This window comes from Sturnira hondurensis, unplaced genomic scaffold, assembly GCF_014824575.4.
Source record: "Sturnira hondurensis isolate 20B ecotype Veracruz unplaced genomic scaffold, ASM1482457v3 Scaffold0022766, whole genome shotgun sequence".
NCBI classification, from domain to species: domain Eukaryota; kingdom Metazoa; phylum Chordata; class Mammalia; order Chiroptera; family Phyllostomidae; genus Sturnira; species Sturnira hondurensis.
The window spans coordinates 2,032,113-2,166,632 of NW_028095397.1; the positions used below are offsets into that span (position 1 = coordinate 2,032,113).

The following is a 134,520-nucleotide window of genomic DNA, read 5'->3' on the forward strand; positions in this document are numbered from 1 at the left end:
AATCCAGCTACTTCCGCAACTCCTCTCCATCCGGCGGGGGGAGATCTCAGAAAAGAAAGAGGTCTGACCTTCCCGAAAACAATCAAAAGGATAAACAAAGCCCGGAACGTCCCCATCCCCTTGTGGCCCCAGGTTCCTTTCGGGCCAGGGAAGGCGTGGGCTCTGCGGGGACCCTGGCGAATACTCCCCCAGGGGTGGAGGAGGGGCGGCTCCCCTCCTCCGGGAACAGAACCCCTGGGAGCCTGCGCTCTCATCCCTCAGCTGCTCAGTGGGATAGCTTCTCACAGACTACCCACGCTAATTCCATTTGAAATTCTGTTTATTGTAATGGTTTTTGCAGGAGAAAAAATCGTGCTCCACTAAAAAGTCAGTTTGGCATCATGGCAAGTTCAAACACCTCGTCTCTCTGCCGTGGATCTTAACTCCCCGAGTTTTGCAGCTGGATGATGCCGAGTCACGGAGCCTCGGGCGACCCGTGCTGCAGAGCCGACGAGGGTCCTTGCGTGGGCTCCACGTGCTCAGGGCAGAGCCAGCACACGCCTTGCCCTATGTTGGACCTCGCCAGCTCTGTGGCCCCTTCCCTCACTAGGCTGGGACACTCATTTCCTAAGAAGGGGCTTTTCCAGGCCTCCGATGAGACTCGGTGTGTGGGTCTCATCACCAAGCATATGCACTGACTTCTCAAGGCCCTGCTGGGGCGGAAGGTGCCGGTTTGCGTGGGCAGCCAGGCCAGCATCTGCCCAGGACCCTACCCCACACTTGCTCTCATTGGGCATCTGTGGGAGGAGCGTGCCAGCCAGTGGACGTGCTCCGCATGTGGTGGTGTGTGTTCTTTTTCAGTAGGCACACGTGGGGACCTGCCCCAGAAAAAAAGGGGGTGGGGGGAGCGGCAAAGCGCCTTTTCCTTCCCCAGATGGGCTGCAACACCCTTTCTGCAGGGCATTTGGCTGCGACTGCAGCTTTGCTTCCAGAGGTCAGCAGGGTTCACTTACAGAGCTTGGGCGTTTTGTGCTCCTGCTTGACCCCCTCAGGCCCCACCCCCACCCCCTGGCATGCTAGGATGAACGTGCAAAATGTCGCAGCCAAAACCTGTTCTTTTATGCATCTGGTGTGAAAAAATATCTTGTACAGATCCATTTCCCCACTCACTCCCCCCTTGGACTTCCCCTTCTTGCAATGCACAAACTCATCACTGAGTTTACGAAGCGTGTCTGGAGCCAGCCATCTTGTTCCGACCATGGGGCGTGGAAGGACAGACCACACCTTCTAGAAACCCACCGAACATCGCTGTCCTGGGGCGAGGGAGACCGGCCTCCATGTCACTCACGCGTCGCAGAAGTCAGAGCTGAGTGGCAGTGTCAAGGATGCCTGCAGGGAACCGGCCGCTGATGGAAAGTGAACTCGGCTCTGGTCAGGACTCGGGCCCCGGTGACCGTTGGCAGAAGGAGAGATGGGCTGTGTGCGCAGCCGAGGGAAGCAGCCCCGGGGGTCTGCCGAGGCGTCGTTCCCACAGACAGTTGGATTTTTCACCCAACTAGGTGCCTTGGGAGAGGGCAGGACACGACTCACAGGATTTACCTTTAGATCGTTCCTATTTATTTTGCAGTTTTAGCACTGGAGAGAATTAAAAGGACAAGCTGATATACCCTCGCTACCCGCCAAGGTTAGCTGCGATGGTAGACCCTGTTTGAACGTCTGTGACAGGAAAGGACGAGACCACAGTGAGCATCCCAGACAAAGCTGCTACACCAGCACAGTCACAGTCTGTCTTACTGGGGTTGGCAGATTTGTGGGGATTTGTGTTTTAACACAATGGCTTTTCCTTCTCCTGATTCACCGAGGGAGACCATAAATTACTATCTTATTTTAGTGTGGAAACTGTTCCACCATCTCCCGTAAAATAACAATTCTAATACTGTTAGCTAATATTTATTGATTACTCACCATGGCAAGATGCTGTGCGAAGTACCTCATTTCTATTATCTTATTCAAAGAACTTCAGGTACCATGGGGTCTCGCTTCAATATCTAACCCTAGCCCTAGCCCCAACCCTGCAAAAAGTGATTATTGTACCCAAATCTCCCCTTTAATCTCTGCTTTTGGAGTATTCTATCACGGTCATTATAAAACACATGTTTCATTCTCTCAAAATTGTGCACAGTTTAAACTCATTGCCTTGTCACATGCGTCCTAGTCCGTAACTATAATGGCATTTGTCTCATTCAAACTCAGAATATTTACAGAGTGAGTTTATGAGAGTTGGGATGCTGGGTTCTTAGGGCACCTTTAATATTTTCCCTCACAAGGAATGCTTTCTCCATTTCCCCACATTAGTTGTGGCTTACTTTAAAATGTCACCAGTCTTCTGGCTGGTGTAGCTCAGTGGATTGAGCATGGGCCTGCGAAGCAAAGGATCACGGTTCCATTCCCAGTCAGGGCACATGCCTGGGTTGCAGGCCAGTTCCCAGCAGGGGACCCATGAGAGGCAACCATACATTGATGTTTCTCTCCCTCTCTCCTTCCCCTCTAAAGATAAATAAATAAATTTTTTAAAAAACAAAAAAAATGTCACCAGTCTTAAGAGAATGTGGGGGTGTTGGAAGTAGAAGTATAACTACAACTTCACTATTGTGACCCTCCAGTCTTGAAAGTGGAAGAGCTGAGTGCAAAGATCCATCATCGCACCAGCTCCCACCGTGATTTCACACGGCCTTCTCCTCCCGTCTCCGTGTGTGTTTGTCGTAATTTTCAGGTGCACAGCTCAGTGATATTCAGTGAATTCTCGGTTTTTGTGACTCTTTGTCACTGTCTGTGTTCTGGTTGTTGTCATTGTCCCCAGTATCTACCCAACCCCAGTCAAGCCCTAACCCTGCCTCTCCAGGCCCTGGCGACCACTGGTTGGATTTCTGTCTTTATTAAGTTCCCTGGGATGGGTATTTCATGTCAGTGAAATCACGTAGTGTGTGCCCTTTGTGACTGGCTTCTCTCACTTGGCATAGTGTCAAGGTTGGTTCAGACTGTAGCATGGTCAGTGCTCAGTTCCTCTTCGTGGCTGAGTAGTAGCCCACTGCGTGGATGCGCCACATTGATCTGTTCTTTGGTTGATGGACATGTGCGTTATTCCCTCTTTTTAGCTATTATAAATAATGTTGCCATGAACACTCACGTGTAAGCTTTTGCATATGGATATTCTCAATTCTCTTGGGGGAATACGCCAAGGACGAGAAACCCTGTTACCCAGTAATCATGTATTTGACCTTTTGAGGAACCACCGAACTGTTTTCCAAAGGGTGTTATCACCCCCCAGATTGCTGCATTTCTGAGGCCTCTTGTTTTCACACCAAGGCGCCGACTCAGACACCAGTGCAACCTGTGGTGTCAGTAAATTGAAGAATCAGAGGACCGTTCATTCGACACTCCCATTCACCATACGCGTGGCCACTCCAGCGCAGCCCATGTGAATCCGAGCCTGGCGTTCTTCATTTCCTCTAACTTCCCCGTTTTCAACCCCACACTTTCCCGGTCACGGTTGAGTTTTTAGGGCCACGGCTTCGGTGCAGCGGTGACCTGCTCAGAGCCCTTCCTTCCTAGGGGGCTGTGCTTGTCCCTAACTGTCTAAGTTACACCGAAGGCAGAACAATCCACCGTGAATTGCTATGGGAGTCAAACCCCGAGGCTCTGGCCCAGCCCTGTCCCACATGGCTTGTGTTTGCCAGCCATAAATACAGGCGTTAAAATGAGTTATGGGCCTCGCTTCCTATTGAAAGTGAAAATAGAAAAGGAGCGATGGCATTGGTGGTGGGAGTCATTCATCTCTTTTCCTTAAATTTTGCTTGTACTATTTAAGTAGTTCCTTAGAGTAACAATAAGAAGAGAAAGAATTGCCTAAAACTCAAAGGATACCTCTGCTTTAATATTTTAAAAGACTTACGATTTGTACACCTCTCACAGACTCTTCCAGTTCCACTTTTCTAACCAGAGGTCGGGGCACAATGTAGAATATACAGAAGATTTCCGACCTTGGGCCGGCTTGCTCTCACGCTGCACACTGCCTGGGCTTCTGGTTTTCAGTAACTCACGGAATGAGATTCTACCACTTCCAGTTGGTGGTAATTCTCCAGTTTGGTGATCCGACACGGTGGGGGGGGGTGTTTTGTCTGATATTCGGTCGGACCAGATATTAATATCAACAAAATGATCAATTTCATTTTGTTGAACTTTTTTTTTACTAAAAATTATATCATTGCACAGGCATATTCCCCCCTTTCAGCTAATGTGCATGGTTTGTTTTCTTTCTTTTTCTTTCCTCACATATCTCAAGATTCCCTCGGGTGTTAGGTTTCAGATTTGAGAAGGAAAGAACAAAATAGGAAGAGAGTGCGTCTTGCGGAGCCCCAGCTGCGTGGGAAGGCATTGACTGGGCCCGAAGCAGACCGCGGTGGGGCGGAGGGGGACCCTGTGGTCAGTCCTGCCCCACGGAGCTACTCTGGGGCTTCGGGGGGAGTTTCACCATCAAAGAGATGCTGCTCTAAAGACACTTCGGGGGTTAGATAAGGGGGGATTTCACCCACAACTCTACAAAATACCCACGGTGACCGAGAGCGATAATGATGCGAGCGTACACACTCCACGTATGTTTTTCTTCTTCAGTCTGGCTTTATTTGTCCCCAAGCACAGACTGCAGTGCTGCCCAGGCGTTTATAGATTTGGGGGGAGAAGCTGGTATTTTTAAAAAATTGGAAACCATGCAAATATTAAGCTTTAGGGACCCGTCACCTCCTTGCCGTGTTGAGGATTTGCATGTCAAGCCCCCTGTGGTGAGGCTGTATTAGATCCCACAGATTCTGAGGTCTGATTTCTGTGTTTCTCAGGTTCCGCCGAGTGGTTTCCTCATCAAAGAGAGGTAAGGGGAAACAAAAATAAAAACAAAATGAAACAAAAGTCAAGATCAGCCCGTGTGAGAGTACCGTTTGGAAAGAACAGAGAACCTTGATCCATCAGTCTCTCATGAGCATCAGGCTAGTGAAGAATTTTAGAAAGCTGGTTTCTAGAACAAGTAAATAAAATGTAATAATTGTTCTTTCTTTTTATAGCATAGTTTGAGGTTAAACATTTATGCCTTATTCCTAATAAATTATGACGAGTCTATTTAACGCTTGAAAAAAGCATTAATTTAATGATTTAATTTATAAGTGTAAGTGTATAATACAAGTGCATACACTAAATATGTATATTCTAGGAAAGTGCATGTGATTAATTTAGCAAAAATCAGAATAAAAGATGTTATTTAAACCCCTCTTTTTCCTGAAAAAATGCATGTATTTCCAATGTGAGTGATGCTTTTTATTCACTATAATTAAGTGGCCCCCTTCATAGTCATTTGCATATCAATCCATTTTAAATGTTGGTTATACAATGAAAAAAATATGTGCATAGTGTGAAATTTCATGTGTTTATGTTCAGAGATGTTTTGAGTCTGAGAACATTGCTGTTTGGTAAATCTCCATCTCCTCACTTTAAACTGAGTAATCCCATCCGATATGAACTCACTAGTAAACCTGATGTTCCTCTACCGTTACGTACTATCCATTCTGCCCCCTCTTTATTTTTATGAGAGTGAAAGGAAGTACGACCATGCAGGGCCCCTGGGAGCGAGTCCACCCAAAGGTGTGGAACGGCTTCTGACCCCGCTGGTCAGGAGAAGCACGATGCTCGTACTTATTCAGCACTAATCTGTTCCTGCTCCTAGTTCCCCTAAAATCAAAACGGGAAAAAGAAGAGAGAGACATCTCTACCTGCTAGATCTTTCGGAAGCGTCGCCTCCTCCTGTGTTCGGTCCTGGAACGCAGATTCTGAGCATCTCCGAGACCGTGTCACAGGTCCCCTCGAGCAGACGGGTGGAGCAGGACCCCCCACACCCACCCCGTTCGGCATTCTGGCCACGTGTCCCGAGTGAGTGCTATTCATAACGGACCTGAGTTCCCCGAGCGTATGTGCGCCTTGCAGCGTGGAGCGAACTCAGGCACTCGGCGTGGCTGGCGCAGACAGGCTTCCTGGAGGTGATTGGCGACTGTGGACTTGCGGCCCCATCAGACGATGTCCAGATACATTCGTGCTCCCTGCACCGGAGTTTCATGCTCCTCCATGGTCTGCACAACACGTGGAAAGTATCCCATAGTTCCTTTTATTAATACCAACTGTTTTCACTTTCTCCGATGACAAATTGCCTGAAATTAGGTTTTTTGCACCTATTATGCTGGAACATGATGAGAAATGCATCTGCAGACCACAGCTTCGGGTCGACTGCCGGCCTCAGAACCCTTTTGTGTGTAGGGGGGAGGGTGACGGTCGCATCGCAAGGACCAAGCAGGAAGGCAGAGACACAAATCCCAATTTTCAAATTCTTCAAAAACCTGTGAAGATTATCTGCAGTCAAGATCGCCACAGTAAACGCTATTCAGAACTGTATTGTTTCAGGCATTAGGACAGGGCGTCTGAAACAACACTCCTTTGTCAGTACGTGAATAGGCATGGATACAGAAACAGGCCACGCGTGGCACACAGCAGGAGCTGTGCCCCGTGAGTGCACCATTCACTGGGGCAGACAGTGGCTCCTACACACCCGGCCATCCCCCCACCCATGTGTATCTGACATGTGTGGGTCTAGTCATTGTCACCTGGCATAGTCCCTGTGGCCTGGGGACTCGCCATAGATGGCCACCGCCCTCCTCCGGAGTCTACCCTAGGAACTTAACTGTGTGACTTTTGAAAAGTTGATGACAAGGAACAAAAACATTTCAAAATCAAACTCACCACGAGCATTGAGGAAGTGCAGTGTAGTAACAATTGGGAGATGCTGAGATTCAGAAATAAACTCCATGAAATGGGAAGGGTGGCACGCCTCGATTTTCTCGCGCCATGAACAGTGGTGACCTCAGAGAGCATTCGGTTTGAATGCTCTTCACAGGACTGGTTCCTGCCACTCAGGCTGCTCATGAAACAGAAAGTCGGCATCCATTTCATGGACTGTGGCCACTGCCCTTTCGCACATGAAGGACACCATGAGCTTCCTCAATGTCTGAAATACTACGTAAAAAGTAGGTGAACGCCCATGAAATCAGCACAGTGTGACAGTGTGTTTGCTGAGTAAACGTTTATTATAGAGCCAGACTGGGCGCTTTAATTTTAGGCGCCCAGTGGGAACACATGGGAACACGATGCTGTCTGTTGAGATTGCATTCCTGTAAGAAATGCAAGATTTAGGATGGGATATATTTGCAGACATTCTAATATATTGTCCTTAGTCATAGTGAGTAATAGCTTTAATCAAGAGAGAACATGCCACCTTAAATACACAATTATTTAGCTTTGTCAATATACGTAGATGAAGAATCCTGATTCCCGTAAAAATTTCCGTGGTTGTCCTATTTCATTTGCACATTAGTGCAAACATTAGACAGTGTTTGATATTAAATATGCCACACTCGTTTTCTTTCACTTTATTTAAAACCTTTAAAACTTTTTAATTATTAGATTGGTTTACAGAATTTCTCAACACAATCNCATTCTAATATATTGTCCTTAGTCATAGTGAGTAATAGCTTTAATCAAGAGAGAGCATGCCACCTTAAATACACAATTATTTAGCTTTGTCAATATACGTAGATGAAGAATCCTGATTCCCATAAAAATTTCCGTGGTTGTCCTATTTCATTTGCACATTAGTGCAAACATTAGACAGTGTTTGATATTAAATATGCCACACTCGTTTTCTTTCACTTTATTTAAAACCTTTAAAACTTTTTAATTATTAGATTGGTTTACAGAATTTCTCAACACAATCCCACTTTTTTAAAAATTTACTTTATGACTCAAAATTCTCCTTTTGAAATTAGCATATCGGAAACAGTTAAAATCTAACTCAAAACTATCAGAAACCATGGGAAATAGTATTGAATGGTTGACCCTGTAATGGAGTGAATAATGAATTAGTAAAATATAAAGGTTTTTTTTTTACTAATTATTCATTTGAAAAAGAGCATTCCAACTAAAATTATAATTTAAAAATTAGTTGAACTGTTTCTGTCAAAATAAACAGTAACAGGAAGTTGAAACTTCTAAGTTAAAAAAAGAACAGTTTTGTCAAGATGAATTTTGGGACTACACCATAAAATGCTTTTCAGACTGTCATCGTCTCAGAATAATGGAGAATCAGATGGTAAAAACACATCTTCAAGAATGTCAGAGCTCCTAAAATTGTTTTCTAGAAGGAGACGGATATAAACAAACCCGCAGAACGCCGCATTCCTGTAACGAGGCCCCACAGCCGCCCTTCAGAACATAAACAAGAAGAAAAGAGAAACCACCCCCTGCCGATGGTCCGGACCCTTAAGTGATACCAAATGCAAGCCAGCCCTCCTGCCGAGCAGACCAGTGCGAGTACCAGGTGTTAAAAATAAGAATCCAAGATTAAAAAAAACCTATATTAATTAATCCCCTTAAACTGAATTTCGGGGGCCGGCCCATTTTGCTGTGGCGGCTCCTTACGAAAGGCAGGCGTGATTAGACATGAAGGACAAAAGTAAAACATTCTAAGCTAGAAAATGTTCCATCGGAGCAAAATTTCTCCTCTCTTAAAGAAATGGAAATCAAATTCTTAGAACAGTTCAACATCCTATGAACAGAAAACCCCTCACACAAGTTATGGGAGTGTTATGTCATGATTCAGGTTCTGCCAGTTGAATATTTAACAGTCGTTTCTATATAACATGTATGAAAACACATGGAAACGTGCACACCAGTGAAATCATTGGGGACCGACAGCTCCGTACGGTGCACAGAGGTGATTTATGAACGTGGACTTGGGAAGCTATGATTTTTATCCAGCACCATCTCCCCAAGTCCAAGGCAGCACGGAGACCCTGGGGCAGGGTCGGAGCTGCCCCAGGAGAGTCTGCGGCCCTGAGCCTGCTGCGGGCTGCAAGGGACATGCTGCCTGCCAGCCCTTGCTGGTGGTCTCAGACCTGGACTGACGGGCACGTCTCGTCACTCCGAGGGGTCCGGTCCCGTCCTGGTGAGCCACTCCAAAAGGAGCTCCGAGTGAGGGAGCCTGGCGCTGTGGAGTGGGGTGAGACGCCCACCGTTAACACACGTCACAGGTTATAGGGTCCCCAGCCCTTGGCTTCCGAGACTTTTTTCAAACTTGGCTTTGAGTCTACAAATACAGCTGATGTATATCACAGCATTGACAAGAAGTGTGATCCTCAGTGTTTCCTTCTATAAATGTCTCACCCCATATGTGAAGTATAATAATAATAATAATAATAATAATAATAATAATAGAGTTAACAAGATAACGTTGTTTCTTCCCTTATCTATCTCAGCAGGGAATTATAGCACACTTCTTCAGTGGCGAATTTTCTGCATTGGAGAAAAAGGTGTTTTAACATGAATTTCATTTCTTTTCAAATAATTGAATAATTCAGTCTATTTTGAGTAATTGAAATTTGAACAATCTGAAATGCATTCAAAAAGCCCAATCAATGCATCTTACGGGTATTTCCAAAAATCAAATAGTTAAATAAATAAACAGAACATAGTATTTTGAAGAGCCGTAAAAACCTCACCTATCTACTTTTCCTTTTCACCAACCTCCATCACTTACATTTTTTCTGAACATGCAGAAACTTGTTTTCTGCCACAAGTATGTATTTATCTTAAGATCTGGGATTTAAGTTAATAATTGATTTAAGGGCAAATATGTTTTAAGGTTTTATTTATTTATTTTTAGAGAGAGGGGAAGGAAGGGAGAGGAGAGAAACATCCATGTGTGGTTGCCTCTCATGTGTCCCCCACTGGGGACCTGGCCCGCAACCCAGGCCTGTTTCCTGACTGGGAAGTGAACTGGCAACCCTTTGGTTCACAGCCCAAGCTCAATCCACTGAGCCACACCAGCCAGGGCAGGGTAAACATTTTTAAGCAAAAGGAATTGAAAGTATTCTTAAATCCCAACAAGAGACAAAGGCATGAAAATAAGCCACACCGATCCAGTAACTTTCCCTGGGCCTGACCTGCCTCGCGGGTAATGCAGAAAGTCAGGCAGCACGCTTCTTACAGCCTCTGCGTTGTGTGCCGCGTGGTATAAAGTGAGCTAGAGAAAAAAAATGCATCAAGAAAATCAGGAGGAGGAGAAATTGCATTAACAAAATTTACTGAAAAACACCGGACGTGTGAGTGGACCATGCAGTCCCAACCAGTGCGGCTCAGGGGCCCACCACAGAGTCAACAGGACAAAACACCGAAGTGAATATTCAGGATCTGGGCAGGCCCAGAATCTTCTGGATCCTGCCCCCTCGCCGTGCTCCAAGAATCTGAGAAACGGAAGCCAAACCTGTATTTTCCGCTCAAAGGAAAATGAAAAGTAAAGTGAAGTGGAAAGCAGAACTAGGGAATATCTAGGATTCAGCCCTCGATTTGGCCCACGAGCGAGGGCCTGCAAAGCAAAACGTCCCGGAGCCCCGCGCAGCCAGCTGGACTATGCCGTCCCGCTCGTCGGATCTCGGCCGCGCCCCACAGCTGGGCCCCCCTCACTCTGCACACTGTCCCGCCGCAGTCTCCGTGAGAAATGTGACGCCCGCCACCACTCCCTCCTGCCAGGCTGACGGGACAGCTCTCCGGAACCAGGTGTCCCCTGGCCCAGCAGAGAGAGTTGGCCTGTTCAGGGTTTTCCGTTCACCCCCAGATTGAAGATTTTCCCTGTGAATCTCACCGCTCTTCCACCTCAAACACCCCGCAGTGAAACAGCCGCGGCTGGCACGGGAAATGGAGCGAAATCTTTCATTTCAGGGCTTCTTGCCTTTCGTGGCAAACTTTTAAATATTCTTGCTGAGGGTTGCCAAGCCCACTGACAAAAATTTTACCACCTCGGGTCTGAAGAAAGCGCCGTGCCTGTTTAAGAGAACTGTGTCGATTTTTAGCAGCCTTACGAAGGCGGGCTAGTTCTTAAGAACCATCTAGTGGAGCGCAGAGCTCTGTGTTGTGGGGCCGGAACAGCAGAAAAAACATTATTTAGGCTAACGTCTCAGCCGAGGGTCCCTGGGCCTTCCTGCCATGTGGTAGCCATTGTGTTTTTAATAACGCAGCTGATGGGGTGTTGGGAGTGTAAGAGGAGGAATAGGAGTCACTTGGGGGTTGCCTGGGCCTGGGGTCCCCACATGCCCTCGGGCAAGTCACCGGCCAGCGGGCCCCTCAGCATTAGGGTCTTCTGACTTGTGACCTGAGCATCCCCATGGTGACATGTAGGGTGTGAGTGGTTTGATGCTGTTTGTCTTCTGCGGCCTTTGCATCTCGGGGTCCAGAAGTTTAGCCTCAGACTCAGAAAAACAGCCTCTGGAGACTTGGACGCCCGGCGGGCAGCCTGGCTGTGGGATGTCCCCGGCATCTGGCGGCGGGACTATGGGCTTGGTGGCGACTCTGGGTGACTTGGCATCGTCCCGTGGCACAGGAAACTGCTGCCCACAAAGGCTGAGTCTCTGACAGTGTGACAAGGTCACTAGGTCTCAGGGTCTCTATTATCATCATGGTTATGGACTTTAAGTCACCATTTTTAATGTCGTGGCAAAATATTTGGGGCTTTTTTTCTCTGACCTGTTAGGAATTGTCTGGAAAGAAATGAGCTCCCACTGTTCACCCAGAGTCCTTTCGAAGGGGGCAGCCCTCCTGGCTTCTCGTGCACCCTGCTCAGGCGTGGGCCCCGTGTCCACAGTGGCTTGCTCCCCACTCCCTGCTCTGCAAGCTGATCCCCGAGTGCCCCCCACCACCTGCAGGGCTCTGCCCCCCTCTCACTTGCACTCCTGTCTTGCCGAACGAGTCCCCTCTGCTGGCTCCCCCCGCAGGACACTCCCTGGCTTTCTGCTCCTCTGAGTCCTGGAGTGGGCGGCCTCCCCACCCGGATCTGGAAGCCTTTGCTCTCCTCTCCCCTCTCCCAGGGGTGTCCATTTATTCCCAGGGGTGTTCTGACGACACCCTTAGTTCCCCAGCCGGAGGCGCTGCTCTCGGACCCCGAGATTCCAGAACCGCGCTGCCTCCGTGAACACTCGTGAACAACCCCCGCGTGTCTCAGACTCGCTCGCCTCCATCTGGAGTGCTCTTCTTCTCGTCCTCTCGCCTGGCCCGGCATCACCCTGCTCTGGCTGCCCCAGCTGGCGTCCTTTCCTGCCCCCTCCCCTAGGCCACCTGCCAGAGCAGTCCTGGGGCTGAGCTTGGGGAGCAGGGCTCTCCCATCCCCCCACCCCCCCCGCAGCCCAGAGTTCTCTGGAAAATGGGACGTGAACAAATTGCTCCTGTGCCTGACGTATGTCCTCGCTCACACCGCGCCTAAGAAAACCCACAGAAACAACAACAAACCTGTTCTCTTACCACACTGATCTCTCCACCCCGCTGGTGCCACCACCCTGCCCCTCGTCCTCGCCCCCGGGCACGCTGGCCTCGCCCCTGCTACAGCATCCTGAGTCTCCCTTCCTTAGTCCTCCTGTGTCCCAGATCCGCGACACACCCCCTGGGGCCCCTCGGTCATCTGGGCTGGCTCAAGTACCTTAAAAATCAGCTTCCCAGAGAGCCCCACCGTGGAGCGGATTCTCCCGCATTACATCCATCATGGCACGTCTCTTACGGGGGCCTTTGCACAGCCCAGGGCACCTGCGTGCTGTGTCCGTGGGCTGGTTGCCCACGCCACCTGCCTCCAGCTCCGGGGGAGCCATGCCTGCACCTCTGCCTCCACTTAACAGTGTCCCCCCACCCTGGCTCCAGCCAGCTGAACTGTGGCAGCTAATCAGGAAATAGTGATGGATTTGTTTAAATGGCCGTACGGATGGCAGCCGTGATTCTTGGTTTTTATTTCGATGCCCCTCAGTGGGACTCTTCCATATGCTCTGCATCTGGGCCCTCACAGCACGTGGTGTGACGACCTTCGTACCCAGCCTGGTTTTACATGTGCAGATTGGACACGCGGGGCTGCCCGGGCGCCTCCCACACGTGACGCATTTGTGCCGTTTGCACAGCCGCTGCGCCTTTTCCCGGCAGCAATGCATTTCTCTGTCGCATGTCAGCCCGTGTCTGCTGCGTCTGTGCTTCTAGCACAGGACGCCGTGGGCGGCCTCACGGAGGCCGGGAGGGGCTTTCCTTCGAGTGCTGTTTGCAGAGTGGAGAAACGATGTGTACAGCAACCATTCAATCCCAAATCTGGCGGTTTCCCGTCACTCTGGTTCCTTCCATTGGCTCCCCAGCACATAGAAATGATTACGGGTAAAACATCGAGCTTTTCTCCTCATTTATTTCACACATGTGGTTTTGCTATAATGTTTTCATATCAGTAAGTAAGCAATAGATTATAATTATGTACTAATACCACTAACTTTGAGTTCTTCATACGCACACACATCAGATGAAACTGTGTGTGTGTGCGCACACACTCACACACACCCCTCGCCTTCAAGGATGTGGCGCTCTAGGAACATACAGTCCTAATTGGATGCATCAAATGTCACACTCCAGGGGTAGACAAGTGACCGCAGACAAGCAGAGGTGACGGAGGACTGGCTTGAATTCCCGCTGCGTCCCAGGCTCCTGGGCACCAGGCGAGTGTCCTACTACACCATCTCATTTCACGTTCGCAGCCATCCTGGGCTCACAGCACCCAGCGTGGGAATCTTGGCTGTTGGCCCAGATCACGAAGCCCGAAAATGGGGTAAGTGCTCCAAGCCAAGCCCGTCCGACCTCAGAGCCCATGTCCTCTTCCCCGAGCACGTCGCCTGGTTCTCCCAGGGCGAGGAAGTAGGAACAGATCGATCATATGCACACAGCATTTCGCTCCCATTTCCACAGTGTATGGATGAAGCTCCAAGCCAAGTCCCCTTCCAAGCCTTCCATAACCTGAGCAAAGGCAGCCCTCCCAACGTCCCCTCCCGCCGTCACCCGCTGCATGGTGCTTGGACCTCGGACTGTGGAGCCCTGTCGCGGGGTTCCCAACGCCGAGACAGCCGCTGACGGTCCCGGGGCTTCCAACCCTGCAGGCTCACCACCGAGTGTTTGCGGAAACCGCTGGCATCTCTGTGGCCAGATCTCATGGAAACATCTGTATCGCTGTTCTCCCTCGTGTTTCTGGCTGTAAAAGTGAGACCCGTCCACTTGGAAGTGAGCGCGCAGGTTTCTCATGGGCGAAACAGTGGGTGACGATCTCACATCTCCCCTCGCTTGTTCTGTGCACTCTCCACCGAAAGACGGAACTGACATCTAATTACTTTTTCATCATTTTGCACCTTTAAACATCCATGAGCACACCTGTCACCTTCCCCTCTGGCTAAATGACATCACCCCACCCCGGCACACGTGTGTGAGCTTAGGCGGGGAAGTGGGGCAGTAAGTCTCTGATGTACCTCACGTGCTGACAAAAGTCAGGTGCACTTCCAGAGACCGTGGGTTTCATTCTTCCTCCCATTTGATATTCTCTCACATCTGTGGGAGTAAGAGTGAGTGATCACCCCAGTTGGCAACAGAAGACTGGAAACCTTGTGGAACATTCAACATAAAAGCTGGACAGGCCTGATGAATTCCAGGGACCAGCAAAGAGGTTGGGAGCCGGGGAGGCAGGGTGAGCAGGGTGGGGGACTGCAGACTGAGGGATCCTGGGCTGGGGGGTGCCCAGGGCCTCCCAGAACTGGGGATGCTGTTCTTCTGAGCAAGGTGGGACAGCGCCGTAGGATTTTGACCAGAGTGACGTGACCCAGCTTCCCACATAAGGGACGGTGTCGGCTGCAGTGTTGAAAGCAGACCCCAGTGGGACAGGGCAGACCCGTCAGAAGGCCACGTGACAGATGATGGCACCTTCCAGGAGGGCAGAGCCGTGTAGTGTGGGAAGCTGGTCTTATCTGGCGTGTGTGTGTAAGCAAACCTAGGTTTGAAATGTTTTTCTTGGATAGCCCACACTACCAGCTAGAAAAATAGCGTGCTAGCTTCTTCAGATCGTGTTTACGGTGGGTGACATTACTCTACCTAAAGCATTCATCTGCAGCCCGGAGCTTCGGAGGCCCCGTTGTGGCCGATCCAGAGCGGGACGGGAGTCTCTGGACTCTCATGTCACGGGTGACCTTCGGGGCACAGGGACGTGTCTCCCAACTGCGCGCCGCCCTCAGATTGGCTGAGGGCACGCCCTCATCACTCCTGGTGTCCCTCTGCCTGAGGAGCTGAGGGACGCCAAGACGGGCGTCTTCACCTGGGACACAGGCACATTTCCCTGTGATCCCAAAGCCGAGGTGGCCAAAAGTTTCCTGTCCTTAACAAACTCTGTCCTATTGAGTGGGACCGCAGCTGGTGGATTCTGGCCTGCCCAGCATCTCTAGCATCCCTGGGGGCCTTCTGAGGGTCTGCCGAGATTCCTTAAGATCTGGCCTAGTGTGTCTCCTTCGAGCGAGTTTGGAAAAGGATCCAGGCCTTCTGAACAACTCCCAACAGTCCGATTGCCCAGATGATACCGGATTTCCCGGGCAATCTCTCTGCAGGCCTCATTTCCATGGCATCTCCCCACCATGGCTTCAACACCACGGTTTCTGTGTTTACACAAACCTTCCGGCTCTTCCCCTCGTCCCGATCGATCGATCGTATTGTCTTTCTTTTTCTCCTGGAGATCCCCACGAGGTTAGCCCCATGCGCTCACTCTTTCCTCTGTTCTGAAACCCCTGGCCCGTTGGCTTCAAGTTGAATGCTAAACATGAAATTCCTGGAGACCTAAACACTGCTAGAAATGAAAAAAAAATTCTGTGTGTGCACACTTGCTTTTAGCCAAAGCAGCAATACAGCTTGAATCAGCGGCTCCACAGACTGGCACCCAGAAAAGGGGAGCATTGATTGTGCTGCGTGATGAGCCCCCCATGGCTGGGCTAGCTCACTCTTTGCCTCTCTGGTTCTGCCCATCCTCCCACCCCCAGCTCCAGCCCCTCCCACGGCCTGCTGCCCTCACGCCTCAGCACCCGACAGCCTGCAGCGGGAACCCGCATTTCTCTGCAGCACACGCGTGCATCCAGGACCATTGCTGGTCTAGTCTGACACTGAGTGGTGGCGACTCCATGTGGGGTGACTGGGACCAAAAGGGACAGCAGGCTTTGGCCGATAAGTGAAATCAGGTCGCGGACGGCAGACTGCATATGTTTTGGGAGGAGGCTCTGCCCTGGCTGGTGTGTGCGGTGCAGAGAGGCAGCGACAACACACTGCCACACTCGGAGACCAGAAAGGGCTTTCCAGAACACACTCAGGAGCCTGCAGCCAGGACGCACCGTTTGCTGAGTCAGGATTAATGGTGGGCGGGGATGGGGAGGAAGGGGGGTTGATCTGGAAGACTGGGGGGCAGCCTGCGAAGTTCACTGCCAAATCTAGCCCCTGAAGTCAGCATTCTGCTTTTTGATGAAGTATTCCCAATCACGTGTGGTTCTTAGGGACTGGCCATATTCTAATTAACTTTCCAATCAATTTTTAGAAAGTAACAAACTGAGGAAAGATTGTATATAAGCTGGAAGTTTGCTCACTTGTTTCCTTGGGGAATGGGAAGTCAGCTACCGTACTTCCCGAGCACAGATTATTATCGGCACTCAATCACTATAACCACACAACACGCCGGCCACAGGGCCTCTTTTTATCCACTTCATGGTGAAAACAAGAAAACCATGAGTACCTTGGTAATACATCGTGACTGATTCGTCACCCGGTATTTGAGAAGCCAGTTATGAATACCAGCACCTGCTGATATTTCAGCATCTGCTGGAACAAGCTTTTGCTTCACATTTACTTTTCTCGACACAAAAACAGTATAGTGAGTCACACAGCTTACACGGACAAATGTCACAAAAGAAAGGTGGCTTCTACACATTGTTTTCACGGGAACAACGGTTTGAGCAAACGCTCCACGTTTGAATGTTTCCTGTAGGTTGGAAACTTCACCTGCGATCCTTTGAGTGAGGTTCAAGGCCTCCTTACAGCAACGGCCCTGATTGGTGACCTGGGCACCTCCTGTCCTCTGTCGAGCCACCCCGAAACAGCAGTGAGGACCCCTCTTCCCTCTGTGTTGCCAAGTGCCAGACAATGGACACTGCTATTGGAGGCCAAGTTCAGCTCTCAGTAGGATTTTAAGAGCAACTTGGTATTGGCTGGGTGATATTGAGGGCAGATTTTAATTTTTGGTGTTTTTATCTGCCTCTCTCTAGTCAGCAAAGTAAATACTTTGCAGTTGAGTTATGTAAAGATTTTTTTTTTAACCCTTTCATTGGCGTTGCATGGTTTCTTTACACAAGGGCTGGGTGTGAGTGCAAGCTAAGGTTAGAGGGTGTAGTCCACCTCAGGTCCAGGGCACAGTCCCACAGTCGGCATAGACGAAAGGCCCCTCCTGCTGCTGCGGAGGCTGCCCAGGGGTGCAGGGTCGCCTTGCCCTGATGGCTGTTTCTAAGGCTCCCAGCTTCACTGAACGTCTGCTTTTCACAACTGCATTGCGAGGGCAAACATCTAGGAGACAGAAAAACATACCAAGTCCCCAGGACAGGAAAATTCTCCTCCTTGTCTCTTCCATAAACCAGCACCAGATCCCAAACTGAACCACCCGATCACGCAAGCACGTCTCCAGGGCTGTGGCTTTGCCCATCTCTGATGTGAAGCATAACGGGGGAAGGTGAGTGTGGGTTAGGGGACAGCCTGTGACAATCAGCATTTCCCAAACAGAGCAGGGGAGGCCCAGGAGGCAAAGGAAACCCCACTCCCTCTCGTCGTGGTCACGTAGATCCCATGTCAAGTCTGACATACACATACTGCGTTCCCGGGCTCTTGCTCTATCCGGAGGTAAATGCACTGGAGTCATGCAGCCAGAGGATTCTACCGACAAGACAGGGCCGTGGGTGCAGGGGGAGGCTGCAGCCAGCCTGCCCTCCAAGGATGAAAAGAAACTCAGGCCTAAAGCCAGGGGACTTTCCAACTCTTACAGATGGTGTAACCCTCTCCTAAAAGGGGGGTGCGACATCCAGTGATGAGGTGGGCACCGGTCCGTGGTTCCTGCGGTCACACGACTCTCCTTCACTGACCAAATGAGCCCTGAGAACACAGCGGGCACCAGGCCCACGGTCCCCTGCCCTCGGTCACTGCTTCCGTGGGTGTCACCCGGAAGGACCGCTGTCCTTAGCAACGCAGCATCCTCAGCCCCTCACAGGCCACACGTCTCTGAATTTATTTTCAAAAAGTAAAGGACACAGATGCAAAAGTCCCCTTGGCTTTCCTTTCCAAGGGTCACAGCCAGAATGGGTGATGTCACTGTTGCACAATTAAAACCGTGTCCTATTTTAGCTGAAAATAAGGGGCCTTGTTTTAGCTAATTAAAACTTAAGTGGCAACTAAGTGTGGAACTAAGTCTGAAATAATTGAACTCCGTCAATGTCAAGTTTTGACACCCTTTCTGATGGTCACGGACATGGCAGACTGGCTGGAAGGGGTGGTTCCTAAACTCTCAGCACTGGGGCACCTGGGAGCCTGACGAGGGGCCACCTGCAGTCAAGGCACCTGTGGAGTGGCGGTCACTGCATGTGACTCACAGCAGCTAGAAAGTCCCAACACACCACAGGTGTTTCCTTATTTGCCCTTTGAGTTGCAAAACTAGTTTTCAACAGGAAGAGAAATTTGCTACTTACCCTTGAAAAGTGCCTGTTTTGTGCGTGAAAACACGGAGGTGAAAATGTCGCGTATTTCGCCTTCCCTGAACCTGTGAAATGGACAAGCAGGCCCGATGGGCACGGGGCGGCCCCCCACCCTCTCCTCACCGTGCGAAGGGCGGATGGCGGAGGGTTCACGCTTCCCTTTAAGGGGGGAAATTATTCCCCTTTATGGAGAAAATGACAGAATTACCTTGAAACTCTGAATTGTGGGTTAATAAAAGGCAAATCTTGTATGACAGTTAATTGCTTACAGCCCTTGAAATCCAATTTCTCTGTGTAAGTTCCAGATTAACTTCTGAATAACGAGAACCCCAATACCTGTACGCCTTTTTTTACCAAGAATTTGCTCTCCTATCCAGCTGAAGTCAGCCTACCACTTACTGAACTTCCGGAGCCAGGAACGCGTCCATGCACCCACCTCAGCGCCCTCCTACCACCAGCTCCGTAGTCACCCACGATTCCTCGTGTCACTCTTGGTCCGCCTCGAAGTGGCAACCAGCCCTGCCGCTGTTCGTGCCCGCTTCCCCCTGCCCCCTGGAGCACGTGGCCTGGACCTCAGTTGTGAGGATGCCGGACGAGGGCCTTGTCATCTGGGTGGCAGGGACCCTCACCCACTGGTGAGGTATCCGAAGTCCAGTAAGTTTATATAGGTGAGGATGATTAATCTTAAAAATAAACCCAGCATAAAAAGCCTCAGGGAGTGGAAACCAGCCAGGATCCCATCTAACAAAAATAAATCGAGTTAAATTTTAAATTTTTGGAGGTTTAAAAACTCATTTGCCTAATAGTTTCCTTGAGTTGGAGATTACGTTTTAATAATGTCTGTAAAAGCAAAGATGACCTACTGTGATCGTATCACAAACTCTCCACTTTAAGGAAGGTGGGCGTCTGGACAGTAAGTAAACAGCTCTCAGTTTTCCGAGCCCTGGCGCCCCGTCCACCGACAGGCAGTTCCCAGTGGGGCCTTCTCCACGGGCAGGTGGACGCTCCCCTCCCCCTCCCGCAGTCACCAAGGAGCCGTACCGTGCTCCGTAAGCCTGCCCGTGGCTCTCCAAGCTAACAGCGCTCTCATTCACTCACTACTTAAAAGGAGAGACAGGCCGATTCAGCGGGAAGGGAGGTGCCGAGAACCGACCTGGCTGGGAAGAGATGCTACCGTACTTGGAAGCTCACCGGTGAGCCTACCGGTTATGTGTGTGCTGGCAGGAGACAGGAGAATACTGGGTCAGAGGCAAAAGAAAGTTTGGTTCTTCACAACCATAGTGGTAACTGTGACACCGTCACTTTGACCAGTTTTCTGAGCCTCGGTTCCCACAGGGCAATGCAGCAGGGCATGTGTCAAGAGCACGGGCGGTAGCCACCGCAGAGGACACAACCCTGACGTTTTGTAACGTCACGCACCCCTGGTCAGCCTGGTCTCCAGGAGGGGGCAGTCTCTTTATCCTCCTAGACAAGAAGGATGCCTTCCCCGCGCTCTGGAAGGAAATACCACAACTTCCGAGACTGCATTCCGCCAACGTCTTCGGAGAGATAATGCGGCATTAAGGGCTGTCATTGGCTGTGCTTCTCTGGGGTGCAGAAATACAAGAGACTCACAGAGAAGGCATGAACCATGGAAAAGTGGAAAAGCTCACCTTCTTAAAGCAATTATTACAGTCCAGGTGCAGCCAGTGATGCTCTGCCTGCGGTATGGTAGCGAATATTCAAGCCCCGTGAAGTGTGTGTGGTTTGCTTTGCAGGATCTCGCTACGTTAAGTCCTCAAAGTCCCTGTCTGTTAAAAACAGAATGAGAGTTTGGAACTAGATTGAACTCACACTGAACGCCTTCTACTGGAGTTTAAACTTGACTTCAGAAAGTAGAACCTTGTAGAGAAAAATATGTTATCAAATTTTTTAGTGAAGAAATGATCAAAGGCTAAAGGAAAAAAGATAACTCATAAAGAGATAGTTTTTTTAAGTCTATACATTAAAAATATTAACAGAAACTATTGAGGTGAGGCATCGAGAACCTTCCACCCCAGAACAGCGATGAAGTTGACTATGGCAGTTTCGCTGCTTGACGGACAAGGAACACCTGAGGCTGCTGCTTCTGGAAATTTCCGACGGCTCGGTACCTTGGACGTGCCTCCTCCGCCCCCCATGTGGTGTATCTTTCTGGGGAATGAGAGATTCTGTTCCTTCCTATTCTGGCACCAGGAAGCGGCGTATCACTACCGTCCTGCGGTGGCCTCTTCCATGCCCAAACGACTGCCTTCCAAATGTTTCCTGAGTTATTCTGAAATTTGGGGACGGGGTGGCTGTCCAGAAACACAGTTCACCGTATCAAAGTCAAAGGCGCCCCCTCCTGGCTCACACTTCTTAACCGACATCACTTGTGTTTCTCCACCAGCGATACACGTGTTTAATCTGAGGGCCTGCTGGGCTCTCCCGGTGAAACGCAAGCTCCCTGCAGGCAGACTCTGTCGTCCGTTTTCTTCATCACACCCCCTCCTCCAACGGGCCTGTCCCATGGCCAGCGTCCGAGTGAGCGAACACAGACAGGGGGGTCCAGTGTGCTCACTAGATGTTACATAAAACATTCACCCACAATCACGTCCCAGTGGCCACCACTGATGTGCAAGCCCCGCGGCGGACTTTTGCTGATTTATGAAGTTGTATTTTATATTTACAACATGTTTCTATTTCTGTTTGGTGAATTTCCACTCATGCTAAGTTTACTGAAGCAATAAATACTCTGCTTTTTGGAATTTGATGGTGTTAAAGTGGAAACAGGACAAATGAGGTGTTTGTTCATTCTTTCATAAACAAATACTTTGGCTCTTTTTTGTTCTTGAATCTGTTTCAGATTCAAAAAAACCCCCCAAACTGTGAAAGAGGCCTTATAGCCTGCAACTTGCTATATATGATTACCGTCTAGAAGCAGCCCCCTGACTGTTGTCCCCCTGACAGTCTCCCCCTGCCCCCAGGGACCTCCTTCTCACAGGGCGTGGCTCTGCCACTGAGAAGGGACGCGTCTCAGATCTCCAACAGGTGGCGAGGGGCACTCTCTGGTCAGACGGCGGTCCCTGGAGGGGCTCTGGTAGATAAGGTTCTTCCTGAAGGAGACTTGCTCCTGAAATACCAAGGGCACAGTGTCCAGGGTCCCTGCGAGGGCAGCTGCCCCTGATGGGAGAGGAGAGCACACGGCCAGAATAAGTGCCCATGGCGGGGGGCACCTCACCCTGGGCTGTCTGGGAGAATTCACGCTCCCTCCTGTGGCTTTCAGACAGGGAGTGAGAATGGAGACGACTGAGGGTTTCCTTCTTTGCTCATCCTGGGGTGAGATGCACCACCTGGGTGTTGTTAAGATATGGGAGATTTTTAAAAGATACTTGTGTGGTTTTCCTAGACTGAGTCAGCTACTGCCTTTACGGACAGTAGAAAACGTCATGTAATCGGAAACCTCGGGGACTAACCAAGTGCTCTGCCGAAGGTTCCTCCCCTACGTGTGGCCCCCAGGCCGGCAGCGTCGGCAGCGTGGGGAAGCTCCGTAACAGGGGTGTGCGTCCTGGTGCAACCACCGAATGGAACGTTATCGGCCGGGAACAAAGGCGCTTCCACGGGGCTCCGTGTCTCAGACGTGGGGTGGTCGACAGAAGGGATGCAGGCGGCAGCCCACAGCACGATGCCGCTCGCACGGCGTTCGGAAGGGAGCGGACTGAGTGTGATGGGGCAGGTACGCGGAGACTGACTCTCAGAGCCAAGGCTGGTCACGCTCCACTCCTGCCAGCGAGGAAGGAGCGCCAGGAAGGTGGCAGCTGCGGGGGTGGCGCTCCGCCCCTTCGCCTGTGCAGTCGTTATGTGGGTGCTCACTTCTCAGCCAAAGACCGTGAGGGGCCGCCGGCCAGGGAAACAAGCACCCACAGAACGTCTGTTCATCACCAAGAACCTGAGGATGCTGCCACGCCCAACCTGGAGGGAACGCGAGCCAAGTGCTCCAAGACGTCCTCTGTGTCAGTCGCTGTTTAAATATTAGCTGTGCTTGTCATTAAAACGATCATGTTACAATCACTAGTTGGCTCCTCTGAAGCTTCAGTAGATGAATGGGAACTCAGGTCTTTGCCTCTGCACAGACGCCTTTTTAAATGGTCCCTTCCAGCAAAGTCACCAGAGGCCCGTCCCCTTCTGGGCCCTGGGAGTGAAGACTGTTGGAAGCGCCCGGCCCAGCCCGGCCCCCCAGGAGAGCCTCGCTGAGCTCTGCCTCTCGTTAGCAGCTGAAATGGAGGGGCCCCCTAAACGCTGACACTGAATTGGAAACTGCCAAGCAAGGAAAATTCCAGAACATGAACCTCCCCACCCTGCTGCCCCTCCCCGAGGGCATGTTCCATGCCCTCTGCGGGCACGGTCACCGGAACCTGCATGTGAAGTCATGGAAACGCTGACAGATTTTCCAAGCGGGCTGCCATTCCCGTCAGCGACAACTGGACTCCAGAGGCCGAGAGTGGACAGACTGCCTCAGAGCGAACAAGCAGAGCTGTGTGTGGGTGCGGGGGCTGGACTCTCACGCCCACCCGCCTCCCCGCGCTAGGCTGACCTCCCAGCTGTGAGCAATGAGGCGACCGCCACCCTGCCTGGTCTCTGAACACAGCGGGCCACCACGCCCTGCTGCAGGAGGGGTGGCGTAACCTCTCGGATTCCAAAGTGGTGGGACCCAGGCAGCAGACAGCGACAGCACGCGCCCGCCCCACCCCGCCCCACCCCACCGTGCCTGCCACTCTCCAACAGTCTGCTCTGCCCTCTCGTCTGGAGCAGAAGCTCGGGGTTCTAGGCTGATGCCCGGCCAAACACAGACCCTGGTGCCTCCTTAGGATCAAGGCGAGATCAGAGAAGGGTCCATTTTTAACTGATTATTTTAAAGATCGTATAGTCATTATGGGCTGAATGTTTGTGCCCCAAACCCCCAGATTCACATGTCGAAGCTTTAACTCTCAAAGTGATGGTCTTAGGAGGTGATGAGGTTTAGGGGGTGGGGACCCCGTGATGGGACTATATAAGAAGAGACAGAGACCGGGGCTGAGTCCCCACCGTGTGAGGATCTGGCATGAAGACTGCAAGGCAGGAACAGGCCCCGACAGAGCTCTCTAGACGCGCACCCAGCCCCAGCCCCGCAGCCCCCAGAACTGTGCAAAATGAGCACTTGGTGTCTAATGCCGATGTCTGGGGTCTTCTCACCGCAGCCCGAGCTGACTAAGACGAGGGCATGAACTCATGAAGTGCGCACTGTGTGTATGTGCATATGTATGGTGTGTAGACCTGCATGTAAATTAGTCTGGGATCTAATTTCTAATTTAAAACACATTCTCCATAAACAAAGAGCCAGCTTAGTGTTATTAAATAGTTACTGAAACTCCATCTGCATATTATTTCTTGAGAATACATTTCCTCTTCTTTCCTAGCAAGGAGCAGGGTGTTCAGCCAAGAGGGAGACTGTGTCTAGTGCCCCGACACCTTCCGTGCACGTGCCCGTCACCAGCGTGTGCCCTGTCTCCTGCCTGCGTCTCTGGCCGAGGCCACGTGGCTCGGTGCTTCTAAAGGCCCCTCCCCTCTTATCACGGGGCAGAGGGAACTCGCTTAAAACTTGCAAAAACAATGAGAAAGTGTAAAATGCCCTTATAGCTTAGGGAGGAACAGAAACAATTAAGTGCTCACGTACTTATGAAAATGTGGAGACAGTGCCTGATTTCTGTGCTGACAGCATCTTTTTCTACTTATTTTCGGACTTGGATTTTCTATATTACTCTCTGGCCTGTGCCCAGCGTGGTCTGGAATCCCAGACTCGGTCGGCCGTGAGGGAGGCTGAGCTGCCGAGCGCCGGGCCGCGTGGCCCGTCGTCTCGGGTGGGATTTCACTTTGCCACCATGGGAGGGCTTCGGCGACTAAAAGAAGAGTGTTTGTGTCTCAGTCGTCCACGCTGGTTTGAGGTCCTTGAAAACGAAAGGTGGCATCTGGCAGGTCACAGGCCTTCCTCAGCCCCGGGGATGTGGTCCGCTTGGTCCTAGAAACGCTGTAAATTCTCTAAACTGGTAAATAGTGTTTAAAAATAGAAGAATATGTAGGGAATCTGACTTTTCTTGAGTAATTGGGTGATCCAGCCCCAAATCTGGAGCAGTAACTGAAAGAAACACACGGGGCTTTGACAACCGACTGCGTCCGGGGACGGAAGGGGAAGGCGGCGCCTTTGCTCACCTGCTCCCTCTTCGGAGGTGGGAGCAGGCCCCTGACTCCGCTGCTGTGACGAAAGTCATCCTTGTCCACAGAGGCGGGACCACGGGGGCAGATTGGGAGGCTGCATGTGTGCCGTAGGTCACTCTCAAACATGCCCTTGTGACTCGGGCACCTGGACTCACACGATTGGTAACATTTGCTTTGAATTTTTAAAAGATGTTACCTACCGGTCAGGCTGTTAGAAAGAACCTCAGAATAACAACGTGCTTGGGCTTCCTTCTGTGACTGAGAGCAGTTCCGTCAGGGGCCATCTGTTACATCAGAAATCAGTCCACTCTGCCTCATTCGTCACTGTTATTTCCAGGCCGGGTTCCTTCGCCTGCAATCATTCAGCCTTAGTGTGCTAGGTCACGGGGTCAGGGGTCACAGCTGTCACTGGGGGGCTGTTTCCGAGGGCCTGACACGGGGCCCACCGCACCCTCAGACAGGCCCGCCCTCGCCTGCAGTTGCCTCCTTCCCAGTCCGTCCAGTGCTTACGGGTCAGAAGACCAGGTCTGAACCCTCTCGGCAAAACAAAGTGTTGTGTCTCGCAGCGCAGGTGCCGTAACGTCCCCTTTGTGACCGAGAGGAAGGCATTTCCTTCTCCTGGGAGAACTGGGGATACAATGGTGCACTGACGTGTTTTAATGGGTGAAAACCGCCCGCTACACCACTCACTGCACGCGTACATGGAAACACATTCAGCGGCTCCCTGCGTTGCACAGACACGTGCACACACACACATGCCAGATGACAGCCACATTGTAACGCACTCCGTATGCTCTCACACGATCCTGCGCTGGGCCCCAGCCCCCCACAGAGGCCTTGAGGTGGCCACTCAGAACACACGGACTCTGACTTCATACTTAATTCAAACAACATTGGAGATTTGATTTCTCAAATTACAGCAAATCAGAGGCAGCATGTCGCAAGCCTCTAGCCATCTGAGAGGCACACCGTCGGCAGACAACCGCCCATGGGAGCCAACAGACCTGAGAGGATGACGTGGCGTCACTCGGAGCAAGGTGTTTGTGTGTAATATTTAAGGATCAAAGAAAAACATCAAAACAGTGACGGGCTTGTATCTGACTACTTCAAGAATATATGCACTAATCTGGCAAACTTGCGTAATTCCTCCAAAAATGCTGGACGTCAGAGGCGCTGCTCCACGCACTCCCCTTGGTTTCTCTCTGAAGCGCATTTTCGCGTCCTGGCTGCGAACCAACAGCCGTGCTGCGCAGCACAAACGACGAAGGGCGATCGGCCGCCTGCCTTCCAAGACATCCTGTTGAAGACTCGCAACGGAGGCCGCGGGTCTGAGCTGGCTCGCTGAGCGGGTGGTATCGCCACGTCTCTGTGGGTCTCTGGAAAATGTCCGAAGGTATTTTTCTGGGTATCTCAGTGAATGTTGTCACACCTGAGTATTGTTGTCGCCTGGCTGGCTGTGGCCTGCAGGGTCATCGTGGAGACAGGTCCCTGTGGGCCACACGTGTCCTCAGACATGTTGTATGGGCCTGGCTTTCAAGGACCAGGTTCGAGGACCTTTCGGCTTGTCCTACAAGGCACAGACTCAGTGCGAGGTCTTGGAACATGTACAGCGGCAGAAGGAAAAGAAAGTAGGCGCAGAAAACAGTCCCTGTTCAGACACAGTTGTGACAGGTCTAGGTGACGAATGTGTCAATTATCTGGACAGCAGACATTTTAAATGTGTCTTCAGAGATGACTTATTGAAGGAAGGTCAACATTGTAGCATAGATGAAGTTCATCATGCATTTCTTCAAATTATTTTACTCTGTATTATACCTTCATAATTGGAGAAACTGAACCGTTGTAGTAATTCAGAATAGAATGATGGAGTGCATTTCATGCCACATAACAGATGTAGGATTTGTACTCATGTTAATCAGAACCATCCTGTACGCAAGCAGCCCCAACACATCGGAACTACATTTGTCTTATAAATGCATCTTTATAAAACACACCCAACAAGCTGTATCTAAACATATTTTTCCCACATGGCGATTTAGAATAAAATACAAAGAGCAGTACTTGTGCAAACAAAGTCAAATCCTTAAAGCTGCAGGGCGCTTGGCACCATGCGAGGGACGCACCAGGCACCCAGCCCACGGCCGGAATGGCCGTGTTGGGAGAGGGGGGCCTGTGCCGTGGAAACCCGCCGCAATCATAGCTCTACTGCAGATGCGGGCGGGAGACACAGGCTGGAAGCACGGTTTCTTCCGGGGGCAGGTGGTGGTTAAATGCACTGGAAAGCCCTCTGCCAATCCCACGCACGCAGAGGTGTCCTGCTGGTGGGGTCCGTGGGTCCCCAGGGCCACCACACCACCCGGCCCATCAGCATGGTTGTCTCTGTCTCTCCTGCTTCGGGGGACCGCCACTCTCCTCTGGTCCCCCCTCCCTGCTCTGACACAACAGCATCAGCCCAGCCCCAGGGCGGAAGGCTGTTCTTTTGGGGAGGAAGCGAGTCTGGCGGTTTTTATTCACTATGGTTTTCCCCAAGCTCCTTCGGAGTTGGGCGGTGGGAGTACTTAGCGGGCATGGCCCAGGTCACATGGTCCCATAGCCCACAGAATTGGTGGCCCAAACCCCAGGAAGAGGCAGAACTTGGGATTCGGGCCGCCCCACAGGCTCTCTGCAGCATCAACTGTGTACTTTCTCCGTAAGTCTTCAGACCTAGAGCAGTGAACAATCCCCTGTATTTAATGAATGAGAAACCCGACATTCGTAACGGACAACTTGCTGAGAATCAGGGTCCCACCCCGGACCGTTCAGAACATCTGCGCCCTTCGCTGGCCTCCGGGCCACCATGTTCAGAGGCCGTGAGAACAGAAAACAACACTGCGCCCCACAGTACCCAACCACCGCCACCATGCGTGGCCCGGGGTAGGGCAGTCACTGCAGAGCACGTCACGGAGGCTGCAGTGTGGGCGGAAGTGGAAGCTACGCCGTCCTGGAGACCTGGCTGTGGAGCCCAGGACAAGTCCAGACTGCGGGGCGTCCGGCTCAGACTGGCCCACGTGGCTGCCTTCAAGAAGCACGTCTTAATACTTGATTTAACAGACTGTCCAGAGCCTCGAGTGCACTGGCCCGGGTGTCAGCCTTTTGCACCCACAGTCTATGGGGGCCGCATGTGGTGTGCTGATTCAGCTGCCTGTCCAGATCCCTGCAGGGCTGAAAGAGATTGAGCCCATGCGATAGCCAGATTGTGGGTATTTAATGCTCCATTACTCACCCCTCTGCGGGGGCTGGGGAGGCAGGCTGGCACAGCAGCTACCAGGCAGCCGGTGACAATCACGTGGTCAGTGGCAATGGTCTCCACAGCCACATGTGTTGAGTGAGCCTGGAGCTGAAAACACGTGCTTCCTAGGAGACGTGATGTGGAAAAGGCCATACATTTGGTGCATCCTAATGTTCTGTGTGGCCTTTCAGGGACCAAAGGCCAGATGACTTCACAAGCACCATGCCATGCGTCTGTCCCTCTTCAAAGCAAATGCCAAGGGCAAGTGTTTCCATCGGCGCCGGCAGGCAGTTCTCCACAAGCCTCCCGCGCATCTGCGTATCTCACACAGTCCCTGACGCTCTCCACCCTGACTGTCTTTTCAGGATATTAATTCGGCAAGTGGCCTTGGCAAAGGCAAACGGTGCGCCCTCCCAGGGAAAGGGCGGGTCTGACACTGCCCAGTGCAGTGACAGCCCCATCTCCCCCTGCAGCTCAGGCACAGATGCACCGCCCGCTATAAGAGATGTGGGTTCCCTAGACTGGGGGTGCCCCTCTCCTCACACACCTTAGTGCACGTGCAGCTGTCACCTGGCCTTCTGCCCCTTGTCCCGTNCTGTGTGGCCTTTCAGGAACCAAAGGCCAGATGACTTCACAAGCACCATGCCATGCGTCTGTCCCTCTTCAAAGCAAATGCCAAGGGCAAGTGTTTCCATCGGCGCCGCAGGCAGTTCTCCACAAGCCTCCCGCGCATCTGCGTATCTCACACAGTCCCTGACGCTCTCCACCCTGACTGTCTTTTCAGGATGTTAATTCGGCAAGTGGCCTTGGCAAAGGCAAACGGTGCGCCCTCCCAGGGAAAGGGCGGGTCTGACACTGCCCAGTGCAGTGACAGCCCCATCTCCCCCTGCAGCTCAGGCACAGATGCACCGCCCGCTATAAGAGATGTGGGTTCCCTAGACTGGGGGTGCCCCTCTCCTCACACACCTTAGTGCACGTGCAGCTGTCACCTGGCCTTCTGCCCCTTGTCCCGTGTGAGGTGGGGTCAGGAATCGATGCCGAAATGAAGACGCTCTGGCTGTGAGCAATACACCGTCCGTTATCCCTGACACAGGTGTCTCGAGTCTTCTGCCAGCATCTGTGACACTGGCAGGCTGGTTTGTTTTGTTGTAAGTAGGGTGACGTTTTTGGTCCATAGCATTTTACAAAGGCATAGCTGTCACATGTATGAATGCATGTGTGTGGGTGTGCATATCGTGCACCTATGTACCTACCTCTGTGTGTACATGTGTGATAAGTAGCTATTGTTACAAACGCGCACCCCAAAAGTCTCATTTTACAATTTGTTATATGGTAACTGTATCTTCATCACTTGGAAAGAAAGCGCCTACTTCTGTATGAACACCTTACAAAGGCAGAATGCAGAATCACGTTGCATTATTTCAGACATGTATTTGCCTGTTACAGGTACGCTTGGTACCGATGATCACGGCTATAACCAGATCCCGGCTGCACAGAAAAGGAAACAGTGGGTCCTTTCTTGTCAAAATGACACAGGAAATGTGTCTTTAAACTGTGTGCTAGCAAGTTAATTTTGATTTCAAGTCTTGGGCTAAATTTTTGCTTATCTTAAAAATGATACAGTGTTTAGGTATGAGTGATGATAATAATAAACATAGCAATAATAAATGTAACTCTCTTGGCTTAGAAAACTTTGGAACCTTGAAAAAGGTTTCATGGGGTTAAAATCCCGGTGTGACAGAGTGAGGGCCATGAGAGATGACATCTGCTCCCAGGCCAGCCCAACCTTGAACGCCCATGAACCCCACCCCCAGCCCCCGATGTCTCCATGAGAACCAGGCCGGCTCTCACCCTCTCCGGAAGCCCCCAGCTCCAACAGCCGACAGACCAAATTCTTCCGAACTCTTTCCAACGTTGAAGGAATACCCATCTCTCTGAACTTCACGTCCGATTCTGCTTCTGACCCCAATTTCTCATGTGGGTTCCTCCATCAGAGGCGATGTTTGTCAGCACATGACATCCATTGGCCACTTTAAATTTCCACGTCCCCATGTGCACGAGCATGGGGATGTCTGTGTCCTCGTGCGGTGTCTGGGGGACAGGGACTGTAGCGTGGAGAGCTTGCCAGGAGACGGCGGCACAGCCGTCCCTCACCTGCACTCCGTGTCCTGCGGCAGGGGCCAGCAGTCAGCTCCTGGTGACGGTGTTCCGGGCTGCTTTGGTCCAGTGGGCACCACACTACGGTGCATCTCACTCCGTCCCGGGGACACATCCCTGCAAGGTCACAGTGCAACGGCCCTGATTCTGATATTCAGTGTCGGCTTGGTTTGGGGTTGGACACAGTGAAGGGTTCTGCCCGGAAGGCGGGGACTCTGTCTCCCCTTAGGCAGGTGACAAGGCTCATGTCAGGTCCCTAACCCAGGGACGCCTTCATTCCATCTGACTAGGATGTGCACGGCCCCCGAGATTCCCAAGACTGAAACCAACCAACAAACGAGTGACTGTCATAGCTGGTTTAAAGTGCAGCCAGAAATGATGCAGCCCTGGGGCCGCACAGGCCAAGGGCTCAGCATCGGCCCGTTGCTTCACTGCACTCATTCTGAATTTGGGAAACTGCCTACCTTGGACAGTGCCTGCAGTCTAAGTATTTGAACACGTGTACTCAGTAAATATATATCCACAAAATGCGCACACATCCTACCGTGTTCACATACTGCATGTCACGAAGTATACAGAACAAACTGCATCTTCCAGAGGAGCTGCATTTGAAATTCAACGCTGATGCTTCCATGAACGGCCGTGACCAACAGTGAAGGTAAACGCTAGGGGCAGACGGTCTTCTCGACCGTTCCAAGTTGCAGCCGCCATCATGTCAGGGGCCTGATTAGACGCTGGCGGTTCTTCTCCCTCGACGTGGGCGACAGAGATGGGCGCAGGGAGGGGTGTAGGCGTGACTGCTTCCTCGGTGGCGGTTTTCACTGCATTGTTTGCTGTATTACTGCTAATGCATGCTTTGTTACAGAGAGTTTTTAAGCCATGTGTTTATTTTGGAGGGGCAGTAATGAGAACTACACGGCAACCCACCCTCCCATGTCCCACTGCTTGCCGGGGCCATGCCGCCCGCGCGTGCCTGCGCGTGTGAGGGGTGGAAGGCTCATCTCACCCCCTTCACGTCACCTTCGACCTTCCGAAGCGTGGACTGAGCGAGGAGACTCGTGTCGATCCCTGTGCTGAAAGGAATGGGGCTCATTCCCTTCAACAGGGAAGAGCCCACTGTCGGCAGACAAGGCAGCGTGCCCTGCGGCCCCTGGGGCCCCGGATCCTACGTGCAGGCTCCGGAGACGCATGCGGCGCCTCACTCTGGGGTGGGACGTGGGTGTGCATCATCATCTTTTAGAGGAAGCAAAACACCCATCGGAGGGTTATGTCACCTTCTGAGGGAAGGACATTCCACAGAGGCTGCACCTGAAAGGGTGCGGCTGCGTGTCCCACCCGCAGCACCGGTGAAGGGGATGCACCCACCTCAGCACCCCCACTGGCACCGCGCACAGCGGGTGAGACAGCCCTCTCCTCTGTCCCCCTGGACAGTGCTTGTCACCGTCAGTGACAGGCACTGCAGGTGAGAAGCAGGAAAATGGATGACTGTGAGGCAGCTGCGCGGTGGGGGATTTGTCCCAGCAACTCCGGCACTGCGAAGCACCCACCCGCGCGCGGTTTATGACACGCATCAGTTCAGCAGAAGCAGAGCGCACGTGAGCGCGCTCTCCCAGGGCGCGGCAGCTCCAGACTGCTCCGCATGGGGTCACATCGATCACTGTCCCCTCCTGTCGCCTGTGGACCGAGATTGATGGCAGAGGCCCACATGGCTACGTGCCCTGCGTCACACGCTGCCTGGCTTCCCCATCTGTTCCGCCACAAGTGGGGACCAACAAGGTCTTCATCAGAGCTGGGGGGACGTGTCCCTGGGCTTGGACAGAAACACCAAAGACAGCAGGAATGAGGACACAGAGGCAGGTGGCAAAAACCGCGGTCTGGTGAAGAGGTGAGCTGGGACACTGGCGCGAGGAGGCGGAATGAAGTGTGGCTCTTCCGAAACGGAGAAGAGGCGGGGACCCGCCGGCTGACAGGGCTTCACCGCAACTCCGAGTCAGGGCCAGCTTCACCTCTGACAGACACTGACTGGTGGTCGGCCAGCAGCACGAACACACGCATGGGAACAGAAACGTGGCGTGGGGGCGGGGAGTGTGGGGGGTTCACACTGATGGGAAGCCTCTGCAAATGGAAGCTTCGTACTTTAATCTTGCTGAGGAATGGAAGCCATGTGTCACCCCGTAGACGGTGCGGGAGGCTTGGCCACCACAGGCTTCGTGAGGCTCTCAGCCACGTAATGCTCTTCGCCGCCGAATGTCTCTGCCAATGAAATCCCGAGCCACAGATCCTCGTTAGGGGAGGGAAGGCCCCCAAAAGTACAGATGCCCTGCTTTGTGGCCCTGCCCCAGTGTGCAATGGCGGTCCACGTGCATCTCCAAAGCCCACCACACACACACAACGTCCTGGGCACGGTGACCGCACACGGTGGGGCCTGCGGGCTCTGCCCGGGTCTGTGTGTGTTCAGAGCAGTGGTGCCCCCACCCCCTGCCCCCAGAGATGTAACAAATGAGCTGCTCGATGATCCAGCTTGTTTCTCAGGACTTCCGTGCATTTTGTTTGATTGAATCTGGCAGTTGTACAGAAAGGTCACAAGGAGTGCTCGGGATGACGGTCCCTGGAGACTGGTTGGTGAGTCCACCTGACTTTCCGCAGGAGGCAGCCGACGAACGGTGATGACCGTGGGCTGTAGCAAAACAAGGCTGAGGACACACTCGGGGCAGTTTGTGAGTCAGCTAATTACGCCGAGAGCCCTAAGCAGGTTCTGGTTACTCTGCACCGAGCGTCTGTCAGCGGCAGACACAGGGTCTGCGGCAGACTGTGGCCAGCCTCCCCGCGGGCTGACCAGCAGGGAGGAGAAGTCCAGAGAGCCCTGGACGTTTCGCTGAGTTTCCCAGAGTAAGAGAGACCCCTGAAGAAACCAGCGCGAGGAGGAGCACTTCGCCCTCCCCTCCCACCACCTGTGAGTCTCCAGAGCAGAGAGAAAGGGGTGTGGCAAGAGGGCAAGGTCAGAGGGCAAGGTCAGAGGGCAAGGTCAGAGGGCAGTCCGTGTTAGGCCCACGCAGGAACTCCCTCACACTGGCCACCCTTCTACTCATCGGAGCCCGAGGTCGCCTGATGTATCTACAGAAATCTTTGTGCGTAGTTTCAGTTTATGCTGAGTTTTCCAGGAACCCACCACCCACTTGAGGTAGGATTGCTTCGTTTTGTCTCGCCTTTTTTTCCCAGAGCTTGTCCAAGGGTTGCTCATTGTTTCTCAAAGCCACACTGAAGGTGGTGGGCTGGTCACGGCCTCCCAGCCACAGCACAGCTCACCCAGGTCAGCCCAGGGCTGAGCTGTCCTGCCCTGGACGTGACCCCGCTGTCCAGTCGTCCCAGCCCCACTCGGTGCAAAGACATTCCTCTCTCCATCAGTGTCCTTTGCGCCTTGTCAAAAATATTCGCACCTGTCTTCATGTGGGTCTCTCTGATCCTTGTGCTGTGCTGAGTGGTCTGGCCACTGTGGCTGAGTCAGGCGGTGTGCATCCTCCGTTTCACTCCTGTTTAGGACGGCTCGGCACTTCTCGGTCATTTTCATTTCTACACGAATTTCAGAATCGTCTTTTTGATTTTTCAACAGACCAAAAGCCCATGGAAACTTTTTTCGGGAGAGATCACTTTGGGAAAAGTTATCATGTTGGCACTATTCAGCCTTCCAACCCATGAGCATGTTTCTTTATTTTAATCTTGTAGTATCTTTCAGTAATAGTTTGTGTTTTAGATCTTGCCCATCTTTTATGAGATTTATCTCAAAAGTATTTTGTAGTTTTGATGCTGTTCTGAATGGTTTTGTTTCCTTTCCCGATTATTCATTCCTAGCCCTGGAAGCAGAACTGACTTCCCAGACCCGGTTCAGATTCCGTGCCTGGAATCCCACACCCTTTTCTCACGACTTCCTCGACGACAAACACTCAGCCTGATGCTGCTGGTGCCTCTTTCCGGTCACACTGCTCCGCAACACAGCGATGTGTGGCTTCAAGGGTCATTTCCCCAGCAGCCCCGACAACTGGGAGTCACTGAGGTCTCACAAAATCGGCGCTGGGCTTCCTTTCCAAGTTTCCTGCTGGTCGCATCATCGGGCTCAGGAGCGACCCAACCTAGAGCAGGCAGCACCCGAGGGTGCGCGCAGGGGGCGCACCCCGCCAAGCAGCACAGCTGCCCGCGGAGGCATTGGCACCCTGCCCCCGTGTCCCCTGGAAACACCGAGGCCCTACAAACACCCCGTGGGAACAGGTGAACCGGGAGAAACAAGACCGACATGCGCACTCACGACCCACACGCTGTAACATACAAAACGCCACCCACAGCCACGGCTAGAGACCCCGAAACTACAAGGTGGGAACTCGGGCTTCTTAAACTTCTTTCTGGTGAGTTTCAAAGTCAGTATTTTTACAAAGCTGAAATATCTCTGTTGAATCTTTATTTTTTTCCCCAAAACTGAAACTAAGCATGAATATAATTCTAACTNAAATCGGCGCTGGGCTTCCTTTCCAAGTTTCCTGCTGGTTGCATCATCGGGCTCGGGAGTGACCCAACCTAGAGCAGGCAGCACCCGAGGGTGCGCGCCGGGGGCGCACCCCGCCAAGCAGCACAGCTGCCCACGGAGGCATCGGCACCCTGCCCCCGTGTCCCCTGGAAACACCGAGGCCCTACAAACACCCCGTGGGAACAGGTGAACCGGGAGAAACAAGACCGACATGCGCACTCACGACCCACACGCTGTAACATACAAAACGCCACCCACAGCCACGGCTAGAGACCCCGAAACTACAAGGTGGGAACTCGGGCTTCTTAAACTTCTTTCTGGTGAGTTTCAAAGTCAGTATTTTTACAAAGCTGAAATATCTCTGTTGAATCTTTATTTTTTTCCCCAAAACTGAAACTAAGCATGAATATAATTCTAACTCGAGATTCCTGACTTCAGATAACCTTTCTCCCCGAGTCGTCAGAACCCAATCACCTCTCAGAGCGACGGTTCCTCTCTTTGGGGTGGGCTCCGAATAGAACAGTCCAGCATCTGGGGCTGCTTATTTATTTGTTTAGACTTTGGGTTCCTCCCTCTACATGCTACTTGACATCACAATCCCGTGTTCTCGCATCTTCTCCCGAAACAAGCTGTTCCTTCAACGTTGCTCTCAAGTGTTTGATGGAAATGTGACCTGGAGCCAGAATGGAGGCCCCTTGCCCCTAAACACCAGTGATCATCTCACCCCGAATGACAGCCAGGTGTGTATTTTTCAGTCTGGATCCCTAATAATTCATGATGGCTGAGGGGAGTCACGTGTTCCAGAGTCGCCACTGCCGAGATGCTGGGAAACGGAATGTCACTGCTCTGGGGCCTCCCGGGGACACACGTCTGGTGACACTGCGGAGGGGGGAGGGCGGGGGTCCGTCGTTGCCGACACCGCCACGCCACCCTGGGCCGCACCCTCGGGTCCCCCAACTGACAACCTGCTCTGCTTCCCTTTCCAGCTACGTGTGTTTGCACGTTGGTGATTTCTAAAGAGAAAGGTGTAGACTCAGGTGACCCGGCCTGCTAAACCGTTAAACATGACTCACTTTCGCGTTGATCTCATAAAAGTATTCCAGGCCCAGCGCGTCTGCGTCGGAGTGACACGAGCGGGTCATGCTTCCTTGGGTCTGCTGGAAATGAGCACCACGCCAGTGCACGTTTCCAATCTTAAATACCCCTTTATTGTCAACTGGCCTGCGGGAGGGAGAGGGTAAATGGGGTCGATTTGGGCCAGTGTCGCAGAGTCTGGTGACAGCAAGCTTTATCCCCTTGTCCCACCGGGGCCGCTGAAAACCGCTGCCCCCTCGTCCCCACCTGCGGAGGCCGAGTGTGGGTTTCTCCATCTCCTTGGGGCCGAATGGCGGACGCCCAGCCTGTGCACAGAGCGCGCACACGCAAAAATAACAGGAACATTAGAAGGTCTCGCAGGGAGCATGCTGATAAACTCACCACAGAGACGGCCTAGGAGCGCCCGGGCTCTTTCCATTTTCATCAGAACAGAGCGCGTGGTGCTTCATAAGGCTACAGAGTGACTGTTTTGCATTTGTACCATTCCTTGGTAAAAGCAGGATTTTGTTCTGTTTTGTTTTTGCATATGTGTCTACAGACGCCAAAGGTCAGCCAGAGAGACGTGAGTGGCACTGGCCGCCTCCGCCACACTGGCCACGTGAGAGCCCCCGGGTCCCCCGTGGGCCCGGGCGCGGCCTCCCCGCCCGCCGCCTCAGCCTTCCGCCTCGCCATGAATGTTGTCCATGTGCACCTTGAGGTAGTCGTTCCTGGTGAACTTCTTGTGGCACAGCTGGCACTCGGCCAGCGGGCGGTTGGGGTTGTGGGTCATCTTGTGCCGGATCAGCATCTTCTTCAGGCTGAAGGCCAGGTCGCACACCTGGAAGACACGCAGAGACATGGGTCACACGGCACCGAGAAGCCTGCGGACAGCAGCTCGCCACGGGTGCAGGGCATCAGGCCGGCCGACGGGGGACGCTGCCCTGAAACTGGTGGACTTGAGCACCCACTCAAGGGGAAGGAGATAATTCTAGCTCCCGAGAGCTTCCTGCCCTTCACTTGCGTCCCCTGCACTGCCCACCCTCCCCCGCTGCTGCAGACGTCACGAGGGGACGACTCCTGAAAACAATGCCTTTCTCCCCGTAGTGGGCTGTATTGGCAGCTTCCTATTTAACCTCCTAAACGGCACTAATGGCACAAGGCGGTCTCACCAGGGACCCTGCCCTCCTCCTGCAGGGGCAGGTGAGAGGTCAACCCTGCCTCCGGCCTCCACACCCACTTCCAACCCTTCAGCTCCCCATGCCCCTCCTCTAACCGAGGGGCGTGAACGCTTGCTCCTTCCGGCTCCGCCGCGCCCCCCCCCCAAGGCTCACCACGCATTAATTAGACCCCCCAATCGGAAATACCACGTTTACACAGAAGCTGCAAGGCATATCCATTCAGGCCATAAAAGGAAGTGGAACGGAATTCTTATAACACCACCAAATTTTCCTTCCAACTTTGGTGGTGTTCACAAAAATCCCATTTACGTGAAATTCCTCCAAAGCACACCTACAGTGACGTGAGGCATGTGTGACTCCCATGCAAACACCCTGAACAGCGTCACGCATGCACAGAAAGGAAACCCGCAGGAGAGAAAGCCATGGTGCTGAATGAGGAGAAGGCCGGGAAAACTGGAAAGTGGAGGAAAAAAAGTGCTCTCTGTGTTTATGGGGAGGGAAGACGTGACCTTCCCCCCCCCCCCGCCCCGACAGGAAGTGCAGGGAGGCACAGGCCCAATCTGGTGCGGAGAGGAAGGAGCCNATCCATTCAGGCCATAAAAGGAAGTGGAACGGAATTCTTATACCACCACCAAATTTTCCTTCCAACTTTGGTGGTGGTGTTCACAAAAATCCCATTTACGTGAAATTCCTCCAAAGCACACCTACAGTGACGTGAGGCATGTGTGACTCCCATGCAAACACCCTGAATAGCGTCACGCATGCACAGAAAGGAAACCCGCAGGAGAGAAAGCCATGGTGCTGAATGAGGAGAAGGCCGGGAAAACTGGAAAGTGGAGGAAAAAAGTGCTCTCTGTGTTTATGGGGAGGGAAGACGTGACCTTCCCCCCCGCCCCGACGGGAAGTGCAGGGAGGCACAGGCCCAATCTGGTGCGGAGAGGAAGGAGCCTGATACATAGCAACGCATTGGAAATTACAAGTAAGTATGGTGCGATACACAAGTTAAATTGTGCTTATTCATATGCACTGGGGAACACGGGTTAGTGACATTCAATAAATGTCGGGTGTAGGGTGTCCCGGGGCCCTGGGACACCGTACACATGACAGATACACACACTCAGACGCCCACAGCGCCTGCACCCCTCCCCACCGCCTGGCGGTGCGGGGCTCCACTTACGTCGCACTGGAAGGGCTTCTCCCCGGTGTGCGTCCGCCTGTGCTCGTCCAGGCCTCGCTTCTGGCTGAAGGCCTTGCTGCACTCGGAGCACTTGTAGGGCTTCTCCTGCGGTCAAGGAGAGGCCGTGAGTCCCGGGCCCGTGGCCAGGGGAGGGTGCCACAGCAGGGCCACAGGGGTGCTTCAGTTTGGGGGGAACCTCACGTCTGCAAGCCCCTGGCTTGGGGGGCCCCAGACCCCGTCCAACCACCTGCCTGCCTCGCAGGAAGCCACACCTGTGCGATGCTGGGTTCTGATCGGCCACCCTGCTCCACGGCCTGGACCCCGTTTCCCTTGGGGACTCTGCCAGCTCGGCCCGAGGCCTCCGTGCAGTGACCGACCTGTCACCCCTCCCATGGGCAGTGCTGCTGCTAATCTGCAAACTGCGAGACTCCCACTGGGCGCCCACGAGGGACAGGCTGGGATGAGGGGGGTGCAAGTTCACACTCAGGTGCACCCTGAAGAGGTCTTTGTCTGTAATGATCCCTTTACCCCAAGGTTACCGTGGTCTCAGCACTGCTCTACCAGCTTCTTCAGACGAGCATCTGCCGGGGGGTGGGAGCTGGGCGTCGGGGAGCCAGCACTCAGCGCCGTGGTTACGGACAGCAGCGCAGGGGGAGGGGCACTGAGTGTCCCCCCACCCCAGCAAACCATAATTGCACCAGTGACGTGGTGGGGGTGCAGCTCACACTAGAAGGCGATCCCACCGCGACACACCAGCATGTGAACGGGTGTCCCCGTGAAACTGCATGGTGTTGATCGTCAGTTATATCACCATTAAAATAGAGACAAAGAATAAAATCAGCGTCACAGCCATTTTTTACTTCCGGCCTGTGTCCTCAGGCGTGAGGGGCAAGCAGCACACAACTGGGTTTTACTGGCTTGAATTTATACCACTTCTTTTAAGATAGCAAGTTTTCCTCCTTAATACTTATTATTTTATCATTTATGATTACACCATTATAAAACAGAATTATAGAAAGTAGAATTATATAATCAGTATACTAGTCATTGTCATTGATAATATATGTGAATATATTTCTAACATTTTATCTGTGCACTTTTTCTGGCTTGTGTCTGAGCCCCCCGAACTTTCTGGCACGGTTTGAGTGGATCACTTTCCCTGCATCATTGCAAAGGCTGTGAACTCTGCTCTACCCTTTCAGTGGTGGCCCTGAACGTTGCTACCAGGTGCGTTTAACACAACCTCAGCTCCATGTACATGTATCGAACAACTTGCCCCACAGAGCAGTCGGACCCACTAGGGGCAGCACTCTTTTCTGTGCATTCTCGTTTCCAGTGTCTCACACGGAATCATTCTAGTCCATCGTCAGTGTGGCCTGGCTTCACACATTTCATGCTTCCGTACATACTTGGCCTTCCGAGGGTCCACTGAGAGTAAAAGTGCTTTCGCTGGATTGCAGGTGACCTTGTCACTCCTCTGTCACTGAGCACAGCCCACCGTGCTGATTCAGCGTGCAGGGGGCCCCTCCGTGCCCCGTGTCTGCCTGCCTCTCTCCACCTCCCCTCCGTGAGTCTTACTCTGTGGAGCTTCTTTAGAACCTTGAGATCGATTCTTTTTTGGTCTAACTTGCTACTTAATAGGATCATTTGAGTTGTGAATTTCCATGATCATCTTTTTAATTTCTAGAAGCTTTCTAGTTTTTTTTGCTTAATTTTTATACAATCATATTTGACTCATGTTGCTTATGCCTACTTAATGATAGTCTAGGCACGTATGTGGTTTTCTTTATCTGGTGAGTCATTATCTTCAGGTTTTGGAAGTTGGGCGCTGCTATTCGGGGTCTCCCCTGCTTCCCGCTCATGACTCTTGTTCCCTTGGTGGTTGCTGGAATTTGGGACCAGAGGTCACCGCTGGTGGCCCGACCTGAGTTCTGTGACCCCCCGCTGAGGGAAGCCCCCCCCCGCCCCCCTTCCCAGACAGCCTGTTTGCTTCTGCACCCGGAGCCTCTCAGCCAAGGCCCTTTATTTACTGACTTAGGGTTTTCTGGTCACTGCAAACACACTTGAGGTTGGTTAGACTCTAAGAAGAACTGCTTCCCAGCCAGGAATCACCCCAAAGCAGTGAGAAGTCCCGAGAAGCTCCACTTGCCAAATGCAGACGCCTTCCAGTCCCTGATCCCACTTCAGGTATAGCTGCCCCAGAGCCCCGGCATTGTGGCAGTGGGCCCCGCAGCCAGAGCCTTCCTGTCCCCACGAAAAGCCAGGTCCAGAGGGTGNGCTGAGGAAAGCCCCCCCCCCCCGCCCCTCTTCCCAGACAACCTGTTTGCTTCTGCACCTGGAGCCTCTCAGCCAAGGCCCTTTATTTCCTGACTTAGGGTTTTCTGGTCACTGCAAACACACTTGAGGTTGGTTAGACTCTAAGAAGAACTGCTTCCCAGCCAGGAATCACCCCAAAGCAGTGAGAAGTCCCGAGAAGCTCCACTTGCCAAATGCAGACGCCTTCCAGTCCCTGATCCCACTTCAGGTATAGCTGCCCCAGAGCCCCGGCATTGTGGCAGTGGGCCCCGCAGCCAGAGCCTTCCTGTCCCCACGAAAAGCCAGGTCCAGAGGGTGCCAACACTGGCAAGTACCCTGCCAGGTGCCACTGCTGAGCTCCGGAAGACCCCCGACGCCGTCATCACTGTAAGGTGAACCATGACCTAACTGCTGCCTCTGTCTCTCCCCAGTGACAACCTTTCCTCAGAGCACCAGTCGGATCCACGGGGCACGATGGACTCAGGCCCCAACTCCGCTCTGCGTGCAGCGTGCAGCACAAACTACACGTGTAACTCATTAGCGGGAGTAACCAGACACAAAGTGATTAGCGTCTTGATTAACTCTGCTTCTGAATGATTACACAGTTACACTGACAAATAGCTCGTCCTTTGTCATCAGGACTGGGGGACCGGGACCAAATGGAGGCAATCTATTCGCCCGTTAAACTGTAATCCATCCAAGGCCGTATTAATCAAGTCTGATCCGTCCAGTTTTGATGAAACAGCACACGGCAGATTTCACCCAGAAGGTGGGGTGTAAGGAGCTCTCCGCCCGGCCCCTTGCCGTATAGCTAATAAAAAGTCTTATTTTTGTGCTGCTAAGGCCCATCTATGTAAAAGAACTGGAACTTCTAATGTTATATTTTTGCCAACATAAACTGAATTAGGAAATCTCAACGTCGTCTGAGGGTTCTGTAGAGACCAAGGCACATTTTTTATCCATTGAGGAGGGATCTCGACAGGGAAGTTCTTCGAAACAGTTCATCAGACGGTGGCTTCCTCTTTGTTTAAAAGCTAAGGACGCCTCACTAGAAGGGAGAGACGCTCATGGGCACAGAATCCTGACATCCCCTACAGTCGGTACCACCTTAGGCCGCAATCAAATAGAAACAAAAAATCTAGCTAGTCAGCTTTCCCCTTGCGGTCAAGGTAAAGGGAGTGGGGAAGTCACAGAACGAACGATGTGCAATGTATGTTTGCGCCGGTGGCAGCCTGAGCCCAACAGAATTCAGAAAGGGACTGAGAAGCGATAGAAAGAAGGCGGCCCCTGTAAGGGCGGCGAGGGCAGGCAGAGCCCCCCGTGCTTCGAATGCCAGGGGAAAGGAGGTTCGGTTTGTGAGCAAAGCCCCAGCTCCTGGGTGGCTCCGTCTTTTGTGGACACACACTGTCATGCTCAGAGTGTCACGGGGCCAGTGTGTCTGCACGGTTAAGGGGCCAGTGTCCACGTGAGCCACGCGGGCATCACACACACAGTGAAAGAAGAAGCTGAGGGATCAGGCGTAGAAATGTTTTCGTCTCCCCTACCCACCCCCTCACAGTGTGGTAGGACTCACAAGTCATCTTTTATCCCAAATTCATTTCATCTGCTTGCTTTTTTCTAGCTTAAAATACTATACAGCTAGAAGTAGTTACCCTATTAGCATTCACAGAAATGATGGCTTTTGCAGGATAATCATTTCCTAGTTGTAAATTAAAAAAAAAATTTAAAAACCTCATGAAGCAGAGATTTGGCAAGAATTTCCTAAGCATAAAATTTCTAACTGAACAGGAATTTTACAAGTGTCCAATTTTGCATTTTCTTAGCTGCCGCAGCGGTGGCCAGCCCTTTCCCACCGGACGCAGGACAGACCTCGGCACAGATGAAACAGGCAACATGTGACTGAAAAGCTTCCGTCATGATTTTTAAGGATTCAGAACAAAGTCGTTTACTGAACCCTCCGACTCTCCCACCTGCACCACGTGGAGCTCCCAGGGAAGGGAAGGCTGACATACAGCCCGCCCAGCTCGCCGTGCAGACCCCGCCGGCCAGGCCCACGAGAAACTCCCTGAAACCGGGCCTGGGGCAGCTGAGCCTCATCCAGGCCTCGGGCGGGGGTCTCAGCCTGCCCCACCGACACAGGACCGGCTCCCGCTCTGTTTTGGGGAGTTGCTCCGTGCACTCACTCGGTGTCAGCAGCACACCCCACAGCCCCCCAAGTTGTGATGACTCAAAATACCTCCATTGTCATGCCACATGTCCCCACGGGGCCCAGTCACAGAACCATTCAGAGGAAGACCACGGTTCCCCAACGTGTCGCTGGCTTTGTGGAATACAGTAAACACGAAGTACCCGAAAATGGCTGCGCCCTCAGCGTGCCACAGGCCAAGGCACCACAAAGTCCTCAGCACCTCCTGGTCCCCTCACAGCCTGGAAATGGGGCCCGAGGGCGGGGGGGCCTGCGAGCCCCACTTTGAGGAGCGCTTGTCTAGAATGAAAACGTCTTTGATCACAGGTATTTAAGACCCAACTACAGAGAACAAACTAATACTCCTGACACAAAAGGATGCCCACCGTGAGAACAGTGTCTGCACTCTGAACGAAGCATCACTGCAGTGTTACATACACACAAAGACCCCACGATTTACGGTGGGGGAGCCGGGAGGTTATGATGGAAAAGGGTGAATTCTCGGTGGGTCTGGGTGAGGCCCCCTGGGGGTTCATCATCCCACTCTCTCTGCTTCTGTGGGTTTGAAGTTTTCCTTGTGAATAGTTAAGAGAATTGCTGTTTCTTTAGAGATTATTAATTAATTTTTAGAGAGGGGGAGGGAGGGGAAAGAGAGGGAGGGAAACACTGATCGGCCGCCACCCGCGCAGGCCCCAACTGGGACCGGGCCCACAAGCCAGACTTGTGCCCTGACCAGGAATCGAACTGGCGACCTTTAGCTTCATGGGATAATACTCAACCAGTTGAGCCACACTGGTCAGGGCAAGGTAAAAATTTTTTTTTAAATGCTTTCATGTTATTGTAAAACTTAAAACATCATTCTCCTTGCATCCCACAGATGTTTTGCCCTTTTCCAGAAACTATTTTTGATATCAGGGAGCTGGATCGTATAAACACTCAGCCATCAGAAATCAGACACACCATCTCAGGAATGTGCGCAGAGACGACTCAGCGCTTGGGAGGGCCCGGCTGTCCGCCACAGAACCGCAGCCCCTCCCCTCCCCCCCCCCCGCCCAGCCCGGTTCCCCTGATGCGTGTCCCCTGTAGGCGGGTCACCTGCTTAATCAAGTCAGCATGTCCCCCTCACCTAGGACTTCACATGACAGATCCCCCGAGACCAGGAGAGCCCCGGGTACCATCCTGTGGTGGCCCTGACCACTGACCAGAGCTCAGCCCTGAGGTTGAGAAGCCTATGCTGATATTTCCAGACTTTTCCACTGTCCCTAGAGCCTGCCAGTTCTCTTAGCTGGCTGTGGGACCCGGAGTGGAGTGACTCCCAGTCCCACAAAACCTCCAGTTCGCAGCGAATCACAGGCAGAGGGTAGCGGAGGGTCCGAGCGTGGCCCCCAGTGCTGTGACACAGGGCACAGGGACAGCACGCCACGCACCACCACGGAGCTCACTTCACGGGTAACGGGGACACATTTGCCAGGAAAGTGAACAGTGCAGCTCGCACGCAGAACAGCAAAATAAGCACCGTCGACAGAACACAACTTTACCCTGAAGTGCTACAGACACTCTGAACAAGAGCAAGAAGGCATCCGGCCCTGGTTCCATTGTCCGCTCTGGAGCCCACAAGACAGTGTGTGCGGACAGGGTGGCTGCGGGCTCCCCCACTGCTGGCTGTGCGGTCGGAGGAGGGCCTGGCGGGCAGGCGGCAGGCAAAGTGCCGTGCCCCCCTCCAGCCAGCTCAGTACGTTGTGTTCCAGCTGCCCAGGCAGCAGTGGGGGGGGGGGGGGGGGGGCGCAGCCTTGCCTGGCCCCACCTGGGTGGCCCAGATGATGTCTGGCTCAGACCAGAGCACAAAACTGTGGGAGGGGATAAAAACCCCCTTGGGGGCTGATAACAGAAGAAGGCACCGCACCTTCGAAGGAGCCCCCTCTGAAAGGTGGGGGGTGACATGGGGGGAGCGTTCTTTGGGACAGCAGTGAGTCTCCCCACAGGAGCGGTCTGGGAAGCAAACACACTTGCCCTGAGGGTTCTGAGAACAATGTGAGACTCACCCCGACCAGGAGTGTTCTTTGTGACCCTCAGAAGAAGGAAGTGGGAGACTGTTGTTATGCAAATTATCTACAGGGAAACTTCAGATACTTCTTTCCCTGCACAGTCACTAGTTGTTTAGATTATTTTTTCTCAAAAACCTTTCAAAAGAAGACCAAATGGATAAACAGGGAAATTTTATAAGGAAAAGATGAGACTCACTATCTTAATAAATTATAAACCAAACTCTGAAATAGAAATTGTAATGAGAATGTACGGGTATACGGGAAAGACACAGAAGACAAATGTAATAAAATACAGAGAATATAGGGACAAGATAACTACACCTACGCAGGCACACGCACAGGTATGAACACATCTGCCTGCACGCGTCCACGGCAAAAATGCTGAGCTTTGAACAGCAGTCAGAATGGAGGCCGATGTGAGACCAGACAGGTGGCTGACGCACCTGCCTCTCCGCCCGTCACACGCCGCCCCCGACACATTTGCTGCTTGTGTCCTAGAGACCCGCTGATGGAATCAGAGTCTCACGCGTTTGAGGCAGCCTCGGGCTTTCTTCCTGTGCATGTCCAGGAAGCTTCGCTCACCGGGGGGATGTTCCTGGAACCCGCACCGTCTCAGACACAGTCACCCACCAGCAAAGGCAGACTCACGAGGGGAATGGAACCACGTCTCCTTTTGCTACCCATGACCCAGTACTGGTGGCTCGAAAACCATTTAATTCCAAAGTTTCCGGCTCTGCTGACAGGTGAGCTGACAGCAGTGGAGAGAGTCCCTGCTGTCAGACGATGTAACTGAGGGGACGTTCCCCAGCTCACACGGCCCTGCGCCAGGCGTGCCGCGTTGGGAACTGCGGGAAACACAAGCTGAACACATGGCCCTCGTGCCTGAGAAGCGCCCCAAGGTGTGCAAAGCTCAGACAAAGGTGGGGGAGCAGGTGGAGAGCCCAGGTGCACCAGTCCACCGCCCTGAGCTTTCGGGGCCACAGCAAATACCCCTGCTGCTTTGGGGGGGGAGCGCAATGGCAGGGTGCAGAGTCTGATGCCCCGGGCGAACACGGTCCAGATGCAGACTCCTACACCGCAGAGGCAGATCCAATCAGTCCGAGGAGAACCAATTAATGCAGCTTGCCTGCTTCCAAAAATAACAAGCCTGCTTTCCGACATATGTGCCGGTGGCAAGTGCAATCCATCTTTGAACAAAACCATCAAGCGGACGCTGAGGTCCACCAGAGAGAGGAATTATGTAAATGCAAGGCCTCCAAGAAGACTTGGTCTCTCCTAAAAAAATAACATACTTATCCCATTACACAACTTCAAAAATAATAAGAACACAGTCGAAAGGTACTATCACATATGCAACTGATTCACTCACAGCTGAGAGGACATTCATTTCAGCCAAGTTCACGTCAACAGGTGAGACAGAGCCATCAAGCAGTGGGCAAGAGTGGAGAAGTCAGACCGCGGGTCCCTGGGTCAGCACACCGCCCAGAGGGCAGGCAGCTCGAGGCAGAGCGTTCCCTTCAGCCTCAGGGATGCCAGGAAAACCTGCCCCCCTGCCTGTACAGGGGAGGGTCCCCCACCATCCTGGCAGAGATCATGCCAGGCTGGAATGTGCGCAGGTCATGAAGTGTTTTAACAAAACAGCAGTGAGCCCAGAAGGCCAGAAAAAGAGCAAAAAGAAGAAGCCAACCCAACAGGGTTGCCGGAGGGAGTGGGGCGGATTCCCAGACTTGACAGCTGTCCACGTTTCCTGATCCCAGAGGTTCCCGCAAAACAGCTTTTATGCACGTAGCTGCTGCTCCACGCGCTCCCCTCTCCTCCGACCCAGTGCTGCTCCCCGCCTGAGCTCCGTCCGCACGCGCAAACGGGCCAGTTCTTTGTGGAGACCAGAATTTCTGGCGGTGCTGCCTTCTGCAAAATACCTTTCTGACCCCCAGAAGGAAATGGCTGCCATCACCCACAGGACCGGGGACAAACCAGAACTCACTTTTTAAACAGAAAATAATGGTGACTCTACCAACTAGCTTCTGAATGCGTGGGGCTCACCGTTTCCTCGGAATTTCTGTAAAGATTGGTGCCTACCACAGGGAGCAGACCCCTGGACAACATCTCGACCGCTGTACACACAGTAATGGTGGAAACGGCCTTGGCAGCGAAGAGACCTAGTTTCTGTCTCCGACCCCCCGTGACTGACTAGTCATGGGACTGGGGACCAGCCACCTCTAAGCCCTGCCTCCCTCGTCTGTAACAGGGTGCATTGCGCTATGTCTTGGGGCTCGCTCATCACAATGCTTGGCCCGTGAGAACATTCGACGGGGTATTTCACATATTATACGAACCTCATTTCTTCTGTGCATTATCTAAATATGCATGTGAATAGTATAATTCAAATTGAAAAGGGCACGCTTTACGAAAACATAACTGGGGTGATTTCATGAAGAAAGGGAATTATGTGCGGGTCTCTCAATATAGCCACGTTCCTGAAATCCACTAACATAAACAGATGGTCTTTTATTTCAAGATTCTTCATATAAAGAGATAGTCCTTTATTCCAAGATTCTTAGGATATTTTAGTAATTAGCCCCCTTGAATAGAGTACAAGACAAATATAAAATTCTGTTTTGGAGAGAAAATAGCACGGAAAATGTACCGCTATTCCTAAGAATAACAGTCCCACTTTAAAACATTAATTGTGCACTGTGCGTCTCAGAGACAAAGAGAATCTCTCGGCCCGCGTGTCGGACGGCTGCGCTCCCTCCCACCCTGAAGTGTGTTATTAAGTCTAAAGATAACGGCACCGCAGTAGCGAAGCCGCCACCAGCCCACGTGCTAATACGTGCCAAGTTTTGTTGTAGCTAAATCTGCAAACTGCTCCACGCATGCTCTGTGTGGATACATCAAGTTCGCACCAAGTTCACGACAGAGTTCCATGGGCACCACAGAAACGTCCACGTGATTGCTACAGACAGGCTGCCTACCAGGGCACGAGGCTGCTCTGACCCAAGGTGCCCGGCCTGCACCCCACGTGCCCCATGAGATACAGGACCCACGGCAGCGTGGCAGTTGCCACGGCAGTGCCACAGGAAATGACACTGGGACTGGAATGCCACTGATTTGAAGTCCCCTCGTGACACTTAGGATTAACTGACACTTTCTAGTCAGTCCAACAAATAGCCATAATAGCTCCCAACCTATGGAGAAATTTTAGTGCTGAGAGCTTCAATGTTGCTCACACAGTAGTAACAGCAACCACCACAAACGTGGTGGCAACTGAGGTGGAACTGGGCACAGTTCAGCCCCTCACGTCAGTGGGACTCTGCCCTTGGAAACCTGCGCACAGAGAAACAGCGTAACTCCCCGCAGGACGTCGGTCTGACTCCCCACGGGGCCATCCGCCTGCCCAACAAACCTGTCCAGTGTGGAGTCCCACCCACTTTACCCCTTCACCTCTTGCTCTGGAAGCCAAGGGGAAGCCGGGTGCACGCAGCCCGGCCTGGAAGGGTGAGAAAAAGGCAGAAAGGGGGGCTGTCGCTCCCTGAGAAGGTGCTTTCCACGTGGGCCAAGTTCCCCTTTTCCAGAAGAAAGGAGGATGTTCAGTTTCGTACAGGTATTTTTTTTCTGAGCCAAATAAAACACGGCGGTACCTTCAAGCCATTTATCTTAACTGACTCGTTTACAAGGCCCACAAAACCCCTGAAGAAATCTGTGGGTTCCTGCGACAACAAACCAAACTGAAGCCACTTCCAACAGCGGCGGTGCCCCACACCCTCTGGTCCACACAGGACAAGTGACGCAGTTTAGAAGAACAAAAAATGAAAACAAATTTAAAAGTGCCCCCTGAAATTGCAATAAACTTTTAACGAAGTTATCGTTTGTTTTCATCGCTTCCTCTCCCCTGGGTATGAAAACAGGAGGGCTGGGCATGCTCCCAGGCCCCCATCCTGCACAGAATGCCCCTGGCCCTCCCCGCCCCTTACGTCCATGGGAACAGCCTGTGCCCCACCATGCCCCCTAGGAGCCCTAGGTCCTTTGGGGCGCCTCCTGTTATTTACCTCCTGATACAGACACACGTCCAAACCCCATCAGTGCCCCTTGTACCCCACCCAGGGCCACCTGGCGTGGCTCCCTGTCCGGATGGCCTGGCTGCAGCTGCCTCCTTTGCTCCCCCTCGGACATGACCTCAGGGCAACCTTTCCAAAAGGCTGGTCCTGTCACCGCCCCACTTAAAATAGAACCCGGCACTCCAAGCGAAACACCTACACTGCCAGGATTCACACAGGGCCCCAGGCCGGCTTCCCTTGACTGCATGCGGACCAGAGCGCGCACCCCACCCTCAGCTGCTGTGGCCAGGCCTCCCTGACCGAGCTGAGGATGGCTCATGCGGCCCGGGGGTTACCTGTGCCAGCAAACCCTCCTCCCCATTTCCTCCAAGCTCTGCCCCGCCTGACCCCTGGGCTCTCTCTGTGAGCTTGTAGGACTCCCTATGCGTGCATGAGGATGTCGCACTGACCACCCCCACGAGACCCCTTTCCAGCTCTGGTTCTGCAGCCCCAGCCCCCCGCCCTCCTCTGGCGTGTGCCCCCACGAGGACCTAACTCTTCCTTTTCCTGCAGCGTCATGCTGGCCGGCACCCATGGCATCTGCCAGCTGGACGCTCTGGTCAGGTCACTCTGCTCGGTTTTCATGGGGTCCCATCAGCATGACGCCCAAAAGCCCACGGCCAAACCCAGGCGTGCCTGGACCTGGGGACTCAGACACCCGCCTCAGCCCCGCTGCAGCTGCGGTGGGTGGAGGGCAGGCCGTCAGGACCAAGTGCCATGTGCACACGGCAGCCATGCCCTCCAGCCCTCTGGACCACCTGGGGGTGGGGGACGGGAAGTTTCATGGAAGGAGTGAACCATCAAACAGCATAAAAGACCTGCTGCTCCTTTAACTGCTGGCAACGGGCTGCATGTTAACATCTGTGAGAACTGACCCGGCTCTTCCTGCAAACGGGGCTGGAGGGGCAGCTGCGCACGGAGACCTCTCAAACCTGTGCACCTGTGTGGGCTGACAAGCAACGTTCAAAAGGCAGAGCTTCGAAATAACTTTCTGACCCGCCCAGGTGCTCTTCATGGTGAAAAACGCAATTAAATGAGATGGGGCAGGCTGTGGTGGGTACAAACAACACTGTGGAACGGAGTGTTCACAAAATAGCTACTTCTGAGCATGCACCCTCACGCACCGTGTCTAAGACAACAAAAGCAAAGCCCGTGATTCGCAGCTGACGTGCCGGCCCCGAGTGCCAGGTGCCCAAGTGGATGGCAGACGCCATGCAGCAGACGGGACACGGGGCAGCTAAGCCCCTGACGGCTGTCTGCCCCGTTAGATCTGGGGAGGGGGGCTCACCTTCCAGACCCAGAGGGCAGGGTGCCGGGAGCAGCCCAAGTCCGGATTTAAGACCCAGGACGTTTCATGTTTCCTCTTCACATGGCTTGGAAGTCCTGGTTTCAACTCAAGCCACGGCATCCAGCGTGTGAGACCTGCCCCCCACGGAAGCTCTGCCCCCACTATCCCACCCTGGGACTGGGTCCTGTACCCCCCGGGTGCAGAGGAAGGCCTGGAGGGGGTGCTACCTGGACCCGCAGTGCAAGGCTTTCATCTGCTCCCGAACAGCACAGGGACGAGCAGCCACGATGGGAGAAGAGAGCCAGACGCACGGAGGCAGCTACAGATAAGTCATCCCGCTCAGGCTGGGGCCTCGACGGGGATGCGACGGGGACCCCGGCCCGACCGGCCAGGGAGCGCAGCTGCACAACGTTCTGATCGCACGTCACGAGACCCAGTGCAGGCGGGGGTCACGGACAAGCAGGTGTGCCGCAGGTCACAGAGACAGTCCCAGAACTGTCTCACCTGTGTCGGAGGCGAGGCCGAGGCCGGCGCCGTGGAAGCGGGTAGGAAGAACACAGGTGAAAATACTGTTACTCACTGATAACAAACCCGACAACACAGAATGAATACCAAGAAAACGCCACCCAGTCAACGCGCTAAAAACCAAAACTCAAGAACATCCATGGAAGGAAATGAATCGATCACCAACCCTGGACCCTCGAGGACAAAATGACTGTTGAGCCTTTTAGGGTTTCAGCAGAGTGGTCTCCCCAACTCGGGGCCCTGGCTGCGCCCATAAACAAGCCCCAGAAGGGCAGGATCACTGCTCCTCCCTGGAGGCAGGACCCCCAGGATGCACTTTGGGTGGGACGTGCCGTGCCAGCGCTTCCTAAAGATGGGACTTGCTGAGCAACACAGTTTTTGACATTGAATTACAACAAGCTTTTGAAATGGGACAAAAATGTCTGGAATCAGAGCCAGCAGATACGGAACACAACGAGAACGCAAAATTGAAAGTGACACGTTAACGTCCGCACGTCATGGGGTCTTTTCTGACCGCAGTCTCTTCAAGCCCAGATTATATTGGGGAAATAAGAACTTGTAGAGCTTGAGACTCTAGAACGTTTTTAACAGTCTCCTTTGGTTCTTGATATTAATTTGATTCCATCAGCTCATAATCTTAATACACCTTCAAAAAGTTGCAGTGACGTGCAAGAGATCTCTGGATTTGTCTGCCGCTTAGGACCCAGCATTTCAAAACCAGAGCTGTCTGTGACCACACTGAAATGGCACGTGCCAAAGGAAGTCAGGCAAGAGTTACAGGCAACACTTGGTGGGGTGGCATCATCACCCGTGTCCCTCGGGGCTCTTCCCCCTCCCCCCAACAGCACTGGAGTCTGCCTTCCATCCCTGAACGCCAGGTCCAGGCCCTGCGGCTCCCAGTCTGGGGGTCAGCCCCCACGCCAGCCCCCACGCCATCCCCCACGGTAGGCAGTGAGTGTGCCCCTGCCCCCCGGCCCCTGGAGGCAGCCTGGGGGTCTTGAGTCAAGGCTCCAAGATGTGAATGAACACGAGACTGACACATCATTGCCACCGTCTGTTGCATGTGCACGGGCGAGTAGACCAGAGTCAGCGGCACTGAGGAGGTTTAACAGAACCAGAGGCAGACGTGCAGGTCAGGGACTGGCCTCGGCAGCCTGTCAGCCTGGGCTCCGATCTCGCCCTGCTCCTTGCCTGCCCATGCCTCAGTTTCCCACTTTGACAAAGGGACCAGGGGATGCCTGCTCATGGGGTTAACACATGTGAAGGCCCAGAGTCATCCCTGGCCTGTGAGAAGTGGTCTTTGTATTTATTTTAACTATTTTTATTACTCTCATAAATAAACTCTTATTAAAACTTTTAAAATAAGCTTTTATTAAAAAGCAAAAACAAATGATTTGAATTTGGAATAGCTCACCTTCTTGGGTAAAACCCAAGAGATAATTGTTTTCCTGCAGTGACTTGAGCAGCCCTTCTGGGGCACAGCCACCTGTGCCTGCAGTAACCATGGAAACCGGGACCAGCCCCCACCTGCCCAGGGACGGGCACAGCACCAGGTGTGACGGGGGGACCAGGGCCCCTCTGCCTGCACAGCGGCATCTTTAAGACACGTTACTGGCACATCTGTGGCAGCTGCACACGTGTGAAATAAGGAAACTGCACTGAAACTCCCTTAAACCTCTGCAACAAGGCTCACTGTGAAATGCATATTTTGAATGTGCACATTCGAGTCATTCTACTATTTAAGTACAATACGTAGCCAGTACCCCAGCTCCTAAGAGTCATACCAGATGAACATAACGACCTATGGTGGAAGGACAGACCCTCGGACACCTGGCTGGTGCAGAGGGGCCCATCAGACACGCAGGAGGCCTATCCCGGCGACCCCCCAGGTCCCCCCTTTCGGCGTGTCCGCCCGGCCCAGGGCGCTGTGGGGACGGACTAGAGCGCCCTGACTTGGGAATGGCTGTTACTACCCATCACATGTTTTCTCTCGAGTTTTTATTTTACTGCAAAGGTAAGATGTGAGGTCCAGGACAGGCCCGAATTTGAACGGCTCTTAGGGGATTGGGCGACCTCTTAAAATGTGAAAAGCAGGCCATTCACACACGGACCATAAAGCTCTGTCAGGGCCAAACGTGAAAGGCGCTTCGAGACAGGTTGTGGGGGGTAGGGGGCGCAGGCGGGACCCCCTCCAGCAGAGCTGTGGGAAAGGGCCCCCACCAGGCATGGGGCCACATGAGCCGTCAACAGAGTGGTGGGCGGAGAACGGGGCGGGGTGGTAGACTGACAGCTGTGTCTGGAAAAGCCACCTAGGACAGAGTGACAACAGTCTGGGTGGAGGAACAGAGGGCCCCGGGGCAGGGAGACGGCACCAGGCACAATTGACAAGCCACCATCTGCCCCGCCAGCCACCTCTCTCAACAGTCTACACTGCCTTCAACGTCCCCTCTGCAAACACACTTGTTCATCTACACCAATGGCCACAGGCTGACAGACGCCTCTGTTCCAGAACATTCCTGGCAAATGCTTAGCAAGACAGCTACTTCGTATTTTTTAGTGTTAAAATGTTACCATCTACCTATTTGAAGTTTGTCCCTTATAACTCCTTTGTCTTCTAAAAACTGGGTCACAGTTGAAACACTGGGGACCGTTTGGGGGTGGATTTTGTTTCTTTTCACTGTTTTGTCTTTAAAAAACATGTCCCCCCAATGTCCATCATAGATACAAACATATAGTTTCAGGTACGCCACCTTTTTTCCTCATGTAACTCTAAACATTTGTTCAAGGAGAGTTTCACGCTCCGCAGCAGCGAGGCCGCGCCGCCTTACCCGGGTGTGCGTCCGGATGTGCATCTTAAGCCCGTCATTCTTGCTGAAGCCTTTCTCACAGTACGGACACTGGTAGGGGCGCTCGCCTACGAGACAGGGGGTCCGCGTCAGACACCAGGAAGGACGGGGGGGGGAGGGACACGCGCCTTCGCCACCCTCCTGCACTCAGACCCAGGCCCCACATGCACCAAGGGCTGCGTGGGCAGCGGGCCACCAGCTGCCCTCCTGCGGACAGGGACCACACCCAGGGCACAGCCAGGACCCAGAAACAAGTGACAGTCCCCAGAAGTAGGCCTGATGCATCCTCCTTTCAATACTTGAGCTGAAATGAAATCTCCTAATTTCAATAATTTGTGGAAAAGATTTTGTACGAATCAATGTATTAATGAGCTATTGAATTAGTGAGCACTGTGCTGCTCACTCTGAGGGTCTTCAGTTGTTTCCCTGAGACTTTCCTTCTGTTTTTACTGATTGATTGATTTCATAAAGAAAGAGAAAGGGGGAGAGAAAGGGAGGGGAAGAGAGAGAAAGAGAGACATCAATCTGTCATTCCACTTATCTATGCATCATTGGTTGATTCTTGTATGTGCCCTGATCAGGGATGGAACCCACAAGCTCAGACATTTAAGAAAACCATTATGTGAATATTTTTTCACATCACTAGGAAACACAGAGATGAGTTCTTTGCATCTGCTTCTTTCTTTAAATTACATGCTGGTAGTCAGCAACGTGAAGGTCCACTGGGGTTTTCTCCAAACACACCCGGGGACAAACAAGCACGGTGGACACCGGAAAAGGCTGAGTTTAGGTCGACTGTAAAAGGCGCCACAGAGTGGGTACCCCATGAAGCAAATTTACTCATTCGTCACACAAAATTTTTTGAGCCCCTGCCATCCTCCAGCCAATGTCCTGGGCTTTGGGAGGGAGTTAGGAATACACGCACGAAAGCACTGTCTCTGCGAAGTTACTAATGTAATGGAGAGACAAGGAGTTAAAAGGTGCATGGTCACTTCAGATATGACAAATGGCACGACTGAAACGGAACAAAGAGGCAGGTCCAGGACAGACGACCGCAGGCTGAAGAAGGGCCTGGCCGGGGCCATCAGAAAAGGCCGAAGCGCTGAATGAGAGTAGTTCCTGATGCCAACTGAACAAGATTTGAGCCAGAGTCTAGACCGGTCCCCAAACAAGTCCCCTTGAGTCTTTGACGAAGAAAATGCATTAACAACAGCCACCAAGCACTGGCCAACATGGATAAAAGCAGCAGGGAAAAGATCAGGTTCCAGTTTAATGTCCTTACGATGGTAATTGGTCAAGTCTCCATTAGTGTATGCGATGTGATGTTAATTAAAGACGTGAGCAGAACTCTGGTCCTCGGCAAAGGACTCACGTACTAGCAGTAAAGCGGCTTCGTACGTTTGGGGAGGCAGCAAAGGGGAACATGTGTGTTCACAATACAAGGATCCGAAAGCCACCGATTACTACCCATCTGGCGACGGCCACATAACCACCTCAAGGGGCGACATCTGGACACAAATCCCTCCTAAAGACCCATGTTCACAGAGCGTAAAATTAACAAAGGCAAGTCTTGCAAACCTTGCCATTCTTCAACTAGAGACCTTGATATTCAGAAATCAGATCATGGATTTAATTTAAGAAATACACTTGACCACTTGGTCAGAAGGCACAGAAGATCACATTTTATTTCATGCTGATAAACACACTGAAGGCAGCAGACTGATCAATAACGGCCACGATCGCCTTTCAAGACGAGAAATGTAAAATAAAATGAAAAGTTTTATTTTACATATAGTCTACCAAAGTTTAAAAGGAAAAGTATACATAAAATGATCCCATGCTTTGAAAATATGTTCAATAAGCAGGAAAGTTTAATATGTAATGTATACATTTCAAGAGATTTTGATCAAAATAAAAATGGACCATTTTCAGATATTTTAATAATTTTAACTTTTGCTTTGTCAGTCAGTATATTTTAAAAGCTATGTAGATTTCAGAGAACTGTCATAATTCTCTGAAAAGATGAAAAGATTTACATGCACGGCAAATGTAATTTAAGATGAAATAAAGTTATAACTCTTGCTTTCAATGAATCCAAATTAAATAATGTTTAAGTAATTAAATTTAAATAATGTTTAAAGACTTTGGAGTTATAGTTTTACATTCCACTTTTGGCTTTTCTAACAAAAATCAGTTTTGGAGAGGGCAAATCCCAAATTTTTTTTTTTAAAAAGTGCCTCAATAGTATATGTTCCATAAAGTGTTCTCCACAATGGTTCCAAGTGGTCAAACTTTGAAATACGTGTGTCGTATGGAATTCTTTAGAACTTTACTGTTCTTTTCCACATATATCATTGGATGAGCCTATTTTGCTTTTGGGAACTAAGGAAATTGTTGCAAAACATCGAAGTTGGCTCATTTTAAAGGAAAAATAAAGCCAAACACAGAATTGTGCAAGCATCACCCAGTCGCTTTTCCGGCTCCGCCACGGCACCCGCCACCCCGACAGCTGGGGCATCTGCCCAGGGCAGACTGCAGAGGTCGAGACGCTGCCCTGACCAGCGCAAGCAGCTCGCCACCCGCCCCCCCCACCCCAGGAACTCTTCTGTGGGTGGAAACACTTTTCATTTCCTGCAGCAGAGAGAGCCATGAACCCCCAACCCCACAGCACCCCACACTGTTACCCTTGGAATGATCTTGTTAGTCCAGTCTTACAGAATCCCACTTGATCTAAAGACGTGAAACCTGAGGACACCATCTCAAAAGAAAGACAACAAAAATCTGAATGTGACGTTTACTGCGGAAATACTCACGGATACACTCTACCTGTAAAAGCTTAAAGAGCTCACGGCTGTAAGGAAGTGGGCAATAAACTGTAAAAACTGAGAAGTGACCGAAGGAGGGAGCTTTACTCCTCAGAATGCTTTTACCACTCAAAATCAAAACAAGTCTTTTCTTTACCGCAGGGTTCCAGGGATGGGGCCATTAAAAAGTGAAAGTTATGTCCTTTTCCGTAGAAAGTGAGCAGTCACAGGGCCCCTCTGTCATTTTGAAGGGAGGGTCAGCGGGAAGCAGGGGTCAGGGTCCACATGGCACTAACTCATGTCAAAAACCAAAGAGCCAGACCTGCTGGCGGTTGAAGGCAAACAGAATGTGAGTTTTACTGATGCAAACAAAGCAAAATGAAATTCGGAATAACAAGGGAGCCCAGCTAATGAATAATTTTAAAATATCGTTATCCAGGGAGAGAAAGTGAAAGATTCCCCACTGAGGGCGCCCTGGCTTTGGCCGACCAGGTGTACAAAGGATGCCCATTCCACGTCATTAGCCTGGAGGGGGGATGACACCCTCGAGGCCTCTGTCACCGGTGCTGGTGGAGTGAGGGGCGTGGCACACACAGGGGAGACCCTCGCACCATCCAGACCCTGGCCAACTGTCAGGGTTCAGGCTGGGAGGAAGGCCACCCTGAGCTGTGCTCGATGCTGGGCTGGGGGGCGCTTCTGAGGCAGGTGGATGGGTGGGTGAAGAACAGCCAGGTAAGGGATCGGCTTGCTCTTGTTGGGAAGTCGGCCTTCGGTGGGAAGTCAGTACTACCTCCGGCAGTATGTCCTGCGCCGAGCAGTTTCAGCAGAAGTCTCCCTGAACCGGTGTTCACGAGCACAGGCGGTGCAGGGTGCCTGATGGTCTGACAGGGCAGTGCCACCTCAGATGCCCACGCCACAGGGCTGCCTGCTGACGGAGCCAGCAAGGAGGCAGCGGGACTCAGTCATTCTGGGCAGCAAGTACCCAGAAAACGGCTCCCTTCGCCTACAAACTAGAACCACTGCAAAACCTTTCCAGCCCTGAAGCACAACTCTGAGTGACAGAGAAACTGCACAGGGTGTCGCCCCAGGGAGAACCTCGTCGAAGGCAGAGAGAGCTCCTCCCGCATGGAACCCAGCCTCCTCGCTTTTTCAGCCTAAAGAACGGCAGGGTTCCGGACCAACAGAGGCCGCTATTAGCACCATCTAATAGTTTACCAGAGAAACCAACCACTTGGAAAATCAATACAGCAAAATAAACTCCCTTTCATCAGGCGAGGGCCACCTAATTCCAAACAAAATGTGAAAAGCGTGCTTTAAATGTCCATTCGTGTTTATAACTACTCTGTGTCTATCTTCGTGTATTAATAATTGTCACATTGCTATATAGTTATTAGAATTATTTATAGCTATTTTTCAAAAATGGTAAACAAATGTTCTAAACAAGAATGACTAGACTCCTCTAGTAAACATATTAGAGAAGAAAGAAAACCAGCCGCTAAAGTCCATGCAAAATCAAACGATCACGTACCGATCCTTCACGTACCTGATTGCAAGTATTTACTAAAAAATCAGATTCCCCAGGACAGTGATTTGTTGCCACGTCCCCACAAGGGCAGGCACGCCAGCCTGGGACAGGAGGGCGGCCCAGCCCGTCTCCATTAACCCAGAAAGCTGCTCCGAACTGGAGGCAAGCAATTAACCTTCTGGCCCAGGGCTTCCAAACCCCAAAAGCAGGTCCCAGAATCTCCTTCATAATTTATGAGCAGCTGACGGCATTGCCGTCACAGCCCGTGGGTTTTGTGCGGATTAACCCCAGTTCTCACTGACCCTGAGCAGCAAGAGACCCCCAGGGCCACCGCTGTCACTCTGGCACAGGAAACTGGAGATGGATTACAGGGCTGCTGGCCCGCCCGACCACAGGCACCTGACCGAGGGTGACGGTGGCCCCGCCTGACAGCAGCCCCTCAGACATGTTCACAGCTGATCTGCACATTGCCACCAGCGTTAACAAAAAGAGATGGTGACAGGGACACTAAATAGAGGTCCGGACGGTATACCCGGGAGCCTGCCTGTCTGGGGTGAAATCCAGTAGGAGCAGTAGGAACAGAGCACAGCGAGGTCACAGGTCACGGTGCACGTGGCCATGGCTGGGCACCCAGCACAGCGCTCTGCACTCACCTCCCCAGGTCCCGGAACAAGGCTGTGAGGCGGGGACTGCCTGGCCCAGGTTCCAGATGAGGAAGTGAAGCTTTGGAGAGATCGATGGGCACTAACCAGATTAAACTGTTTACTAAAGCTCTGCAGGGAGGCAGCAAGCGAAGTCGGGTTCCCAAGCTGGTGATCTGACGCCGGGACCCATGCTGGCCAGGTCTGTGGACGGAACGCTTCCCCACGTGTGGAGTCAAGGGCTCAGACCCTGCGTAACAAACCGCACGCCCAGACACCCCCAAGTCCAGACTATTATCCTCAGCTGGCTGGTCGTCAAGGCGACACCATCACCCGCTGAGGGAGGAGTGTCGGTAGTTCCACGGAAGTCCAAGAGCAATGGGAAGGGTGAGGAGGGGCTGTCACAGAGTAAGAAGTAAAACGACTGGCAACGTGACTCAGTGGAAAACGCTGGGGCCTCCGCTCAGTCCTCCAGGAACCGGCACAAGCTGTGCGGCCCCAGCAAGCCCCAGCCTTTTGATGGCCAGGAGTTCAGTGGCAAGGCAGGAACGAGAAACTTTCTGAAATTCCTGTCTATTCCACAAGTCAGGAATGTTGTGTTTTAATAACCAATAAAAGCAAATGTCCCGTGCCCATGTGCAGCACACGCCCTTATTCTCATCACCTAATTATGAAGGAAGAATGGACTTCAGAGGGTAGACACACAGTTAGGACACATCTGGAAAGTAATGTTTTCAAGACTGGTGGAAAAGACCCAAGTTTTGTCGGACTCTGCCCCAGGATGGTGGGAATGGGAATGGGGGCGGGGCAGAGGAGGCAGAAGGCGAGACAATGGTGCACCCGGTTGGCCATCTGAGGCAGCAAAGGATGGAATCAGTCGGAACGGGAAGGACCAGAGGCGTCCAAGACCTGCTCCGAGAAAGCTGACATGAAGCGACCTGCCTCTAATGCAACGCAGACCAACAGCGCCGCTCTACTGGGCGGAGAGGGAAGAACACCACCAGCCGACAAGAGGGAAGGAAGAGACGGCGGCTGCGGCCAGAGTTCCTCCTATAAAACTCACCTGAAGTTCCAACAGAGAGTCTGCCTCCCAAAATCTGATGGACAGTCTGAATACAACAAGAACCAAATGAAATCGACTCCTTCAACATAATGGGAAAACAGTGAAAAGTCCATTTCCTCTGTAAAAACCTCGTCACATTGCAGTGTATTCGAATGTACCTCGCCTCACTCGGAGGTCGAACTATCGGTTAGTAGTCATTTCCTAGAGATAAGGAAAAGCAATCTACCCAGTACAGGACATTCTGGGAGAAAACTGTGGGGACGGAGAAAACTCCGGTGGTGGCCGGGGGTGGACAGGCTGGGCACAGGGCCATGAAACTGCTCCGTGTGACACTATCACGAGGGACAGCTGTCATCACACGTGTGCAAACCCATCACACACGTGTGCAAGCCCACACATGAATGCCGAACACCCAGAGCGGACCCTGGGGCAGACTGTGGACCCCGGTGGCGGTGACGTGAGCAGGTCCACACCCTGTGAAGAGCACACCCCCCCGGGCTGGGGCGGGGCAGGCGGACGGCAAACGTCGCTGCCTTTTCCTACTTTCACTGGGAACCTATGACCTCCAGGAAATGAAGTCCATTTTTTAAAAAACAGAAACCGGGTGAAACTAAATTTAATCACCCTTTCTCTGTCTGTTACGGCCCACTATGAAGGTGACTCAGAGCAAACAAACAGGGGGAATGTTAAATTTTTTTAAAGCACCTTTCATTGGACTCTACAGCATAAAACTTTCAAATTACTGAAATAGTGTCAGGCTTTTAGAGTGTCACCCTCCTGCTTTCATACCGGAGAACCTCCAGCATTCTCTAATTCTTGGGTGGATTACAACAGCCATGCAGCAAAGCAGAAGAGACAGTGAAAAAATAAAACAGGGTTTGAAGTGAAGACTCGGATTTTATGTCCTTGACCAGACGAGTCATCACCTGGCTGCCTTGACCAGGCAGGTCATTTCCTTCTGTGAATCTCACCTTCGTCGTGAGGAGTGAGCGTGGCCTCGGACACCGACCACACGCTCCCGGGGGCACCGTGAGGGAGGCGGCGTCTAAGGGGGGCCTGCCCTCCTCGGCTGATGAAGGCCAGGCACCTGCTCTGCCTCGAGTGGAGTTAGACGGGTGAACAAGTGCCAGGTCCCGGCTGGGGAGGGAGGGTGGTGCAGAATGGACGGAAGTGCGTGTCTGCCAGGGCGTACGAGGCATCAGGATGGAGGAAAGCAGCTCTGTGGGAGGGGGGTGCTGCCGCGGGGGTGCTGAACGGGTGGGCCGCTTCGGGGTGCTCCATCTGTGCTTGAAACAAAGTGACAGACAGGCAAACTATGGCCATGAGGACGTGGGTGTTTGGTGAACTTGAGTATAAAAGGAGTGAGCCTGCCATGGAAGGAAGGAAGGAGGGAGGGGGGGGGGGGGGAGGAGGAAGGAAGGAGGAAGAGGGGAGGGAGGAGGGAAAAAGGAAGGAAGGAGGGAGGGAGGGGGGAGGGAGGAGGAAGGAAGGAGGAAGAGGGGAGGGGGGAGGGAAAAAGGAAGGAGGGAGGGAGGGGGGAGGGAGGAATTTTACGGAACCCAAGAAGTAGAGAAGCCCGGCTCCCTGCAGAAGGGAGGAATCTGTGCACCCGCTGCCCGTACCAGAGGGCGGGCTCGCCGCACAACACAGAGATGACACTGACTAGGACAGGGACCTGGTCCCTCAGTGAGACAGCATTTTCCAAATGACCTGCAGAGTGTCACAGAGTCACATGTGGGGAGAAGACCCAGGTGCAGGTCACACAGCGTTAGACGTCTAACTTCATTTGAGAGAGTGCACTTACTCAAAATGTGTCTGGAGGGAAAAACCGAATTTTGCAAAACTTCAAGGGAGAGAACGCGGGGGTGTTTGTGATGTCACAGTGCGCCCTTTCCCAGAAGACTGCAGCCCCTCTAAGCCAGCTGTGCCACCGGCACCAGCCGCTTACCTGTGTGGCTCCGGACGTGCACCCTCAGCGTGCCGCTGCTGGCGAACTTCTGGCCGCAGTACGGGCAGACCTTCTCCTTCTCGCCGGTGTGCGTCTGGGTGGGACAACAGGGCAGGGGGGGAGTGCAGGGGGGGAGGGACAGATGACGGAGTGCCTCTGACAATGGTAAACCCCCTCTTTCCTGGATTACATTTCATTTCGATGATTTAGTGCCGCAAGGAGACTTGAAATCGTTTATCACGGGGGTCCCCCTGGGTGGAGAAGCCATCAGAACCATGCAGTAGCGCTCCTTTCAGGTACCTCTGTGGTCGACTTTCTAAGACTCTATGGAGCCCCCCCAAAACAAAGATGAAGCAACATAAAGACAGTGCCCACCACGAACCACGGGACCAGGGTGAGGCCACAGCTGCCGCCCTCGGCCACGGAGGGCTCCCTTAATGTATTTCCACATTCTTTGTGCGCCTTGACCTACTGAGGACAGAAGTCATCTCAATAAAGGGGTGTTCCTTGCACCTTGCTTGTCTGACTGGACTAATGTGGTGCAAAACAAAGAATATGAATCCGATTCAACCCTGAAAATCAGCAGGTGTTCACTGAGCGGTCACTTTGACAGGACATCCCTGCCCTCCACACACCTGTAATCTGGCATTGAACAAAGGTAGATGAGCGGCATCAAAGGCGAGTTTCACGCCTCACCCGGTCAGATTGGCTGTCATCCGACGGAAAAGAGCCGACGTGCCGCTGAGGGTGCGGGTACGCGGGAACCCTTGTGCCCTGGGAATGCGGACGGGGGCAGCCACCATGGGAGACTGTGGGGGGTCCTCAAAAAATCGGAAATGAAACTGCCTTATAACCCAGCATTCCCACTTCTGGGCATATTACTCGGCCATAAAAAGAACGAAATCTCGTTATTTGTGACAACGTATAAAAATTGTACGTATCCATTATTATGACAGGGGATCTTTCCCATCAGGCAANAGCAGAAGAGACAGTGAAAAAATAAAACAGGGTTTGAAGTGAAGACTCGGATTTTATGTCCTTGACCAGACGAGTCATCACCTGGCTGCCTTGACCGGGCAGGTCATTTGCTTCTGTGAATCTCACCTTCGTCGTGAGGAGTGAGCGTGGCTTTGGACACCGACCACACGCTCCCGGGGGCACCGTGAGGGAGGCGGCGTCTAAGGGGGCCCGCCCCCCTCGGCTGATGAAGGCCAGGCACCTGCTCTGCCTCGAGTGGAGTTACAGATGGGTGAACAAGTGCCAGGTCCTGGCTGGGGAGGGAGGGTGGTGCAGAATGGACGGAAGTGGGTGTCTGCGAGGGCGTGCGAGGCATCAGGATGGAGGAAAGCAGCTCTGTGGGAGGGGGGTGCCGCCGCGGGGGTGCTGAACGGGTGGGCCGCTTCGGGGGGCTCCATCTGTGCTTGAAACAAAGTGACAGACAGGCAAACTATGGCCATGAGGACGTGGGTGTTTGGTGAACTTGAGTATAAAAGGAGAGAGCCTGCCATGGAAGGAAGGAAGGAAGGAGGGAGGGGGGAGGGAAAAAGGAAGGAGGGAGGGAGGGGGGAGGGAGGAGGAAGGAAGGAGGAAGAGGGGAGGGGGGAGGGAAAAAGGAAGGAGGGAGGGAGGGGGGAGGGAGGAATTTTACGGAACCCAAGAAGTAGAGAAGCCCGGCTCCCTGCAGAAGGGAGGAATCTCTGCACCCGCTGCCCGTACCAGAGGGCGGGCTCGCCGCACGACACAGAGATGACACTGACTAGGACGGGGACCTGGTCCCTCAGTGAGACAGCATTTTCCAAATGACCTGCAGAGTGTCACAGAGTCACATGTGGGGAGAAGATCCAGGTGCAGGTCACACAGCGTTAGACGTCTAACTTCGTTTGAGAGAGCGTACTTACTCAAAACGTGTCTAGAGGGAAAAACCGGATTTTGCAAAACTTCAAGGGAGAGAACGCGGGGGTGTTTGTGATGTCACAGTGCGCCCTTTCCCAGAAGACTGCAGCCCCTCTAAGCCAGCTGTGCCGCCGGCACCAGCCGCTTACCTGTGTGGCTCCGGACGTGCACCCTCAGTGTGCCGCTGCTGGCGAACTTCTGGCCGCAGTACGGGCAGACCTTCTCCTTCTCGCCGGTGTGCGTCTGGGTGGGACAACAGGGCAGGGGGGGAGGGACAGATGACGGAGTGCCTCTGACAATGGTAAACCCCTCTTTCCTGGATTACATTTCATTTCGATGATTTAGTACCGCAAGGAGACTTGAAATCGTTTATCACGGGGGTCCCCCTGGGTGGAGAAACCTGTCAGAACCATGCAGTAGCGCTCCTTTCAGGTACCTCTGTGGTCGACTTTCTAAGACTCTATGGAGCCCCCCCAAAACAAAGATGAAGCAACATGAAGACAGTGCCCACCACGAACCACGGGACCAGGGTGAGGCCACGGCTGCCGCCCGCGGCCACGGAGGGCTCCCTTAATGTATTTCCACATTCTTTGTGCGCCTTGACCTACTGAGGACAGAACTCATCTCAGTAAAGGGGTGTTCCTTGCATCCTGCTTGTCTGACTGGACTAATTTGGTGCAAAACAAAGAATATGAATCCGATTCAACCCTGAAAATCAGCAGGTGTTCACTGAGCGATCACTTTGACAGGACATCCCTGCCCTCCACACACCTGTAATCTGGCATTGAACAAAGGTAGATGAGCGGCATCAAAGGCGAGTTTCACGCCTCACCCGGTCAGACTGGCTGTCATCCGACGGAAAAGAGCCGACGTGCCGCCGAGGGTGCGGGTACGCGGGAACCCCCGTGCCCTGGGAATGCGGACGGGGGCAGCCACCATGGGAGACAGTGTGGGGGGTCCTCAAAAAATCGGAAATGAAACTGCCTTATAACCCAGCATTCCCACTTCTGGGCATATTACTCGGCCATAAAAAGAACGAAATCTCGCTATTTGTGACAACGTATAAAAATTGTACGTATCCATTATTATGACAGGGGATCTTTCCCATCAGGCAGCGGCAATTTATTCACATTAGCTGCATAAAGTCCACAGGATTTCTTTCGCTGCCACATCAGTATTTTGTTGTTCACTTATGCGACGGGAGTCGGACATTTTGGCCAGCCAATACCTTCCAAATTAGCTTTGAAAATACAATGATCAAGGCACTTCACATTTCTTTTTAAAACACCCATGTTCATCTAAAATGCCTACAAAACTCGATCAGCTCCGCACCCGGAGCCCCCGGTCCAGGTTGGCACGGCGCAGGGCCGTGTGGCACACACCGGACACGAGGTTCTCACTGTCACTCAAGAAACGCCTGCTCTGAACCAGCGAGTGAGACAGGCCCTTGCCACAGAGCCCACGCAGCTTGCGCGTTGCGGGCGCGTCCTTCTGAGTGGCTGCCTGCCTGCCTGCCCGCCTGCCTGCGCTGCCCAACGCCCCACACGGCTTACGCCTGCAACCCCGACCCACCGCCCTGGGACTCACCTTCTTGTGGCTCCGCAGCACAGACGGGGTCACGAACGCCTTGTTGCACAGCTCACACCGGTACTTCTTGTGTCTCTCGTGGACCACCTGCACGTGCACGTTCAAGGTGTCCTTCCTCTTGAAGGTGGCGTCACAGTGATGGCACTTGAAAGTCCTCTCACCTGCGAGTGAGAAGTCGCATGGGAGAAAATAAAAGACGCGGGCACAGGACCCCAGGGCTCGTCCTGTCCCCCCGAGTCGGCCGCACAGCCCTGACCACTTATCACAACGTAAAAGGCCATTTTCCACAACAAACTCCGTCCCCTATTTGCCGGACCGCCGTGTGACCAGTAGGAAGCCTTAACCTTCCTCGAGTCTCGGTCTCTTCAGGTGGAAAAGGTGGGGATTGAACTCATTTTCTTCAGGTACGATGAGCTTTCTATAAGTTTCCAGGGCAGGGCCTGGGCTTGGAGGTAGATTCTCGTGGCAACAAAGGGCCTCTGTGAGTGGGGTGAGCCACGCTGGGAGCCCCTCCTTTCTCCCCTCAACCCCACAACTGGCCCTATGGCCTTCAGGGGGGTGGGGTACAGGCCGGCCTGGCCACAGACAGACAGATAGCCAGGAGGGAGGCTCCCGGGACAGACAGGAGTGGTCAGAGTGGCGTGCCCGTCCGGGGTGGGGGAGACCACGGCCCCCTCCAGCCTCTGATTAGTCTCTGGTGTTTTGACTCAGGTCCTTAGTCGGCCCTCAGACAGTTTGGGGGTGAGGGCAGGGAGCCCCAGAGCAGCAATTCCCCTTTCACACCCTAGGGTCCCGGGTGCCATCTCTCACGGTGCAGCCTGGGCCGGCAGGGAAGCCGCGCCAGGATCCGTGTGCAGGGAGCACGTGGTGCTTTCTCAGCTTCCACAGGATGCCGTCTCACGGGACATCAGCCACCTCGTCGTGGGCCCCTTCTGCTACATTTTCTCACCATGAGCAGCACCAGAGAGGAGAGGGATCTCTCTCAGGAGGTTCCAAGTGCACGTGGCCCACGATCACACAAGCGAGACAGACTAGCACGAGCACACACTTCCCCTCTCAGAGGTCAGGCCCATTAGCACCGATTCACACATCCACGGAGACAAAACACACAGGTGACTCTCCACGTCGCAGGAAGGGATGACTCGGCGCCAACCTCTCGCTCCCCTCCACTCTGACCAGCGCACTCGCAGAAACGTGAGGGCAACATTGTATCAAACACTTAGAAACGGTGACATTACACCAAATACACAAGCACAGTCTGTCCCCAGGTGCCTCGATCCTTGGCTTCAAACTGGGGGAACCAAATAGGCTAAAGCCCAAAGTACTGGATTCCTTCTCCAGAAAATTCCTTGCTGGTATTAAAAACAAACTTTCATCTTTCCAAAGAAAAATGTCCTGAGCATCAGGCCACGTTTATCAGTCCTGGCAGCATGCCCACGGTCCCCTTGCGAAAGTCCCTCCTCTGACATCCACTCCTCTCCTCGCAGTTACTTTTCTCAATCCGGCGACAGAGGTGGGGTGGGAGTCCCTGCGGCTGTGTGACAAATGTTGTCTATGAGCGTACCGCTGTCCTGCAGGAGGAGAACCGCACGTCGTGCGGAGAACGGCCCCGGGGCGAGAGGTGACGGCCAAATGGCCCGAGGCCACAGCAGGGGCGTTTCTGTGGGCACAGATGCATTTCGTCACCATCGCTTCCCCCCAAGGTCATACACACTTCAACTGCTTCCCACACTGACTCGGAGATGCTTCGAGGACCAGAGAAACTGTCTCCCGAGACACCACCTCACCTGCTGCCGGGGCCGCGCGATGACTCTGCTTTCCGCAGAGACAGTAAAAGTGTCATCAGCAGTGCAGACGGCCCCTGCAGAGGACCTCCTGCTGGTAAGTGACTTGAAGGAAGAGCAGGACCTGTAGGTATGACCATGTCCCACCATTTTCTCTTCGGTGTCAGATGCCACCATGTAGGGACCTCTGGGGACCTCAGCACTGGCCAGAGAGCCCCCCCCCTACCGCTGAGTGGAGACACTTCACTCTCTGGGACAGAGCCCCAGCCTTCAGCCCCACAGCTGTCCCTTGGCCACCAATCGGGATACAGCTCCATGTGTGATGGCCGGACAGGCTTTCAGGGCGTCAATGCAAGTGACACATGGAAGAGACCCCTGTGCCCAAAGACGAGGGAGAAGTCAGAGCAGAAGCCACATGATGGGCAGGACGAGCAGAGGTTTTCAGACCCAGCGCCATGGAGCCCCGAGGACACCCCACCTTGCTCGGTGACTCTGGCATCTCAATTCCCCAGACTAAGGGGTCAAGTTCAATTTGTACTCTGGTCCTCCCCAACCTTGCACGTCCATGAGCTTGTGAGATCACGCCAGAGTCAGCCTGTCCCTTTCATCGCAGCACCCATTTCTCACTGGGAAGCACCCGCATCGCAACAGGGTTTGCTTGCGTGGAAACCCACGGAACTGCGGCTTGGAGCAAAACCGAAAGTGCTGCGGCACCCTGGGAATGTCGGTCATTGCGTTCGCGACGGGCTGAAGCAGNCATCGCACCATTTTCTCTTCGGTGTCAGATGCCACCATGTAGGGACCTCTGGGGACCTCAGCACTGGCCAGAGAGCCCCCCTACCCCCACCACTGAGTGGAGACACTTCACTCTCTGGGACAGAGCCCCGGCCTTCAGCCCCACAGCTGTCCCTTGGCCACCAATCGGGATACAGCTCCATGTGCGATGGCCAGACAGGCTTTCAGGGCGTCAATGCGAGTGACACATGGAAGAGACCCCTGTGCCCGAAGACGAGGGAAAAGTCAGAGCGGAAGCCGCATGACGGGCAGGACAAGCAGAGGTTTTCAGACCCAGCGCCATGGAGCCCCGAGGACACCCCACCTTGCTCGGTGACTCTGGCATCTCAATTCCCCAGACTAAGGGGTCAAGTTCAATTTGTACTCTGGTCCTCCCCAACCTTGCACGTCCATGAGCTCGTGAGATCACGCCAGAGTCAGCCTGTCCCTTTCATCGCAGCACCCATTTCTCACTGGGAAGCGCCCGCATCGCAACAGGGTTTGCTTGCATGGAAACCCACGGAACCGCGGCTTGGAGCAAAACCGAAAGTGCTGCGGCACCCTGGGAATGTCGGTCATTGCGTTCGCGAGGGGCTGAAGCAGCTGTTTCAGAGCACGTTTCAAAGACACCTTACCGAGCACGGGAAATGTTCCCTACAGACATTGACTAATGAGAAGACGCGATGTAAGAGAAAACGTCTCTAAAGGGGTCTGACCGGAGAAACGGAAGAAGAGGACGAGAATTCAGTGGGCACGTGACCAGCCCCGCACACAGCAGACACGCTCCGGCCTGTCTACAGGTCCCCGCCCGGCCCCGGCCCCGCCCCGCCCCCCACGCCCCTGCCCCGCCCCGCCCCCCACGCCCCTGCCCCGCAGACTCACTGTTGTGGATGAGCAGGTGCCGGTGCAAGGAGAACGGCGTGCGGAACAGCGCCTTGCACTCCTCGCACTGGAACGGCCTCTCTTCGGAGTGGGTCTGCAGACAGAGAAACTGAGTCAGGACCTGGCGTCCTCCCCGGAACCAGAGTGCGGGTTCCAGAGGAGAAAGAGGACAGCAGCCACCGCGGGGGGTATCTTGCAGCTCCTGGTGACCTTCCTGCACCCTGAAGCCACTCACACAAATACACCGTGGTCACAGCGGAAAGCGACGGTACTCCCCGACTCTCACACCCAGGAGAAAGCTGATGGGCGGCCGGGCCGTCCTGCCCGCGGGCGCACACGGCTCCTCTGAACGCTCGCGGCGCCCGCTCGCGGCGCCCCCTCCGGCTCTCCTCGGAGTCTGGGACGTGCGCGATTTCTCTGAGAGCAGAGCCCCTCCTCCGCACACAGGCCGTGACCGCGCGGGGCCGCCTGTCATCGCAGAGGGGACCGCACCCTGCCCCCCGACGTCAGTGAGTGACGTCAGGTCCATTTCATCCCAGGGGACGCTTTCCCCTGCATTAAACCAGAGTGTCAGGTCATGGTTAACATGGGGGGACACGCACTAACAATTTGTTTTCTGCCACATGCTAACGCTTCCCACGAATTATTTCACCAACTTCCAGCCGCGATTCAGTGAATAAGAACACTGTTTTTGTCCCCATTCACAGATGGGAAAACTAAGGCTCAGCCAGTTTCGGTAACTTGCCAAATGCCAAACAGCCCCGATGCAGCAAGTGCCCTCACACACGCAACCAACACATATGCCGATGAGCAGGAAACCACCCGCTGGACCCGAAACTCCAAAACACAAACCACAAAGCTGTCAGGATGGGCGGAGTAGGACAAAATGGCTCCTCACTACAACCCGGAAAAGACGGCTGACGTCCAATCAGAGAGCCGAAAGGGCGGGCTTTACCCGCATAGCAACCTGAGCCACCAACGATACATTGCCGCTTTGTTCAAAGGGGACCAATCCCCAGCTCCCACGGAGAGAACCAATCAGAATAAAAGCCCGCCACATTCCCTACTTGGGTGCGACTTCCCACTCTGCAGACAGGAAACCTCGCAGGGGCGCGCAAACCCCAATAAAGCTCTGTACTGCCTAACTTTGTGGCCGATTGGCATTTCTTCCTTGGCGGAGCCTAAGAAAACCTTTCAAAAGCAAAAACCGTTTTCCATTCTCCACCAGCACGAATCCATTCAGTGCAGATCAGTAAATAAAGCCCTATCCACTGTGGGTAGCAATGTTTGACACTGGTCAGACATTGCAGTGTGCTCTCTTATGACAGTAAAATCGATCACACAATCGATGGGTTTTTATGATGCATGTGATACAAAAATAAAGGGAATGAGTCAGAGGAAAGTCACTTTATTCACAACGTAGTGATTTACACATTTCCTTAGCCCAATGGACATTGTAACATTTGGGATGCAAGCATGACCTACCAACACAGTGCTGGGGGGAAAGCTGTTATCATGCCTGGTTTCAGTTCTGAAAAACACAGAGAAAGGGTGAGAGGAACGAATACTTAGAAATGAGGATAAACTGCAGACATTCAAATGTGCTAAGCCACAGAAATTTGAAATGACAGGTGGAAATAACCAGGTCATTAAAACAGAAAAAAGAATAGTTTTTTTTTATTGTGCATAAAATATATGAACTTTTAGTAGAGGAAAATATGGCATTTCAAATTGATAAGAGAATTGTAAAATGTTTAGTAAATGGCTTTCAGGCAACTTTGCAGACATTCAGGGGAAAAAAAGTCCAGTCTATTTCATACCCCTTAGAATAAGATAAATTCCATTTTAATTAAGGTGTCTTTTTAAAAGTTTGAAATAAAGCCCTAAATTTACTAGAAGAAAATATAAGTAGATTTTAATAAAATTTTTGAGTGAGGAAAGGCATTCTGAGCATGTCGGAAACCCAGGTATGCATATGAGAGAAGGAGCTAAATTTTAAAATGCAAGGGAAAAGGTTAGAAACACAGGGTTGCTTTGGGCTTCCAAAAATATTACACGCCCCCCCCAACTCATGTCTATCTTTCTCCCAGACAAGGGCAAAACAGCCAGTGGGGGTGACTGACAGCAGCAAAGTGCTTTGCGCACCAAAGCCAGCATGCAGAAATGCCGGCCTGAAGCCAGCGGCATGTGGGAAGTGGGAATCTGTGGGCACACAACCAGGGGAATAGCCACCTCGGTCACAAAACCGAGACACCACCAAGGGAACTGCGATGATGTCACGAGTAGAAGTCTCAGTGGGAGGAAGGTGGAGGGAAACGCTGCCATCGCTGGATGGACGTCTTCTGTCTCCGAGACACATTTTACAAGGACCAGATACAATGTAGCTTTTTACAGGGAGACTGAACTGCAAAGCAGACAAGCCCTTCCCGGACATTCACGGCATAACCCTCCCATAACCCTCGAACTACAGAAGAACATCCCTGTGTTGCTGCCAAGCCGCCAAGGACGCCGACATCTGCCGGCAGCAAATGCAGGGGTCCTCGGGCTCAGGTGACAAAACAGGTCCCTTCGTGCAGGGAGTCCGATCGCTGCTGCAGATGCAGCAAACACGTGAGAAAACGTGCCACAGTATCATGGCACCTAATAAAATGCCCTAAAAATGCCTCAGCAGGTTTGCCGCATGGTTCTTATATAATAATTAGCACACTTCCAGCCACACAGACCACATACCAATCTCACAAGAGCAGAATAAAAGGTTCGTAAGGGCCATTCGCCATTGACAATGAAACCCTGGGCCAGTGGTAACATCTTTCACTCCACAGTGACGGAATTTACTGGAAGCAGTGTTCTTCTTCAGGTCACGTACAAAGCAAGAACACTTCCATAAAATTCAGGGGAAATATGCCGTGATAAAAATAAACCCGGAGAGAATATCCCAGAAATACGTGTTAGAGCTCTTTTTTGAAGAGTTTGTTATGAAAGTCTCCAGCCTCCATAGCATAAGCATAGTGCCGTCCCACTGGGCCACATAATGAAGCTAGAGCCGCATAAAGCGTGTGCCGCGTGGCTGCTTCTGGGTCTGGGTTAGATGCTCGCTGTCTGCTTCACAGCTAGCTTCTTCACTGGGCTCCTTCTCACTGAATGAGCGGGAACTGGAGGGATTTGGAAGGAACCCGCTTCTTTACGCTCAGTCCAGGAAGAGGCAATGTGTTCAATAGGGAGAATTACGATGACGAAATTTGGGTGACATTCTTACAGAATCAGAGCCCCATGTGGCCAAGCCCAACCCCAGCGCTGCCTCGAAGAGACGACTCCCTTGGTGCAAAGCCGTCACCCCCGGAGCCAGCTGCTGAGACCCCCCGGGCCTGAGGCGAACCCTTGTGAGGGCAATATGGATTTGCTCACAGAAGGGTAACCTCAGATTTGCAGAAGTCTTCCTCCCAGACAGCACTTTGGACCCCCGTTAGGGACCATCCCCTCTCCTGCCCTGCATGGAGACCTTGAAGTCCCAACCATGGAGGCTGCGGGCACTGCCCGGGGGCTCACAGGCCTGCCTCTGCGCTGGCTGCTGCGGGTTAACCACCAGCCCCACAGGTTTCTCCTCTCCTGCTCCACGAAGCTCTTGGAGTGTATGGAAACGGCAATAATGTGCCTCTTCACCAACGGTCCAGGTAACACACTGCGTTGTCCTGTGTGTCCAGCCTACAGAGGTGACTCTGCACAGCCGGCCCCATGAAGGACCACTCACTACTCCTGCGGCAGCGTTCAAGGAGACGAGGAACCTGATGCCAAGCTGGAGCAGAAAGCGGGCCCCAGCGCCTTCCTGAGAGATGGTCAGGGGCCTTTCTTTGGTTTCTTACTTTGCAAACCTCCTGCCGCATATTGTAGCATTAGAACCTCATCCACTGGATCTATTTAGAGAGAGGCTTGCCTGGTCTGCACTCTGTCCCCACCTGCTTGACCAGGATGAAAGACACACATTCTGTAACGAAAATCCAACACACACACAGACACATCATTTCACTCAATGACTCCCCCTTAGGTTTTCTGTGTGATGTTTAGAGGCTACTCATGGCCCCCTAAACTCATCACAAGACCCCCAAAGTGCTCTCCACCCAGACCACTGCAGGACACGTCACCACCGGAGGCCCCCTGGAAGTACTCCCGTGGGACCAGAGGTCCCAACCGGCCTCTAAAAGTTCACCTCTGGGAGGCTATTAAAGGGTCGAGAAAAAGGGGCTTTGATTGGACTAGACACACCTCTGTCCCCCGGAGCTGGTTCGCCACAGCATCAGGACCGGAGCCCTGTGCGCCCTCCACCACCGAGTGCACCCCGCCAGCCCCCGAGTCCCAGCTGGTTCAGTCCGCCCCGTCGTCCGGCCTGTGGGAGGCGGTTCCCCCTCACCCCGGTTTTGCTCTGCATCCAGTGTGAGAGGGAATAAAGCGGAGAGTGAGGATGAATCGAGACATGTCTGCCTCTGGCTCTGAGACGCCTCTCCAGTCGTCATTTACGGAACCTGAGTACAGTCGGGTCCAGCGCCCCCTCGCTTTGCCTGGCTTCTCCACCGCAACGACGGACCAGGGCAGGCAGCCCCAGGAAGGGTCAGGGGGCAGGAGGACCGACGTTGACCGTGTGACCGGCAAGAGGGTGGAGCCCGGAACCCGGTTTCAGAAACAGAAGTACCTCCTCCGAATCTCACTATGAATTGTCAGCATCGCAGTGAAAGGTGATGCTCCCTTCCCCAGCAAATCTAAATATTATGTTAACATTTGGCCCCCTGATTTGGGGGTGTAACATTTCAACCCCCCAAATAAATCAACTAAGCACAATAAAAATGCAGAGGGCGCATAATCAAAAGCCAAAAAGAGCTCACGGGTTCACACTAGCAGCCTCGGGCCGTGCTAGGCGATGAGGCTCCGTCTGACTCACACTGTTTTTTTCCTGCTTTCCTTACACATCCCTAACTTTTCCATTTCCTCACTGGCCGCTACTGAACGACAGGAGAAAAGCTGGCCTGCCCCTCTCACGTGGCCCTGGAACTCTCTCAGACAGTCTCCCTCCCAAAGCCCTGGCACGTGCACTGGGCCCACGGCCCAGGGAGCAGCTCACCGGTCTGCGGCGGGGGCGGCGTGCACCCCCCACTTTGGAAACGAGGGGCACTGCGGTTTCGGCCCCTCCCGACACGTGGATGGAGCTCTCCTGTGACCTACGGCCGGAAGGAGGTGCTGCAAAGAGCCTGGGCCAGGCTCCCACGTGGCACAGAACCCTCGCCTAAACGTGAAAATCTCATCTGTGTGGGTCGACCAGTTTCATCAAAGAGAGGGCCAGCGAGTTCTAGAGACCGAGCAGGAAACCGGCCACAGGAGAGTGACAGTGAAGTGGTTCTGGAGCGGCGGGCTGGGGGGTGGGGTGGGGCTGCTGCCCTGAGCACACGAGGCCGCGCTGGGTGGATGGCAGCAATGGCGAGGAAGTTGGCAGAGATCTGAGACCCCCGCAATCAAGCCTGCTTGATCTTTGGTAAATCTGCATTTTTTTCTTTTTAGACTGAGGCTGACATCAGAACTTTTTAAATGATTTCAGAAAAGGTATCTTTGAAAAATTTCCACAAAAATATCAAAATAACCACAGGTGACCACTGAACAACACAGGTTTGAACTCTGTGTGTCCACTCACATGTGGACTTTCATTCAGTAAATGCCACAAATGCACTTTTATTTCCTTGTGGTCTTCTGAACACTTCCTTTCCTCTTTTCACTTCTTCTTCTCCCTTTATTGGGAAAACACACTACACAACACATACAACCCACAAAACACATGTGAGCTGGCCGTTACGTCACTGGTGAAGCCTCAGGCCAAGGGCAGACTCCTAGCGCCCAAGGTTCTGGGGAGTCGGAAGTAAGTCACCAGTCAGTGAAAGTGACCAGTCACGTGAAAGGAAGTCAGTGTGTACACGTTACTTGGCACCAGCCTCTATCAACCACCGTCAAGAAGCAACTATTCACTGCATCACAAACAGGTTTGAATACACGATTCTGAGGTGCCCAGTCTCGTGGGACACGCTCTGTGAATTTGATTCAAATATTACACATTCTAGACCCAAAATGGGTAAGACAAAACTAACACAAAACACAACAAAGGTCAACAGAGAAGACTGCAGGATGACAACGTGACGAGAGTCCCATCGGAAAAGAGGAAGGGGGACGTTAGAGAGGTCACACCGAAGGAGGACGAGTGTCCGATTGTGTCAGGGGTGGTGACGCAGCGACTGAAGCCCGGGGAGCTGCAGAAGCTCACTGAGGTCAGGGTGCGGGGACCTGGGTGGCGAGGCGCAGACACCACGACTGCCCTCGGCTTCGGGAATCCGCTAAGACCCCAGGAGCCCATGCGGGACATGCCAGGTGTGCTCCAGGTCATTTACCTGGCAGGGGGACGGGAGCGGGGAGTGACGGGCATGAGTGGGATGGTGATGAGCGACCCCCAGGGCAGGACGGCAACGCGTGACCGTGACGGCAGTGAGACTGTGCAGAGGGAGGACCTTTGAGAACTGCCTTCTGACGTCCAATGGGGGCTTAGACTACAGAGACGCAGGGGCCATGCTAGGCTTCGGTCATTAGCAGAAATAGGAAACTTCAGAAGAGGCCGTCTGGAGCGGAAAGGACGAAAGGTCATTCTGGGACGCGGTTCACTCACGGGGTCAGAAAGACGCCCAACGACCTGCCAGATATGCAGTCGTAAACGGGCGCCTGAAGCTTGGGGTTAAGAAAATACATCACTTGAAATCGATCAGTGCAGAGCAGACAGCAAAGTGGCGTTTGCAGTCGGCACAGGGGACAGAGAAGTGGTCCGGTCAGAGTGCCTAGGACCCCCGGGGAGGGGCCCCCACGCCCAGAGAAACCGGGGGGAGACCCAGCAGGGAGACCACGAGGGCCCTGCCGAGACGAGCATTTCAGAGAGGGAAGATGCGCGGGCATGCGCACAGTCACAGAAAGATGGGGGAGAACAAAGACTGCACAGTTAGTACCAGTCTTGGGGCGGATGAGTTTGCCTGTGGGGACAGCGGCTTCCCCAGAGAATGGAACATGGAAACAGAGTCCCACGGACACGGCCCAAGGGGGGGAGAAATCGCCATAAGAGCTTCTCCAGTTGTCCCAGGGACGGCCTGCGCCAGATGTGCAGAACCTCCTTTAAAAGACAAACCACTGGAAATCACGCCAGCAAATCGGCAGGAAACACGAGCAACCGCACAACAAGTGTTTACCTTCTTGTGGTTCTTGTAAACGTTCCTGTGGGCAAAGCCCTTCCCGCAGAGCTTGCACTTGTAAGGCTTGTCCTCGCTGTGGATGGCTTTGTGGGCGCCCACCTGGTCGAGCCTCTTGAAGGACTTGTTACAAACCTCACACTTATAGGGCCGTTTCTCTGTGGGAAATGAGTGGAGACGGTCTCGTGTGATCCACACGGAGGGAAGGATGAAAACAGAAACAGCCTCGCCTCCTGAAACTTCTCACGGACACCTCGGCTAACGCGTGACCCGCACGACTCAACAAAATCTGCTGCCCGATCCGTCTGCGCCGACACAGAGTCTGTTCGTGATCAAACGGCAGGTTTGCTCTTTTAAATGTCTACCGCAGCTCGGACACAGAGATTTAAAGTCTGTGAAGAAACCCTGATTCTGAAAGAAAACCCTGCTGATAGGCGTGTGTATCGGCCCCAGCTCCAAAGTCAGGAGTGGCCCGGTGGTAATGGACAGCGGGGACACGCCTGCCTCCGGCTCCGCCCAGCGGAGCGCACACGGGCGGGGATCCCACATCTGTGCAGAAACTGCCCCCTCAGGTGGGCGTGTGAAACCCACCGGGACATGGTGTCTGTGGAATGCTGACAACGAGGTAAAAAAATACCCTTTGCTCCGACGGAGCACACCTGAAGGGTGCGCGTTCCCGATCTCCTACGTACACCTGCCAAAGTACCTCCATCTCCAAACGGGGGATGTTCAAAACCACCGTGGCTCTAACGGCCTCCCATAGACACCCTAAACTCTAGAAAGAGACTTTCTAAAGCAAAAGTTATTTTCAGAGCTGATTTTTTTTAAATCTGTGTAACAGACCTATTTATGAGGCAAACTTGCTTAAGGTGACTCTATGGCTTTAAAAACGTAAGCGTCTCGAACCGCATCTGCGCCTCCCACTGAGGTTCGTCAGCGCTGCGGTCCGAAGGCCGAAGCCCCGCCGAGGCGCAGGCGCTGTGCAGAACCGCTGCCTTGCTGCTCAGCGTCGGGCCCCCCACTGGAGTGCCAGGTTCTGAGCTGCCACCTGCACAGCCACCCCGACGCAAAGGAGCCCACCCCACACAGGAAGAGCAGCACAGACACCGAGGCTTGAGAAGGACTGAGGGACAGATTAAACGGTGGCTTTGAAGATCTCCGAAGACATGCGGTCCAGCCGCCTTCACTGTGCGAACTGACTGAGGTCTGGGGAAGTTACGTAGCTCGTCCGCACTCACCCGGCAGGGGCAGCAGGCTGGGCCAAAGCTAATGGCCAGGGCTCCTGCTCCGAGCTCCTCACAGCGACAGGGGAGTGTCTGTCCGGATTCCCACATGAATAAAACAAGTGTATTTACCTGAGTGAGTGATCATGTGACGTTTCAGCTGATTCGCTGAGATAAATTTCTTCATGCATTCTTGACACTGAAATATCTCGTGAATCTGCAAAAGGTTAAACTGACAGTTACACCAACTGTCAAAGCCAAATAAGTTACACAGAGCGCAAACACAAGTATAAGCGTGCAGACAGCTGCTGCTGCAATAACCAAACTGTATGTTATCACTCAGCCTCGATGTACTCATTCTATCCCATACCAACTGAAATTGCAGGGGGCATCGTCACCTAGTGAGAACATGCCATCAGAAGCACATAGGAGTGTACACTGCTTAAACCTGTAATACTGCTGACCTATGTAGTTCGTATTAAATCTACCCTCCTGTAAATAAATTACACTAGTATGTTATATTAACTCTTCGTTGTGCCCAGCCACACGGCAGGTGGGAGGCTGCTGACCCGCCCTCTGCTTTGGGCAGAGCCGACCCTGCAAGACTCTGTAAACTCAGTTGTGAAAAGCTGGGGAAAGGCAGAGAAACGAGGCAGAAGCAGGAAGATGCCACTCCACGAGTCTGGCTTCCACCCCTAGACCAGGGGCATCTCATCTGACCGGGGGAGGGGGGTGGAGTCCAGAGACCTCTGAGGCCCCTCAGAAAGCAGGGTGGGGTCCACCAGGCAGCCACAGGGCAAGCACTGCCTGGCACAGAAGGACGACCCTGGCCTGAGACGCCTGAGAGGCAGCCCCTTCCCCAGCAGACAGCCTCACTGAGGCCCAGGCCGGACACGCCCTCTGGACAGTTACCGTACGGACGGTGAGAGCAGACATGTGTTCTCCAGGCCTGTGTTTCTCCCACACATCACACCACCTTTCTGACAACCAGATCCTCTGCAGAGGAGGGGGCACCTCCTCAGCCACATTCACTTCATTTTCATTTTAATGCTGGGCTTTTACTAGCTTGTGAAATGTAAGAACTATTAATGCATATATAAAGTGGAAACTGTTAAAATACTGCAGAATAATAATCACATTTGTTTACTTCTTAATGCTCATGGTTTCTGAGACATGAAACATTTTTAAACGTTTAATCCCCAGATTATAAAATAAAAGTATTTACTGTGCACAAAAGCATTTTGGCATCTTATTTACTGTGGAAAATTTAGGCCAAAGCTATTTTTCAAAGTCTTAAAAAATCTTAAAAGTCTTAACAAAACAATCAGATATAAAGTGAAAATGATAAGCAACGCTATTTATTTATTCCTGATGCCAAGTAACGTGCATTTCATAAAATGTCCACTGCACTAAATTGATAGGGAGGGTAACAAGCCCCAAATTAAATAATTTTCTAGAAGGATAGTTGTGTATCTTATTGCAACACTGGCTGGAAATGTAATTTGGCATCATCTTAGAGCACCACCTACTGGCAATCGAAAATACTGCAACCAACCTCTATTAGACATTAGATGTCCCCAGCTAGACGAGGTCAGTCACAGCTGCCTGTGGCTTCAGAAAGGCTGTGAGGGGAGCTCCGCTGTCGCGGAGGAAACGCCACACTGAGCTCCTCGGTCGGTCATTGATATCCCGCAGGGACCACTTAGCTGCTGTGCTCTGCCACCCCCAGGCAGGACAGAGATCGATCTACCAAGGTCTGAACTACCAGCAACCCATGGGGCTCGTATGTGAGGACTCAGCAGACAGGACGCTGCATCCGAGAACCATTGCTACCAATTCTGAACAGTAATTCAAAACAGTCTTTGGAAGAACCCACTCTTCTGCGATGAGTCTCGCACGTTAGACTGCGTTTGTTTGCATTTAAGCTCATGACAAGCCGTGCCTTTGCAATATAAAGAAATCCACGTAGATGTCCGTGGCAGACTCCGTGAGCGACTCTAAAACACCTTCCACTCTGATGAGCCTGCCCCCGTATCTCACTGACCTTCCTATGCTCCTGCAGGCTGGAGGCTGAAGAACACTTCTTATTGCACACCGAACAGACGAGCTTTTTCTTCGGATCTCCTACGACAGAAACCGAAGGCCATCGCGATTTAGGGGAGAACAGAGCGGGCTCCAGAGGCAGGGTTTCTGCGTCTCCCCTGCTCACACCTTCCACTCCTCACTCGAGACCTGGGGTCCTGGCTCCTCTGAGAAGAAGTGTGGGGACAGTTTACGACGGCCCACCCGTGCATACAGACCGACGCCGTCTCCCGGGAACACGAACCCTCACAGGTAGCATCCAAGAACCTGAACCAAGGACAGAGGTGGGGAGTGGGGAATGAGCCCCCTCTCTCTGTTTCCCGCTGGGTGACGTGGAGGTTCTCGCCTCCCTATCAGCACCTAAGTTCAAGGGACAACAGCCCCTACCAAGCCAAAACTACCCTTTATCCTACTTTACTTTTCCTGTGTTCAGGTCCATCTGGTAGGAACTCAGTACTTACAAAGGCAGGTTCATTAACAGCGGGACAGTGTAGATACCCAGTCACTTAGTTACTGCGAGTTTCAGCCCCAGGTGGGCTATGCATGCTTCTAGAAGCCGGTCTGAAAACCTGTCCACCACATGTACAGTTTCTATGGAAAAACGTGGTGCTTATTTAAAAATTCAGTTTCTCTCTTCTCAGCATCTTCAACCCAAAGAACTCGCAAGGACCATTCGTCATCGTCCGCGGCAGAAGCAGCAAGACCTTCTCTTTCCTGGAATACTTGCCTTTCTAGTAAAGGATTCGACAGCCCTGAGGGGGAACACTGCTCTGCTTCAGAATATGGACTGTTCTTTCCTCCAAGGATCCGTAGAGTCACAGAGGAGGGGGAGCCAGAGAGAGGCGGGGAATGAGACAGCCTGTGAGCCAGCCCCAGCAGGAGGTGGGCATAGCAACCTTTGCCTGCAGACAGAAAGCTCCACGTTTTACACGGCCCACAGCATGGCAAAGTAAAAACTTCATATTGCAAACCATTTCCTACAGAATCACCATGAGTTTCCTGAATGAGTAATATGACAATATCCAAGGCCAATTACAAGAAGCCTCAAAGAAATGATGCTTATGTAAGACAGCCTGAAGACCACATGCCCCGTCGTGCGCACGGGCACCCAAGTTTCCAGAGACAGTTTCCCCGAGCATCTGGCTTTTCACTTAGTTCAGCAGAGTGAACGTTACAAATGACAAGAAAGATTTGTTATAATACGTTACAGACCAAGATGGAGAAAATTAAGAACAGCATTTCAAACACAATAGCTTTTCAAAAGTCTATGGAAACAGGTCTAACGAAAAGCCAGGCATGCCTTCGCCAGCCCAGGGAAGGCCCAAGAACAGTGAGCACGGATGGGGAAGGGTCTTCCAGGAACGTGGACAAAGCCAAAGTGGGGAAGGACTGAGGGTGGGAGGTGGGGATAGTGGGGTGAGGGAAGGTCGGTAGTGGGAGACAACTGTACTAGAATGACAATAAAAAAAAAGAAAAAAATGCCAGCTCCCTTCAGTCAGCCACGTTGCTCCAAGGGGAAGGAGTCTGTGCAATGGGCGCCACCCCAGCTGTTCTGTGAGGCCGTTCCTTCTCCCACCTGTGCTCTCACTGAGCACTCACACCTACTGTGTGGCCCAGGTCGGGTGCCAAGGGGGGGCCAGTACACACGCTCATACCACCGTCTAGGACCTCAGCATCTAAGGACACCATGGGGGACTGAGGCTGACACTGTGACCCCTGTCTCCCGAATGACAGGCTCAGGATGGGAAAAGAGACAACCAGGCCCCTCGTGTCTGGAAAGACCATTCCACCCTCTTCCTGGAAGCCAAGGGTGACAGGAAGCACATGAGGAAAGTGCGGGTACCAAAGAGGGGCCCCGTGGACCTCCGCCTCCTTCCAGGACAGGATCCGGGGAGGGAAGTTGGCCTAGCAAGGCCGCCACCTGCCCCGCTCCGCGGAGGCGCAGTGGATTCCGTCCCTGGACCAACGCCCTGCTGGGCACGGAGCAGCCGACACCTAAGTGACAGGCCCGCTTCACGGTGGATCCCTCGTTCATCCAGCTGGGATCTGCTAACAGGATCTCTCACAGGACGGAAAGGACTCTAACAGGACCTGCTTTACTCACCAACTCCCATCTCAAATGTAGTCGGCAATGTTCCCCAACAGAGAGAAGTCAAGGCCTTAAACACAGAACTCTCCCGTGCACACACGAAGGCAGAGGGCACCACTGAGTAGTCCCAGTCTGCTAAAGGGAGCACGTGGCAGGGTGAAGCCTAGCCAACCACCACTCAGAAATGTTAACTCCTAGTGTGTAGGGCCACCAAGCCCAGCTGGACTCCGGTGCGGGTTTCCGGTCTCAATGAACTCGGACGGGAAAATGACAATTCTGCTGAAATCAACAAGGAGACAGTGGCAGGTGACGGGAAACGGCCACCGCCAGCACCCACGTCCCTGCGCTCCGAGAGGGAGAGACCCGCCCTCCACTCCACAGAGACAATGGCAGACCGCCGCCGCGCCCGGGACTCCTCACCGGCGTGGACGTTCTCCTGGTGTCTTCTCAGGGCGTCCCTGCTCCTCAGCCTCTTCCCGCAGCTGCCAGCCTTGCACACGAACCTGGCTCTGCTCCGGCAGGGTTCCTGGTGCTGTTCGCAACTGCGGGACAGGGGAAGGGCCGGGGGAGGAGCTGTGAGCACACCCCCAGCACACGCTCGGGGCCCCTGCATGTGTCACCTGGGCAGGTGGGGGGAAATTGGCTCAGTTCTGGAGCCCACGATACTAACTCACGAAGACCCTGAACGTGGGCACCCCGAAATGACCCACTGCCCTGTGACAGCCCTCAGCCCACCCAGACACAAATCTGGACACCGACCTGAAAGGGGAGTCACAGACAGAGCACTGGAAACTTCTGGAAGAATCCTTCAGACTGCTTTTCGCAGGACACTGAAGAACACTGAGGGGAAACGGAAAAGACGAGCAACAAAAACCGCAAGTCCAAGATAAAAACTTACGAAAATACCTGTTTCGAATAAAGTTGTGTGGTCGCTTTTCCCATTCTGTCTTGTGCCCTTGGAGATTTTAGCAAAAATGTCTTTAGTGTGGAACAGATAACACTAAATTCAATAAAAGCTGACTGGAAGGCAGCTTTAAAGTGTGTAGCCCTTGTTTTTTTCAAAGCGCTTATAACAGAATTTCCAAATGTGTAATCTCTTGCTATCATAAAAGTTTAACATATTTCAGTTTAAGTTTTGAGCAGAAATTTTTCATCTCGAATTTCATCTAAGCCAAAATGGATGTATACAACATATGGCAATAGTCTTCCCATGAAATGTGGCATATTTCAAATGTGGCAAATTTCAGAATTTTACGTTAATGACTAAGAAAAAAATGAAACATGAAGTCTCTGTTAAAGATGTCTTGCTCGTATGCAAAGTGACATTCTGTTAAAAATACAAGTTTGCAAATACATGTATCCACTTTCTCACTTTTAATAACTGACAGCACTGTAAGCTGCTTCAGTCAAGGAATAAATTTATGTTAATAGACGAATGAAGTGGCAAAGGGCGCTCATATCCTTGCACATTTCTCCGAATGACTCCCCCAAAGGCGCTGGGAAGCAAACACCACTCCCTCCCGTGCTGGCCCCGCACTCTCTGCTCTGGGCCCGCTCCGGCCCTCACACTGTTCCTGGGCTGCTCTCAGAGGGAAGGCGTGCAGACAGCTGGCACCTGCCCTCCGGCCTCAAAGCACTCGCTGCATTTTGCATATCTAATTCCAGCGGGTGATCCAATGATTTACTGTTAGGAAGTGGACAAAGGACGGATGCGCATCAGCACTGTTTGCTTGTTCAATTCCCAACCAGAATGTTTCCAAAGTCACCCACCCTCCTGAACGAAGAAAGGATGAGCTGATGGCAGTGACATTGGAACGCTTGAACTCCCCGCTCTGTCCCCGCCTCTCACACGCGCACACACACGCACTCACACGCATGCAGGTCGGGACCCAAGTGGGAGGGAGGCCGGCTCAGAGCTCCAAAGCCGCCCTCTGGGTACGCACTGTCTCTGCAAGGCCTGCTTCACCGGGAACGTCTTCCCGCAGCCCTGGCACGTGGACTCCTCCTCCTCGCCGGGCGTCTGGTGCAGGCTGAGAAGGTGCTCGGCCAGGACCTCCTCGCTAGTGAAGCTGGACTCGCACTGCGGACAGGCGTGGTCCTCGTCACAGCCACGGCAGTCTGCCCGTGAAGAAGAAGCGGGCTTATCGGACGGAAGCCCCAAGCACTGATCAGTTCCCCCTCATTTTAAAATCCCATTAATTCTGTTTAATGGCACCAGCACTGAAGAGACTTATAATCTCTACCAATATTAATAGTGTTATCCATGAAAAATAGTGGGAAGTGTTACTAGAGAGAAATGCATTGTTTTTTTAATCATTTCACTTGGGTTCTACCAAATCATTACAAAGTCAACAATTTTCAATTCTCCCTGTTCACGTCTAGCTGTTCACGTCAAAGAGCTATTATACCACAATTACAGAATTGGAAAACAGAAGTGTTCCCTGAAATGGGTCGTCTCAAGGTCACGGTTCGCCGCACAGAGAGACAAATCCAGACGAGAAAAACTGTGCCGAACCACCGAGGGGGACGTCCCTTCTCCAGGAAGGTGACCCACACACAGAGCAGGCTCAGGACACAGCAGAGGCGGTCCACCGCCGCCAGTTGGTCGGACCCTCGGGAACAGCTCTGCCCAGCGTCCCCACGTGTGCGTTCACGTGATCGGATGATGATCACACGAGATTAGATTTGGGGAACGCAGAGAATGTGGAGAAGATAAATGTGACCGACAATCCCGTGAGGGCGAAGGCGTGGGCTCTGCACACCCGTGTCTCACACGTGGTCCACAAGCAGCCACGCTCACGGTCACACGCTACACGCAGCGTTGCCTGCTGCTCTTTTGTTCCATATAAAATGGAAAAATGAAAAAAAACCTTAAATGAAGGTACCATAACTGATTTAACAAAACTCTCCATCTTTGGACATCTGGCTGGTTTTCTTTGTTTCTTTTGCTGGTGAATTGGTGGTTTCGTTTTGGGTTTGGTTAACAAAAACTCCAAAGTCTAAAACAAAACTAGCAGCATTCTAAGTACCTAAATCATGTGTTTTAAAAATCCATTTTCTGTTGATTCTTTTCACACACACACACAAAAAAAAAAAACAATGAAAATGGACATTTTTAATGAAAGAAAAATAGGGGTGGTAATATGTCGGTAGGAGATTTTAAGTTTAAATAAGGGACACAATTAACAATGTGCTTGGGGGCAATGGAGGCAGAGAATAAACGCAAAAATAAAAAACAAACCATGAAACAATGCAAAAATAGTTTCCATCACTCGGCCTCTGACACTCCAGGTGGCGTCATGGGTCCCTGCAAAGCAGAGCAGCCAGCCCGTCCACCGCTTCCCCGTAACTCTCCGAGCGAAATAAGGCCACGAGCATCGGACAGCCAAGCCGAGAACACACCCACGTTCTCAGCCAACCACGGGGAGAATTCCTGTAGAATTCCTGCAGAAGACTACAGAGGCCAGGGTCACCCCAGAAGTAGCCTCGCGAACCGCAGTAGAGAGGTGCTCTGTAGTGAGTGCCAGCCGGTCGCAGGGCCAGAGGACCGCCAAGGTCGCTCACGGGTCCCTGCCTCCGCCCCACCGGGAGCAAAGCCCAGCAGAGGGGAATCGGCTGGCGACACCTGCTGTTGACACACAGCAAGAGGTACTCTCTCCTGGGGGTGCAGAGGGATCTGGGCGGGTCCGACCCATGGTCCTTGGGAGTGTTGGTCACCCCGCCAGGGCACCCCAGCGGCCTCCACGGTCAGAGCAAAGGGAGGTGTCTGGAAGCTCCGGCTTCTCAAAGACTCCCCAGCCAGAGCGAGGCCCTGGAGAAGCCCCTCCAGCCCTCTGCACACCTGGGCCCTGCTGTCCCCGTGTGCAGGGGAGTGTTAGAGAGGCAGTGACTTGGCAGGTCACAGTCTTGGGCTGGAGTGTGTGTCCTCACTCCTGGTCACCACAGGGAACGGGGACAGCGGGGAGCTTCCTGGGGCCATGGCCATGATGCAGGGCGCATCCCCACCCCCATGCACCAGCCTGCTCCTCGCCCCCTGGAAGAAAGCTGGGCACGAGGCCCCAGCCAGAGAGCAGAGCAAACCCCAGACAAGGCAGCCCTGCCTCACCCCAGCGCTGTCCCCCCTCCACTCCCGCCCTCTCGGATCCCAAAGGGAGGGAGCACCGGTCCTGCCAGCTGCTGGCCTCCCGAAGCATGTTTACCTTCCCTGTCCGGGGCCCCCATGGCGACGGGCGGCTCGTCCTCATCGGCCTCCATGTCGCTGTCCAGGTAGCCGACCAGCAGCTCCGTGTCCGCATCTATGTCCTCGACTGCCAGGTAGAAAATATTCTCCCCTTCCTGTGGCCACACATGAAAGAACATGGAGCTGCATGACAAACACGTCTCCACGCCAGTGACGAGGCCGGGAGACACTCGCGCGCTACCAGCAGTGATGAAGACCGTGTTTTCAGAGGCCTGAGGACCAGGCCCCTTAAAAGTTACTGCTGCTTTTTTTACATGTCCAGTTAATCTGGACACTGACTGAGGAGACCGACACTATTCAGCCACCTTCAAATAACACACGAATACGTATCAGGGACAGTGACATTCAGACCCATCGGTGACATCAGGATCATCCCCTACACTTCTGAAGGGAACCTGCGTCACCAACTGGTCCCCGCCGTCCAGGCTGCAAGGCCACAGGCGCAGGAGGAGATGCTTGGTGACGCAGCGGCATCGGACCAAGAGCACCGAGGTGTCCGGGATGTCCTTTTGGAGAACACTTACGTTTTGGAGAAAACTGGAAGATAAATGAACTTCCAAGTTACAACACAGACCAAGGGGACTGCAAACGAGACCTGAAAGCACTTCCAAAACGCTGGACCGGAACTAGAGAGGAGAGGAGAAGAGGCCCTGGGACCTCACCATGGCGTCACCAGGACACCAACGGCCGGCTCCAGTGACAGCAGGGGGAGAAGCAAGTCCCACCACCATGAGGACACTTTACAGAAAATTCCAGGAGATCAAGGTCAGATGGGGCTGAAACAGCACAAACTCCTGCGGAAGACGTCTCACCACGAACGGCTGAGCAGAGAAGGGAAGCGTGCACTCAGCATCCGCTGGAGCCCAAAGCCGAGGGGGGCAGGGCCAGTCTCCAGGGACACCGGGAGGGGGCAGAAGCGCCCCGGTGGCTTTTACAAACCTGGGGGCTTGTTCTGAGTGGAGTCCTGGGGTGGCTGCCGGGGACAGAGAAGCAAGTACAGCCTGACTTTGTTGAACCTCGGAGGTGGGTGAAGGGCGGAGGGCACAGTACAATGAGCTGCAGCATGTGTGCCGACCACCACCCCCCCGCCCAGGGGGAGAAACGCCATAAAGCCCAGCACGCGGCGCAGCCTCTCTCCTCTGGCGCTATCATGGTGCTCACGTCCAGGAGAGGAGCCCAGAGGGTGGGGAAGGGCGAGCAGGGAGGAAGAGGACTGTGTGTAGGCACGGGTGTCCCCAGGCATGTCCATTGGCATGCACACACACAGGCTCGACCCCATGAAGAACTGCAGACACATGCATCCGACGGCTACCCGGTTACCACTCGTTTTTCTGTTGGCAGAAGGGGGGGGGGTCTGTAGTCAGGGCTGTTTTAGCTTCTTTTCCCACAAACTGATCACTTTGTAACTTTAAACACGAGACACGTTAAACACACCATGGAAGAGACAAGCGGTGCAGAAAAGTTAGGTCTGACTGAGAACCCTGAACGGACTTCACACTCTCAGTGCAGCAAAGGCAGACAAAACCCGACGTGGACCCTTCGCAAGACAGAGGCCTCCGGTTAGATCAAGTCAGCAGCCGTGCTTTCCAGGGGCTGGCAACCCCTTGCTGAGTTACCCAGAGCAGCAAAGAACTCGCCTAATGAAGATTTCAGAATACAATCATCAATCTCAGCGCTTATCTGACCAACACCCACGGAAGTTAATGGAAATGCCTATCTCGCACAGTAGCCATTAATTTTGTCATGGGCTTCACAGCGCCAGGAAAAGATAGCCATTTTTAATTTTAAAACATGATACATTCACTTCAACGACAATCACGAGACCCAGCATGCCTATTCAGGGCTTCCGCAGTAAAGGACAATTTCAATGCAGCAGTGAAAACTTCAATTCAGTAAGAGTCACGCCAGCATTCCAGGCTCCAAGAACCAACCAGAGGTTGGGGCTGTGCCACAAACTCAGGCAGAGGGGACATGCCCTTACAGCGGTGACGCCAACCTACCTAATGTTTGAAGGAGCTAGCGAGGGAGCTTTCTACGTTTAATTCCTGCCGCTGCCCTGCCCAACAGCCCCTTCCTCATCCTTTGCTTCCACCACAGTTCCAAGATGTATCCACTGCCTGACAGGCTACGCATGGGGGGTGTGGGCAAAGCAGCAGGGCCAACGGGAAGTCCAAGATAAAGTTTCCCCTTGGGCCTCCACAGATGTGACTCTATTTAACACTAATTCTTCTTAGGCATCCAAAATAGAACAGCAACCAGGTTGCCGCTTAGACCCTCTCCCTTCTCTCCACATCGAAATGTGCTTTCACGGGGCCCGTCTCTCAGGTGAGAAGAATATCAGTCAATTCGGCCTTTTTAAAGATAATCACTATTCTTCAACCAATCTGCAAAAGAAGACTCATGCATAACTCCCAGCCAAAAAAAGTATTAGTGTAGATCATAAGGTAATCACAGAACTCCTCATTTGGAGAACCAAAAACTCGCAGACACAGACCGCAGTGTGGGGGTGACCAGAGGGATGGGGGTGGGGGAGCCAAGGGGTCAAGTACACGGTGATGGGAGGAGAGCTGACTCTGGGCGGTGGGCAGACAACACAGTGTGCAGGTCACGTATCGCAGAACTGTGCACTCGAAACCTATGTAATTTTAGTTAATAGTGTCACCCCAATAAATTTAGATTTTACAAAAAGCACAGTAGAATTCTGGTCTGTCCCCTTGAGTGAAGCTGGGAAGAATGGTACAGGCTGGGGTCTCATTGGTCTCTGTCCTGTCATCCTCTGAGGGAATTCGCACGGGCCACCAGACAGCTGTCCCTCGAGGCAGGGATCCCCCACACACACACTTTTCCCCACAAGAGTCATTGCCAAATGCAGAAAGTCTAGAAGCGTCACCATATACAGAGTGTGGCATTCAACTGACATGCGTTTTGATTGGTTGACTTGAGGGAGAAGGTCTTGCGTAAGAGCTCAGCCGTCAGGATGCCCCTCCCACACCGGTGACAGAATCCCAGCCCCAGCGTGGGGGCCAGGAACCCGGGCCTGGAGGGACAGGGAGAGGTGGCAGACAGAGTGGGCTCTAGAACCAGAGGGGGTCGTCCGAGCGTCCTCCTCCTCTCTCGGCCCTCTGTCACCTTGCCTGTAGAGTGGAACACACCATGCCACAGCCTGACCCATGCCTTGGGCCTCGCTGCTAATGTCCACTAAGTGGCCGACACCCCCAGCAGGGGCCACCCAGTCTCGTGCTGACCCAGCACGCTGCAGGTTTCCACAGCTGCCTGTGCACTCTGCTCTGTCTGACTGTCCGGGTGACCTCTCCGACGCAGGCCCTCCGGGTGCGCCGCAGGAACGAGATGACTTTGTCTGTCTGTGCAGCTACAATTCAGTTTTTTCACATCAGACACGCCCCGAAGGAGCCTAAAATAGCCCAATGCGTTTAAAAGCCAAAGGGAATCTGTCCCCATGTGCTTTTTTACTCTTTCTTTCTACTTTTCGGTGACTCACAAAATAACTTTCCGTTTTTGGTCAGACACTGGGTTCTGAACCTATTGTTGACTCTGTGCTCTCCGTCCGACCTGGACATGTTCTCAGAGCAGCTCCTTGCATGCGGTCTGCAGGGGAAGAGGCTTCTTTGGGGGTTGACATCTGTCCCTCCAGCTTTGCCTCCCCCACTCCTGGACTCTGTCACCTTGGGCAAGTCCCTTATCACCTCTGACACCCCTTCATTTCATCTGTTCGGTGATGACTCCAGGCTGGATTAGCCCATCCCTGGCAGAGCCAGAGTCAGCCACAGGGGACAGTCTGGTGACAAATGTGTAGGGAAAGGACATCCAGGCTGTAAAATCACAGCTATGCCTCCCTCTCGGCCTCACCGGACCGACAGCAATGGTGCTGTGGAACCTGAAGGAGCATTTGACTCGGGTGTCGATGCCAACCTGGTATACACGACCTCGTACAGGTGGGTGGGGGGCTCTCCTCTGAAGGAGAATTAGGTAGAACAACATACACCCTACACGGGGGCAAGTTCAGGCCAAGTGACCTCGAAATGCCATCTGTCTAATTCTTCCTCATTCTGTCACTGTCTCGCCGCACTGACCCCCAGGCCTCTGGGGGGCGTACCTGCTTTCCAAACTGCCCCTCTGCCGTCCACTTCCACAGGACTTACAAACTTCAGCCTCCTCCGACCATCCGCCCGCGCCCCTTCCCTCCCACTGTGCTTCATCAGACCAGATTCCACGAACCCGGGCATCTGGGGCTCAGCCCTGCTGTTTTGAAACAGCAGAAGTAACTGCCTCTGGGTTTTCCAGGAAACACTAATCTCCACCGTGAGCAAAAGCACACGACCCAGAGGAGGCCCTGGGCGAGCGGGGGTTCCAGCTGTGTCTGTCTGTGACGTCACCTGCGTTTGTTTACTCGCCGGCAGGCTGGCGTGCACATGTGGACGGTGGAAAGAAACCCGGGGCCGGGAGGCCGGCGAGGGTGCAACGCGCTGTACCGGAAAGGTATCGAGTTGAGAAAATCCAGCCTCCTGGCCTGAAATGCCAAGCGGGAGATAGCACACAGGGAGAGCAGCTTCGGAACAAGTGCTGGGCTTAGGAATTTAAACAACCCGGACCAGAGTGCGCACTGTGGGCTCCTGCTAAACCGTCAACAGGAGGAGGGGACAATGGACAGGGGAGGAGGAAAGAAAAAACACCAAAATAGCTCGTAAGGACTCCACATTTAATAAGCTCTCATTAACTCTCCTCTACAGAGCCCTTCCTCCATCCCGACCGGTGTCTCAGTGTGATGTGTGGAGAGCGCCACAGGCGAAGCTAACGCCGTCAGGAAAGGCGACCATTTCCGCTGCGGGGCAGATGTTCACCTATTAATACGAATCTAAGGATGAGGCCAAAACTCCTCAAAATGACACACACTGTAACGGCCCAGAGTGTTCCCCTGCTCACCCCTGTCCTGCAGGACTGGCCCAGCTCCCAGTGTGGCTCCCAGTGCTGCCGGGGGGAGGGGGGGGCGGTCACACGTGTCAGGTTTCGCAGGTGACTTGCCCTGACCCATGAAATGTGATGACAAAGTGAACCGTGTCCAGGCGAAAGGTTTGGGCGCCACCCCCTGCGTGGGCCGCTGCTCCCTCGCCCTCTGCCTGGGAACCGGATGTGCCTTCCCCGGCGACATAATTCACTGATAAGGAGTCAAGTTCCCTGCTTCCCCCAGGAACACGTGGCCACGGTGGCGGGGCTGGAATTTCAAACTTCATGGGACCACAGGCTAGTATTTTTACGTCCGTGTACACGTCACCTACTGACAGTCACATACTTACCTTACTAGAGGATAACGTGAAAAGACAGATCGGCAAGCTAGTGAACTGGTATTTTTATGGTACTACTGAAGAACATCACTAGGCAACTGCACCTTACTAGTCTATAAAAGCCTAGAAAATATTGCAGCAATCTACCTGTGTAAATCTGAGAAGAAACAAACAGAAAAGAAACAGAATTGGAGGCAACTTTAATTTGGGGCCATGTTGATGTCTCCTTTTGTCGTGTGCTTGGCTGCATGGCCGGATCCACGGCCCCAGAATTCTGTGTCTCGCTAGTGACGAGCCTGTGGACCCCGGAGGCTGGAGGACCGTGGGGAAAGCCCTATCCACGCCCAGCAACATCCAGATCGCTGCTCCGTTTGGAGACTCCCACGTGACCTCCCGGCGCTGCGGCCAGAGAAGGCTCCGGGAAACCCGCACCAGTCTCCGGTCTCACTGGAGGCAGAGCCAGGAGAGCAAACACAGGGGATCGGACAGGCCTCCTGGGGCCGGGTTCCACACTCACTGCAGAACTTCGGTGGTGGCGCTGGGTCCGCACCAGGAGCTCCGCCCGCCCGGGCCTGGTTCCTTTCCACTCACTCAGACCATCGCTCCCTACGCCTGGCATCCCAGGTGGGGTGAGCAGGACCCGGCCGATTTTCCACATGCTGCTTTTTCTGAGAACACCAAGCCACCTTTCCTTTATGTTGGAAATGTTTTGCAAAAAGTCCCAGGCAAGATTAAGGAAAATACATCCTTAAGAACATTCGATGTAACACTCTCTTCGAGTTTCAACCTAAAGTGGCCTAATTCTGTATTTTAACAAACAGTTTTTCTATCACAAAAGATGAGAAAGCTTTGAAAGCCTACCAAACACGGAGGTCAAATACTTTTTCCTATGTTACATATACATTCTTCCTTCAGTGTAACAAAATTAACCTGTAGTAAGAATCACCCACTTCTCATGGGGCTTGAGGATTCTTTCGGTTCGTTTTAAGCCCCATCTTTCATCCTGAGAGTGTTCTGGTTACTTAGAAATTGTGCTCAGGAAGTCTGAACACGCAGTTCACCTGATGGCTCTGAAATGTGGGCAGGTGGGGAGAACTGTTTGCCTACGAGAACCTTCTGCAATAACTCGAATACTCAAATCATCATTTCCAAAGCAAATTTCCTCAAATTAAATAAATTGCAAAACGAGAAATATAACTGTGTCTCCAAAAAGAAGTTCCAACCCTCTGCCAAAACAGACCTCGAGTTCTAATCCCTCATCCAAAAAAAAATTGGACCGGGTACTGACGTTTTCCACCAAGAAAGCCACACAGCCGCAAATGGTTCTCATTTTCTCCACTCTCGGGACATGCAGCTCAAATAAAAAATTTCCTGAATGCCCCAAATTTCAGATGCGATTTGGGATGCGAGGGATCCGTAATGTCACACGGGACACATTGTGCTCCTCTCCCACCAGCGCAGAGCGTCCGGGTGCCCTCCTCAGAGGGGCGGCCCGCCCTTGGGAGGACTGACCACAGTGGCCCCGCTACAACACGCTCTGCCCCCAGGCAGACGTGAGTTTGAACCCTAAACCATCTGCGACTCCAGCTACTGTTCAGATGGGACAAACATGACCTCAGGGAGCTGACAGAGATCCACGGCGGCCTCCCTAGTCACGGCACGCACCACCCCCTTCAGCAAAGGGCGGTGTGAGGAGAGAAGGAAGTAAGGCCCTGTCGTCATCTCTGCACCAGAGATGTCCAGGCGCCTGTGAGCACTCCTCATGGATTCTAATTAGACTCTAGGGGGACACTGCCCGGAGCCTCTGGCTGGCTCAAGTCCCACGAGAGTCCCACTGCGCCTCGGCCCTCAGCAGGGCGAGCAGGGTCTCCTGGAGGACCGAGGTGGCCAGAGCCGTCTTCCCTGGATACCGGGCGTCTCCGAGGACAGAAACACAGTGCGGCCCTGGGTGGGCCTTAAAGACAGTGCCTACTCAGGAGGAGAGGCCTACAGGAGGCTACAGCCTCAGGGGATAGATGAAAAGAGCACAGCGGGCAAAGGTGGGACGTGCGAGGCGGAGAGAGTGCAGACCGACCAGCGTTCAGCAGCAGGCACGACGGAAACAAGGACGAGGCGGGCAGGGGAGACGCTGGGGCAGAGCTCCAAGCCCGACTAAGCCCCTGCCGGGCCAGGGCAGGGGGACAGCTGCGACCCTGCGGAGGGGACTGGGACAGGGAAAGGCTGAAGGGGTTTGAGGAAAGCTTAAAATCACGACATACGCACAGAACCTAGTTTGAAAAAAATACTATTTCTGAAAACCCCACAGTAAAGAACAAAAAACCAGTTTGGCAAAAATGCCATAGTTCAATAGGCAATTTTGAAATAAGTAAGTCCACCGAGAAATACAGACTGAGCCTGTAAGTGAAAATTACAACCTGACTGAGGTCTGCGAGATGGGTTTGCCTCAGGAAACTACGAAAACATGTGAGATGCTTTATAAAGTAACGTCCACACATTAACCAGCAGATCCGTTTACATTTGGGGCTGGATCCGTTGGACCAGCGCACATCAGAAATAACTTTAAAAGTGGTTTGAATGTACTTGGCAGTCAAAAGATGCAATTCTCCATCCAACCCAACCCTTTGGAAAGAATCGCCTCTCATCTTTCATACAAAAAGAGACAGTAATCACATTGGTTATGCAATACTTACTTGTACTGAAAAAATGTGGACAGCTAAGGACATCAGGACCCTCTCAATGACGGGGCCCCTCCTGGTTCTTTTAAATCCCAATTCTGTGCATTTTTCCTCTCACCACTGTTGGTTTTTACACTTGTAATTGAGCGGCATCAGCGTAGCACTCAGTAAATACGAAACGCTGAGTTTGCATCAGTAAACATAGGTGGAGCTTCCAGAACATCGCAGGGGGTAAACGCTCAAAAAACGTCACTTCCCTATTCTTTCCCTTCCTCTCTTCTGCAGCTCAGAACCCAGGAGCTACTGTGATCGTTCAGTTTCTCAGCAGAACATACTATTTCTTTATTCTCCTCATCATCTGTTTAATGAGTCTCACCACAGAGCCCCTCTGTTTCTTGCCTTAACTGTTCTCCTTCCTTCAGCTCCCACAGAGGGTGCCCCCAACCCAGCCCCTAGCTGGTACCAGGGCCAGTAGTGTGTGGGGCACCAGATAAGGCCGCAGGCACCCAGGATTCCAAAGCACGGCTCCCACCCAATGGTTCACTTTATGTGTCCACTTGACTGGACCACCGGATGCCCAGATAGCTGTCCAAACGGTATTTTGGGTGTTTCTGTGTGGACACTTCTGCATGAGATGAACATTTAAATAGACGGACGTGAGCAAAGCAGACGGCCCTGCGCAGCATAAGTGGGCCTCCTTCAGTTCAGGAAAGGCCTGGATGGGACAAAAGGCTGGTCCCCCCCGCCCAAAGAAGAAGCATTGTCCCGCCTGGTGGCCTTCCCACCACAGCATCTGCTCTTCTGGTCTGACGACCTTGGGGTGCAGCTTTGGCTCCCACCAGCAGTAGAGCCACCTGAGGCCTCGGGGCTCCCAGCGTGGCCCTGGCCCTGCAGAGAGGGCTCCCGCCGGCCTCCCTAACTGCCTGAGCCAGTGCTCACAATGCAGCTCTGTGTCTCTCTGTCCCTAGGTGGGCGGGCGGGTGGACAGACAGACAGATAGATACAGTCCCTATTGGCTCTGCTCCTTTGGAGAAAGAACCCTAACACCCTATCCCTAAGAAGTTCAAAGTCTAGTTGTGGGCACGTACCTGAGTACACTTTGCCCAGAACACCTTTTCCAAACATTAACACAGAATATGGTGCCATCAGCCGGATGAGCCATCCAACTTTTTAAAAACTGCCACTACACATTCACGGAGTGAATTAAAAGCGCGCGGCAGGATGATCTGTGAACGTGTCCGCCCCTGATTCGTCCCACCTGGAATTCTCATAAATCGAGGGACCCTGCGCCCACTCACCACCCAGCCCGCCCTTTCCTGCCTGTGCCCACGAGATGCGATTTCTCCGCTTTGAAGCAGGTCATTGGGAAATCCACGGAAAACACGGGGCGTGGCCACCGTGGGTTCACACCCCTCCCAGAGCTCAGGACAGATGAGAATCGACTCGGCTCACTTGAATGGCAGCCAGGTTCTTCTGCTCCTGTGAGGGGGCCTCGTGCACGAAGCGAAGCCAGTTGGAGTGCCGCGGGTTGGTGGCATCCAAAACGTACAGGACCTCCCCCTCGCTCCCGCGAACCTGCAACACAAAAGGCCCGAGTTTACCCGCAAGGTCCGTAGCAGCCATGAGAAGACCGTCAAGGTCANCAGATGAGAATCGACTCGGCTCACTTGAATGGCAGCCAGGTTCTTCTGCTCCTGTGAGGGGGCCTCGTGCACGAATCGAAGCCAGTTGGAGTGCCGCGGGTTGGTGGCATCCAAAACGTACAGGACCTCCCCCTCGCTCCCGCGAACCTGCAACACAAAAGGCCCGAGTTTACCCGCAAGGTCCGTAGCAGCCATGAGAAGACCGTCAAGGTCAGAACATGGTATTTTTCCTATGTAAATACCTGGCTCGCTAACAGGTGTGGGGTACATGCTGGATTAACACCCCTTCTATCTGCCCCGGAGAATACACCCAGACAGAGCCTCCTGGGCGTTCCATTGGGCTGATGTCTAGATGACTCACAATCACAGTCAACTCTCGGAAACACCCTGTGCTGATAGCTCTCCTCTTTATTTATTTGCGACGCATGTGTCACAACTGCAGTTGTTGAGGGGAAACCCCCCCCCCCCAGCTGCAGCCCCTCCTCTATGTCCCACGGAAGGGGACAATACAGTGTGGCTCCCCAGCTGGGGGCCGAGGGGCGGGGCGACCCCTTCACTTTCTCCGCCTGCTTCCTGAATCCCTTCGCCACAAGGAGGACATGTCGACCTAACCAGGGAACCTGACCCCACTGCCCTAATTTAACAGCTTTAACGAGTGGGGGAACAGCCCAAGTTCCATTCTGTCCCTCCTTGGCTTGCTCACGGCTTGCCAAGAAGGACAGTGGACTGTCTGGGTTCGGTTTCACGCCGTGAGCTGCCCGGGTCAGATCCGCTCAGCTCTCCAGTGGAAGGAGGGGAGACCTGCTAAGGCAGCAAGGAGCCCAATGGCACCCCGGAATCCAAGTTGGTCAAATCTGGCTTCTCGCACACACCTGCACTGTCGGCACCCGGCCCAGGCTCTGCCTCGTAGGACACCACCCATCTCTGCGGAGCTTCTTTCCTGTGGGGGTGCAACTGGAGCCCAGGGGAGGAGGGGTGGGAAAGAGTGGGCAGCTAACCACTCGTTTCGTGGAGAGCTTCCAGGTCTCCAACACCGAGTAACACAAAGAGAAGGACTGTAAATTCTCCTCTGCAGACTTGGGATAGAAAAAACAAATTCCAGATTTCTAAAATTATCCTATAAGATAAAGCACAACCAGCCCAATATATATATTTTCATGATACATTTAGACAATCATTCGTTCATCATTTGACAAATATTTGAGTCTCTACCGCGGGCCAGGGACTTGCTTACGACCCGGGACTCTCTCGGGGGACAAGGCAGGTGAAGCCCGAGGCCCCAGCACCTGAGTAGGGAGCACAGGACACGGCCCCAGGTACAGAGAAGCGCTTGCAGACCAACACAGCAGAGCAGGCGGGCATGGCGGGAGGGGACAGGGCACTGCTGGAGGAGGTGGCCAGGCAGGTGGCCCAGGAAGAGTTCTGCGGGAAGGGGACGCTCGGGGGAGGGAGGGGAGCCGCGTGCAGGCAGAGGAGGCAGTGTTCGGAGGCAGGTAGAAAGGCCCCGGGTCGGACGACTCAGCTCCTGGGAGAACAGCAGGAGGCTGTGGGCCTGGACGGAAGGAGCTGCAGAGAAAGTGGCAGGCGCGACAGCAGACCGCCAGCAAAGGTCAGGTCGCGGCCGGTCGCAGAGCACTGGTGGGGGTCCCTTCCAGCCTTAGACTATCTGCGCACTAACACACCTTCCTGCCTGACCGCGATGGCCTCCTCCTGGAAACACCGAGCCGAGGCAGCCAGAGGAAACCAACCCAGCCTTTCTCTTTCCAGAAAAACCAAACGCAAAACTCCAGACAGATGGCTGTCATTAAAGTCTCCATCTATCTATTTCCATGCGATACCAAACCCTGAGGTAATAAATGGAACATTCTGAAAGTCTCATGAAGAAAGAAGACTCGGAATTCCTCTTAGTACCGCGTTCCAGCATCTGACTAACCTCTGCAGCCAGGGTCTATTTTTCGTGCCAGTCAGAATTCATCTTCCAAACACTGTCCTCAGAAACTCAATGTGCTGGTCAGTGTCCTGCTGGGGACCTGAGGACCTGGGGACCGTCCTCGGCCCGCCAGGGCCGACAGCGAGGTCAACACGCTCCTCCTGCCTCAAACCCGCCTACACCCGACTCCATCTCACGGGCCCAGACTCCGAGGCCCGGCCGGCCGAGCAGCCAGCTCAGGTGGGGCAGCAGCAGGAGCCCCAGAGGCGGCGAGGCCTTCGAGAGTCAGCACGGCCATGCACCTGGCTGCACCTTCGCCACTTCAACCGCGGTCATCACTGTCCAGGAGCTCGGCAGGCCCCCGTTTCTGTCGAACACCACCGAGGTCACTTCTCGGGCACCCAGGACAGGTGCTGCCTGGGCCTGTCCTTTTCCAGTCCAAAGATGACTAGAGCTGACCCTGCACCACTGCCGACTCCATCCTCCTGACCGGCAACGGACAGAAAAACTGCAAAAAGATGAAGCTCAGTAAGAGAGCACCCTGACAGGCAAAAAGGGGCGGGGATGAAAATCGGTAATCAACACAGAGTTTTTGAAATGTAAAGCTTAAATTGGCAACAGACAGAGGAGCGCATTTATTCTTTGGATGTAGTTTTCACAGGAGAAGTACAACATGACTTACTTTAATATTTTCCCCCCCATTATTTTGAACGCCTCAGACATTTGCATTGATGACCCACCAGCCATCAGGGACCCCAGGGCAAAGCCACCTGACAGGTCTGTCCCCAGACGTGGTGAAACGTCACCAGGAGAAGGTGACTTCACATACAGCGAAGCTGCCGCAGATTCAGATCCCCAAATAGAGCGACGACACCCTCCAGGAGAAGCCACAAAGCGTCGCCTTGTACGACTTATTCACCAGGGAAACGTCCCCTCTGTGCCCACAGGGTCTTCAAAGGAGGCGGTTCCCAGCACTAGGTTCGATGGGCGGACGGCTCCAGGGCACAAGGTGCCCCGTTTTCCTGTGGAAACTACAGGCATTCTCGCCGCCCTCATTTGGGAGGAGGCCGGGTGCCTGCGCCCGCCGCGGCGCCCGGCACCTCCAGGAGCGCAAGAACCTGCAGGCGCTCAAGTCATGGGTTCTGACCTGCGCTGTGGTCAGATCTAAACTGAAGAGACGCACGTCCAGCCACCAGTCAGGACCATCCCTAGGACGCTGTTGAGACTGATCGTTTCTAAGCAAAGGGTGTGACTTTATTCCTGCTGATTTTTCAGAGGATTCTCTCTAAAACTCTTGCTCGCCTTGGTGCATACAAACAGGTACACACTGAGCGCGTCCACCTTATTCCCCTCCCAGCCCACCCACCCCACACCAACTAATGGTCCTGGCCCAGGGATTCCCTGTCGTCAGATGGGAAAGCAGATGGAGAGGGGACACGGGCTTGCACGGGTCCTGGTGTCTCCTGAGCAGCCACCAGAATGTGATACACACAAAACCAAATACCTTAAAAAGCCTGATGAGGAAAACAAAGTCTTTTTTCAGCACAACAATCAGTGCCCTGCATGTTTCGGGCTAAAAGGAGCCCCTGCCGGCACGCCAGAGCAGTAAAAACACCAGGCTAGAATCCAGAAGCCAGACAGGCCCGAGCTCAGACCGCGCCACTGTGGGCGAGGGGCTTCCTCCCCCGGGCCGAGCCCGCTCGCCCGACCTCTCGGGTGGGGACGGCAGCGTCCCCCCGCGACCTCACGGGACCCGCGCGTGCCCCCGGTGTGCGGAGGTGACGGCAGCACTTTGCAGTCACAAGCGAACAGAGGAAATGGCTCCACAGGCTCACAGACACCGTAGGGACAAACGCTGCCTCCGACGGCATGGCTGGGAGCTCGAGGACTGTTTTTGTGCCCTGTCGGCGTTTTCCAGGAATGAACATGACAATATCCCACATGCCACGGTTCGCATCCCGGTGCAGAGTCAGAAGGCCTCGGCCTGAACACCTGACGTCAGGGCAGGTGCCCTCACGAGGCAGGGGAACTGGGTAACCTCAGCCAGTGGGCGCTCCCTCGGGCTCTGGGACCAGCAACGGCCACCACCTGCGGCTCCGGCCCCCTTCGCGGTTTTCATTTCTCCTCCACACGGAGCCCTTCCAGTTTCTGAAGGCCAGAGTCATGACATGAAATCTTAAGAAATAGCTGATCGTGTGAAAAACGACACCAGTCTCCAAGACACCGGAGTTCCAGGTTCTGAGGGTATTTTTAAAGGAAGACAGTTGGTGCCCACACGTCTCCAGGCAAAGGTGACGGGAGCACGGAGGGCCACTGCGCCATCCTCCAGGAGAAGAAGGGAAACCAAAGTCCACCTGGCTCTGAGCCCGGTGACTCACCAAGTTGGGGGTACCTGTCACAGGCAGCCACAGTCCCACCTGGTACCCAAACCAGTGTCAGCCTGGGCTTGCTGCACGGTTACCGCCAACAGAATGGCTCAAACCACCGCAGTCCTCACGCCGCCACCATCCCGCGGGTCTGAAGTCTGGGTGGCTGGACGAGGCCTCCGCTTCGGGGGGGAGGGGCGCAGGCGAGGCTGTGCGTGCGGGCAGCGGCTGCTGCGCCCCTTGGGATGACGACACGCTCCAGAGACCCGAAGCTGCCCCGTCCACGCGAGCCGCGGTGATGAAGGAGGCTTCATACTCTACCTCATGCAGTTGTGTGAAAAACGCAAACGCCTCTCAGTGTAACAGCAACACACATTTAACGTAAGGAATTTCACCTTATGTTCAATGAAGGGGAGGAAATAAATAGAAAAGGGTCCTAGTACAAACTCATTTAAAATTCTAGCTAATTCTGTATAATTGGTTCCTTGTATAAAGTTAATACATGTTTTATATATATTTCTACATTTCCCATTTCACCAGTTTTCTCCAAATCTTCCATTGTTTTTGCATTTAGCCTGAGTACGTTTACGCTTGTGTAGGTTTGATGTATAAAGACATCAAACCAACACCAAGACGTTAACACATAAGGAAACCATTGACTGTAAATATTTTCCTATTACATTTTCACCTCATAAAGGCACAGAGAGCCATCAGCAACACGCATGCCGAACACAGCAGAGGGAAGGGCGGGGGCGGGGGACTGACACGCAACAGGTATCAGGTGACGTCGGTCTGAGTTTTTAAGAGCAGGCTTTCCCTGAAAGAGTGTTTTTAATTTTGCAACAAACGACCTTTTAAGATAAGCCATCTGAAATTACAAAGTGACAAAAACACCATCTGGTCCAGGGCGCCGCCCCGGGGCGAGGAAAACGTGCTCCGAGCACCTGGTAGAAGCCCTGGTTGCTGGGCTCTGACCACCGGCTGCGGGACCCAGGACGCAGCCTCCAGCGGTTCCACCGGGCACATGGAGCCCACACGGGCATGGTGTCCGCAGCCCACTCCCGCAGGACGAGCCTCCTGCGCACGGGGGTGCTGTCACGGCTGTCCCACGCACACGACGACGCTGAGTTCCACGCACCATGGAGCCCCCACTGCCCTCGGACTGCCGCCCCGTTAGAGCTCCCCTGATGCTTCTCTCCTGCAGGAGTGGCTCTCGGCTCCCAGGCAGACGAGAACCGGGGACGCCCCTGCAGGACACCCTAACCGCTGGTTCCGGAAAACGCGTTTCCTAACCACTGACGCTGGAAAGCCGACGTGGACACGGTGCGGACACCTCGGTCCCGTAGGGAGTGCTTTCCCCAGGGCTGGCGCTCCGTCCCATCACCAAACACGCTCCTGTCCCCCTGACTCAGCGTGTGAACAGCCGTGCCACATAGGGAGAGACCAGAAGGCCTCAGGCTGCCTCACCTAAGTTCAAGTGGGGTTTGCTGCATGGAAAGTCATTGGAAAAGAAGCCTTTTGGGGTCTGGGTTTCCAGGGGAGGGTCGCCAACCCTCGAGCTTGAAACAAGTGAGGAGACAGCCCACCAGGGTTCCGCTCTGCAGAGACAAGACACACGGATGAGGTTGGTTACCGGCACTCTGGCCGGGGCGTCCAGGGGGAACGCGATGGCGTGGAATTCAAGGGAAGCGCACCAAGTGACCTCCACAGAGCCCCTCGCCGCGCTAAGTCTGACAGGGTGTGTGGGCAGCGAGCCCTCTGGACCGTGCCGCTCAGCACACCCTCGCAGGCCCAGGAGTGTCCTCTCCCTCTGACCCAGCAGCGAAGCCCTCAGACTAGAAATGGGGTGCAGACCCCTAAGATCTACAGTCTCTTCAGGAGGAAAGAGCATGTTTCACCTTCAGCCACCTGCAAACTACACAGGAACGTGCAAACTGGAGGCAGCGTGCAAGCCAGACGGGGGCAGTCAGTCAACACAACCCCCTTCAGCGGTGCGGAAATGTCTGCGATTGAAAAATGCAAAATCACCACCTTGAACGAGGACAAAAGAATATGTACGTGTTTCCATTGATCTCGAGGGCCTGACAGAAGGGAAGACTTTGCAAAAACCATGCTTCGTTAATCAAAAGTTAAAAAGTAAGAAATACACACAACAAAACATTAATTATCTGAGCTGTCCTAAAAATTCTTCGAAGAACAAAGTGCTTTCAGAATACTCATTTATCATACAGCACGGAAATTACAGCTCAAATCATTAAAGGAAATTTATTCACGTCCATGAACATTAATCTTCTCTGTACAAAATGAAAACACGGATTCCTTGGGCACCATTTGGCGCAAACGCTAGGCGGCGTTTGGAGCATCTCCGGGGTGTGTGGAGCCGAGACAGGCGTGCCAACGGTGTCTGACTCACAAAAAATTCCGCACCTCACTTTAGAAAAATTCATCGAATCCACTCTTTATACTAAACATAAGTTAGCACTACCATTCGTTACTAAAACAGACCGAAAATGAAGCAACCATGCAGCACACACACACACACACACACACACATGGACACAAAGTAAGCTGCTCGGGGCCTTTCGGCCCGCTGCTCTCATGACTGATCTGCTGGATAATAACAGCGAAAGGTCTTGGCGAACAAAAATGTAAACTGTCTTGAACGCAGCCTGTGTCACTGTAACAGCGGAGAAGCCACAGATGGTGGGCATCAGGAGGCTGGAATCAACACACACAAAAAAAGAAAAAAACTAGAAAGACAAGTAAATAAAGTGGCAAATGTGGAGACTGAGCAAGGCATGCTGGAACCGCACTTGCCATACTGGAGAAAAAAGAACCCGCACGTCCCCACACCCGGGAGACCGTGGGTCTCTGCAGGGCGGGTGCGTCTGAGGTCTCGGGAGCCATTTGGGCTCAGCTCGCCGATGCCCGAGATTCCAACAGAGAAGCCTGCCAACTCCGCAGGAGGGGTTAGAAAAGTGGAAATTGGAAGTAGGAGAGGAAGAGGAGGGAGAAGAGGCAGAGAGGAGGAGGAGGAGGGAAGGGGGTGTCTCTAGAGCCATCTGGAGATGTCAGGACCAAAACTGAAACAAATACACATACTCGACTCATCCAGTTTTCCAAAGCCATACTAAGCAACTACAGGGGGTCGAGTCCAGGGCCACACAGGTCAAGACTCCACCCCTTATCATTTCACCGGATAAACATGTCTGTGGCACCAAGAAATCAAAGGTCAACACCATTCAGTCACTGGGAAGGAGCTCGCAGTCCCCGAGCAGGGACAGACCCCACCCTGTGTGGTGACCGCAGCACCACACCTGCGTCAGGTGTTCAGAGCAGTGAGGAGAGGCCAGGTGGGCTGGGCAGGAAAGGGGGGGTCTGGGTAAGAAAGGGGGGCTGTTTCCCAGGAGGGGGCAGCAGCAGCAGGGGCGCCCATGTGCGGGCAGGTCAACTGAGAAGCAGGGAACATCGAGGACGAGGGTGACAGGCCCTCGGCGGTCAGAGCACAGGCCCTCAGACGGGGGCGTCTCTGCTGGGCAGCGATTACAGACTTCTCAGCCCACGACAACGTCCCAAGGGGCTGCTCTGGGTCTCCCTGATGAGTGGCGGGAACAGATGAAGTGGACTGCTGGCCGGATGTGGCGACCTATGGCCTGTGGTCAACCTCCCCCGGTTAGCCCGCCCAGGGCCCTGGCTCAGGCCACCCTGGATGCCAAGCCTGCAGGTCACAGACACAGAGAACAAGCGAAAACAAAGACCGGGAAGGACTGAGCAGCGTGCCCCTCCGACAACTCGGGGCTGGCTGCCCAGGTGCCGTGCTGACCGTGACTCGGGCTTCCAAGGAGCGCGGCTGCTGTGCTCACCAGGTGGACAATCAGAGGACATGGCAGTGGGTTTCCCCAGCCAGGCTCAGCCGGCCACTCACGTCAAAGCCCCACAGGGCAGCCCCAACACTCTCCGTCCTCCAGTGCCCAGGGAGCAGGGCACCTGGGAGAGCCTGCAGCTGTTACCCGGGGCCAGGTCAGGTCAGCCTGGGCTCACCCCCATCTCAGTGAGAAAGCGGCCGTGCAGGAGGACAGAGTCAGATAAGATCCCACAGGAAAAGATGGGAATATTAGGTTCCAAAATTACTTAGAGAAACAGCTCTCTACAATGTAATTTTACATGAAATATTACACCAAAACATAATTATTTTCATAAAATATTCAAGAGCAATTGCTAATGGGCACAAAGTTTCTATTTTGAGTGATAAAAATATTCCAAAATTAGTGGTGATGACTTCCCACTATGAACATACTGAAACTACTGAGTTGTACATTTGAGAGGGTGAACTCTGGCATTCGAATGATCCCAACACAGCTGCTATAAAAAATCCGTAAGTGCCTCCCCCACTGGCGTGTAAACTGCTAGTGAGGGAGGGAACCCCGCTCCGTGATCACCGATCCGATGAGCAGTGTCAGTACCGGGCACGGGGGGTAGAAGGGAACTCACACCATTCCTGTTGGTCTTAAATACACGTGGGAAGGCACACGGCAAGCTGTCCAGACACAGAAGCTGCTGCGTGAGCCGATAACGACCGTGTGGTTCTCATGGAGAACACGGCCCAGCAGTGGACACCGCCCTCCTCCCTCAAGGAACAGACGTGTTCGGAGGTCCGCACTGCCCAGGAAGCTGGCCGCCCGAGCTCCCAGCACAGGGGATGGTGTGAGTACTCCAATAGTGCCCATAGGGTTGCGTTTCTTGTTTTTTCTCTTTTAAACCAAAGGACTTGGCCTGGATTCCCAAGATTCTTTACTCGGACGTCAGGCTTGGTTGAATGGCCAGGTGCTGGCTGACACCCTCAGGGGGCAGCCTTCCTGTGAAAAGCAGAAGACGAGAGCCACCGAACCGATGTGGATCTCCCGGAAGACACGTAACCTCCCATGGCTCTGCTTCGTCCCCAACATGAGGACAAGTGTCCGGAGGGATGGTCATGGCGTTTGCCCTGGCATTCCCAGCATTGTACTGGGCTTCCTGGGTGGCGCTGACCACTGATGTCTACCATAAGTGGTTCCATTTGGAACCTAAAACAAAGTGTTATCGTCTGCAAAATAAAAACATTTGGCAAAGACAATTCTTCGTTCCAAACACCTAAAGAGACTTCTGTAAACAATTGAGAAAAATAAGAGATTTTAAACAATTGAAAACATTTTTTTCCGAAAACTAAAACACATTGGAAACCTGGTTCTGGACCAAGTTCCCAAACAGCAGAACAGCTGTAATCACAAAATAGCTGCAAAGAGAGAGGGAAACATCTAAACACAATGTCCAGTCCAATAGCCATCCCGCCGCTTCCCCAAAAGCCATTTGCAGTCAAACCGCCGCCCTCACCGCGAAGAAAGCCATCTGCCAGGCAGGGAAACTCACGGTGGTGAAACGCTAAGGGAATATAAGCCATTTCTTTAACCTTTAAATGTCATATCATCTAAGAACGCCGGCAGTAACAATAACACACATTTATTTAATGTGTTTATTAAGTATTAATGAGTTACCACCTATTGACTATGACATCAACTGTACTTTTCTCCAGTAACACTGATGTTCTAGAAACCACAAAGTAGAGATTGGTGTGATGATGCCCTGTCTTTGGAAGGTCACAGTGCAGCCCGTGTGGCTCAAGCCAAACATTTCAAAGTGGTTTTGGACTCTCCTTTGGACACACAACCATCAGCACTCCCCACGGGCAGGGTTACCTCTGACAACGCACAGCCAGGAGCCAGCCGCTCCTCGCCAACCCCACTGCAAAGGCCCGGTCCAGCCACGGTCCAGTCGCTCCTGGACCACAGAGCAGACTCCATCCCACGGGGGGCCCCACAGACGGCCGCCTCCCCCAGCCTGTCCTCCGCACAGCAGACCCGGGTCTTGTCAAGGTGCGAACACAGCACACGGGCACTGGGTGAGAGCCCCGGCCCGCCCACCACTGTGAATTCCCTCTGCTGCTGCTGGGCATTTCCCAGGCGACAATGAAGTTAACCATCTCTCATGTTCTTTACTGGCCATTTGGGCCTCTTCTTGTGGGAAGCGCCTGTTCAAGTGTTTCGCCCATTTTTCTGTTTTGAAATCAACGTTCTTGAGCTATTTCGGACACAAATCCTTCTGCAAAGAAACGCGTCAGAAATATCTTCTCCCCGTGTCACCTGCTTGCTCATTCCCTCACGGTATCTCCTGATGAACAGTGCTTCGTTTTGCTGGTCTCCAGTCTACCATTTCCCCCTTCACAGTGTTTACTATGGAAGAAACCTCCACCTACCCTAACCTCACGGAGGCATCTTCTGCACTTTCTTCCAAAGGCTATTGTTTCTGACCTGACATCTACGACCATGTTAAATCGAGTGTTCGTATATGACGTGAGGAAAGGGTGAGAATGCTTGTTTGCCACGCAGGCAGCGTTTTTACCCAGCGCTACTGTAAATGCCACCCTCCTCACACGGGTAATGACATCCTCGTCCAACAGCAGCGCCACTCGGCCAGCCGGGTGCCAGCACGGCATCGGAGCAACATTCTCTCACAACAACCCCTGACAGCGGGCAGTATGAGCCCTCCAGTTTCAGTCCTCCGCTCAGAGCTGCCTCGGCCACCCACGGGCTTTGCATTTGCACCTGTTTCAGAACTAGAAACAAACACACCGTCCTGCTCCCTCTCCCTGTCTTGCTTTCCTGGTCCTCCGCCAGGCCCGGTTTGGTTTCATGCAGAACTCCAAACAGCTGCCTCGTTTTTCGGTAAGAGAAGCCCTGAGTTCCCACGTCCGTGTCCTCAGTCCTCTTCCTGGGAGAGGGGGACCAGAGTCACTGTGCCCTGGGTTCTCCCCGCCATAACCCTCTCTCCTGCCCACTGACTGCTGAGACCCTGACTGCCTCGTGCTCTCTACCCGCCTCCCCCCACCTCGAGGGTGGGCCTTTTCCGCAGTCCAGGGACTGTCCCTGCTCATGCCCGCTGGTGTCCTCCATGGGAGTTCGGCCCCAGGTGTCCATGCAGTTGATGGGCACGTATATTCAGAAGCTTCCCTGCAGGCCCAACTCATGCCCCGCGTGGTACAAAGGTCAAGGTTAAGGGAGCTGAGTATAAAGTCCACATTCTGGTCCCGGATCCCAATCACAGTCCCCAGTCCAGCTTCCCTGGAGCCCCCAAGTAAGGGTTGCTGCATGCTTGTTAGAAGCAAGAAGAGAGGAGGTATGGATTAGGGGCTGCCCAGGGGTGTAAGTGAAGTGGACAGTGGGGGGTTGGGAAGGAAGTTTCCTCAAACAATCCATATTCACTGTTCTTAAAGCCCAATTAGATGAGAAGTCCCTGTTCACTCATATATACATTTATTGTGAAATAATAATGGACTACAATGATAGGAGACCAACAATTCTTACAAAAATACCTGCAACCCTTGTAACCCATATATTTTTGTAGCTATGTTTTTGAAAACATGTCATTTAGCCCGAGGCACAAAACCTTTTCTGCTGACAAAAGTAGAGAGAACCACGGTGACTGGATATTCTGTCCTTTGTGACGTGCAGCCATCCAGGGGTGGAGGTGGCCGCCTGCCCTGGCAACCCCACCGGCCTCTGCTGTGAAAAACGGAGTTTCCCTCAGGCCTCACGGGGGTGGATTTAGGAAAATAAACAAGAACTTCTACACCGCCACTGAGCTGGGCGCAGGCGGGTCTAAAGCAGACAGCCCTCGGAGCCCCTGTGCACCCAGAACCTGTGCTCCTTCCGTGACCCTCGTGAGACCTCACTTTCTGAAGAGGGGAAAGAGCACACCCTGCTGAAAATCGGAGTCCACACCCCCTCTGTTTCCCCCCAACACCCCTGTACCAAGATCGATTCAGTGTCACGTTTTGAAAGGAAGGTACATTCTAAGGTGGGGTTTTTCATGCCAATGCGGAGCTCAGCATTGATTCTGTGAGGTTACAGCTACAACTGGGAAATAAAGGGAAAGTGTCATTTCATGTACAGAAATCAAATCCTACATCCAGCACAAGAATGTGCTTATTCTGAACTCCAAATACCCTTACGCATGGAAAATTTCTTTTTCAGCAGTGAACTCCATAAAGTTCCAAGTTCTGCAATTGTCCGGTAAGATGTTTCAACAGTATTTTTCCCTGAATGCCAAATTTCCAAACTACTCGGGTTCCCTAAAACAGAAACCCTGCACTGCGGTAAGAGCCAGCTCGAATCGATCTGTATCAGCCCCCCTTTCGAATGCACGAAGGAGTGTAAAGACAGACAGACTTTAGCTGCTGAAAGTCTCCGGCCCGGCCTCACCTCCCACATCAGCCTGTAGTCCATGTTCTCGTCCAGGTCCTCTGGCATCCGTTTCTCTCCGGCAAACGGTCCAAACTTCTCGCCCTGCACGGGGGGGATTACATGGAAGAAGCGTGAGCACAACACTCAAAACGACTAAAATAAACGATCGCTTCTCTTCTGGAAAAAATTTTGCTGCTAAGTCTCCGAGCTCCGTGATTGAGACACATTTAAAATATTAACCAATTTATACAACACAAAACATTTACATATCTAAAATCCAACTTAATCTTGTTTTCAGCCCAAGATCCTGACTTTGAAGCACAGGGGCCGAGATCAAAGGGTTAAACTGCAGAACCTTCAAATCCCGACCAGGCCCTGAAGGGCTGCGTCGGGCACTCGGCCCTCGGCCCTCGGAGGACAGGCCCTGGGTTTTGCCTGACTTGAGAGACAAGCCCACCAGGCTGAAAATCGCCTGGTTTCCATCAAAATCATAAATTCATCCCAATCATGACAAAGAAAGAAGGAGGCTTGCCATTCTCAGAGGGAGACTCCGTAAATAAAGTGTAAATTCTCCTGCCAGTCTCTCAAACAGCCAAGGGGCACACCGGGAACCAGCGCTGCCCAGCACCCTCCTGCAGCCCGCCTGCCTGAGAGCCTGGGCTTCGGGGCCCTGGGAGGGGCTGGGAGCTGCGTCCTGACCAGCTCCCAGGTCAGAGGCCCCCATGCACCAGGAGTGGCTGCAGTGGGGCCCGGGAGGTGGGTCAACAGCTCAGGGCACTCTTCTCACTAAGGGAAAGGAAGCAGGGACTGGAGAGACCCAGGCAGCGGGCTCGGAGTGGCGGCCAGATATTCGGTGAACCGGTTCAGGGACCCTGCCTGGGCCCCAGAAGAAGGGGCCCTTCCTCCCTAAGGAGGCAGGGGACTTGGGATGACCACAGCTGGGGGGAGAATAACCACCAAACAGCATCTGAAAGAAAACAATGGCTTAATGAGCAACAGAAAACCCAGCCGCCAGGGACGGTACAATGTTAAAGCATAAAGGGGTTGCCACCCACTAACCAGCCTCTCATTTCCCAGATGAGGAAAGGGGGCCCGAGAGGCTGTGGGCGACGGTGGATCCAAAGGACCCCGTCCTTGGTGTTAACTTGGGGGCAGGAAATGCTACAGAGACCCTTCCAATCAAGACTCTGACCCTAGTGGCCCAGCACAGGGACACTGCTATTTATAGCAACATAGAGGCGCTGGCACAGAGTTCAGGGCGCAGGTTTCAAAGCCACGTGTCCCGGCCACTCCATGCGGACAGCGGACACTCCGCATCGCTCCTCTGTGGACACAACAGCCCAAAGATGCTCCTATAAAGGGGATTTGTCCTCCCCCCAGCAGGGGACCTTCCCAGAATTGACTGGCTATGCAGGATGGGCAGGAAGAAGGGAAATGGACGCTTCCCGACCTGCCATGAGCCACGTGCCGGATGCTACCATGTAAGGATGTCCCCGTCCAACAGGGAGGGAAACTGGGACTCGGAGAGCTGCCATCACTTGAGGGAGGACAGAAAAAGGACTGGGAACCTGTAGTCTCTGCTCAGCCGAGGGCCCAGGCACTGTCCCCAGGCCACCACTCAACATGCTGGCAGGTGGCCACGCCGGCCGGGGGCCTGTCCACAGCAGGTGAATTGATTGGAGAAACAGAGGGCAAAGCCAGTCTCAAACACAGACCAAAAACTAGGTGTGTTTTGGTAACAAATGTGAGGGTATCGTGGTAGCGCACGTAGTTCAGCTGTTTGCCCCATTTGGTCACATGTTCGGCCTTGACCAACCATGGAGGACAGTGGTCATCGGTGCATACACTTCCCGAAACAACTAATCTACCCAGGACGTCAGTACAAATCTGGAGGGGAAACAGTGAACCGGCCAGGCCCGCAAAAGTCTGAAGAGGAAGGAAACCCAAATAAACCCCGGAAAGGACGTGGAGCTTCGACTTTTCAAAATGAGACTCAGAAACCAATGTTAGAGACTCGCTGCCCAGTCACTCCATCATAAACCCAAACCATGACAAATGCAGCTCTCAATGTTTCTCCCCGACCCGCCACCAGAAACGCGCTGTGCCTCTCAGCCGAGCACAGTCACGTACACAGGCCGAAACACACGCATGTGAAATCTCAGCCAAGCACATGGACACACAGAAACACACGCATGTGAACTGAAACAGAAATTTCGTGAAACGACACTACCCTTACTCTGCACAATGCACTCCCATACTGTCAACTCGATTTTAACCACTTGGGTCAAAATACAAGTTTTGGCCAAATAACCTAATTTCACAACTCACCAACGGGTCATCGTCACAGTTTGAAAGACACACAGAGGCGAGCCCAGGGGAGGGAAACACGTGAGACTATTTAGCTCCCTGGCCTCCACGAGACGCCCCTCAGCACACGTGTGACTGCGTCGGAACAGTCCGATCAAGTGCACGAGTTTCTGTGGCTGCAAGACAACAAGGACGTGAGCGGCCAGCTCGCAGTCGCCCACAGCGCTGGGGGGGAGGAACTCTGCAGATCATTGGGGAATTTATGTGCGTGGGACTTCAAATGCAGGTTTCAAACTCAGCAGACCCACCGTCCCTCTGAAGCTTCCCCTAAGGACCCCAGCACCTGTCCTAACTCTTTGTTCACTGTGGTTTCCACTGTGCAAGCGGCACTTTTTTAAAATTAATTTTTAAAGAGAAAGGAAGGGAGAGAGAGAGAAACATCAATGCGAGACAGAAACATCAATCGGTTGCCTTCTGCACGCGCCCCAGCTGGAGATCAAGCCACAGTCTTTTGGAGCGCAGGACAGCGCTCTGACCCACTGAGCAGCCCTACCAGGGACTGACTGCACTTTCTCAGCGATCTAAGTTTGCTGTGTATACACCGCTTTATTCACTGACCTCTCGCTAAGGAGACTGTGGCCTTGGGGTGAGCTTAGTCTGTCTAGTGAGCTTCAAGGTCTAGAAAGAAAATCCAGCCATTGTTAATACAACAAGAACAGTTTGTGTGACATCGATGTGACCTGGCAGTCAAGGAGAGTGGACTGGAATGCACATGCATGAACAATGACGACTTCACTGTACTAGTCAGTGGGGGCGGTAGACACCACTGAGTGAGCATGTGTACTGTGTGGCTGTCACAGTCAAAATGACTGAGCGAGTAGAGCAATGAATCTGCATCAGACTTTGCATTAAGCCTAAACATTCCTCTGTGGAAACTATTCGGATAATTCAGAAGGCTGCAGCTACGGGCAACTGGTGATGGGCAGGTCACTGCAACAACATTCCCGCTCATGCATCATGTCTCGTGAAGTGTTTCAAGGAAACATCAAATCACCCAGGTGACTCAGCCCCTACAGCCCAGATTTGGCACCTGTGACTTCTGGCTTTTTCCAAAACTAAAATCACCTTTGAAAGGGAAGAAATTTCAGAACTTCAATGAGATTCAGGAAAATACCACCATACAAAGGGGCAGCTGATGGTGACGGGGAGAACTGTGTGAGGTCCCAAGGTGCCTACTTTGATGGGGACTGAGGCGTCATTGTCCTGTGTACAGTGTTTCTTGTATCTTCTTCAATTAATGCCTCTATTTTTCATGTGACATGGCTGGATGCATTCTGGACAGACCTCAAATAATATATAAAATATATATAATATGTAATTATATAAAATAAATATATATTATATATAATTATTTTTCTTTTAGTTAGACCATATGAAATTGTCGATATTTGACCATTTTTAACCTACAAAAATGAAAATTTTTATGATTCACTACAATAGAAATTATCTACACACGCCTGAGCATATTAAACATCTCAGGTGGGGTTCGTAAGTAATGCTAACAGGAAGAAAACCAATGTCTCAAACTAGCTCCTTGAAAATGTCAAGATTCCTAGCCGCCCTCCTGCCATGGCCGGTTTCACCTTCCACGACCAAGTGGCCGAAGACCACTCACCAGCTGCAGGACGTGGCTGACGCAGCACCTCCCCGCTGTCCCCACCTGCCTGCACTACCAGAATGGCCTTCGGTCTGTGAATTCCCCCCAGAGCCCTCCTAAAGCTCTTCGCTGCTAACTCAAGGACCGCCATCTCCGATGCTTCCCGGGTTGGGCAGGAAGCAACATCAGACCCGAGAACAAATGTGCGGGGGGCAGGTCGGGAAGAGGCCAGGGGGTGCGCCGGGAGGGCGTGCCCGCAGTTTTTCCCCGGTTGAATGTTACCAGATAGCTGCAGATACTTCAGAGATGCTGATGACTTGAGTGTGTAAGTGAAATCCCTACCCTTCCATATCGGAAAGGAATCCCAACGTTTCGAAACTGTGCAGGTCCGATAAAATGCAACTGCAGGACAAAATCAACCTGCAGACACCACACTGTCCCAGTCCGATTCGCCGCTCAGACCCGGCCAAGCCCGGCCGACGGGGGTGCTCTTCTGCTGTGTCTGAACAGAGCAGATAATTATCCATTCAATTTGCCACCCACGGGGCTACACAATAACTTTTATAAAATATGTGATTGCAAACATGTGGGCCATTTTCTGTTGTTTTGCTTAATATAATTGGTAAGAAGTTGAAAGCAAGACTTACTGTAGATTCACCCCTTAGGAGAGCAGGGACCGCACAAGCGGAGGCTTCCCGGGGCCCGAATCCTAGTCCTCGCTGCCATTAATTAGCTGGGACCTGGGACATCACAGATATCTGAGCCTCAGTCTCCTCACTTCTAAAACTTAGGGATCTGGGTAGAAAGAGAAGAAGGGAGGGAAGAGGAGGGGGGGGAGAGAGAGAAAAGGAATGGAAACCAGGAGGCTGTTAAGAGAGATTTAATAAACATAACCAAATGTAATACGTGGACCTTGATTGGATCCTGGTTCAAAAACAAACTGCTATAAAAAACATTTTGGAGGCAGTTGGAGTAATCTGAATATGGGCTGGAATTAGGCAACATTAGGAAACTGCTGTTATTTTTGTTGGATGTGAAAATGATATTATGGCTATTTAGGAGAATGCCCTTATGCTGAACTATTGAGGAGTAAATTGTCATAAAGTCTGTAATTTACCTTGAAATGGTTCAGCAAATAAAAAATGTGTATACACATAGCTGAAACCCATTAAAGTGAATTCAATCTGCAGCTGAATCATTTATGTGGGAGATGATGATTTTTCACAGAAGGGGCCTCCAGCTCCCACTTGGAACATAATTGTATTTCGATGTTAAACTACTGTGCACACATGCACTCTTGCAATGCAATTAAGCTTTCAACAAAGTGCAATTCTGAAAAATACCCAGTCTTCTTTCCCTACTGTGACTGCCCAGCAGGGACAAGTTGCCTCCGTGTACCTGTCCTCTGCATTCTCCTTAGTACCAGAACGCCATCCTGGTTGAGGGGACGGATGTAACCAGGTAGAAAAATTACATTTACTGCCTCCCCATTTAGATGGGGAGGAGAGCTAATAAGCAGAAACCAAAAAAGCTCTTCTATGAGAGCTGGGTCAGCTGGGGAGACTTGGTTACTTCTTCTTTCTCCCCACCTGGAAAGAGCATGAGAGCTGGAGCTACAGCAGCCATTCTGAGGCCAGAAGAATTGCAAAGTCTTCCACCCTGATATTTTGCGTCGCTGAACTGATAGCCAAGCCCACCTGCCAACTTCTTGTCATGGGGAGAAGGTAATTCCCCAGGTTTAGGTCACCACGGTTGTCTCTGTTACTCTCAGCTGCTATGGGAGAAACCAGGGAAAAGAAGTCCAGGTGCCCAGGTACCGGAATTACTCTTGAAGAGATGCATCACAGATAGAATAGATAGGAAATGGGATGTGCAGGAGAGTCGTGAGGAAGGAGATTCTGGGCACGTGGTGACCTCCCTGTTGCACCGTTTCCCTGAACTACTTGCTTCTCACAAGCAAAACCACTGCTTTTCTGGTGCACGGGCAACGGGGTGAGGCCCCAGGTTCCGGCCTGGAACTGGCGTGGGGCTTTCTCTCCAGGGGGCAGAGGAATGAACTGGACAGCCCAGCCCTGCCCATATCTGGAGCTAAAATCCTCAGAATGTTCCTGATACTTCCCTGTCCTTCACCACATCTCAGCAGCACATTCTGTCACCATTGTCTACCGCATGGCCACCATCCTGGTCCAAGGCACCACCACCTCTCACGTGGATGCCCGCGGGAGAACCCTCACAAGCGCGCCAGGTCACGCACTTGTCCTGGGCCCACCCGTCCACAACAGCCAGTGAGGGGTCAGTAAACTCGAGCCAGAACTACCCCTCTGCCCCGAGGCCTGCAGCGGCTCCCCTTCACCCACAGAAAGCCAACGTCTTCACAGGGGCCCGAAGGGCCTAAGAGATGGGGCCGCTCCGCTTCTGCCCTTCCCTTCACCCACTCATTGGCCTCCTCCTGGCCTCGGCCCCCTGGCTCAGCCCATTCTGGCCTCGCTGGCCCCCTTGTCTGGACACAACAAGCAAACTCCCACCTGGGAGCCTCTGCTCCAGCTGCTACCTAGAACGCCCTCCCCTAGAAACATGCCCAACTTCTTCCCCCTCCCCCACCCCGCAGGTCACCACCCAGATCTCTGGCTGGTGACTCGAGCATCCCGCATGCACACCCATACTCTGCACCAGGTCTGCCAGGCCCGGCTCCACGTTTTCCTTCCTCCACGGCACCCCTCACGTCTCCACACAGCACAGAACTCAGTCACGCAGTCCCTGTCTGCTTCCGTCTGCCCTCACCAGGACACAAGCTCACAGAACCAGAGTTTGGGGTTGGTTCGATAGCGTTCTCCAAACGGCCAGGACAGATCTCAGTGATGAAGATGCACTGAATAATAGTGTGAAACAAGACCCAAATCAAAGAAAATGATGGCTGGGTCAGCTGGTGAGTCTTGGTTACTTCTTTCTTCCCACCTGGAAGAAGCATGAGAGCTGGAGCTACGGCAGCCATTCTGAGGCCAGGAGAATTGCAAAGTCTTCCACCCTGATATTTTGCGTCGCTGAACTGATAGCCAAGCTCACCTGCCAACTTCTTGTCATGGGGAGAAGGTAATTCCCCAGGAAAATGATGGCACCACCCACAGCACAGAAATATATGCAGTCATTAAAAATAATACATTCAAGCAAAAAAAGATTACTTGCAGGGATTTCCACAAAACACTCGTACATGAGAAATGCCAGGTGATGGAATGAGTGGATTCTTGTCTCACTTTTGTAAACTAATGTTTCTAAAGCGTTTGATTGAGTGTAACAGCTTCTTAACAGTATAGAGAAAAGTCTCAGGGGGGGGTTCTTCAGCAAAAAGGGTCTGAGGGGTGACCTCAGTTCCAACCCGGACTAACTCTCTCACTGTTGACACCACCTCCCTCCACATCAGCCCCCCACCTGTAAAACACAGACAGCCATCGCTCCCCCACAGGCTTGATGTAGGACTTAAATTCAAACTGTGTGACACAGCCAGTGAGTGTCATCCTGTCACTCACCATGTGTCCCTAGCAGCCAGCCCAGTGCTGAACCAGACAGTGGCTCCACAAATATTTGCTCAAGGAATTAACGGTAGCTGCTATTATCACAAACAAACTAGGAAGTTTCACAGGAAGCATTAGTTTAAATAGATTAGTTGTACAGTTTTTGTTTTTTTTAAATCTGTAATAACCCCAGGACATGCAAAGCTGGATGGAGTCCCCGCCTTGGGGCCCAGGAGACAGCCCCCCTTCCCCCACCTATGGCAGGCTTGGCCGGTGACTCGGCTTCCCCTCCGCTGTCGCTTCCAGATTAGTTATCATCAGCCACCAGGAAACTCGAGCAAACACCCTCGGGCGGAAGTTCAACCCCGGCAGAGAGACCCCTTGTGTCTTCCCCAGAATCACCTTCAAATCAGAGCTGGCCAAGCGCCTCACTCCGCAGAGCCTCACCTTCTTGCCTGCACGCACGTCGGTGCATCACCTGTTTCTTCCTCGATGCGCCTACTTCCTTTTGCTTTCATGGCTCCTCTTCCCCACGTTTCTCTAACCCTATCCAACTTGCTTACTGTATTTTCAAAAGCTCAAATTTAAACCTTTATGTCAGGTGTCCCCCCCTGAGACTTTACCTGACCCCATGTGTAACCGCAAGTCCCCTATCAAGATGTCGGCCCCACTGGGCAGACAGGGCATAGGGATTGCGGAAGGGTGGGCCTGAGAGGCGGCAGTTCTCAGCCGGACTGTGCGGGACTGTTCTGGGCTCCAGTGTCTTCACCCTCAGCCTGAGGACACGCACTGGAGATGGCTCCCAAATGTCTTCAAACGATCGACACTGAGACCACCACCAGAACCCGTCGGAGAATAAGGCAAGGCACCTATCCCACGGGGGACCTGCAGTGGGTACAGTGCATGGCCACCAGCACGTGGAGACTCACCCCGGCTGGTGGTTGTGAGATGTTCCACATGAGCTAACAGAGGAGGAACTATGCACCGGAGTCATGGTAGAATGGGTAACAGTCCAGCAAAGCGTTTCCGTCCAAATCCTGAGAACCCGGGAGCAGGTCGCCTCGCATGGCACTAATGAAAGGGCCTCTGCCAACGTGCCTCTGGTAGGGACCCGGGTTTCTGGCTGGGCCTGGTCTAACCACAGGGTCCTCACGGAGGAGGCAGAGGTTGGAGGCTGTGGGACCCTGAGCAGAGAACACGGGCAGTGTCCAGGACATCGATGAGGGTCAGGGAGGGGGCAGCCTGCCACCCATTTCACATGTATATTCTCTGGAACCACAATGTGATACGTGTTGTGTTACTCCACTAAACACTGTAAGTTTTACCCTGAAAAACATTGAGGGTGTCTGGCAATTTTGAATTAGGACCTGTGTCTGTTCCAGAGAAGGGCCAAGTGCAGTGGGAGACAGCCCTGAGGTCATGGGCAGGAGCCCCAAGGGCAGAGCAGCAGAGGGCTGAGAGGGAAGGAAGCCAGGGACAAAGGGGCAGCCCCCCGAACCTGGCGTGCACCCAGTGGAGCGCTCCCAGGGCTCAGCGATGCCCTTCCCTATCTCCAGGGAAACAAGGGGACCAGAAACCTGGGGGAGGCATCATATTGTACTTCCCGGTTACTTAGTTATTTCCTTTTTTACTTTTCTTCAGTTTTCCTCTAAGTCTTTAGTTCTTTTTAAAAATACATTTTAAAAAAGAAAACCCAGCTCAGCTACACTAAGCATATGCAACTTAAAGGGCTTCTAAAAATATCTGAAGATCAGCTAAGGTTTTAGTTCACTAATGAAGAATGGATTGGAAAGCAGAAAAAAATTTAAAGGTCAACACAGGACCATTGCAAACAAGTTGACCAGAAGTAATAACCAAGCAAGTATGTGATCAGTAAATCGGGGGTAGTAATTAGACCTTTAAATAAGAGACCTGCTGTACAATAAAAGGAGGTAACGCACACACAGGCACGGAAAACATAAAACTCAGACTTGGAAACACGTGGCAGTTTCGGGTCGCCCACAGTTCCCGGCAGTCCCACCAACACCCCACTCAGCTCCGTCCACTTGCATTGGGAGCCCCAAATCCGGGCAGACTCGCTGGCCGCAGTCAGCATCGCGGGTCCACTGCTCACCCTGTGTCACCCAGGCAATACACAATGTGTCACATGGCCACCCTCACTGCCTTAGCTGAGCAGGGATGTCATCTAGTGCCTACTTTGCAGTGTTAACAGAAGAGGGAAAAAAATAATGCCTATACTACAGTTAAAATGCTCAATAATAAAGGCAGTATTAATAACAATAGCGTGACTCCATTCGATTTAGCTCCTCCATGAGGCCTCTGCAAACCCCCAGCGTTTTCTGCCGCCTTCCTACAGTCTCAGCTCAGCACAGCCTCACAGCCTCCCACCATCGTCGGTCTGCATGGGCACCGTCTACATTCCCGACCCCAGACCGGACAGAACATCACTGGAACTCCGCAGTGCCGAGGCCCAGTACGGTGCCTGGCACAACTGGCCCTTACATCCGTGTGGATCTTCCCGATTTCACTTGCTCACCGCCATCGCCCCCCATAGGACAAGCTCCTGTGGACAAAGACCTTGTCTGTTTGCTCCCCTGCACCCCCAGAGCCTGGCAAAAGGCCCACTGCGTGTGACAAAGTCAGAGGGCAGGAAAACCAACAGCCAGTGATGAACCCAAACCCGGCAGGATGAAAGTGGAGCCTGGAATTTGGCGATTCTGCGGCAAGGAGCCTGCTCCAGGACACACTGTGCCGAACACAGTGGGTGTGCAACAGGATTCAGGGGTCCCATGGATAAGGGAATCCCAAGTCAACGAGGCGGATGTAGTGCGGGCCGAGTCTGCAGCAAGAGCCCAGCACCTCAGGACAGGGCAGGGTGAGAGTCTCCGAGTTCGTGCATCTAAAGTGATCTACTCACAGAACTGGCCAGAGAACATGAAACCTTTAAATTAAGGTCCTTCACTTAACAGCTGGACTCCTCTTCTCAGACCATCACCAGGGGCAGGCCGAGTGCAGGTGACTGGGAAACACTTAGGAATCAAGAAACCATAGGCAAACAGGTAAAAGGTGTAGGGATGCTCGGCGTCAGCCTTCAGTGCACCTGGAGTCCGAATCCAGCTTCAGCCCCCTCCCCAGCCTGCGGACCCCAGGGGAGCCGAGGCCTGTCCGAGATCACCTCTGGCCTCAGGGAGCCCACCTGTGACTGACGGCCTCGGGATGCCGCATCTCGTGACCGAAATGGGCCTGTGCCACTCGCAGGCTGTCATCTGGACTTCCCGCACACACCTGCAGATTCACCCAAAGGGCAGGTGAGCACTGCGGATGTGGGTGGGTGGAAATCTCGGTGTTTTACACACGAAAGTCCCGGGAGCGAGGAAAAACAGACGTGTGCGTTCAGTGCTGCGAGAGTGAAGTGGAGTCGATGACGTGGGGAGCTGTTTACACGATGCCCCCCAAATAGTGGAAACGTCCACATGAACAACATGGACAAACAAGTTGTAATCAATAAATATATCAAAAGAAAGCACGTTGGCCGGCTATTCCTAAAAAACCTACATAATAATATAAGGCAAAAATAGGCATTTTGTAATAATTCTCTAATGTTTACACAATTTTTAGTATATTACTTGTAATAACATTAAACAAAATCACGTTTAAGGACTGTGTTTAAGTTTTAAGTATTTACATTTAGGCCTGAGATCTTCGAGAAAAATCCACGTGGGAATTTTCCTACCTGGTGAGAAAGAATTAAAAGCAGATTTTCAGCTCCTGCTTTGAAAGAGTGGCGATGTTAACACCCACCCACCCATGGCAATAGCGTTTCCTCAGTGCGCCTCGAACTCAAGAGAGGCTGCCTGCTCCGGGGCACCCCTCCCAGCGTTCTTCCAAACCCCCATTTGAAAGAGTGAACGTGGGGCCTGTTGGTTCCAAGTCTGCCTGGAGGCTGCAGCCAGGGAAGCCTCCGCAGCCTCGTCCACCACTTCCTCTGCTCTGAGGTGAGGGCTGGGGGAGACCCACACTCAGGAGCATGCATCCTGGCGTCTCTGGTGCACCCGAGGCCCTCCTGACAGCATGCCTTACGCACAAGCCTGCTCTTGCCCCAACTGCCATTTGTGAAAATATCCGGTAAGCGGGTGGGGTGAGGGTGCTGGGAAGCTGACAGAGAACCATCTGGAAAGAACGTGAGCTCCGGACTCAGAAGCCGCGGGTTCGAAGCCTAACTCACTAGCTGGGCAGGAAATCGGACCCTGCAGCGCTTCTGCTTCGGCAGCTTCACTCGAGGACTGGCGCGTCTCTCACGCAGGCGGGGCCCCTGCTGCGCCCTGGCACCAAGCGTCTGCTCCGGAAACGCGGTTCTCGGAACCCGCACGCCTGCCCGAGACACGGCTGCAGCCCAGGACTGTGAATCGAAAGGTTTGGAATTTTCCAGTCCTCTCTCCTCCTAGGCCTTTGCTTTCAAGAGTCAGAGTTCCCAGGCCGCCCCGCGTGCACAGTGCCACGTGCTCGCCCGGCTCAACTGCCTCTAAGTTTCTGGGAGGAGAGACCTCGCCAGAGAAAAAAGATCGTGCAGTTGGCACCTCCCGGAATCCGCGGGAGGGAAAGCACCCCTGGTGTCTGAGCGAAACACAGGCCGGTGTGGGCCGCGCGTGGGTGTCCCAAAGGAGGCGAGGAAGGAGGGGGGTGCGCGTGCGCCCTGGAACCCCCGCCCCGCGGGCGGAGAAGCCCTCGCGGAGCCGCGGTCGCGCGGGTGCCCGGGTAGAGAAGGCTGCGCAGGGACACTTCCTGCCGGGGGAGGACAGACATCCTGCCGCAGGGCCGCGGGCAGTGCCGCCCCCCGACCCGGCAACGGGGCGAGGCCGGCACTGACGTGGCGCTGCCGCCGGGACGCTGGCGGGCGAGGCCGCCCTGCGGGCCCCCGGCCCCCGGCCCCCGGCCCCCGGGACCCCGCCGCCCGGGGGCACCACGGGCGAGCAGCCGGAGGCCCGGGCCCGCGGAGGGCGCGCGGGGCGGGCGGGGCGCGCGGGCCGCCGGGTCACCCACCTTTGCGACTCTGCGGGCCGTGTAGAGCCCCATCCCGTCCTGCACGCGGGACGACTTCAGAGAGAACCTGTCGGGCACGTACATGCCCAGCATCCTCCCGCCGTGGGAGGCGGCGCATCGAAATTTGGGGTGCCTGTGGAGGGGCGCGGCGGCGGGAAAGAGGAAATGGAGCTTCCCTCCCAGAATCCCCACCTCCCCGCCGATTCCAGGATCCCCCGCGGCTCGGCCCCTCCTCGCCCCGGCCCTGGCTCGGCCCCAGCGCGGCTGCCGGCGCTGCCCCGGCGGGGGCGCGGGCAGGCCGGGCAGGGGCGCCGGGCGCCGCGCGCTGATTGGCCCCGAGGTGGTGGCTCGGACCCGCGCCCGGGAGCGTTGCCCGCAACGGGGCTGACCCGGGGCCTCCACTCGCGCCGGCCGCCGCGCGCCCCGCCCAGCGCTGGGTCTGCCCCTCGGAAAACACCGCGAGTGCCAGGCGGGGATTTTACTCCTGGGATGTGGGCCTGACACAGACAGGGCCTCCGGCGGCCTCACCTCGCTCCAGACCCCTGGGAACAGCCCCTGGGCTCCAGGAAGTGGGGGTCCCTCCCACATCTGACTTCTGCTACTTTGTTTTTTCCTGTTTGAGAGGTTTGAAGTCGTAGGGAGCCCCTAAGAACATTGTTGAACGTTCAGAGAGAGGGAGTGTGCACTGCGCCCCCAACCAATCCATTTCCAAATTTAATTAAAAATTTGTCGCGAGCTATCTAATATTTAAATGGAGTAGAAAGTAGGTTTTTGTTTTTGTTTTTTGTATGGGGCCAACTCCTGGTTAGACATTTCTCAAAACAACACTATTCCTGAGCCCACTCTTGCTTGAAAATCACCTGACCTCGCGCATTTCCAGACATACCTCGGTGGAGGAGGGGGCCGCGGGAGGGGACACTCAAACCGTAGAATCCATGATGGCAGCAATAAAATGACGCCACAAGTCTTTTTCTAGTGTTTTTAATCAAGTCAGAGCAGGGCGCTTAGAGGAGACTTACAAGGCTGATCGGTTCATCCCTCAGAGCGAGCTAGGAGCTCTCTGCTCTTCTGATGTTCCTGATAATTTTCTACCCAGGTTCTTCTCTTGGAAACCACTGATGCTCCCATAAACATTTGCTGCTCCTTATAAACCAATAAAATAATAACTTTGGAGAAATTAAAAACCATTCTCTTAAAAAACGAAATTCAACTGAATGCATTTGAAAGATCTTACTGGCTTTATTTATCGACCCATGGATCAGGCAGCCGCCAAACGGGACCTGGGAGGAACTGTGCGGAATGAAGACTTTCATTGGCAGCAGAGAGCAAGAGAAGGAAGTTTCAGCAACCAGGTTGCAGCAAAGCCACTGTCCTGAGGGCTCTCTGCATCAGGCGATGACCTCACCAGTGCCAACCAGACAAGGCGTGATTGACAGGCGTGAGATCCATTTCCTAAAGGGCTGAAACTCTCAAGTTGGGTCTCAGCTGGGTTGCAGCCCTTAGCCTAAGTGACTCCATTTTGAGCCTGTCCTCATGTTTTCCACAAAAAACACCATAGAAACAGTTTCTGTGTCCACAGAACTAAGGAAAGCCTTGGAACACAAACAGTTCCTAATTTCCCAAGTAGAATTTATAAATATTCAGAAAAAGTGTTTTTTTTCTTAAAGCATTATGAAGAAAGTCAATAATAGCAACGTTCAGAGATTTTAAAGAAGGGAACAAATGAGCATTTCTAACAGTGAGTTTCAGGAAAGCTTTACCAGGGGTGAGAGAAATGACGCCTTAATTGTTCTGAGTTTGGGTCCTTTTGACCCCCTGTTGAAGATACCACCTCACTTTCTGTCCAGGGAAATGTATCAATACATAAACACAAAGTTTGTTTGGGGGAAATTACACGGCCTTGAAACACAGAATACATGTTCAACAGATATTTATTAATTAAAAGTGAAAACGAGGCTAAGTGGGGATTTTCAGGCTAGTCGATGGTGAGCCCAAAGGTCATGCTCGGGCCTCAAAGAATCCAGGCCGAGTAGCTTTCCCGGGACCCCTTAACCCTGTGCTGAGCCCAGGCCAGGCCAGGCCAGCTCCACCGGGCCCAGCTGCAGCCAAAACCGAGGGTGGCCCATGGCCTTTCCCCAGGAAATGGCCCTTTATCAGAGGACTGTCTTTCCACCCGGCCCTTAAGCCACACTAGCCACCCAGGCAAACGCTCTGCCGCATCTCTGTGGGCACAGGCGTCCCCCCAGCATTTGATCACCGAGAGAGGAAGCTCTGTGACACAGAGGGAAAGGTCCTCAATCACAGATGCCCCTGGCTTTGGCCTGCCTCCCTATTGGCCGCCCGCTTCGTTTCTGGGGAACAAAGTGAACTGCTCAAGAACGCCACCTTTCTCAAGGTACCGTCGTCATCCGTACCAGTAAGGAAACGGTAAAATAGATAAATTAATAAATAAATAAATGTCTTCACAACGATAAATCTGAAAGTAATGAGCCGAGAAACTTCCCAGATCTTTTATAATCTCCACCAGGAATTTTATTACAGCGCATTCCATCAAAGCATGCACTGTTCTCTTTGTCTGTTTGATGGAGTTTTCTGAAGATCCACCACCGGCAACATGGAAACCAGCAATAAACATAATCTCCATTACAGCACATAAAAACAGATGCATGTTTGCCAACTCAGAACGCACCACAGTGACCGGAAATTAGATTTCGAAGCCAGTGAGACAGTGGCGGTGCAATGAGTCATCTCCTAAAACCCTAAAATCCAGAGAGTGACCTTTCAATATTATCTCTGAAAAGGGGAAATTAAAAGTCTGCTTTATATCAAACGTTTAAATCCAGTCTTAAAGAAAAACAAAATCAAAACATTGACAGTGAAGAACTACCATGCTCCTGAGTTGCTTACTCTAGAAACTATTTCACCACATTGACACAAGAGAGATGACCCCCAGCACATCTCTTGGTACTTTTAAATTTGCTTTAGGCAGAAATTTTTTTTTACTGATATTCCTAAAGCGGGCACTACTTATTGAACTCAAACTGATGCAGAACCAGTTGGTCTGTTCCAGGGAAGACTTGCCTTCTAATTCTGCAGTAATTAGTGACTTTGCCACACACACAGGGTCGAATTCTTTTGACGGTGTCTCGGTCGTTAATGACTGTCGTTAATGACTGCAATGGGAGAATGAGAGCCTGGCAGGAGGGAACACTGAGCTATATTTGTCTTCAGTTTCCTGAGAGTCAGAAGGATTTTGGAGTGAATGAATATAGAACCAACTTTCCTGAGCAGAAAAGAACGAAGATTGATTGGGTGTGATTGCAAAAAGGAAGAAACAAACTCCTTGAAAATGAGATTCGGAGTTGGGCGCGGGCTCTGAAACCACCTCCCCTTCGCAGGGATTCCGCAGTAGCCCCGGCGCCTGGACACGCGCCCCCAAAAGCTGGAGACGCCTGCGCATCCCCGCGTCGTCATCTGTTCGCAGTGAGGACGCCAACGACTGACTGGTAGGCAGACCCAGAGAAGAGAACCACAGCACCCTTTCATCGGAAGCAGCCTAGACGCTGTCAGAATGAGAGAGAGTCGTGTTATAAAAGGAAAAGCGGGGGCATAAGTCAGCGGCCCGGGCACCCCCAAGTCAGCGCCAACCCTGGAGCAGGAGGTGCAGGGGAGGCAGGAAGCTGGGGGAAGGCGAAGGCAGGAGACCAAGAAGGATGATCGTCTCCAGGTATTGAGCCTCGTGAATTCCAAAAACTGAGGTTCATTGGATCTGTCATCGCAAAGCCCTACCAGCCCCACCAGAACAGCCCCACGTCCTCAGCCCCAGTTTACGCTGAAGGAAACAGCCTCAGAGAGGTGACTGATCTCAGGCACCTTCATTCGTCCACCACGTGGAGGAGGTGACTCAAACTGAGGACAGGCTGCCGGCAATGTCCTTAGTTCTGGACCCAGCCCAGTCAGACTGTCTCCCTCTCCAGGTTCACTTCCCTCGAGGCTGAGCAGGGTGAGCTCTCCAGTTCTCTCTCTCTCTCTCTCTCCATTTCTTTTATCTCCCCACCCAGCCCCCCTCCCATCCCTCCTCTAAAACAAGAAGGCAGTGTGGTTGGTCAAGGTCATGGTCAGAGGCTTTAGTGTGGTCCGATCATCTGTGTCTAAGAACAGACCAAGTCCTGTGATTCTCCAAGGCTCTCTCCTCTGCAGAGGGTGTGAGATGAGACCGTCTCACAGAGGTTTCTCTGAAGCTGGCAGCCATGTTGTGGCTTGGTCTCCTTATAATTACACCCTAGCTCATCCACGAATTTTAATCTATAGAAATGGCATTGAAAAGAATTAGTAATGAACCAACAAAGCAATACCAATGTTCCTATATTTGTCAAAACCTCGCAATTTGTTTTACTAGTCTCCCTTCTCCCTCATTAAAGTAATATTGTGACTAAAGAGCTCAAACATATTTTTCCTTAAAAACTCACCTTCCTTGTTCAAAATTTTTTAATATATTTTATCGATTGTGACACACTCTCCCAAATGAGTGAGAAGGAGTCACAGTAAGTAGGCATTTTTTATAAATTCTGAAATTAGGTAGAGGATAGAAATAATAACTATTCTAATAATGTCTCACTGATTATTTAGCACAAGAGAAGAACCAACTTTTCCATAGGAAATGTTATTTCAAATAAACACGACACTTGAGTGCTGATGTTTCCATGACCCTCTCATGAAAAGGGTCACGTACACGCTGGTGATGTAAGTCCCCGTGGAATGAGGGCCCCCCAAGGCGCCCTCTCGCAATGGCCTCTTTCTTCTGACGTCTGGCAGCCTGAAGTTTCACCGTCAGGAAGAGAAGCTTCTAGCTCCGTCCTGCGCTGAGTGTGTGACCACACCAACATTGTTGGAGGGTCATTCATTTTAGAATGTTTCTGTTTTCCAGTTGTGAGCAAATACTATTTTAACGTACTTTTACATGTGAATGTAGAATATTTATTTTACTCAGACTCTTAGGCGAGTTCAAGAAAACTGTGTCCGCCAACACCGGCTTACTTTGTTTTAAAGAGGCTCTGTGATTGGCAACAGCGTAGACACACCACTCACTTCGCACACACCAACGAAACCTTCTACCACTGAAATAAGTCTGTAGACCTTAAGCTCTTATATCCAAACCTAACTTGCGGAGAATAGCACTTAAATCATATATGTGAGCATAATAAGAAACAATAAATTATTACAAAAGCTCCCAATGTCATGTGTCCTGAAGGTAACTTAAATCCTTTGTTACAAGAAACTTGTCAACATATGGAAAACCAAATTTTCTGGCTGTGTGACAGGTGTATTCTCTGGAGAAAAGACAACAAAAAATTTAAATAATCAAAGATGGCAAAAATAACAGATTCTCTTATACCACTGGGTCAGATGTTTCCTCCATGAATTATATATAATCCTGCTGCCTTCGCGCCGCTGCTCTCTTTGAGGAGTTCGGTTATCGTAAGTCTGTCTCTCTTTATTGAAGGCCACGGCGCAGCTGCGAAGTAAAAATTGGCATCACGCTGATTCCTCAAGTCATCAGTTCTGAGCGTTTCTGCAAAATATTACCACGAAGGACCTCATACCAGAGGAAGCAAAAGGCTTTAAAACAATCACACAGACCGTGCTGGAGTCTGTGCTGAATTATACAGGCTACCCACAGAAATAGCTTCTGGAATCCTCTTCCTCCGGACACGGCTGCCAGCATGGTCGCCCCCACTGTTCCCGCCGTGGGAGCCCCATCCGCGGAGGCCCCCAGTCTCCAGTGGAGACTTGAGGAGCCCTGGGGACGGCGAGGGCTCTGCAATCTGGAAGAGTGTGGTATCGGAATCGCAAAGCTGAGTATTCGAGTGAGACCATAGAGAAGGCGAGCACCTCCCTGACACCCCATTTCTGTGTCTCTACTTTGGGGACCATAGGGCCTCCTTTGCAGAGCCCCAGGCCCAGCACAGTTTCCAAATAAATGAAAGTTACTGTTACAACTGCCATGGCTGAGGACTTGGGTTCATAGCCATCTTCTATGCCCCCCACCTTCGCCGCAATGACACAGAAGGGGTCTGTTAACTTGCACCGTGGCACATGGCAGCCCCCGGCCATCCCTGCAGACCAAGAGTGGCATGTTCGGGGTCTGGAGAGAGCTGACTCTAAGACGGCGTGATGCTCCCACGGAGGTGAGCAGGACCCCGACAGTTCCCAGGAACAGCTCGAAGGACCCTTTGTTCTCTGGGCCCCCTGATTGCTCGCGTGTCCCAGCAAAGGGGAAACCAAACCTGCCCGTTAAATGGTGCTTGACACACCCAGTCAGTATGTCGTCTACGAGGGCACTCCCAGTTCATTTAACAAAACTTGGAAAGAAGTTGTTCAATTTTTAATTGAAAGTGTCTATTTAAAAAAATAAATCTTGCCCTGACCAGGTGGCTGGGTTGGTTGGAGTGTCATCCCGTACACCGAAAGATGGTGGGTGTGATCCCCCCGTAAGGGTGCGTTCAGGAGACCACCTATCAGTGTTTCTCTCTCAACATCCATGTCTCCCTCCCTTCCTCTCTCAAACATATCCTTGGGTGAGGATTAGAAAACATTTTAAAGTCACCCATCTTTGTCATCACATATTTCTGCAACAAGTATGTAGAGAACAAGTAATTATGTGCCAAGCACCAGGAATTCTCAGGGAGGCAGTGAGTTTGCGGAGACAGAAAGTCTCCCCCACAAGGAGCAGGCTCCCCAGCACTCTGAACCCTGAGCGTGACCTTCACTAGGTGGAAGGGGACGCAGACACGGAGCAGTCACACCACAGATGAGCACTATGGTCTCGTGCACCCCGTAATTGGCCTGCAGAGCGCCCGGAAGGACCCACAGCCCTTCCCACGCATCAGCGGTAACCACCCAGCACTCGCGGAGCATCTGGACAACGTGCGTACTCAGAGACCAGACTGGGCAGCCAGGGCCCTGAAGGGCGGCAGTGCAGAGCACCTGAAACCTACAGATACAGGGGAGGACCCACAGGGGCTCTTCACGTACAACGAGAGCGGGGACATGGGACAAACGCAGGAACCCAACGCATAGGGGACACCCAGTAAATCACACACACTGACTATAAATTGGTATGAGGAATAAACCGAAGATTTTCTCATTGAGAGGAAGAGCACATAGTGTCTTGGGCAAATCTTTCACCAAGTACTAAAAAAAAAATTGCTCCAAAATTCATTAAATGTCAACAGCAGAACCGAATGACCTCTACCTGCGCTTTGCCGCCAAAAGTCTGGCGCCCACAGGGGACACCTCGCAACAAGTGTATCCCTTGCAGAAGTCTGTCCCGCTGGCATGGAATTTTGTCTGGGTACACACATACCATTACGCTAATATTTAAAAAAGATAATTAAAGTCAACACCAAAAAAGAGAACCGCTTGAAATCTTTGCAATAGTTTTCACACAATGAGAACAGAGAGGAGAAAAATATATGAGTTAATCTTAAAACTATTTGGTTCATTTATTTTGGATTCCTGGGTCCTCTATTTCACACACATGAGCCTCTATTTTCTTTCCCTTTTCCTGCCAGCCTCCTGCAGCTTGGCGTTATTATATACTATAAAAAATAGTTCACTCATGCAATTGCAATGCTTTTAACTTTCAGGCTCAGTAGGGGAAAATGTGGAGGTGTTTAATTCTCCAGTTTTACTTTTTTTTTCCAGGGGAAATGAAAGTCAAAATGTGAAAAGTAGCAACTTGCAGTAATGTTTCTTCTTTTCCCGAATGTCTAAATGGCATCATAGTCAAATACTTTATTACAGATAATCCTAGCCAACTTAAATGTCCAATTTCTCAATAAAACACAAATCAGGAGAAGTCAATATCTTTGCAAATGTGATTCCAATTTTTGCCCCCAGATAGTCTAACTGTATTTCCACTCACTTCAGAGGAAGGTACACAAAGCACATCTGAGGAGACAACTTCTCCCATGAAGTTTAAAATGATTGCACGGGAAGTAAAATATTTCTAACGCTTATAATGATACAGCAGCTGCAGAGCTTTCAAAGGAAGGCATTAAAACTCAGCAAAATTCAATGAAAAGACGTTGTTCATTTAACTAGCTTTGAAGTGTTGTAACTTATGTGAAAGAACGCTTCGGTTAGCCCTGGCTGGTAGCTCAGCTGGTTGGAGCACCGTCCACGCAGCAGACTGTCACGGGTCCGATCCCCAGGCGGGGCACACACCCAGGTTGCTAGGTCGATGCCCGCTCAAAGCCCATCAATGCTTCTCTCTCTCCCTTCCTCTCTCTCTGAAATCAATAAAACATCTCCTCGGGCGAGGATTAAAAATAAATAAATAAAGAGAACACATCTAATAAAGAATGCTTTATGTATTCCACAGTATTTATTCATACCAGCATCAATTTTTCAAAGGAGGAATAGTTCCTAGCCCAGTAACACTCCATATGACAATCAGCCGCAATGTGGAATCTGAGAAAGCCCTATTGCCTGTGTTAAGAAGGACCATTTAGATCCACGTAACATATTTAGTTGCAATCAGGTGGTTTCCCCATTGGTGCTAAGAAGAACAGACAGGGGGAAATAGTAAATAACGAAACTAAACGACTAAAAGAAAAACTGGCTTTACTTATTTTTTCGCTGAATTCATGAGCCCCGAGGTTGTTCTGGGCCTTCCATGACACGACCCCAATAGGCTTAATCTCTCTGCTTTTCTGTCTCTAGAAACTGTCCTGCCAACACCTCTTGAAATGCGCCCCTCCTCCTCCCTCCCAGAGGGCCTGCATTGACACCGCTTCCATTCTGGTCTTGCCCTTCCCGTGTCACTGGTGCCATCCAGAGTTCAGAGCCTCAGAGCTGCCCGCCGACTACTACACTGTCCTGTATGACGCCGTTACACTCGCACCTCTTTACCTGAGTGCAGTGCAGAAGCCCAGGTAGATCTCTGTTCCTTAAATGACGTCTGACGCATCCTGTCTCCAAAACCTTGAGCAAGTCCACGTACCTACGGGGTACCCCAGCATCCTCACCCTGAGTCAAGGGGCAGTCCACAGTTTGGCTCCGTCCCACCCTGCCAACCCCACCTTCCGCTCTCCTTTAAGAATCCCCCAGCCACTCAAATTCACTGACCCCCTCCCCCCAATGTATCATACCTGGCTCAAGGTTGCGTGCACGGCTTTTCCCAGTGTTTTAAATGCCCTCTCCACTGTTTCGTCCTGAACTTCGACCACCCTTCACAGTCCAATCCACATGCCGTCTTTTGCACGGAGCCATTTCTGATCCCCACAACGGGAAGCAATCTCTCCTGCTATCACAGGGCCTTCAATAACTGCTTCCGGGTCGTTTGGCATTTAACAATCGCTAGCTTATATCGTTAGGGGTGTGCGTGTCTGTGTGTTTGTTCTTGAAACTATCTAATTAGATGGTAAGGTCTTTGATGGCAGGTACTGTCTTAATTCTCAATCCTTGTTTACCCGGAAATCCCCTGTAAAGACAGTGGCGCAGTTCAGAAGGGGTGGGCTCCTGCGTAGTGTCACGGCCATCGTACTGGACCGGCCCCTTCTGGGGCTGTGCTCGCCCGGCTCGCGTGTGGCTGCACGTGGCAGCCCTCTGGCAGACTGCGTCAGCTCAGGACCCAGGCCTGACTTCTGCCTGCCCATGTCCTTTTCCCAGTGTTCTGTAATGACTGTGTCTCCGTAGGTCACAGCTGCCTTGGATCCTTTCCTACTGAAGGGCAGCGGAATGTGCCACCCAAATACACGGTTTGGGCACAGAGATTTATTCTGAGCTGGTCGTTCTGAGAAACAACAGACACAGGAGAAGCTGTGGAGGTGCTGTTAGTGGAAGTCCCCGTTCCGCAGGGGAAATGCACGTTTTTAAAGGAAATCTCCATCTGCAAGATACCTCCCTCTTGGCACCAGGAAGAGAAGGGTGACTCTAAATCACAAGACACTTCGTAGGGACAAGCAGTGACTCGAATCTGCGTAATGAGCCTTCTTCTTCACCCTGCTTTTCCGGAACACCTCCCGTAACTGGCTTCTCCCTTCCTTCCTCAGTATCTTTCTTCTGTCTTCAGCGGAAGATAGTATTTAAGGGGAAAACCTGGGTCATCCGGAGAGTCATCCAGCCTTCCTGGGTACCACCCACATGTACCCAAGGGGGATATATCAACAAACTTCGTCTGTTTTTCTCCAATCTGTCTCAGCCACAAACTCACAAAGGTAGAGGAAGCAGTATCTTTTCTTCCTTCCAACTTGGGTGACAAAGAAGGAATCCTTGCTCTGAAGCCTGTTGATGGTGCTAAAAGGTAAACTGAGGCATAGTCAAGGTTTTTTAAGAGTTCGAGCAAAAATGGATTCAAATTGGGCAGCACTGAACCAGAAGTGGTTAGGAGCCCGAGGGAGGTAGGAGCTGGGGAGGGGCTTCAGGGAGGCAAGGCAGAAGGGAAATAGGAAAGTCTGGTTGGCTTTGGGTAGAGCCTGCTGGCTGTTTGTCATTACTCGTCCTTAGTGTTTTGGTGTCATAACCTGGAGGCATTTACAGGCTAGACTGGGGGTTGCTGAGGTAGGCTGCCCAGCATCAGAGCCACCGTGGTCCCGAGGCCTCCAGGCTTCACAGTGAGGCCTGGAAAACCATCCGAAACCAGGGAAGGGGGCGAACTCTTCCTGAAGTCAGCCCCCCTGGATCACTGGTGCCCGGTGAGACAGGAAGGCAAAAGTGCACTTTGACCTTTCCTTTCCAAATTCAGGTGAGCTGGGGAAAAACACGTGGAAGAATCAGGTCTTTGAATGGTGACTTCTGCGAGTTTGGATCTGGGGGGCCCATGGGCTGTTGACCTTGTCCCTCCCAGGGGCAGCCTTGAGTTCCTGTCTGTCTGCTTTGTGTCCAGAGCATTGGGTGTGGCTTTTTGCCTGCCCAGCTCCGGGAAGTGGCCAGGTTTTGCATGAGCAGGTAACCCACCGTTCAGGTTGGGGACCCACGGGCACGGCTGCACAGAGGCGCAGGCTGCAATCCTACCGAGTGTCCCCCTCTCAGCAGGGTTGTCGGGCTCCCTCCAGAGCAGCGCTGGGTCCTGGGAGGACTGGACCCTACACCCTCTCTGGGGCTGTTCTTGCATCCAAGACTGTCATGAAAGGATCACTGACTTGGGTTTCAAGTCGCTCGATGGGTACACCTTTGGTTTAAAAGAAAAAGCAAAACACTAATTGAACGTCAAATGATGTTCAGTGCTACAGGNGGGGCAGCCTTGTGTTCCTGTCTGTCTGCTTTGTGTCCAGAGCATTGGGTGTGGCTTTTTGCCTGCCCAGCTCCGGGAGGTGGCCAGGTTTTGCATGAGCAGGTAACCCACCGTTCAGGTTGGGGACCCACGGGCACGGCTGCACAGAGGCGCAGGCTGCCACCCTACCGAGTGTCCCCCTCTCAGCAGGGTTGTCGGGCTCCCTCCAGAGCAGCGCTGGGTCCTGGGAGGACTGGACCCTACACCCTCTCTGGGGCTGTTCTTGCATCCAAGATTGTCATGAAAGGATCACTGACTTGGGTTTCAAGTCGCTCGATGGGTACACCTTTGGTTTAAAAGAAAAAGCAAAACACTAATTGAACGTCAAATGATGTTCAGTGCTACAGGAACATTTACTGTGCATCCTGGCTGAAACCTGAGAAGACACTTGAAAGGCTGTTTTTTATCAGGAGCCCTAGGGTCAGAAGTTGGCCTAATTGGAGGCTGGTATTTGGAACCTGATAGAAAGGAGGGGGCGGGGGAGGGGCCTCTCCCTTAAGCTGAAATGGAACCAGGTACCCAGAAGGAACGAAAACATTCTGAAGCCTCTGTGGAATGATTTATTAAAACATTCTCAAGTCACTCAGCTCTAAATCTAGAGCACAGGGATCTTTTGATTTCCAGCTCAGCTGCAACTCTGCTCCCTGATACGATGCAGCAAGTGTGATGGGGTGACGAGTGTGAGCAAGTGTGATGGGGTGACGAGCCTGTCCCTGGCGGCAGCGTCCAGACTCCCGCTGCTGGAAACTGCAGGACGCTGGAACCAGGACCATCCCGGACTGAAGAAAAAGGAGGAAAATTTACAGAGTAATCACCCCAGCTCTCTGATAATACGCAGCTGCGCCCCAAAACAGCTTCCTGGGGAAAATGTGTGCTCTTTGTGTGCCCTCGAGATAAGTTTTCTGCCACATTGTCCGCAGGGCCTGAGAGCTATCCCCTAGAAATGCAAGTTTCAGGGACAGGGCCGGCACCAGACAAGGAGGGAGGGGCCACTAGACTGTGGGCCTCAGACGAGGGAAGGAGGAGCCCAGGATCGGAGCAAGTTTTGAAAGAGACCTAAGTCGAGCCATAATATTCTAGATGTTTCCAAGAAGAATGGATTTTTCATTACACATATAATTGTAAAAAATAAAAATGTAAATGAATGAAAAAAGAGGGCAGACTCTGGGGCCACAAAGATCATGCTTTAGCATCTGGGCCCACGGTGGAAAATTACTTGGTGTGTTAAAACCAGTTTCCTCTTTTACTAAATAGGGATACTAACATATATATTATTAAATATATATATAATGTAACTATTTAGTGTATACCATAAATAGCATAGAAATTATACCATATAATAATATTGTATAATTTCAAATATAGGGTGTAACTACAATAAAATATAATTTTGCATCTATTATCTACCATACATGTAATAATAATCACATACACCCTGCACACTGGATCTGTGATAGCAGAGACACAACAGAGAGAGGTGGAGGATGGAGTGAGTGAACGTTTGTGACACACCACACACACACACACACACACACACACACACACGGCTCCTGCTGAGCCTTCTCCCGAGGCCCCGCCTCCCTTGGGTCCCCAGTGTGCACTCCCTCCATCTAGGTGGCCCCTGCCCAGGGGGACGGAGAGGCCCACTCCGAGACTCCACCTGACTCACTGACCTGGACGGAGCCCTGGCTCCTCGGGGAGACCCTCGGGCGTCTCTAAAACACTTGTTTTCCAGTCTAAAGAGCTGAGATGCTATCACACTAATTACCCTGGAAAACAAGAGCAGAGAACCAAAGGGCTTTGAAAAAAGTTTTCTTTTTTGCCGCTTGGACAAATATTTCTAAGCCCAATAAAATTAAATATCCCATTGTAAAAAGATAAAGTGCCCCCAGATGGGGTATTAGTTTCCGAATAACCCTGCGCGTGTTCCCAGTCTGAGCCCCAAACCGTAACTGGCCCTCGGAGATTCGAGGGAGTCGTAAACCACCAGAGTGCAGTTTTGTGAAGAACAGGAGGACCTCAGGCTGAACCTGCCCAATGACACAGACCGCATCCTATCTGTGAATTCAGGCCAGGGCCCTGCATTACTGTTTTGCTACAGAATAAACATCAATTTACTGGCGCAGTGAAGCTTGCAGCTGGTGAAAGTCCACGATTTTCCCCACAGAAACCATGATTGATTGAACTCACGATGGTCAAGTTGAAAAGGAATCGAATACATCTAAGGCAGAAAAATGAAGAAAGAGAACATCTGTAACGCAGAGATAAACATTTGGGACCGCACTGATTCTCGGTCATTTGCAAACATTGTTCATTTGACGGAGGTGAAAGTTCTTGAGGACGTAACCCCGTAGAGCGACGCTGCGTGTGTTCCTCACAAACACGACTCACCAGGGTGTGGTCACAGCGGAGTCGCCACATCCGGGGAAGTGCCGGCCCTTCACAACTCTGTGTCTGAATGCGGTGATCAATGTGAGATAAAAATAATTTGGGTTCAGGTTAACACATATGTTTTTGTTTGAAAAAATAAAGATACTGTTACCGAACAAAGGGTCGGGGTGGGGGGGCAATACTTGGCCCACCGAGGGGTGCCAAAAACTGCTACAGAAAACAGGGGCCCCTCCCAAGGACAATACACTAATATCTATAGGGCTCTTCTGTCCGCCGCCAATTGGAAACACATCTCTCAATGCCAGAGATTTGTGAAAAGGAAACAAAATGTTTATTTAATGCTATTCAGGCCTAATGCCTTCTTTAAAATATTAAAGTCTTTAAGGGTGGGTATACACTCTTAAAGACTACACACACACACACAGCGCTCCCTTCTCCCACTGTCCCAACTCCGGGTACCGTAAATCAGGAAAAGAGCACACGTCCGTTTTTCAGGTCGCTGGCACGTGAGCTGTGTCGCCTGCCTGTCTAGGCAGGATCTCCAATTAATCCAAAGTCATGCGGCACCTTCCACTGGCAAGAGTTCTTTGTACCAAGTTCCAGTCAAAGTCTCTCCTGGTTTCCAGGCCACTCAGCCAAAGGGAGCACACCAAAGCTGCGTGGGCCTCTTCTACCAAAGCCGCACTCCACCAAAAGCGCACGTCTTTCTTCTTCACCTGGCCGCAGGGATCTCCA

At 52.6% G+C, this 134,520-nt stretch overlaps 1 protein-coding gene across 2 annotated transcripts; it reads right to left on the minus strand.

Moving 5' to 3' along the window:
- Positions 1 to 36,566: 36,566 nt before the first annotated feature.
- On the minus strand, positions 36,567 to 120,335 carry PRDM5 (PR/SET domain 5). 2 transcript variants are annotated; one of them, XM_037036305.1, is made up of 16 exons: positions 120,117 to 120,335; positions 107,622 to 107,705; positions 95,056 to 95,178; positions 85,373 to 85,508; positions 83,117 to 83,291; positions 81,933 to 82,013; positions 81,594 to 81,715; positions 79,047 to 79,126; positions 77,135 to 77,219; positions 75,780 to 75,937; positions 68,521 to 68,614; positions 65,081 to 65,241; positions 63,643 to 63,736; positions 53,602 to 53,687; positions 38,339 to 38,443; positions 36,567 to 36,821 (listed from the first exon to the last, which is right to left on the minus strand). In XM_037036305.1, the coding sequence occupies exons 1-16, from the start codon at positions 120,207 to 120,209 to the stop codon at positions 36,657 to 36,659; spliced, it is 1,842 nt and encodes a 613-aa protein (XP_036892200.1). In that variant the 5' UTR covers positions 120,210 to 120,335; the 3' UTR covers positions 36,567 to 36,656. The 2 variants fall into 2 exon arrangements, with proteins under 2 accessions (XP_036892200.1, XP_036892199.1); XM_037036304.1 differs by having other exon boundaries at positions 81,921 to 82,013.
- Positions 120,336 to 134,520: the final 14,185 nt, after the last annotated feature.

What these genes read in the sequence shown, in the direction of transcription:
- PRDM5 (XM_037036304.1), bottom strand. Translation starts at nt 120,209, where the DNA reads ATGCTGGGCATGTACGTGCCCGACAGGTTCTCTCTGAAGTCGTCCCGC. An exon ending in TGCTGCGGAGCCACAAGAAG is followed by an intron (nt 63,737 to 65,080) that starts GTGAGTCCCAGG and finishes TGTCCCACCCAG; the next exon opens with ACGCACACCGGCGAGAAGGA. An exon ending in AGAAGCCCTTCCAGTGCGAC is followed by an intron (nt 36,822 to 38,338) that starts GTAAGTGGAGCC and finishes CGTGTCTTCCAG; the next exon opens with GTGTGCGACCTGGCCTTCAG.